The 144,179-nt window shown below is 41.4% G+C and overlaps 5 protein-coding genes across 14 annotated transcripts in view; 2 read left to right on the top strand and 3 right to left on the bottom strand.

Annotated features, from left to right (window-relative positions):
- ENC1 (ectodermal-neural cortex 1) overlaps nt 1–1,189 on the bottom strand; it is a 13,506-nt gene extending 12,317 nt beyond the window's left edge. The window contains exon 1 of one of the 2 annotated variants that reach the window (XM_074932592.1): nt 980–1,189. The gene's annotated coding sequence lies outside the window, so the exon portion shown is untranslated. Of the gene's footprint in view, nt 1–975 lie in introns of both variants that reach the window. The other variant, XM_074932593.1, reaches the window with a different exon arrangement.
- A 31,915-nt stretch (nt 1,190–33,104) lies between these two features.
- Nucleotides 33,105–51,282, top strand: HEXB (hexosaminidase subunit beta). 2 transcript variants are annotated; one of them, XM_074932905.1, is made up of 14 exons: nt 33,105–33,417; nt 33,514–33,671; nt 36,101–36,166; nt 36,949–36,995; nt 37,203–37,313; nt 40,413–40,514; nt 42,175–42,304; nt 44,062–44,242; nt 45,291–45,377; nt 45,971–46,043; nt 46,685–46,859; nt 47,635–47,725; nt 47,938–48,042; nt 50,920–51,282. In XM_074932905.1, the coding sequence occupies exons 1-14, from the start codon at nt 33,152–33,154 to the stop codon at nt 50,981–50,983; spliced, it is 1,656 nt and encodes a 551-aa protein (XP_074789006.1). In that variant the 5' UTR covers nt 33,105–33,151; the 3' UTR covers nt 50,984–51,282. The 2 variants fall into 2 exon arrangements, with proteins under 2 accessions (XP_074789006.1, XP_074789007.1); XM_074932906.1 differs by lacking the exon at nt 50,920–51,282 and adding an exon at nt 48,199–48,633.
- A 299-nt stretch (nt 51,283–51,581) lies between these two features.
- On the bottom strand, nt 51,582–77,401 carry GFM2 (GTP dependent ribosome recycling factor mitochondrial 2). 6 transcript variants are annotated; one of them, XM_074932899.1, is made up of 22 exons: nt 77,280–77,401; nt 76,577–76,644; nt 76,400–76,482; nt 75,757–75,838; nt 73,004–73,049; nt 71,547–71,644; nt 70,389–70,514; nt 69,909–69,997; nt 61,930–62,018; nt 61,621–61,681; nt 61,340–61,525; nt 58,703–58,783; nt 57,828–57,976; nt 57,149–57,289; nt 56,968–57,067; nt 55,948–56,137; nt 54,511–54,587; nt 53,902–54,040; nt 53,569–53,754; nt 53,039–53,154; nt 52,649–52,831; nt 51,582–52,169 (listed from the first exon to the last, which is right to left on the bottom strand). In XM_074932899.1, exons 3-22 carry the CDS (start codon nt 76,460–76,462, stop codon nt 52,044–52,046), a joined length of 2,328 nt encoding a protein of 775 aa, XP_074789000.1. In that variant the 5' UTR covers nt 76,463–76,482; nt 76,577–76,644; nt 77,280–77,401; the 3' UTR covers nt 51,582–52,043. The 6 variants fall into 6 exon arrangements, with proteins under 6 accessions (XP_074789000.1, XP_074789001.1, XP_074789002.1 ...); XM_074932900.1 differs by having other exon boundaries at nt 77,078–77,401; XM_074932901.1 differs by lacking the exon at nt 76,577–76,644.
- Nucleotides 77,402–77,474: 73 nt separating this feature from the next.
- On the top strand, nt 77,475–81,992 carry NSA2 (NSA2 ribosome biogenesis factor). The gene is made up of 6 exons (XM_074932983.1): nt 77,475–77,735; nt 77,953–78,140; nt 79,066–79,216; nt 79,540–79,719; nt 80,870–81,062; nt 81,718–81,992. Exons 1-6 carry the CDS (start codon nt 77,733–77,735, stop codon nt 81,783–81,785), a joined length of 783 nt encoding a protein of 260 aa, XP_074789084.1. The 5' UTR covers nt 77,475–77,732; the 3' UTR covers nt 81,786–81,992.
- A 124-nt stretch (nt 81,993–82,116) lies between these two features.
- On the bottom strand, nt 82,117–117,871 carry FAM169A (family with sequence similarity 169 member A). 3 transcript variants are annotated; one of them, XM_074932979.1, is made up of 14 exons: nt 117,734–117,871; nt 104,233–104,348; nt 103,990–104,127; nt 102,512–102,611; nt 100,763–100,848; nt 99,241–99,412; nt 96,862–97,041; nt 95,117–95,245; nt 94,794–94,903; nt 92,948–93,002; nt 92,470–92,608; nt 90,193–90,349; nt 89,137–89,337; nt 82,117–88,407 (listed from the first exon to the last, which is right to left on the bottom strand). In XM_074932979.1, the coding sequence occupies exons 2-14, from the start codon at nt 104,290–104,292 to the stop codon at nt 87,862–87,864; spliced, it is 2,073 nt and encodes a 690-aa protein (XP_074789080.1). In that variant the 5' UTR covers nt 104,293–104,348; nt 117,734–117,871; the 3' UTR covers nt 82,117–87,861. The 3 variants fall into 3 exon arrangements, with proteins under 3 accessions (XP_074789080.1, XP_074789081.1, XP_074789082.1); XM_074932980.1 differs by lacking the exon at nt 104,233–104,348; XM_074932981.1 differs by lacking the exons at nt 104,233–104,348; nt 117,734–117,871 and adding an exon at nt 110,689–110,715.
- Between the last annotated feature and the right edge of the window lie 26,308 nt (nt 117,872–144,179).

Raw genomic sequence — 144,179 nt, forward strand, 5'->3', positions numbered from 1 at the left:
AAATTACTGACACATCCCTGATGTAGCCTATTTTAATATGACTCTGTAATTACAGGGTAGTGGTTGTGTTTTGTTTAGAACCAGTGAACCCGCTGAAGGAGAGGAAATCTGCTAAACAGCCAATCGATTTAACTAATGCCGCTTTCAACTGCTAAATCCGCAGCGATACTATCAGTTTCGCAGACCCAGACCCGGACCCTACCTAAAGTCCTCTAAGCCACTAACTCAGTGGCTTCCTAGGACCTGCAGTGAGACGGAAAGCAGAACATGCTGCTCCTGCTAGGAATACACTACTGTTCATCAGTTCATCACATGCAGACAAAGAAACCAAACTCTAAATTCCCCCCCCCCCCCCCCCCCAGTTCATCATAACGCCAGAACAACTCCGTCTCTGAAAAAGAACGTGCTGGATTTCTTCCCAACTTCATAAAGAAGCAGTATGAGAAGTTAAAATGCATTTGGTTTCCTTTATAGAGCAATAACCTCGTGCAAAAGTTTCTCTACTACTGCGGCGTCGCAGCCAGCTCCCGGAGCAGCCAGGCGGTCGCTCATTCCCCTGCCCTGCCTCCCGACCGCGAGGGATGCTCCGCACCTCCCGGGACCCCGAGGCGGACACCGAAGCCCACCGGGGAGGCTATTAGGCTTCCTAACAGGAGCCGGCCCTGTCCGAGGGCAGCCGCATACCGGAGACAACAGCTACCACGGATGTCGACGCACCGCCCGCCCAGCGCCCCGCTGCCTGCGGAAGGGCCGATGCTCGCCGGCGCTCCGGGCGAGGCGGAGGAGGGCCGGGCGCCGGCTGCGCCGGGGACCAGCGGGGCAGCCCGGCTCCAGCCGGAGCGGCTCCGCAGCGCCCCACGGGCAAGCGGAGACCCACGCAGCGCCTGCCCCGCGCGTGTGGCAGCCCGGCCGCCCCCCGCGGACCCGCGCTGCCCGCCCCCCCCCCGCTGCGGCAACAGGTCGGCGGGCACCGACTTACGGCAGCGGCTCCCGGGCGAGCGCGGGCGTCCCTCGGCCTCCGCGGGCGGCGCGGCGCCGCGCATGGGCGGGAAGCGCGGCTGCCGGCTCGGCGGTACCGCGGAGAAGCGGCCGCGCAGCGCCAGCGGAGGTGGTGCCGCTGGCGGGAGGCGGGACGCGGAAGGAGGGCGGGAGGTGGGGAAAAGGGACGGAAGGAAGGTGAGAAATGGGCGGCTGGCGGTGCCCGCGCTCGGCCGCCGCAGCTCTGCCCCGGCGGCAGCGCGGAGAAGGGGTATAAGGGCTGGGGGCGGGAGGAGCGTTTATGCAAAGCGAGTGAGTGACAGGCGGGGGAGGGACGGGGAGGCGGCGGCGGCGGGCAGGGCGCCGGTACCGGCGCTGCGCTGTCTCGTCCTGGCCGGCGGCAGGGAAGGTGCAAAGGTGCCCCCGCGCCGCCCCGCCGGGGGCTGCAGGACGGCCTCCCCTGCCCGCGGGCCGCGCGGTGGGCGCTCCCCATGGCCCCGGGCCGGGGCGGCGCGGTGGCCCCGCGGGGTTAGCCGGGCCGGACCCCGCCGTGCGGGCGAGCTGGAGCGGTGTTCCGCGGGGCCAGGTGGGCGCTCCCCGGGGACCGGGCCACCAGCACCCGCGGCGCTCCGAGTGGACAAGGGGGCACACGCTGCGTTGCGGACACCGAAATAGCTGGACGGGGACGGGGGAGAAGGGCCGCTCGGTGGCTGCGCTGCCTCGGCCCGCACGCTGTGCTCGCCGCGGCCAAGCCCGGGGAGGAGCCGAGAAAAGCAGCCGCCGGCGAGCCCCTCCGCAGCGTCCCGGGGAGCGGGCGGCAGGGCCCCAGGGCGTGGCGGGGAGCCGAGCACCGCTCCCGGGCGCGGCTCCCTCCCGCGGCCCCGGCGCCGCCGCGCACCGCGCTGCCACTGCGCTCTCATGAGGCCGTCACAGAGCTACCGCCTCTAGCCTCACACCGACGGGCTGCAGAAGCACAACGCTAAACCTGGCTTTAATTACTTACCAGTTAACAAAGTATGAGAAAAATGCGCTTGTGCAAAAAGCAGATTTCAAAAATAAACATCTAGACGAAACAGCAGTCATGGTATTGTGGAACTCTACGAGAAAAAAAATACAGGGTGCCATACTGAACATTGTACATACTGCTAATTTACCACTTGCTAATACCATTTAAAGCAATAGCATTAGTCCAAAGAGGCTTCAAGAAAGATAAGAACAATTATTTCACATCCACCAGCAAGAAACTCCCAGCTGTAATAGTTTGGAGAATTGTGAAATGAAATAATGAAATGTCACCCAAATTTATCCTATTTAAAAAAGCCCTGCAAGCATTTCACTAAGATGCAGAGAGTTACTTGTATTCATCTTGCTGGACTCCAGAGTCTGCAGATAAGCACACAGTTAGTGTACAGCAGGCCACATCTGAAATTCCAGAGAGCCTCGGAGCATATGCCAGCCTGGAGAGCATGACTGAACAGAGCAGATGAAGGAGTAATTTGTTTCATGGATTATTTCTTCTTACAATATTGTTTGATTATGACATGAAGTACTGTGGATTGCAAGGTCTAAAAATGCTGCACATCTGTATGTAATAAAGTATGTTGGAAATTGTAAACAACATTACGCAAGGGGTATTCACGGACACCAGTGCTCACTTGAGTCATCTGTCTCTAGAGTTTTTGGATTAGACTGTGAATGTTTGACATGATTGTCCATGTTATGAGTCTGTGGTTTTCCTTTCATCATATTATTTCCCATAAAATGCCAGATCCTGTTTTCTCCCATTTTCCCGGAGCAAAACCTGCAGAGATTTCACCCAAATCCTGTCTCTTTAGACCTAATTTCATTATGGTGAATCTTCCATAGTCTGGTGTCAGTCAGATTATATCATCCTATGCAATTAAAAACACAGGGATGCGTCACTTCATACAGCATAAGGACAAACTTCAAATAGGCAGAATTATCACCACAAGTAAAAAACAAAAACGGTAGAATAATGTTACCTAATATATCAATCAGCAACATCTGAACTGTAAAACTGATTTTGAGCACAGCTATGAGGAACGGTCCATGAAAAATGAGTTCTGGAGAGAGGTCAACATACAGGGCTTACATGGCTGCCCACAGCACGCAGATTGGGGCAATACTCTGAACAGAATGATGCAATAATCCTGTAAGAGAGTGACAAGATCAAGTACTGATCGTCCATGACCTCCATAAAATGAGGAACCTGTTGAAGTTAATCAGGGCAGAATGATTGGATGAAGCTATACATCATCTGTTGAGGAAACAGCTACACAGCCAAACAGCCCCTTCTGTGTGCATGTAACTCAGTGCATATGCACGGTGTAAAGCAGTGCTATTGGTGGGAACATAGAGAAGGAGAAGTCCCTAGTCCGCTGTTTGTAATTCCACACCTGGAAAGCTTACAAACTGCAACAGCAGTTCTCTTGAATGTGCTCACAGGAGGTCCTATTTATGCTCAGATGACAAAGATCATCCAAAGTTCCTCTGCTCTCTTCTGCACAGGAGTTAAAACTAGGTAGATGTGGCTGTATACAGTTTATAACATATTTTTAGAAGAAGAATGCTTGCATGGCTATCATGGAAAAAACACTGAAGAAATTAACCTGGTCCAAAGCAAATCTTGGACCTGGTTTATGTTGATCTAAGAACTAAGTCAGGTCACATTTAAACACAGTTCCAGTTAAGCCAGTTTTGTAGATGGGCCAATCTGTATTTTGACACTGCTGAAAACAAAGCTGGCCTAGCCTATCCCAGGACATAGTTTAACATGCCCACTGAACTAGTTTAGACATGTTTCTCCTAGTATTTGTACGCCAGAATAGATAGGATCTTTGGAGTGTTGCTAAATATCATGATTTTATCACAAATCACAAGATAATTGGCCATTTTCTCAAAGCCCAAGCTATTAGAGTCATGTGAAATTGATAATCTCTTAGGGCTTGTTTTGTTTGTTTCTTTTAATAAATTATGTGAACTGGCAGTGTGGCCTTCAAAAACAGAAAGCCTGTAAAACCCCCAAATATTTTCAGTTTTCATCTCTAGAATTGTGACACATTTGTCAACTCAAATCAGTCATAGAATCACGGAATCATAGAATGGTTTGTGTTGGAAGAGACCTTAAAGACCATCTAGTTCCAACCACCCTGCCTTGAGCAGGGAATCCAGGTTGCTATGCAGAGAAGCACTCCTGTTTTAACTAAATGACTTTCACCTCACACTTTATTTAAATTGGTTTGGCTTCTGTGCTGAGACAAGTTTTTGGATCCTTGAATGTATAGCAGACTTTATAATATGGTTTTATTGACACTTCAAATATTTTGCAAGCATAGCTATGATACCAGGAAATGATCACCTGCTTTGCAACTTATTTACTTATAGCAACTTATAATGATTTCTGAGTATTGCTAAGAATCCTGCTTGCCCTGACTGTTCTGTGACAGCTTACCAAGGACTGCTGTGTTTCATCAAATCAAAGCAGTTTTCTGTGGAAACTTACCAAGAATTACTTCGTTCGACAAAAAATGTTTCTTGTCCTTGGAAAACAGATGTGCTCTAACTAGTTTAGTCTTTTAATGAATAGATAGCCATATATGGACAGTAGAAATTGATACTCTGGTACTTTTAGATAAGATAGAATGAGTAAACTGGCTGAAACCACTCTTGTTGTTCAAGAAAATGGCCAAGAGAATCTGCGTATGCTCTGAGGAAAACTACAAGGTGAGAAAGACTACGAGCCTTCCTCCAAAAGACACCCGAAGACGACCACCAGGAGGCAATGCACAGGCACGAAGATGACATAAACTGCTGACACCAGCCTCTAGAACTAACCCAGCCCTACTCATGCATATGGATATTTGTATTCCGTAATCCAATGGATATGGATATCCACACTCAATAAATTTCTGGTAAAATGTGCTGTTGATGTGCAAGCTTTGTGGAGAGATCCCCTTGCACCCCGGCACCGGAGTAAACATACCTGCTTTATAACTCTCTGAGTTGCAGGGTCTGTTTTCCTCAAATCAGCTATGTAGCTAAAACATCTTCCAGACTACTCTAGCAACAACAGTAAGAGTTATAGCACTGGCAGAGCTGTACCAGCAATATAATCCATTTACCAGCACAAGTTATTTCATCCAAGAGATGGAAATACCTTTTTTGTTTCGTTTTGTTAGTATCAGCTGCATCTACAGTAGCAGGGTTTGCCAGTACGGCTATCATGGCAACCCTTTTAAATGCAAATAAGCAGTATGTGCCCATAGCACAGGCTGAGATCTCATCTTTAATGTTATTAAACAGCTGTGTCTTGGACTTTTGCCTTGTTAGACTCTTTTTAACCACATTATTTTGTTCGACTGCTAAATAAACAGCATGGGGTTAAATGTATCAGTGTAATTTATCTTCATTCCTTCCTAATTTACACTTCGAATGAATTAATTAGAATTATCTAATTAACATTGTATAATAGCTGTATCAGTGCCAAAGATCTCCCAGGGGGGTGTGGCCCAGAACACTCCTCAGTGACCCACAGCTGCTTTTCTTATCATCTGCCTTTGATGGTCTTCTCCAGCCTGGCCTGCCAACAGAGGTTTGGGTTGATAGAGCACAATGTGGTACAATGCTTGTTTAGTATCAGAGACTTATTTAAAGTGTTTGGTGGGAGGTCAACACTCAACAATTTTCAGCAACAATTATGCCAGCTTGCTCACTAATTCCGGGGGAGAAACCCCTCTTTACCCTGTTCTCCTTTTCTCACCTCTATGTATGTTTAGTTTTGAAAGAATTACGTTCAGTCAGACTGGCCCTTTAAATATAATTCCTTCATGGCATGGTAGCTCAGACCAAAAAGAAAATACCGTCTGCTGTCTAAAAACTAGCAGCACAAAGGGGCAAATGTTGGTCTGTGTGACATGTAACTGCTCCTCTCCAAAACATTTATATTGCATCAGTGTGACAAATGGTCATGAGGTGTAATTCCCTTGTCACTTGTAAAGTATATGAACACTGGCGCATTTGGAGTTATGCCATCATCTCATGTGGAAGAGATAGGAAAAGTCAGGCCTTAGTTTCTATTTAAGGCTGAATACCTTTTGTACAGAAGATTTTTCCGAAGGGTCAATTTGGCTGTAAAATAATGTTACTTATGTGGATAATGTCTGGAGTGAGAAAGATTTTCACCTAAGTTTTCTTAATCCTTAGGAAAAACCCTTGGAAAAGCCTGACTACTGCATCTAGTCCAGAATTCTCAATTCTGCATTATTCCAGCAGTATGTGCTTATACAGAAAAGTCATATTTAGAAAAAAATACCTCTCAGACTATAAGGAGAAGCCATCCACTTCTCTTTCGTACATAATTCCTCTGTCCATCTTATAATGTTCCAGTTTGTCTTGCTCTCTATTCCCCAAAAAGTTTCCACTATCTGACTTTTTTTTTTTTGCCTATTCCATATCGCCTGTTCTCCCTCTTAGCAAGAAAAGTGTCTAGCCAATGAAGGCAACAGGGATGATAACCCATGTTTGACCAGAATTGATTAGCAAGGGGTCACAATTATTACTAGTATGCAAACCAGTTCCCACAGATATGTGGGCCAGCACAGGACTGAGAGTACCACTGCAATGAGTGGTTGGTGCCAGTTCTGCCATGACTCATGGTGACATTCAGCAAAAGTCTTAGCATCTCATTCATATTTTAATTGTTTGGAGATCTCAATTCCCTGTGCATAGTTTTGCTGCCTGTTCCCGTCTCTGAACAGTGACTCCACACAGGGACGCTTCTTGCTTCTCTCTCTCTAGTCAGTGCAGACTCCATGCCTTGCAGCAACTTCCCTTTGCTTCTCTCTTGCTAAGTAGCAGTGGCCCCCAGTGGTGACAGCTAAGCTGGCTTCTGTTTTCAAATTTTCCCAGTCCGTAATGGAAAGACTCCATGCTGTTACAGAAACTTGGCATAAGGGTTTGTGAGTTCCCCACATGTTCCAGTTCTGCCAGAACCATGGGCCAATTCTTCCTGACCCCCTCAAGCCCCCATAGACCTAACTTTGGAAACAACCAAGCCAATGAGGCTCTGAGAATAGGGCTGTAACTTATATTACTCATTAAATGTTTAGTCTTTAAGAAGGGACTAGGTAATTTAAACAGAGGGGAGCGTGTCATCTAGGGAGATCCCTAAATGATGGAGATTTTTTGCTTGTCTTCATCTTTTATGGTAGTATTGAAAGCAGGAAGACAAAAATGTATGCATACAGATGCATCGTTTCGGCTTTGTAAGGACAGGAATACACATCTAAGTAGCCATTCTTACATTCACAGTAGCACTACACATTTAAATACAAGGTATTTAAGGCCTTTTAATACTTAAGGACTATTTAAGGACTTTTATTCGATGTATTTAATGACACTGATTTTTGAAATGAGGTGGGAATACACATAGTTTTTCGGTGGTGCAACTTTGAGTCACTCAAGTCTGAAAACACAGACATGTGTCCCCCCAAATATTTACATTTTAACTTAAGTACTTGTTATACTGTTCCCCTCACTTAGATGCTGTTTTGCCCTCAAGTCAGAAGGGAACTAGCTCTTCACCTCTTCAGGCCTGCTGATGAGACAAGTCATGCACCAAAAGGTGCCAGAAAAAAAGAAGACAAGGCATAGGAGCTGTATACAGCTGTATACCCCTGTACTCTGCACTGGTGAGGCCGCACCTGGATTACTGCGTACTTACTTTGGACCCCTCACTATAAAAAGGACATTGAATTACTCAAGTGTGTCCAAAGGAGGGCACTGAAGCTGGTGCAGGTTCTGGAGCACATGTCATATGAGGAGCAGGTGAGGGAACTGGGGGGGTTTAGTCTGGAGAAGAGGAGGCTGAGGGGAGACCTCATCGCCCTCTACAGCTCCCTGAAAGGAGGGTGCAGGGAGCTGGGGATGAGTCTCTTGAACCAAGTAACAAGCGATAGGACAAGAGGGAATGGCCTCAAGTTGCTCCAGGGAACGTTTAGACTAAATGTCAGGAAGCATTTCTTTCCAGAAGGGGTTGTTAGGTGTTGGGATGTGCTGCCCAGGGAGGTAGTGGAGTCCCCATCCCTGGAGGGGTTTAAGAGTCGGATCAACTTAACGCTTAGGGATATGGTGTAGTTGGGAACTGTCAGTGTTAGGTTAACGGTTGGACGAGGTGATCTTCAAGGTCTTTTCCAACCTAGATGATTCTGTGATTTTGTGAGCTGAAATGCCCTGACCTCCTCGCATACTTCAGAGAGAGCTGTAGATTTCTTCAGGCAGATAAGAGCAAACATGAGAGAAAAACCTTTTTTGCTCCTTCTGTTTTTCAGTGCCCAGGGAACACTGAGGTAATCTGTCCTTACAGAAATATGGGTAGTTCAGGACCTTGGGTGTAAACCCAGATTGCTCACCTGCCAAAAATCTATGTCTCGATGCTTACTATCATCCAATATATAAAATTTAAGTGATAGACAACAGACATCTTGTAGTCGTGCCTTCCAACATCATATACATACATCTTAGAGGACTCATTTTCAAACTACAGGTCATAAGGTCATGGGAAGTGGTCCACAGAACCAAAGTAAGCTGTAAAGTTTATACTGATTCCAATTCAAAAAGTTTGATGATAAGAATGCATGAGAAATTTGGAAGCTTAACATGGTGTGTTGCCGACCACTGCTTTAAAGAGACAGAGTACAGAATTTCCTGATTTTTTTATGAGTTTAGGACAGATCCAGACAAGTATTTTAAAGCAAGCTTGTTTGTTTAAGTGTGGCTTTATAAATTTTTGTGCTGAACAATTCACCACAAACATCTGGAACAGCATTATTAGTACTTTTGAGGCCACATTAATGTTTAATGTTCTTAACTAGCATTTTTACAGATACTTACGAACACTTAAGAAAGAAAAACTTTTGAAGGCTCTTGGCAGAACATGAGAAGGTTAATATAGAGTCTCAGTTACCTAGTCTTACTCTGTGAAGCTTGATGATTGTGAGGACCAAGTAATCAGATTCCAGACATTTTAACAGAATGAAATGTGTCCTATGGAGTTGGTATTTCCATGGTTTAGATATAACTTTTGAACATGTTGTCTACAGCAGGGGTTGTTTCCCAGGCATTCTTATATGCATAAGTAGCCTCAGAATCCTCATCAGCCTGTGTCTGTTTAATGAGGACTAAAAGGACACATTTGATTTTTTTAAAAGGCTTGTTTATGTACTCTCTCAAAGCCTTTATTTGAGACTTTATTGTTCTTGTGTACAAAGGAAACCCAGTGAATTGGATCCTGCCACAGAGCCAGTGTATTATACAAAGGTTTAAATCCTTCATGGTGTTGGTTTGAACTTTTTTGTCTTTTTTATAAGCAAGATTTTGCAGCAGATTAATTCACTGTTGTTGCAGTGCTGGTGCATTTAGATCTGAAGCAAAACCTTTTTTAAAAAAGAAAAAAAGTTTATGAGTGAAAAAATGTCACATCATAATAGGCAAAACCTTGCAAGTTTCATGTTCAACAGTGAGGGGAAATCAGGTTTCTTAGGTGAACTGTATTCCATGAAGGCCTGTTCTCTCTCTGCTCTAAGTGTTAATTTGGATGATTTAGTTAAACCCAAATTAAGTAGAAAGGCTTAAACTTGGAAGAATGTGTAATGTGGGCAAAGCTTTAAAACTTTCTTAATACTGTCAATGTGGCATTTACTCCAGTTATTGATTTGCATCTTCAAAGCTCTGCTTTTTTAGGCTAATGGAGTTTAATTAGAGATCTGATTGCTGCTGAAAGTAGTAAAAATGAAACTGTTGATGCTTTATTTGAGCTAAACATTTCGTGGCAGTTTTCCCAACCTCCAGGACATGTCTGAACATGTTTTTACTTTCCTACCTGAAGAGGAGCCATTTGGCATGTCAACATATGTATATTTTGGCTTAAAGACAGACAGTAGTTTGGAAATACAAAAGACAGCTTCTGTCTTTTGTAACAGATCGTGTGTTAAAATGTAAAAGAGGTAATACATTAAATTAGAAAGAATTTGAAGTGCATAGTTGGAAGATAGCTAACCTATCACTTGGGCTTTCTTAAATAAATGTATTTAAGGTTTTAGTTAACAGGCAATTTCCTTTTCAGAGTCTACTTTCATCTGTATGCAAACTTAGAATTTTGCTTAAACAGAATAACAAAACCTCATGACTCACCACATCCAAATAACTGATTGGAACAAACATTGGGTTTTCCTTACAGGGTTCAGCTGTGGAAGCTGTCCTGTGCTGGCTAAAAGATCAGAAGAGTCCCACTAGTACATTCTCTAGACATCTTTGAAATTCATTGCTTATTGTGAGAAACTGCACATATCATATGTATTGTGGATAGAAAAATATTTGCAAGCTTTGTCATATCCCAATAAATAGATAGGGGCAGGGGCTGGAAGCCTTAAGACGGTGGTCCTCACACAGCAGTTGTCAAACTGAATTTTGTAATTCAAAAGTAAAATAGTTAACCAACATATCTAACCAGGTATCTCTAAGCGCTCAGTAGCTTGTGTGAAATGCCAGTGCTCTTATGGCATGCGCACACACACACACAGCCTACAGTATGCACAAGCCCAGCCAGAACCTGTGTTTGTGTGTGTGCAATGTCATTTTCTCAACTAGAAACAAAAAAATGAAATTTGTGGATGACCAATTATATGAAAATTAATCAGATTTAGAAATTTGGCTTCAAAAATTTCTCAAGCAAATTTTACATGTTCATTATTCATTTGAAGATTGAAAAATACCTAAAAACCTCAGTAACTGTTAATACAGCTGCCAGATTTTCATGCAAATGAAATCTGTGCGCATATGCAAACAGAATCCTAAAATTTGTCTAGAGGTTTACCTGAACTTCTACAACTGAGGTACTTCGGAAAGACCTGTTCTCTTCTGCTCAAGTACATTTCAAGAAACTTTCCTTTTGCTGGGAGTCTGACATTCTAGTATGTTAAATGGGGAGAAATATTTGAGGTACAAAATATCTGACAAAAGTTGTAAGTGGTTTCATGAGATGCCATTGATTTTTCCAGATCACAATCGGATCAAAAGAAAAAACAAGATTTAAAACACCCCAAAAAACAACATAGAATTCTCCTTTACAACTGACACAGCAGATTCCACGCAGTTTTTATAAAATCAATAAGGAAAATTATTTTATGTTGCTTCTCTGAGCAGGTCTAGTGAAGAAATGTTTTTGCAAGAGAGCTCTGAGCCTGAGAACAAGGGAGTTTTATATTCTCTCAGTTCCTACGTCTTACTTCCTACCAAATAACATTAACGTGTGAACTTCTGAAACATGCATTGTCATGCAATGTGGTTTAGTTTTTTCATGCTAATACATCTCAATAAACAGACTATAGAAACTAAAATACTTTTAAAACACAAAGCTCCCAGCCTATCCAAATATAATCATAAAATTTTGTCCATGAATTTCAGAGTAAATTTAAGCAAAGACTAATCCTTAGACTCCTTTAACTTGTCATTTTTTTCCTTTTAGTATATCCTAAATATTCTGAATATTTCAGCATACCCCACTATACTCCTGTATGAGAAATAAGCTCAAAAAAAAATCCAGTCCGTTGTTTTAAGGGACCAAAATGAAAAGTTCCTTTAATAATTTATTACAACAAGGTTTGTAAGAAGAGGAAATCTCTTCAAACCTTCATTATTCAACTTGTGTTACAGTTACAGCACCACAATTATTACTGTGGAATTACCATCACGTTCAACTGATTACTTGCTAGGTATAACTCTTCAGACACCTCCTTTTAAACTGTGGCAGCTGTAAAGTCTGGGCTGAGTTCTGCAGTCGTCTCTCCCCTTTTTCCCTTGCAGTGAGGTGGCAGAGGCCTGCCCAAAGTCATCACCTCTGCAGGCAGGGTGGGATACAAACACCCTCCCTATTTGACTGGGAGACAAGCACATGGCATCAGGCAAGGCAAGAAACTGCCCGAAGCTCATGAGAAATGATGTTAAACTCACTGTTTAGGCAATCCCTTATCATGAACAAACACCAGACATCTGAAAAGGGATTGGGTGAATCCTGATTTTGTTGAAGACAGTAGACAGATGATTGGAGACATGATTTTGTCTCACTAATTATTACAGAGCTAGACAATTATGTTTAGTGAAACAGACATGCATTTGTATTACCTAGCCTCACAAATGTAAAACTAAGTCCACCCTTCCCTCTTTAAGTACATCCCTTCTCCGTCTTTTATTATTAGTTATGGTACAATTATTCTTTATAGATAAACACATTCTTAAGGAACTCATGACAATGATATTTTTTCCTTTCTTGTTTTCTGCATATATTTATTTCTCTTTGCACATTCCTGTATTGTTCCATCATGGCATAGTTCATTCAGGCTCTCCTAACTGTTAACAACATACATTTCTCTTATCTGCCCTCCTAGTTTAGCCATGTTTATCCATAAAGGTAAAATGAGCTTCAGAGAGGGGAGTCTGCCAATTGCACAGCCAAAATATACTCAATTACACCCTGGTAATGGACTGATTTTGGAAGGATTGCACAGATTCCACCCCAGTAGGTTTTGGTACCACACCCCCTATCTGATGCACTTATTTCAATATATCCCACAACCATGAAAATGTAGGTCTGACCTGTTACTGCCTGAAGACACAGTTGTCCACTCTATCCTGATCTGAACTAACAGATTAACTTGAAGTTTCTGAAGCGTATTTTCTCAGCATTATTCATTTAAGGCTAAAACCCAGCTCCTGTGAAGTCAATGGGAGTTTTGCCAGTCAACATCAACACCTCTGCTCTTTTATTCCTTGGCTTCCTAAACAGGAACTGCCAATCACTGTATTACACAGTAATTTTATTAGGCATCCAATCGTGCTTTCAGTGAAGACAAGTTACCCTTTGCCAGCAACACAATCAGGTACCTTTAGCAAACAACCAAATTCTCTGTATGTTTCTTTTGTTGAAAGACACAACTCTAAATGACTTCAAACCGTTCTGACTTCAAACTATTCTGACTTCTGAACTGAAAAACTAAAATGTTATGCCATCACATATATGTAGTATGAAACTCCTGTCTGCAAGCCTATTTTCTGAGGTTTTTCTCCTCTTTCAGGACCTAAGTATTTTCCCATTTCCTCCTGAATAGCAAAGCCTGTAAACTAGACAGTGGCAGATTCTATGTTACATCATTCTGCACAACTAATATGAAGTGTCAAGAAAATGTAACATAATAAAAAACCCCAAATCTAGTTTTCACCAGAAAATCAACTTGAGTTTTATAAGAATGTGTAGTTAGTTCTTCAGACTCCTTACCTCGAGGTATGTTCTGACTGAGGTGTCTCTTTGTCTGATTATTTAAAAAAAAATTATAAATCTACATATGGCAAAACATACGGCTAATGATATTAGGCAATCTTCTTAAAATATCGGCGCCTTAGCTCAGCAGCTCTTGGCAGAACTGAAAGTAGGATATGGATTTAAACTGTCTTCCTCTCTTTCCTTTTCTCGAATTCCAGCTACAGCCAAGGCAAAAAGCTACCTCCAAGCTTCTTTTCACAGCATTTAGATTCAAAAGCCCTCAGAGACAGAAAGCAGAAAAATGGCAGTACACATGCTATTTCAGGAACATGAAAGGTGAACAGCACAAGCCATTTTGCACTGTCAGCATCAGAAGAGGCAGTTCTATGGACCAGCTGCCATTTGACTGCACATTCCCCCTACCGCTGACTTGAACGAAGCTGGCTTTCTAAGAACTCTTCAGCTGACCATAGTGTTGAAAATGATAATAAAAACATTATGGATAAGTGCAGCCTATTTCTGATACCATTTATACATAGCAGTACTATGAAGAACATTTACACAGAGCATTTCAGGTAATACAACTAATGACCACAAGAAACAGGAGTTAAATAACATGATCCTGACCACCTCTTCTGAAAAATTAAACTGCAAATACCATACACAAGCCTTAGAGCTCACTGAACAAAAGAGATGAGTTACGGACTGCCAAAAAACAAAAAGACATCCATTAGTGGGGTCTATACAAAGAAAATATTACTGGTTAACTGCAACCAAAATCATTCTGCAGCTCTTAAAATCCACAGTTCACTTTAAATGTATTGGGTTGGGGTTTTTTTTAAGCTTGGTAATTTTTAAGGTTTTCTTTATCGCTTAAAAAAATCTTTTCTCAAAAATGTTTCACAATAAATCTTGAAATCTTTTTCCATAGGTCTTAGTCATTATACTGAGCAATACCACTTACAAATGCCTTTTAGTTATATTGTGGTAGCTCTTTGGATTGTGAATCAGTGTTTAGTCGTATCTTTCTTCGAGACCTTCCATAGTCATAGTCATTTCATATCACAACCCTCAGGCTCCACACTATACTTGTAAATTAAATTATCACAATAAATTAAATATTCACAGTAAAGATTATGTCCTTAGGGAAATGTGTATATCAATAACTACATTGATTATGTATGTATGTATGGTTATCTATTGATCATTTATTCATTCATCTTATGAACACACAGAAAGTTAAAAATATTTCAAATCAAATCTTTCTTATCACACTGCTGACTCAGGTTCAACCAGCTGTCCACCAAGAAACCCAGTCCTTTCCTGCAAAGCTGGTCCCTCACCAGTCAGTGCCCAGCTTTTAGCAATGCATGGGTTTTTTCTGCCTCAGGTGCAGGACTTCATAAGTTGTTGTTGAACTTGGTTTTGGTTGTTCCATGGTTGCAAGGTTGCATGGGTTTCTATATGTCCATCTTATTTAAGTATTTCCTAATTTGATCCTCCTGTACTGTGGGCAGTATCTCTCCTCCAAACTTCGATAGTAGTCAGAGAAATTTTATTAGAATAGAACAGAACAGAATAGTTGAGTTGGAAGGTACCTTCAATTATCATCTAGTCCAACCGCCTGATCACTTCAGGGCTGACCAGAAGTAAATACTGACAGGCTCGGGGCATAGGCCACCTCCCTAAGAAGACTGTTCCAGTGTTTGACCACCCTCTCGGTAAAGAAATGCTTCCTAGTGTCAGGTCTGAACCTCCCCTGACACAGCTTTGAACTATTCCCATCTGTCCTATCACTGGATCCCAGGAAGAAGAGATCATCACCTCCCTCTCCACTTCCTTCTCTCCTCAGGAAGCAGAAGAGAGCAATGAGGTCACCCCTCAGGTTCATTTTCTCCAAATTAGTCAAACCCAAAGTCCTCAGCTGCTTGTCATAGAACATGCCTTCCACCCATTTCACCAGCTTTGTTGCCCTCCTCTGGATGCATTCATTCACTTCACATCCTTCTTAAACTGTGGGGCACAGCACTGCACACAGTACTCAAGGTGAGGCTGCACCAGCGCTGAACACAGAGGGATAATCCCCTCTTTTGACCAGCTAGTTATTCTGTGTTGGATGCACCCCAGGATGTGGTTTGCCCTTCTGGCTGCCAGGGCACACTGCTGACTCATACTGAGCTTAGCCTCAAACCAGCACGCCCAGATCCCTTTCTGCAGACCTGCTCTCCAACCACTTCTCTCCCAGTTTATACTTGTGCCCAGCATTACCCTGTTCCAGGTGCAGAATGCAGCATTTGTTCTTGTTAGATTTCATGCCACTGATGATTGCCTAATGCTTGGTCTGTCTAGATACCTCTGCAAGGCCTCTAGTCCCTCAAGACAGTCAACAGCACCTCCCAGTTTAGTATCATCAGCAAACAATAACTGTGCATTCAACTCCTGCATCCAGACGAATGATAAAAAGATTGAATAGGACTGGCCGAACCTGCAAGGCTTAGCAGGAGATTCTACTAATAAAGTCTGAAACAAATAAAGCATTGGGTACCTCAGCCTCTTCCATGCCCTTCATGAGTAGATAACCTGGTCTTCTTTCTCCTGCCAACATACCTCCAGAAGCCATTCTTCACTTCACATGCCTTATCTATTTCAATACCAGTCAAACTTTGGTCTTGTTAATTCCATCCCTGCATGCCCAAATGATGCTTCTAGACCCATCCTTGGATGTATATCCTGTCCTCCACTTCCATTCTTCCCTTAACATGTGTTTGAACTCAGTCAGACGGTCTCTGTTTGACCATGATGGTTTCCTGTGGCACCTGCTGTATGTCTTGCATATTGGAATAACCACACTGGCCAATAAAGATCTCAGGCACAAGCAAGGTGAGTCTTCTTGAAAACAGAGGAGGACAAATTTTTTTTTTTAATGGTTTCCAATTTGAGCTTTGAGAACACTCTAATATTTTGGTTTAGAATGATTTGTTTTTCCTAATGGAACCACTTTGTGTTGTCCCTCATATCTAAATTACATTTTAATGATGAGACATACTAGTCCCTTAGATCCTCTCTGTTGGGGCTATAGATTATGAGTAAATCCATATGTGATAGTTTACATATTACTAAAATCAAGGGGTTGACAGAAACATTGTTTGAATCTTGGACTGGAATGTCAGGCCTTTTTCTCTAAACCATGGTTTCCTTTTGTCTCCCTCAATCTTGTTACTGAAAGAAGTGTGTATACCCATTGTATACTCATGGATATGCTCATTACAAAATCAGAAAAGGAGATGCAAATACAGCAAGAGTTCTGAAAAGCAGAAGCTTGATGTTGAACCTGAATTCAGAGATGCCTGGCTGCAGGGATGGATTGAGAATATACATGAAAAAGTAATCTAAACACAGTATTCGGGGTCTCCTGAAGCTTAAGAGTATAGGGATTCAGAAGAATTATACAAGTAAGAACTGAAATAGTTGAGACAGGAAATTATTCAAGAATTAAGAAGAATTTCAGCAGAGCCAGAGCTGAAGCAAGGAAGAAGCCTGACAGTGCTGTAGAGATTGCAAGATGTCAGTAACACTCAAGCAAACTGTAAGGAGAGTAGCAGGCTTAAAAATCAGTTCAGACTCAAGGAAGGCTTCAAGATTTCTGGCCTTCACTCTGCAGAAGATAGTTAAACAAACTACTTCATTAGTTGGAGTCCTCTTACAAAGTTAAAAACAAAAACGATTTCACAGATGCCAAGCCAGCATCCCTGCAGGTTTTTTCCTCCCTTTCAGTAAAGGTTAAGGGAAGGAAGGATGCACTGGAAGAAATACAGTGGTATTCTGCCACTGACATCTGTCAAGGCTGGCCACAGTGCACACTTGCTTTAAAACAACCTATAATATATATTTGCAAATACACATGTAGAGGATTTGTTTGAGGAGATATTGCAGAGCAAATAAAATAGCTAAAGAAGCTGTAAAAGGAGTTGACATTAACAGCTCTTCTACAGGTAATAGTCATGGAAAAGGACATCCAACAGAAAGAAAATGCAGAATACTGTAGGAACATCTCATGTAGACAGAGCTCAATGGGTTCAACAGAAATGGGAATGGTAAATGAAACAAAGTTGCAGGTGCCATTCTTGAAAAAGCAGTGATGATTCAATCTGGGAATAGTAAAACCCTTAGACAAAAAGTTTAGTGGAGAGAACAGCTTAGTTATGTGCTTTTCAGGGCTGTTTGGAAAGTAAAAATGACAAAATCAAGGTGGGTTCAGTGGAATCCCTTTTTCATCCAGTAGATGTTCAGTTCACCTTACCTGAAAATGCCATAAAAGACTGTAAAAATGGAGACTGTGCAGCTCGCTTTTATGCAAAGTTGTCTTAATGAGAAAATGTGAAAGGCTGAAGAATAAATGTAACAGAATAATTATTTCATAGACCTGTAAATGTAACAAAACACAGTCCTAGAGAAGAAATAAACAACTGTTAGATTAAAGGATTCATAGATCACCTTCACTGGAGGAAGAAGTAGAAATTTATTAATTGCCTTTTTCTCTGTCTTTTCTTTTTTTTTTTTTTTTTAAGCCACATCACAATAAGTATACAGCTTAATGTCAACTTAAATTACATTTACAGTTTTCTGATGGATTCATTTGATTTTTGAGGTTTATGTCTAACACACTGACAGTTTCTAATCAATAGGAGGCAATTCCCTTTGAGAGTTATTAAAATATACCTTGCATTTAAATGCAATAAAAAGCATGACTGAACATGCCTCTGTTCCTCATAACACATAAATACCACATCTGGTCCATAAAAAACATGCATTATACAGAGGTTGTATGAATGCCATATACGTATTATTACATGGAACTGTTTTATCCATTTAGCCTAATTTCCAGATGTTTTATTACTTGTAGACAAGAGTATTGTCAAAACTGTTTCTGGAAGTCCATTTATTTCAAGAGGGCAGGGGACTGGGATAGCAAGTTAAGCTACAGAAATGTTTGTGATACAGTTAATGGCAAGTCATGTGGCTGAATCATCAGTGCTATCATGTTTAAAGAGATGCACTTAAAAATTCAATTTCAGATCAAAATTTCAGTTGACTGCATTTTAAATATGCACTTATTCTTCCAACAGTAAATGGCACATAATTGCAGGTAATATTTACAAAAAACAAAGCAAGCAACTAATAGAAATAAAATGGAAACCATTAGTACAAAAGTTGCTGGTAATTATAACCATATCCAAAAGCATATCAAGCAGTTAGCTAAAAATTCTGAACACATTGAAAACTAATATTCTTTAATTCCTCCAATTTGGAATTGGACTGTGGAATTTTTATTGGGTTGTTTTTTTTTTTTTTTTTTTCTGTAAGGCACAGAAATATGTTTTCAAATGTTATTTGAAATGAAAATGACAGTTCTCAAGGAGCCATATCTTGTTTGGGTCCCCCACAAAAGCAAAGTTTCTAGTGCAATAGTAAAAGTATGAGGTAGAAGAGGGGATGAAAAAACATGTAGGTGAGCACATAAAGGAAAGGAAAAGCAGCAGACACGATGTCATAAAAATGGTGTTTCACCAAGGTGTCAGAAGAGGCTGGGCTAGGTTAAGTTTGAGCACAGCGAGGTAAAAATGAAACAATTGTATGAATGCCACTAAAAAGGAGGCACTAACATAAGTGTTGGACAGTAGCCACTAGTTTTCCTTGTAATGAAAGCACATTTCATTAAATGCAGGGTTTGGTTTATGAAGTACAAGCTCTACAGAGATGCGAAGATTACCAAGTGAAAACACACTGATTTTTAGAATAATTGGCATGTCAGTGTGACACTTTTGATTTTATCCCTGAAAAAAAATTTAGGATGACTATAATAAATTTAGCTTACAATCCCATTCAAAATGGCATCATAACACAATCTCATAACTTCTGTTTCTAAAAAGTAACATTAACCCCAGGCTCTTTTCTGTCCTGTAACATTTCCTATATTGGGACTGAAAACCTAAAAGTTCCTCTCCTCAGTTCTTTGTGGGCAAATTATGTACTACTACTCACACCATACTTTCTTTTTTAGTAAATCCTGAGCAGAAGCACAGCCATTTAAAAAAAAAAAAAAAAAAAATCAACCCTCAATGATCAGGTAAAGGGAGGCAGTCCTAATAGCGTCCCAGAGAAATCTGGAGGATACAGTCTATGATTCTAAGGTTGACTTCCCAGTTAAATTATTAATTTTACTACCTTTCTTCAGATTTACTAAACATCAACATTTAAAACAGCTTTATACTATATCCACTAAAAATTTTGAAAACATTTCCAAATTGTCTGAGCTTCATAATGGCTGGGAGGGTAAAATTAATTTCAGTCCTATGAATACCATGACCCCATAACTTGTATTTACCTGAAACCTGACACCAACTATAAACACAACCGAAGGCTTAGACAGGACTGAAAAAATGGGAAAATATTCATCAGCCTGCCCATGAAAAATATGATGGTTACTCCACCATCACTGATAGTTCCTCAGAAATCAGTTAGGATGATCCTCAATAACATACCTTACTTCTCAGGTTAAGGCCTGTCCTGCTGTGGCCATTAGCTCTCTTCTCTAAAGACAGCTCCAGCGACTGCCTGATTGATTAGTATTTCAGCAGGCCCCATAAACCAGTCAGAAAACTTGTGGTTTAGTGTACTGCCAAGTACAAGACGAGGACATCTAGAATTACAGACTGAGTAGTGCAGCACAGGTGATTATCCTTGGTAAACACAAGACTGCTTGGTGGAAGTGAATAGCCAGCTGAATGGCTTCTCAACGTGGCCTGTGGCCAAAGCCGGGAGAGTTCTCACATCCCCTCTCAAAAGGTTGGTGTACAATGATTGAGATAGCTGTGATAAGGACATAATTAATATTTCTCACTGTATGTACCAGCCTAATCATTAATGCATTCCCTTGCTCAAAGAGGACGGAGTATGCAGAAATAACCTGTGTACAAACACCACCAAGAAGTGAGAGACAATGCACTTGTGCAGTGCTGGAAAAAAAATATCCCATACATTCTCTACAATGTTTCTGTGTTGGAAACATAAGTGAATTGTTCCATTTTGGATCCCACAAAGAAGCACTGGTTAAATTAATCTTGAGGATCTCTATGACTCCTGCTATTGAAAGGAAAAACAACTCAGCTTCTCTGCACTGTTAAATATCCTGACACCTCTAGGGATCAAATTTGTCACTTATGTCTGTAGTGTATCTAACAGAATGAAATTAAACTTGACTGACTACAGCAATATAAACACGCAATAGTAAGAGACTTCAAAACAAGCAGTGCATTGCAAACATTACAAGACTTATACCTTTACATTCAAACTAGATATTTTTTTCATAAGCTAAGAACATAAGGACTATAAACACTAACAGTACTGTTTACGGTAGGAGGTCTCCTAATACTTTGCAAAAAATACACAGCTCACCAAATATAACATTGTAGCCAAAAACATGGTAACCAAGTCAGAGATGGAACAATCCCAAGCTAAATTACAACAGCTGCAAATTATATGGCCTCATCCTCAGTCTTTAGAGTAATGCATTCACCTGTGCCCCACTATCAATTTTTATTGAAAGCATCTGCAAGTTCTCACCACAACACTCAATAGTCCAAGAGAAAGACAAGTGTTGCTAAAAAGAAAACAGTATCTTCAAAGTTTGCCCCTCTGGGGATTTTTCGATATAATGTTACCTGCATTATTATCTAAAATACAGAATATTCCTTTTGCAGTTCTCATGAAATCCAAGAAAAAAAGGATATCCAGCTTTGATTTTCTGGACTAGAAAATGTGTCTTGTATGTACTCTGGGTCCTGTTTGCATACATGCTGTAATCCTAACACAGGTTCTTGTTTCATTTTATAAGGACCAGTGAAGGAGTTTCTATCCACTGGCTTCTTTACTGCTCCATAAAGTGTGCCTCTTCTGTAATCAAAGTCTGTGATAAAAAAAATAAATGAGCCTAAGGAGGCTAATTTATACCTCCTTCCTCCATATCCCCCATCTACTCCATCCGGTGTTAAGGAGTCTGTATTTGACGTTGCAAAAGAAAAAGTTTTGGATTGTTTTCTTCTTAACAGACTACCCTGCATGCAGCTTGCTGCTTTTCGTGATCACAGTCCTGTTTTAAAATAATGGAAAATCAGTAACAATTTGCCAGCAGTAAACAATGCACCAGATCAGTTGGCAACACACTAGAACACATTAGTGGTGGGCAACACTATGAGCTTTTGAAGATATAGGTAAAAATAGATATTGTAATACAACCATCCCAGGCATTTTCAGAGCATCTCTGACTTTCACATTTTGCTAATTCCTTTCTTGCTGCTTGATCTGACTGCTCAAGCCAGAACTCGATTTATGGGACTTTACCTCAATGGAAAATCTGGAGCACTGAGTGACCCCACACACCCCCTCTTCTTCTTCTCTTCTTTTCTCCCTACAAGACTTGCTCCCCTTCCAGGACATAAACACAAGAGTAGCTATGCTCCACGTCCAAGTCAGCCCTTCCTTCACCCTACCTACCTCATACACCAAGGCACAGTCACAATGAAGCTTCAGGGTCTCTCTCTCCAGCTGCACCAGGGAGAGACACAACATGGCCAGGTGGTATAGAGCAGCTGAACCTAGTTGAGGGTAGCCAAGGAGGACAGAAGACAATATCGTTAGGGTATTGTGCCTAATAACTTTGATGTCACACTCATTTACCTCATTAATCAGTGGATATACTTAATTTAACTGTAGTGTATAATATAGACCTACTGCAGCTGGCACTAAGCCACAGCAGCATTGATCAAAGAGTAATGGCAGGAAAGAAGTTCTATGCAGAGTAGACTAACATCAACACCAGATGAGGTCAGCCACAGCTTTACCTGGCCAAGCGCAAAAGCCCCTATGGATAAAACACTGTGGCCTCTCCAGATAGCTTGTTCCAGTGCTGCACCAAAGAAATTACCGGTCTGTACTGATGCACAGGGCTAGTCTACCCCCTCACACTTCTCATCATTGAAATTCATGTTTTCTGTTAAGTCTGATCCTGAAATTTCTCAAAGTCTTTCTACCTGTAGTTCTACCTGTAGGCCTGTCATACTGTCCTACTAAATTGTACTGTCCACAAATAGGGCATCTCATCACAAGAAACCTAGCATAACCCTCCCTAGAGAATTGGGACTCCACTTGAAACCAAGTGTTTATTTAGTGGGCACTTAGTACAGAGTAAAATCACTGGGAGAAAGAGATCAAAACTTTTTCAAGGCCCCAGCAACTGGATTCATCCTAAATTTACATTTTCAATGATAGTGAGGAGGGAGACAAAACAAGATACACTCAGGTCCTGAGAAATAATAATTTTGTTTCTTGCCTCTCCAAACATAGCTTGTTCAGTTTTTTTCCTACTGGAAAATTCTTTTAGTATCCTTAAAGATCATGGGTGTGCCCTGAATTTTGCCCTGTCTCCAAAACTGTAACAATTAACTATTATCCTGCAATCTGTAATACAGTATTCTGAATACAAGTAATCATGAAGTAGGAATCAATAATATTTATTTAATTATATATGCACAGCATGGATGAACTCAACAAAATCTATGCGTGTGGAATCCCCGGGGCGGTTTCTAATCAGCTAACAGAAAGTGCAGACGAGACTAATTGCTGTTTCCAGCAATTTTCAGGATGATGTCTCCAGGATTGAGCGACAAACGCTGACACAGTGAGAGCATAGCACCACCTGCTGCCGAAGACAAGGCTTCAGAAGGGAGGAAAAGTTTTTGCCATCTTTCCCCGTAACATTGCTAGGTTTAATTAAAACAAAACCAAAAAACCAAAACAAACCAAAAAAATCCAAAAAAGAAGACAGAAAGACACACAGAAAGAAAGACAGAAAGAAAGACAGAAAGAAAGAAAGAAAGAAAGAAAGAAAGAAAGAAAGAAAGAAAGAGAATTGCCTCTCTGTATAGACCTCATCCTCTTCGATTATTAAAGAAGTCTCCAACATACAAAACTTGCAAGGGTTCTGTGCCTCAGACATTGTATGGAGACTCCTACTGGGTGTTTTTGGGCCATTTCAATTATTCTACCACGTTCATATTCAGTGCTGACAAGGTGCTTCTCTAGTAAGCATCAATTTTAGATCTTGTACACATGTGCAGTTTAGTCTAGTATAAAGCAAAGGATGTAGAAGGATCTGTGTCTTCAATGTGAAGTTTATTACAATGATGCAACAGATAAGTGACTAAGATGCTTACAGTAATTTAACCTCAAACAAATGTATAGTAGTTATGTTTGTGTGGTTCTGCCTTTGGTTTATAATACTTAGCAGTTGCCTTCCTGTACCGCACCTCTTCCTGATTCACCAGTTCACTCATGGGGATGTGCTCCACTCTCTTGACATCTTAGAAGGCTGATGTCACCTTTCTGAAAAAACTGCTGCTTTGCAGCCAGGTGTATTGGGTTTGCATGTCAAGGTTTTGGTAGCAGGGGGGCTACTGGGGTGGCTTCTGTGAGAAGAGGCCAGAAGCTTCCCCCATGTCCAACAAAGCCAATGCCAGACAGCTCCAAGAGAGAAGCATTGTTGGCCAAAGCCAAGCCCATCAGCAATGGTTACAGCACCTCTGTCATAACATAGTTAAGGGATAAAAAAGAAAAAAAAAAAGTGCAAGTTGCAGCTGGAGAGAGAAGTGAAAATATGCAACAACTCTGCAGACACCAAGATCAGGGAAGTTCAGAAAAACTAGTGTTCCTGAGTCCCCTTTCCCTATCTGAGTTGCACCCTCTCTATATATGTACAAAGAAATTTTAACATGATTATTAGTTTTGCACTGAAAGACCTTTTAATAGCATGTAGTTCCATAACTGAGCAAATGCATCTACAGGAAGCCAGAAAGATAATGGGGTGAAGACTATAGTGCCTAAATGTGAGGAAGCCCACCTGGAAGTCAAGAAGAACAAATGGAGCTATTTTTAAGGACAACTTTATTTAGCAGAAGGCCAGAACTACTTGAATATTTGGGCTGTAGTGGTAAAAGATCTGGAGATCTTCAGGGACGTGGTCCCGGAAGAATATGAAATTCTCCTTCTGCTTGAATAGTCCTTATTCCTCCATGCTCAATAGTAACTAATTTCCTGAGTATCTCGCTTCTAATCCAGGACAGCTCTACCATGTCTTACCCTGCCAAACCATGTGTGCAGTGATGGATAGTGGTCTGAGAAAGCAGCTGGTAAGCACAGAATCACAGAATCATCTAGGCTGGAAAAAACCTTGAAGATCATCCAGTCCAACCACTAACCTAACACTGACAGTTCCCAACTACACCATGTCCCTCAGCACTATGTCAACCTATTCTTAAACACCTCCAGGGATGGGGATTCCACCACCTCCCTGGGCAGCACATTGCAACATCTAACAACCCCTTCTGGAAAGAAATACTTCCTAACATCTAGTCTAGACCTCCCCTGGTGCAACTTGAGGCCATTCCCTCTTGTCCTATTGCTTGTTACTTGGTTCAAGAGACTCATCCCCAGGTCTCTGCACCCTCCTTTCAGGGAGCTGTAGAGGGCGATGAGGTCTCCCCTCAGCCTCCTCTTCTCCAGACTAAACACCCCCAGTTCCCTCAGCCGCTCCTCGTACGACCTGTGCTCCAGACCCTGCACCAGCTCCGTTGCCCTTCTCTGGACACGCTCGAGTCATTCAATGTCCTTTCTGGAGTGAGGGGCCCAAAACTGAACACAGTCATCGAGGTGCGGCCTCACCAGTGCCGAGTACAGGGGTCAGATCCCTTCCCTGCCCCTGCTGGCCACGCTATTGCTGACACAAGCCGGGATGCCATTGGCCTTCTTGGCCCCCTGGGCACACTGCTGGCTCCTGTTCAGCCGGCTGTCAATCAACCCCCCCAGGTCCCTTTCTGACTGGCAGCTCTCCAGCCACTCCTCCCCAAGCCTGTAGCTCTGCTGGGGGTTGTTGTGGCCCAAGGGCAGCCCCCGGCATTTGCCCTTATTGACACTCACACAGTTGGCCTCAGCCCATGGCTCCAGCCTGTCCAGGTCTCTCTGCAGAGCCTCCCTGCCCTCGAGCAGATCAACACTCCCACCCGACTTGGGGTCATCTGCAAACTTACTGAGGGGACACCACTCATGACCAGTTGCCAACCAGATTTAACTCCGTTCACCACATCCCTTTGGGCCCGGCCATCCAGACCGTTTTTTACCCAGCAAAGCGTGTGCCCATCCAAGCCAGGAGCAGCCAGTTTTGCCAGGAGAATGCTGTGGGAAATGGTGTCAAAGGCCTTGCTAAAGTCAAGGTAGAAAACATCCACAGCCTTTCCCTCATCCAATAAGCAGGTCACCCTGTCGTAGAAGGAGATCAGGTTTGTCAAGCAGGACCTGCCTTTCATAAACCCATGCTGACTGGGCCTGAGCATCTGGTTGTCCCGCATGTGTTGTGTGATGTTACTCAGGATGAGCTGCTCCATCAGCTTTCCGGGCACCGAAGTCAAGCTGATAGGCCTGTAATTTCCTAGATCATCCTTCCAACCCTTCTTATATATGGGCATCACATTGGCCAATTTCCAATCTGTTGGGACCTCCCCAGTCAGCCAGGACTGCTGGTAAATGATGGGAAGTGGCTTGGCGAGCACCCCAGCCAGCTCCTTCAGCACCCTCGGGTGTATCCCATCTGGTCCCATAGACTGGTGTGTGTCTGTGTGATGCAGCAGGTCACTGACTATCTCCTCCTGGATTGTGGGGGAGTTGTTCTCCCAGTCTCTGTCTTCTGTCTGACAAGGCTGGATTCCCTCAGTACAACTTGTCTTATTATTAAAGTCTGAGGCAAAGAAGGCATTAAGCACCTCAGCCTTTTCCTCATCACTCATTGCCACGTTTCCTCCTGCATCTAGCAGGGGATGGAGGCTCTCCCCTGGTCTTTCTTTTGTTGTTGAAGTACTTACAGAAACATTTCTCGTTATCTTTGACTGCTGAAGGCAGATTTATTTCTAGCTGGGCTTTGGACCTCCAGATTTCCACACTGCACAGCCTCACAGCATCTTTGTAATCACTGTGAGTCGCTAGCCCCTTCTTCCAAAGGCTGTAAACTCTCCTTTTCTCTCTGAGTTGCAGCCAAAGCTCCCTGTTCAGCCAGGGTGGTCTTCTTTGCTGCCAGCTTCTCTTACAGCACCTGGAGACAGCCTGCTTATGTACCATTAAGAATTATTTCTTAAAGAGTGTACAGCCTTTCTGGACCTCTATACTCTTTATCAGACACAAATCATTACTCAAAACAGACTGTTCAAAGAGCCTTTACTCACTTCAGCCTTTCTCCACCTCTGATATCCCATTGCAATCACTGCAGGCCAAATAACCACAGCTGATGAAACTAAAGACCCTAGAGCAATCTGTCTAGTATCAGCAGTTCTCCACCTGAATAGGAGATTCCATCAGTCTGAAGTCCCCAAACCCAGACTCAGCATGGCTCCCGACCTCAGAATTCCCAGACAGCTGTGAAGCAAAAAGACGAATCAGTAAAAGACCATGAAGAGTTTTATAGCCAGACAGTAGACTAGAACATTTCTGCATCTGGCATATGCTGGTGTTTTCTACCAACATGTTTTTTACACCTTCCTAGTGACTTAAATATCGAAGTCACAGACTTGACTCAGCACCAGAATCTTTCAGATTTTCTTGTAGTCAAACAACATAGCCAACACTGAAACAGTTATCAGACAGTTACAGACAGTGAGGCTGGCAGCCTAAACCACAATTCCCTTTACAAAACAATGTGCATATATTATATGTGCTGTGTCCATGGTTGGCTTTATAGCTGGTTCACATACTTACACTAATCATGCATCTGGCATGTGTATTAATTCACAAACTGTCCTTGCTATTGTTTGAAGCAGTTTTGGCCTGTGAGTTTTCTCCAAGTTACATCAGTCAAACATCCTGTTTTGGTTAGTTCTCAACCCTAATTACTTATGTATGTCAACATCACTACTAGCATTCTTAATGTGTAGCTCACACACAGCTCCTGTATAATCTTCTTCCAATTTGAACTTCTCAACTAATAAACATACTTGAAGTCAGCTGGTCCTAAGCCAGCCAGTTCAAGAACTCTGTGGTCACACACAAGGTTTCTAGTCTATCGGGGGTTTCCAACCTTCCAGATCTAAAAGGTGCCTGGATACCTCTGATATATAAAGGCTGTCCTTAGAAATAAATCTGCACAAAGTGGCCAGGATAAAAGAGAAGATTGGTCTGGCAAAGTCTGGATATACAATCACCATACAGAAGATGGCGTATAAGCTAGGTTAGGAATTTACAGTGCAGCAAATGACTCCCTGCTAGAAGTTTATTCCATTTCCAAACTGTAGAATCATCACAAGATTTCCCTATAGGAAATTAATGTGAGCAGCTACTTGTAGTGTAGAATTATCATCCTACCTTACTCATTCACAACACCTCCTTGTAGGCAGGCTCTCCAGCTGAGGCACCCTCATTTACCTGAAGAGTAAGCTACTGCATGTAAGGATTCAGGCTCGTCTTCAAAGGTTATCTACTTAAAGGGTATGTTCCATTACTCACATAGTGGAACAGCTGAACTGCTTACAACCATGGTGAAAACATTTACTTGTAATTTAAGGCAGTTTCAATTAATGTAGGAATTCAGCTTAGCTTGGAAATGCAGCAAGTAAAATATCACATGGTTTCCTTATAATGGGAAAGTCACAGTTCTTGCTATCTGTGATAAATTTATTTCAAAAATGTCTGGACAGGCCTTTAACATACTCTAAAAATGTCTTCAGGAGACACTAATGTGGAATTCCCAGTCTGGTGTCAATTCACATTCTAGTTTACTGGGCAGTAATATCCCCACATGTTGACCAGACTACAGTGGCCACAGATCACTTGGTGAAAATGAGTCACTATTTCCTCTCTGCTGCTTTGTTATTTCTGAAGTAAGAAGGGGAGTTAACTGCAGAGACTATATGATATAATACATTTCTGTGCATACCTGGAAACACTGCTGAGAGATCTCCAGTCACTTTGAAGTGACTGCTGCAGCCACTGCAGAATTGGAAGAACTGAGAGCCACCTTTACCACTTCCTGCTGTAAAAGATACTGCTGTTCCAACATTTTGCTTAGCAAGATGAACCTTTGATATTGCTTAATGTCCAAAACTGCTTTTGATTTTTCTTCTATTTAACACAATGATGTGTATGTGAAAGAATCTCTACAATTCTATTGTAGAAGTCAAGCTCTGATATATTCATATCGTGTTTTATTTTCCACTGTAGCAATTTTTTCCCTTTCTTCAGACCTCACAGAAGAAAGGGTTAGACTGCAACTAACTGACACTTAATTTTTACCTTAGAGAATGGAAAAGCCATCTCTAATAGAACCAGGGAATGCAGGTTCCTTATCTGAATAATGATTCATGTTTGCACTTCTGAGTTTTTAAAAATTTCCACAAAAATGCATAATGGTACTTCTACTAGTCATTCACTAGGTATGTATAAGCTATAAAGTTGTGTAAGTCTTTACAGGTATGGATAAGAGTACATTCCCACTGTACAGAGTTTACAATCTAAGCAAGAAGTCTACAATAAAAGAGGATCAAAATGCATTCATTTCAGGAGCACAACATCAAACGTGCAGAACAGGCTAAGGATAAAGTATGATAGATTCCCACATCTAAGACTTTGAGTTAATACTGGAGCACAGTGATCTTTAATAAATACTCTCATTGCTTTCCCAGGTTGTCCTATGAATTAGAGGTATAAAGTCATAAACAATTCACAGATACTTTAAAACAGCATTTGCTAATCATAATACAGTCTGGAAGTATAACAATATCCATTATCATTAAAGTCTTAGATATCATTTGAGGTATGAGCCTACCTACAAATATCAAACAGAAAAACCAGAACAATTCTGCCCCAAATTGTGACACTTCTTTAATCCACTGTAATGAGTATCTAAAATAAGGTGTACCTCTTACCTAAAAACTACTTCCATTGTCAAAGCCACCTTACACAAATTAGGTTAAAATGTCTCATCTGAGATGTTTTCGCCATCAGTGTTCCCAACTGTTATTGGCCCCATTTCCTTATTTCTACAGATAGCTGCCAAAAAATGCTTCCTTCCCAAAGTCTTGCTTCATCCACTTTTATTCCATTTACTACGTCTCATCTTGCCTCTCTCCTCCACTGCCAACATCCATATCTCATTCTCTAAAAAATGCAAAAGAGACAACTAGTAATTCTATAAAAGACAGAAAAGTTACTCAAGAATTAAACACCACAGTGCATATTCTTCAGGTGAAGGAAATGACCACGCCATGTCTTACCACTTACATGTTCTACTAGGAACTTCCACTAAGAAAGCTCATATCTCGCAGATCCCTCCCCTCAGACTAATAGGGAATAACTCAACACATAAAATACCTTCTATTGGTGTCCTACTATCCCCTGGGAACATAAGGAACCATTTGTTCTGCCAGTGCACGTAGTTGTGTTTCCTTCACCAACACCAGGGTTTGTTATTCACATGGCAGAGGGGGCATACGATGTTTGTTTGAGGAACAGGGAAATGGAAAGAAGCAATTTGTGTCATCACGGGGTGTGGTTATGAGGTTCATAAGATACAAGGTACCTAAATGGTTAGAATGGGCTGTCCAGGGAGGTGGTGGAGTCCCCATCCCTGGAGGTGTATAAGAGTGGAGTCAACATAGCGCTGAGGAATGTGGTGTAGTTGGGAACTGTTAATATTAGGTCAATGGTTGGACTAGATGATCTTCAAGGTCTTTTCTAACTTAGATGATTCTGTGATTCTGTAAAACATGCTGCCTGGCCAGGGAGCCTGTCATTTCCTTGGCCTTAATAATAATGCAAGTGTGGCTATTTTCCCTGTACCCTTCTGACTAAAGGTTTTGTTTGGGGGATTAATCTAAACTAAGTTGCTTCATATTGACAACTGATTTATGCCATGCACATAATATTTTCTTTCCACTTTGCTAGCTGTCTTTAAGGAACTGAAGGCATCAGCTCTGTGTGGTTAGGATCCATTCAGTATTCCAGATCATGTGTCCATTCCCTACAAAGGAAGTACAGAGGAAAACCACAGACACTCATCAGCCTGTTGCTGTCTAACCTCAGACTCCATTCCACATCTCTGCAGTACTACCCCAGCCTCTGTATTGTTTTCAGTTTTCCCCTTGATATGCTCCTTCAATCAACTAAAGGTTTATTTTAATTTTTTTTTTTTTTTTGAGAGCATTAATCACACTGATGTCTTCTCTCCTTGTGCACACGCTGGAAACAATTACAGCCCCAGTCTGAAGTTTCATCAGTCTGCTATGCTCAGTGGAAACCCCACTGAAATCAGCAGGCCTCTGAAGACACTGACGTACTGGAAGACTGAAGCCTGTGATCAAATAGTCTTCAATTCTACATCTCCTTCCTTATCCTCTACTCCTTCCCTATGAGGTTAGAACCAGGCCCCAGATGCAATATAAAACTGGATTGCATTACAGCAATTCAAACAGTGTCTAAAAATACCAATGCAAACTCAGATTGCTTGTGGTTATTAAAGACACTACAGTCAGGTTCCCTCAAAAAATGGGGATAATGTGTTTATGTCCACCCTTCCACCTGGTAACTTTCAAATCCTAGTGGCCAATTTCCAGTTAAACTGGCAGAGAAGCAGATGGCTCAGAGATACTAAGTTCCTACAAGTTTATCCAATATAAAATGGAGTTAAAGAAATAATCTATATTCATGGACTTAGACAAAGAAAGATTACCTGTTCTTTTTAGATGATCATCAGAAAATCTACCCAGAGAAGAAAAAAAAAAGCCAAATTTATTTAATTAGTTTTCTCTGAACAGAATAGCTTATTTAAAGAGTGACAATAACAAATAGGTGAATATTTATTAGATGGTTAATAAATAGGTTCACTTAACTGGTATAGAACAGCCTTGCTCTATGGAAGCTACAACCACTGAAAACAGAACTGAAAGCAAAAATGCTCAGTGCATCTATAGCTACCAGCCCTTTGGGATGGCCAAGCTGGTTAACACTTACCTGTAAACAGAAGACTTAGTTTAATATCTTATAGCCCCAAAGCAACTTCATCTACTCATCCTTGCTTTCTACTTACTTGCTTCTCCAACAGAGTTTACTCATCTCTCAGCTGTGCAAAAGAAACCTATGACATAATCCACATTTTCTAAATATGCCTAGAAAGATGAATGGACGTAGGCAACATGAACAGTTGAGCGAGCACAGTTGAGCAGTCACACCCAGCAACTTGATCAGCAAAGTATAACAATTGCCTCCAGGAAGGCCAGAAAATGCTGCACTGCCATTTCCACCTGTATCACAGCATGCTGGGGGACAGGAGGGAGATGTACAAGTGCTGTCTGCTGTGTGCCTGTTTGGTATCACATAATAAAGAATTGTTTTCTACTTACAGCATGGCAAGATTAAATAACATTCTGCTATGGATAGTTTGCATCACACAGCTTCCATTAAACCTTCATGCTCCAACTGCATGGATGGGCACAGCGAATGACAAAACCAGGATGTTTTGTGATTCACTCCCTTCAGATGCAGTTCAGAGTCTAAACAGGCCTGGCATAGTCCTAACCTTCCCCTTATCCTGCTGTTTACTCTCCTTCTTTCCAGTGTGCCAGCACTTTTTCTGGAGGGGGGTGAGAGGTGATCAGTTCCCCAGACCTGCTGAGTGTGTGATCACATAGATCTGACTGTGTGACCAGGAGCAGCGTTGGGGACACCTGGCAGCTGGCACTCACCTCCTCTTACACTGCCGTGCAGCCCAGCCCTGCAGTGATTCATGAAGTGTGTGAAGCCTCAGCGACTCCCAGGGAGGCCTTCCAGATGGTAGGAAGAGCTGCTCCTCCAAACTTGCAAAGCAACATAAGCCTAAAGAGGAGGATGAACCCTAAGAAGAAGAGAAGGTTTGCTTCTTAGTAATTCTACTGCACGGTATCTGTGTTCTTTGCAAATAGATGTAACCTTCATTATGGAGACACTTTTTAAACTTAAGAGCCTATTTTATAACTTGGAGCATGTGACTACAGAGTTAACCTTCCACACAAGGAGGCTGGCGGATGGAGCAATGACTGACTGGCTCCCCATTACACTGCAATAACAGCACGCAGGTGTCAGCTTCCTCATCGCTATGGGTTTAACTGGTGCATTAGCTGAAGCAACAGCCCTGGTGCTTCAGTGTTTGCATTAACCATGCAATTAGAGGTGGCTTAAATCCTGAATACCCCCCCACTGTGACTTCCAGCTTTCAAACGCTGGACTGCCTTCTGAACACCTCACAACTTTACAAAATTTAGGAGCTGTCAAAACCCCTAGTTTTTTTGGTTAAAGCTTGAAATACCTCACTGCAACTGAGACTCCTGATTATTCACAATATAGTTTATAATGCAGTCTGCAGGAAGACTGTTAAAAAGTAATTTCTGCTGAGGCTGAAATTGTTTTATAGCAGTACAAGAGATGCCTTACAAAAAAAAAAAAAAAAAAAAAAGTAATCCCATGTAAACCAAGACCCTTCCATACAGACATGAAATCACTCAAAACTTCCGACCCAGCAATGCTACCCCGTTGTTTCCGAGCGGTGTCGCGACCCGCGGAGGAAGCCGCCTCCCCGCGCCCTTGGCCGGGGGCCGCCGGCGGGCGGGCGGGCGCCGCGGCGCGCTCACCAGGCCTGCCCCCGCCCACCCGTGATGGCGAGGCGGGGCGGGCCGCTTCGAGCGGGTGCCCGCGGGCTGAGGGAGTCGCCGCGGCGCCATGGGGCTGGCGGGGTTGCTGGTGGGGTTCTTCGTCGTGTCCTCCGCCGTGCTGGCGAGCAGCCTTCGTGGCGGCGCCCCGCGGGCCGAGCCCGTGCCGGAGCCGGCCTCAGCCGCCGTCCCCGAGGACTCGCTGTGGCCGCTGCCGCAGTGGTTCCGCACGTCCCGCCGCCAGCTGCAGCTGGCCCCGGGCCGCTTCCAGCTGGTGCAGGGCGCCGGCTCCTCGGCGGGGCCGGCCTGCGGTCTGCTGCAGGACGCCTTCCGCAGGTGAGGGGCACGGGGCGGGGGGGGTGCTGCGGGCAGCGGCCTGGTGGCGGGAGCGGTGACCTCAGAGCCTCGCCGGCGTCTCTGCTTCCCCGGCAGGTACTACGAGTACATGTTCGGGCAGTCTGGGCGGCGGAAGCGGGGTCGCAGGCCGCTGGGCACCCGGGCGGAGCCCGAGCTGTCGCAGCTGCAGGTGGTGATCGAGTCCCGGGACCCCGGCTGTCACAGCTACCCGCACCTCGCCTCCAGCGAGGCCTGTGAGTACCGTTCGCAGCCGGTCACCCCCTTCCTCTCTCCTTCCTCGGCTTACACGGCATCTTTAGCGCTTGTCTTCCAATCCAGTGTAAAAGTCAGCAGGTTGTTTTTTTTTTTATTAAGGAACTGGAAATCATGCTGAGGTGCTTGAGAACATTTCACAGCCATGGCACTCAGAAGATAATTCTTGCTCTTAATGGTGTGGGAAATACCAGCCCACAGTGAATCATGAAGCCGCTTACAAGCGTAACCTGTGATTTCTGCAGTTCAGCTAATATCTAACTCATTTACCTGCTGCTGCCCTTTCTATTAACAGTCATTAGGAATCGGAGCTGTTATGGTGGCCCAGTTATGTATGGTGAGATCTACGTGTTGTCAAGAAATCACCCTTTCAGTACAGGGTGTTGAGTGAAAGCTGGCTTTGCTTATTTGTCTGCTCCCCTTAGAAACAGCTACATGTCAGTTGAAACTACCTACATTGGCTATGTACTTGGCTTTTCTGTTCTTCCAGGAGCATCAGAAAGTGTTCATTAAACTTCTTGTTACTCATCTTGCAGTATTATAAATCCACTTTCTTTCTATCAGTAGACAGAAAGGACTTTAAAACATGATGGTTGTATTGGATTTTTTTCTTGCTGTGCTGCTGTAGTTCTATAACTGAAGTTTAAGGTGGAAAAGTATCCTAAAATCAAGTCCTAATTACCAGAGAAGATTCTTAACAGAAACAAGGATGGGTTGATAATATTGGTTTTTGTCTGGGAAGGTTAGCAGAGAGTTCAACATACTCAGTTCTTCTAGTTCTGTCTTGAGACAATCTTCTATAGTAGACAAGGCAGTTGTTTGGTATCTGTGATACAAATCCTTAGAAAAAGATCTTTTTAATCTTATACATGTGCAGCAGGATTAATTCTACCTGACTTGTGATAGAATGTACTGATTTTAAGTTTACTCAATCGTTTTGGTACATTTAGCCAAGTAGTGCAAATTCTGTGTTCAAGTTTATCATATGTTTCAATGTGAATGAGATACAGCATCAAAACTGCTAAAGCTTTAGAATTTTTCTGCCACAGTCAGGTTATTATACTGCTTTACTACTAGCTGAACTTTGAATTGCCTTGTGAACTTCAGATTTTAACCAAAGCTGGTTCTTCTCTTCTGTCAGGGCATCTTGTCAGACCATGTGATTTTTAGGTTCCACTCTTCAGAACAGTCAGAGTTTTCCCTTTACTGTAGGAAAGGAGTTTTCCTGTTACAAATAACAGAGTTTTCCTCGTGTGGTAAGCTGAGCTCTTTAGATGTGAGCAAGGTTTAATTTTGTGCTTTTTATTAGGATAGCTTGTTCGTGGAACAAATGCTGAATTATGCAGTTATTAGTCACTTGCTGGATTCAGCAGTTTGGCTCCTTTTTTTTAGTAGAGATTGTATGGATGTGTCAGTGACTATCCTATAGCAAACGTATTGGATATGTAATCAAAGTACAAGTTATCTGCCCTTCTTCCAGTAGGCTTGTGTAAAAGGTTCCAAATTTGTTGTTCTGCATTCATTTAAGATACGATACATGTTCAGAAAAAAGCCTGCTGTCATGGAAGTAAATCCCTGACTGAACTTCAGTTTACCACAGAAAAACTTGTGGAGATTGCAGTAGTCTTCTCTGTTATCTTTCTATCTAGAACTTCCAGTATATGCAGTCTGTGCTTAGGTTAAAATGGAATCTTGAGGTACTTTATTTGTTTCTTCATTAAAATTTACTGAATCATCTTAAATAGAAAGCAAAACTACTTTAAGTTCCTCACCCCCAGTACTTTCTATGTACTCAGACTTAAGGGAGGATTGTTATGGATACCTTTGGATACCATTCTTCATTCTACTCACCTTACTTCATGTCACTGCCCCTGTACATGTGCTCATTAAATGGTGGGGTCTGATTTTTTTTTTCTTTTTTTCTTTGTAATTAAACCTTTATAGTATGCACCTAAGAATATTACTTGACAAACTGTAATACTAAAAAAAAAAAAAGTAAACATAATCTATATAACAAGAAGATAAAAGGAGAAGTAAACTTCTGCAGTTGAGTCTGGTTTAGTTATTCAACCGTGTGTCTTAAATGCAAAAATACCATCTGCTACATTTCAGATTGGTTGGGTTAAACGTGGCTGGAATTCTGGCCCATGTGCAATATTTAGCATTGCCATCATTAAGCCCTATATTTGTTTTATCATCTTACTGATCAACTGTTGACTTTCTGACTAGTAGCTTGCATTATTTTGGGAGTACATATATGAAAAATACCTGCAGAGTATCACTGTTAAAAACAGCATTGGTTGGAATTTAAAAAACAAAGGGAGACATGGCACTTGAACAATCCCTTTAATGTTAGCATTGTCCTGTCAATCCATGATTTCTTGAGGAATAACCTTTTTTTTTTCTTTAGATCATTTAACTGTAACTGAGCCTGTGGCTATACTGAAAGCAGATGAGGTATGGGGTGCTTTAAGAGGTAAGTTGATACTTTTTCTATAAAGCAATATATTCTGGGCTTATACAAACTCCATGACAGACTAAGAACCAGTTGACCTCTGAGCCTTGCCCTCATTCAGTCTTTCATGGGAAGTAAGCTTGGGCATAGAAGCCAGAAGGATACCCAGATGTGTGTTGGTCAGACCCTCAGTCCAGATGCTTAGCACCTCAGAGCCAGGGGCACACCATAAATGTACTCTAGTTGTATCTGAAATCGGCCAAGCCAACCAGTCCAAGGTGCTGAAAAGTTCTCTGATCTACAGTGTGAACAAATTATTTTGTGACTGCATCTAATAACTGAACATGCTGAACACATCTCCAAGACGATCATAATGCTGAAGTTGCAGTCTGCTGTTCTTACTGAACGTTAGTCTACATTAGCAGATTATTCATGTTGAATTAGAAACTTCACCAGTTCCAGAAATGACACGAATGACAGATCCATGACACCAGAAATGCCTACCTTACTCTCAGTAACTTCCATACTATTCAAGTATTAATTTGGTACAGCTGAGCTGTAGTGCTAATATTCAGTATTTGTGTATAGTGAAGAGTTTGAATGGTTCTTTCTTCAGAATTTCTTTAACTGTGGTGCTTGAGCAATTAAGGAAACTGTGCTAAAGAGAAAGAAACTTGGCTACAAAGCATTCTTTTCAAGATATGTAAATAGTTATGGTCCTGTTTTTAACAAAAACTTTAAGAACAAGCACTGGGTTGTCCTCCAGATACCTTCCTTGGATTTTTTTTTTTTTTTTTTCCCAGGCTTGGAAACCTTCAGCCAGCTGGTTCATGAAGATGACTATGGAAGTGTAAGTACAGCTGTTATCTAAAACCACAGTCGTGATAACAATGTTCTTTATTAGGTGCTCTTCTAAAAACAGTATATCTACTAGTTTCATTAAGTACTTTTTCACAAAATGATCCTTGGAAAGCTGTTAACAAACTGAAAAGTAAGTATTTCTTGTTTGAAATTAATATAAAATGGTAATTCTCATTTTAAAATCTTGTTCTCATAGTTTCTTGTCAATGAATCTGAAATCAATGACTTCCCAAGATTCGCTCATAGAGGAATCTTACTAGACACTTCAAGGCATTATTTACCATTGAAATCTATTCTTACAAACCTGGTAAGTGGTCAGTTTTGTATCATTAATAATGAATGCTTTTTATTGTTGTGTTTTGCCCCCTGAAGTAGGTAGCAACTGGAGCTGGTGTGAAAGGAGGACCAGTCTCCTTTGGCTGTCTTTTAAAAGGACAGAGTGAACTTTGCTAAGTGAAGGTCAGAACATACACCAGAGAGGAATTGAGTGGGCAGATGGTGATTAGTGAATCACTAGGAGGCTGGGATTTGTGGTACCTTGGGTTTTCTGTATTTTCTGTTACCTAAACCAACTCATGTATTTCTTGGAAGCGTGTTTTTGAGATATCTGACTGTCACCAAGAGACACACAGGGGATCTTGCAAGTCCTAGCTTCAGTGCCAGTGATTGCAGGAAAATTCCAGTCTTTTTAATAATGAGGCTTTGGTAGTCTTTTCTTAGACTGCTAAGCGCAAGCCAGTAGTTAAATAATACAAAACAAGGGGAGAAATTAGAAATGTTCATTGGAAGCTACTGATTTTTCACTGCGTCCCTTTGAAAAGAAAAAAAAAACAGACAAAAAACCCCTTTCTCTGAAAAGCTTAAGTAAGCACATTGAGAATTCTATACTTCCACCTTGATGGGAATGTGGTGGATTTGTGTAATCATAGTAGCCAAAGCTGGGGGATTTTCTGTTTTGTACTCCCCTTTTCTGCTGTTGAAATCCATGTAGCAGTGCTTATTTGGTGGATTGAAATAGAAGAGCCCTTTTGTGGAGTAACATGCAGTTTCCTGTCTTGTGTCTGTCTTGCTTTTCCAAGATGAAATAATATTAGAAATTTCCCTTCCCTTGCATGCTTAAGATGGGCAGGAGGAGTGCAGGTAAAACCAGTCTTAATTTCTGACATCATCCTTGAACTATGCTCAGAACAAATGCTCCTGCCATGCTGCCCAAGTTCCAGAAGGCAAAGGCAGGGACTGGGAGAATGAAGAACCGCCCACTGTAGGAGAATTCCGATCAGGTTTGAGACCATGTAAAGAACCTGAAGGTGCGCAAGTCCCTGGGACCTGATGAGATGCATCCATGGGTACTGAGGGAAGTGGTGGATGGAGGGGCTAAGCCACTATCTATCATATTTGAGAAGTTGTGGCAGCCTGGTGCTGCATCAGAACAGGTCAAGGGAGGTGATTTTCTCCCTCTACTATGCTCTTGTGAGACCCCACCTGGAGTACCCCAACATAAGAAGGACATGGACCTGCTCAAGTGGGTCTAGAGGAGGCCACGAAGTTTATCAGGGGGCTGGAGCACCTCCCCTGTGAGGACAGGCTGAGAGAGTTGGGGTTGTTCAGCCTGGAGAAGAGAAGGCTCTGGGGAGACATTATACAGGCCTTCCAGGACTTAAAGGGGGCTACAGGAAAGACGGGGAGGGACTCTTATTAGGGAATGTAGTGATAGGATGAGGAGTAACCGTTTTAAAATGAAAGAGGGTAGATTTGAATTAGATGTAAGTAAGAAATTCTTCCCTGTGACAGTGGGAGACACTGGAGCAGGTTGCCCAGAGAAGCTGTGGCTGCCCCCTCCCTGGCAGTGTTCAAGGCCAGGTTGGACGGGGCTCTGAGCAACCTGGTCTAGTGGAAGGTGTCCCTGCCCACGGCAGGCGGGTTGAACTAGATCCCTTCCAACCCAAACTATTCTATGGTTCTATGAACTTGCCCCCCATGGGAATTTCCCACTTTACCTTTGAGATCAGTCCCTGTTCAGGATTAGTGTTTGTGTAGTGTTTTATTTGCAACTGAGGGTGCTTCATAGACTCAAGTAGTTAGTTGTGTCAATATTTTTTGGCTTTTCTAGAAGACAACAATGTCCAAAGGGTAACTTGACTTTTGAGACTTTAATTTCTAACCATTTTTGTGTTTCTGTAACTGTTGCTATTCTGTTTCCTTTCCCTGAATTACGTCAGTGGCTGTAATACTTTCCCAGAAGTACATTTTATGCCATTTTGCTGGTTTAAGAAGAAGTGCGCTTTTCCTCCCACCTCTGTGCCTGCTTGAATCCAGGCTAACCTCAAAAAGAGCAGCAGTAATCCTTTCACTGATACGTGGTAATTAGATGCTTAATGCAGCAGTTCAAATACATTTCTTGTTTAATGCTGAACTGTGGTACTGTATTTCCAGAAAGGGCATTGTCCTTGAGGAAGGCTGAGATAAAGGTCAGGAGACATAATTTTTTATGTGGACAGATGGTATTTGATAGAAATGCATGAAGACATGCAGTAACTAGAACTTCTGCTGTCTAATAAAATAGATGATGAATGGACAAGGTATAAATCTTCCTCTGGATTTGGTGGGAGTTCCTGAAGAGATTTTGTCCCTTCTTTAAACACAGCTTGGTGGAAATAATTGTACTGTAGCAAGGGATTGGAAGCAACTGTGTTGAAATTACTCACTGACAAGCAATGTAGAGAATACTTACCCTGTCTGCTCGCAGCACATACCACTTCTATGACTCTTAACAAACTTACATAGCTCGGGGTATGTGTGTAACTGTCATAATTCTAAAATAAATGTGTTAACATTTATCTTGATTATCTTCAAGCTCAAAAAAAGGGAAGTACCGAAACTGTAGTGACTGAAAACGTAAGGGGAACACTATCTTGTGGGGAAAATGTTAGTGACTTCCACAGAATCCATTTCAAATGCATGCAAAATAAACCATGGAAGTAGGGATGTACTAAATAGTAGGAAACTCTCTCATGCTATTTAGTTTTTGTGTCCAAAGTATTTTAGTAGAAAAGTATAGGCTTTTCTGTGAGCGGAAGTAGCTGATAGTGCATAGAGAATTCCCTGGGTATGTTCTGAAGTGGAAAAAAAAAGTGTTAATAGCAGTTCCCCTTCTACCAGCCAGTGTAGCATGGTCAGATCAAGAGCATCTTACAGGAGTGGTGCAAATAAATGGCAGAGAAATGGAGCAGCTATATACATAGGGTGGTGCGTTTTTGTCTATGTTTCTATGGTACACTTTTCCTCTGGTTTTCTTTGTTGTTGTTGCTTTAGGCATGCAGCATATACTGGGACAACACCACATTTTGCATAGGTTTTCTGTGAGAGTCAAGTGCTTAAATAAACTGTATTGCATTATTTGTTACAGGATGCGATGGCTTTTAACAAGTTCAATGTTCTGCACTGGCATATAGTAGATGATCAGTCATTCCCTTACCAGAGTATTTATTTCCCCGAGTTAAGTGACAAGGTGAGTAAACATCATTGGAGCAGGGTGGGAGGGCAGAAATCTGGCACATATTTCATGAAAATAAAATGCAGTGCCTAACGATGGTTGAATACATCTGCCTGGATTGTGAAACAGTACCAGAGTACCAATAACCAGCAAGTCCACATTTAGGATCCTACCTGAGTGTCTGGGTGGATCATATTCAGATCTTCCTTGGTGGATGCATGGTAAATGACCTTCCTCACTCTTCCATGCAAATTTGCTGGTGACAGTGATCCTCAGTGTTTGCAGCCTTCAAGCAATAATGTTGTGCAAATACCCTGTTGTGGCAAACACTGCTTGGATTTCTGTTGGTTGGTTTGTTTAACTTCCTGCCACTCAAACAAATGTAAGAGTTTCCTGTCAGCTCTCAAGTTTGGAAACACTGCAGTAGTACTTCTGCCCTGTCTGAGATCTAGTTAACTTTACAAAACACAATATACCTGTAAGAGGTTGTTTTCTAAAACAAATACAGTGCAATGTATCTCTTTATTTTCTGATTCGCCAAGATTTTGCTAATTAATTAAAGCCATCATGAGGTTCTTGCTCTGTCATGGTACAGTAGTAGTCAAATCAAGCGTGAATAATTAAGTAGACTGAGCCTGAGCACAAGATTTGTGATTCTACTTTAAAAAGCATTCTAGAATTTGACCCTCATAAAAATTAATGTAGGCAGTGCTTGAGCAGATGCCATGATGAATTTTATAATTCAGAAATTGTATGATAGATGTTGGGGTGGTACAGTCACATTATTCTTCCTAATAGTGTCTGTGAAGTTCTGTCCTATTCCTCACTGACAGATGGAGAGAAGAAGATGGTTTTTGTCTCAAGAGCCTTCTTTCTGAAAGGCCTCTTGTTTACCATTATCTTTTTTGAGTAACTCAGCTGTGGAAACCATTTCCGGATAAATGGAAGCTTATGGTGCTATTAATCATGAGGAGTCACAATGCTTTTCTTGTGTAGTCTGGCTCTTTAGCAAGCATCTAGCAAGCATCTGTTTAACCAAACTGTAGCAATCTGGGTCATTTGTCAAATTCGTTGGCTGTGTGCGAGTGTCATGAACACTCAAATTCAGTGTCATGAAACAAACACACGCTAAGTTGGGCATTGTATCAAAACTGACAAGCAGAGGTGTTGAAAAAAGACACCATTATTTCTGACTTGGCCAAATTTTTCCATTAGTCTTGCATGTCATGTAACAAAGGCCCTATGTTTCAGAACTAATGATGCAGAGACAGAGGGAAAAATTAACTTGCCTCTGTACAGAAGAACTGAAAAATGTATCTTTCCAAAATCTGATGGAATAGAAACTAGCTTTTCTGTTTACTTCAGTAACTGTAAACTAAGAAGGAAAGGACAGCCTCCTCAGGAGATTTGTCTTAGTGTGGAAAAAGGGATTAACTTTTGTGGGTTTTTGTTGGGTTTTTTGGGGTTTTTTTCCTCCCCTCTAGTCAGCCAAAAAGTTCTGTCAGTGCAGTTGCACTTGTGATAAACCACAAAAGGCCAACTTGTAAAACTGCTTTCCAGTCTAAATTGTAACACTTTAATGCCAATTTTGTGAGGTGCTGACATAACTTTTTGTAATAAATAAATAATTTTATTTAAAAAATATATAAAAAATAATTTTGTGAATACTTTACAGGGAGCATACTCCTGTAACCACATCTATACGCCTACTGACGTCCGTCTGGTGATTGAGTATGCCCGGTTAAGAGGTATTAGAGTTATCCCGGAGTTTGATACCCCAGGACACACGCAGTCTTGGGGAAAAGGTATGTTCAAAAAAGTATTAATGGTTAAAAGATTGTGGTAAGTACGGTGTAGTAAGCAAATTAACTTGTTAAAAAGCAGCCTTTAAAGTGCTTTGAAAGGCCCTTCATAAGAGGTAAGCAAGGGGCAGACTCAGTGGTCATGACCTTTATGTTTTAAAGGCGCTAAAGTGAATGGAGAAAGCTGACACTTCCTGTGCTGGATGCTTGTGTGAAGGCACAGATATACTCTCTTTGCCTTAAATTTAATCTTGTTCTTAACCCCCCAGTCAGTACTCTTCAAGTTCACAGTAATAAGGCAGTGGGTAGAAATAGTGAGTTGCTGTCTGTGGAGATTTCTGCTTTGGGAAGGTTCTTTCAAAGTGGTTGATGTTACTGTCTATTAGTAAAGTGGTAATCTGCCAGTGTACAATGCACAGCAAAGTTGGATTCACAATATAGAGAGCGAAGAAGCTATCTTCTGGGTTTCAGAGTAGTAATTCTCTTGATAGAGAATTCTTGAATCCTGAGAGTGGTGGTGTTTACCTGTACTCAAGGACTAGGGAACCTTGTGCCTTAATTCAAGGTGCACTGACTGTGATTTCACTGCAATTAATGTAAGATGGTTTTGGCCAAGCTGGAAATGGTAAAGATTTTTCTAGCACTTCAAAGCTTTAGCTTTAGCCATGGAGTGAGTCTTGTGCTCATCCTCTGGGGATGTGGCCATAATGTTGGAAGATGCCCTTAGATTCTTTGTCACTACTTTAAAATGAGGAAGAAAAGAACAAGGCAAAGACTATAAATTTGCTAAACGCTTTTTTTGAATTCTACATCTCATGTGGTCTTTGCTGTTATGGAGCACTAATGAAAGCCAGTGGCTTGCCTGGTGATATGTGAGGTGGTCTGTGTTCATATGAAGAGCAAGGTTCAGCTCCCTTGCCTAAAATTAATTGTTCCAAATAGCTTTTTCTAATGTGATGCACAGGACTGAATCCTGGCTTTGCCTGTGAGCCAGGGTAGCTGTGCTTTGTTTGCATTAAAATTAAAGACATTGGAGAGAAGTCTTAAGGCATGCAAGGTGGGTAGTTGGAGCAATCTGCCACCCAGGCCCTGTTTGGGAGAAATATGCTCAGAGTAGGAAACACACAGCCAGGAAGATGGTGCTGCTGCTGCAAGCACATTTTACCAGATAAACTGGACTTAGGAATCTCCAACTTACATATAACTTTTTCCTGTGTTGTTATCCTGGGTCATCTTGCTTCAGATGCCTTGACTCAAAAACCAGTGCTTAGTTTTGATGTCTGTCTAGGGTTTCTTTCTTGTGTAGGGGTAACTTCCTAGCAGACTGAGGTGGGATATCTACCTTGAGCCATCTATGTCCCACCTACTTAGATGTTAGCAGAGTAATAAAAAGAGAAAAGAGGCTTCTGGAGTGCACTCATTAGATTTAGCTTCCTTTTAATTGGCTTCCTTCATAAATCCATTAAATATTTCTTATTCAGTCATCCAGAAACTATTTTCCAGGTGTAGTGATGTGTTCCATAAATTAGCATATGTTAAATCACAAATCTAAAAGTCAGAGTACTGATTTCCAGTTAGAGAGTTCTTCAATCTTGGGCAAGTTGAATTTATTTCATGCTGTCTCTATTTGATTATACTTAGAATAGATGAGCACTTGTCATGAATATTAACCTTTTTAATATGGATAACTGCTTCTTCCTGCTAGCAGAATTAACATACCAACATGGAACTGAATATCCTTTATTAATTGTTTCTATTAGGTCAAAAAGATCTTCTCACCCCTTGTTACAGTGGAGAACAGCCAACTGGGTCATTTGGACCTGTGAATCCCATTTTGAATACAACTTACGACTTCATGACTAAATTCTTCAAAGAGATCAGTAGTGTGTTTCCAGATGCATACATTCATTTGGGAGGAGATGAAGTGAACTTCGATTGTTGGTATGGTGACAGTTAAAACAATAAATATCTAGTGCCTCTTACACTTGCATAAATCCATCAATTATGGAACTCAGTTGTGTCAGTTTTCACTGCTCAACCCAAGGATCTCTACTCGTACTTCTGTAACTATTTACAGGCAGAACATTTGTGATCCTCAGAAAGCAAGTGATGTGCAGAATTTTGCTTTGACTAGTAGTTTCACAAATGTTCAAGTACTCTGAAGGATTTCTTTATGAAAAGAAACCTGGCAGGAAGGAGAACTAGTATGGTAAAAAGTACTGTGTAAGATAATTGACATTTAAATGCTTTGTGTTAAAGGAAAAGCAGTTATTTCCATTGAGTTCTGCATTCCAGAAAATATGTTAACATTAAGAATTACAGCATTGACTTTTGTGTGCTTGTATTAAAAGTATGTAATGTTTCAATAGAGTACCTTATGAGTTGTGGATTTTGAATACTTTGGAGTCTGCTGGAGTAACTAAAAATACAGAGTTTGGAGCAGATCTAATTGGATGAGTATTCAGACTGGTCCAGTCAGTATTTGTGTGTTCTCTTGAAACATCAAATCTGAACACTCATGACTTGCTTTACTTTTTGAAAAGAAAGAAAATTTCTGACAAATGCTTTATTACAAAAGTGTTGGTTTGCTTTTGGGGTATTTTCCTGAATTCTTGATTTATTCCTGCAGATCCCCTTGTACTATGGCTGCTCTGTTTCCAGACCTGCTGGCAATCTTCCCACAAAGTCATAGAAAAACCAGGAACCCCAGAGCTCTTAAGAGCTTGAGGCTGCTTGCCAGAGATCGTGCAGAACAGGGACTCCAGTAGTTCTACCAGAGAAGTAGGACTATTGGCTTTATTTCAAATTGAAATGAAACTGTTACAAAATACCTAAATCACGTTAGCCTGCCGCTTTTGCTCTGTTGTGCATTCCAGGCTATGGTGTGCATAAGGCATCAGCTAGTGTGCTGTGCATAGGTCGAAATGGCTGGGAAATCTGGTTTAAAACAAAACAATTTTTTTTTTTTACTTATTTTGTTGTTTTTAAGGAAATCTAACCCTGAAGTGAAAGAGTTTATGAAGAAGCAAGGATTTGGCACTGACTATGCTAAACTGGAATCTTACTATATTCAGAAGTATGTTAATTTTTAATTCTTGCTCAGCATTTCACAGCCACTATCTGAGGGTGGTGTTGAGGTGCAGGTACTGAAGCTGATTTAGGTTAGCCTGTAATGTTTTCAAAAATTGCCATGTATTGGGGGCTACCTACTTTCTTTTATTTTAATACACTGAATGTAAAATTTTCATCTTTAAACTGTGGGACACGAGGTTATGTAGGCTAGTTCTACATATACTCTGAATGTATTTGGTATCTTAAACCAAGGATCCAATGGAATATCAGCGCACAGGGTGGGGTGGAAAAGTCCTGTGGTTTTTGCAGCTCTTTATTTCTCTTGTTCTTACCAATATGGATTTAGACAGCTGTATGAGTTGCTAGTAGTTCTGCACATCTGCTTGTGTTACTGTATGTGCATTTCCTTATACATGGGAGAACATGCTCTTCGAAGCAGAGCACTGAAGACCAAAAGCAGAGAAACCTGTTTTTTCTTGGTCACCTATGCAGTGCTAAGAAAGGCCTGTGTGCCTTAGGGTTGAAAATGTTGCTACTTTGTGTGCCTGTACTGATCTCATTGAAGTTCACAGACACAAACTTATTTCTGAATTCTAGGATTTTGGACATTGTTTTCTCCTATAACAAAGAATACATGGTCTGGCAAGAAGTGTTCGATAACAAAGTGCAGGTGAGATGGGAAGACAAATAAGATACTCTTGCGTAACAGCACAATAATGTGGGAGGCTTCTGAAGTAGACTACTAAGTAGTTAAGATTATGTCTCTTGAGAGTTAAAGCAAGTCTGCTGACTTCAGCAAGTATCCCCTGGTGTGGAGCCCGCCTTGAATTGATCATTTATTGAACATGTAAAATAGGTGGAACAGGAGCATTAGCATTGAAGTGCTTTCTAAAGGTGAACACAGGTAATATAATATGCTTTAGAGCATCAGAGTAAAGGATAGGGAAGTTTCTATGAATTTCCACCTTGGTTTTTTTTTTTTCTTCTCACATAACTTGCAGCTGGTCTAGTGATACCAGGTTGTAAGGTTTTTGGAGCTGGTCAGATAACAGGTGCATGTAGGAACCCTCTTAGGGCATTAACTGTTTATCATATAACCTAGGCTTCACTCTAGGGTGAGCTTTGTTAAAAAAAGAGTTAATCAGCTTTTGACTGGGGGGAGGGAAAAAAAAAGACAAAAGGTAGCTTCCAAAATGTTTCTCTTCTAAACAAAATACCACACTCCCTGTTTTGAAATCCATCATCCTTTTTCCTGATAACAGCAATTAGAATTCTTTAATGTTTAGAGTTTTTTTGTTTTCCCACTTTTAGCTCAAGCCAGACACTGTAGTTCAAGTGTGGATGGAAAACAACTATGCTCATGAACTGAGCAGCGTCACTGCAGCTGGGTTCACTGCTATCCTGGCAGCTCCCTGGTACTTAGACTACATCAGTTATGGGCAAGACTGGAAGAAATACTACAGTGTTGAACCGCTTAACTTCCCTGGTTTGTTACTTTTTATACAAATGTTCTGTGCATGAAAGTCTTTGGTTCATAGTAAGGTGTAAATAGAAAAAATAAGGCTCTTCAGAGTGGTCATGCAGTTACTATAATCAGATATGCTGTAATCAAAGGACTTCAACATCAGCAAGAACTCTGGAAAATTCTCAAATTAAAAAAAATGCAACTTTCCACTTCTTGCAAGGAAAAGTGTTACCTTCCTCAAGCATCTGGCAGTGGTTGTGTGAGACAGGTTGCTGGACTAGGTTCACAGATGCATCATCTGTAGGGGCAGAGTTGTGCAAAACACAATGTCTGTTAATAGACATGGAATTTGTATGTTAGCAAGTTTCTAGAGTGTTAGACTGTTGTCAGAAGGCTTGTTCTTTCTTTCTAGCTAAAGCTGATACAAACGTTTTGTGCAAGGTAGCTCTCAGAGCTGATTAGGATGAACACCTGACTTCATAGCCTTTTCAAGGAATGTTCTGTGTGTCACAGAATAAACAGTTTCAGTCAGGACTGAGATCTCTGAAAAATGTCAGAAGGCCGAGGAACGTTTTCAGAATGTCCTTTCTGACAGAGAAGGGAAATGGGTGCTCTGGGCAAATGGCCCGGTGGTTCTTGCATTCAGTAACAAGGCTACCAACATAGTGCTCAGGACAGATATTTTATATGATAAAACAAACAACATCAATCCTCTCTTGGTATTGGAAAATGAGACTGTTGATATATGCCCATCTTCTGGACAAATAGAAATTCTAACTTTCTGCTTTGAATTCAGGAACTGAAAAACAGAAAAAGCTTTTAATAGGTGGAGAAGCCTGTCTGTGGGGTGAATTTGTGGATGCAACTAATCTCACACCAAGATTATGGTATGAACTGCTTTACTATTAGATTTTAGAAAGCCAGCTACAAGGAGCATTAATTAATCCAACAGGACTGTATGTTAGTGTAACAGTGATCTGTGCTGCATCTGAGTAGCTATAAAAATTGATGCTTCTGGATATATAAGACCTGGTATTAAAAACTTTAATCCATTCTTCATTACAGACCATACCTACTAAAACTCAGTATATCTTTACAGGCCTCGAGCAAGTGCTGTAGGGGAAAGACTCTGGAGCAGCAGAAACGTGACCAACTTGCAGGATGCCTATAAAAGACTGACTAGCCATCGATGCCGCATGCTCCGGTAAGATTAATAACTATAGTAAAGCTTGGTTCTCCTGCCTTATAACCGCTGGAGTTCAAGTACAGGCCTAAAGGACTGGCCTGGAAATGAAGAGAGGACTGCTAGCAGTCTAATCTGACTATGTAAATGTCACTCCATGTGTTTTTGTGTCCTCAGAAGAGGAAGAATGGATACGTTAAGACAGGAGTTCTAGACAGTTCTGCAACCAACATTTGCAGAACTCATTAACTTTCTTCAGTGAAATACTAGAACTCATCTGTGTCTCTGTCTCCTCTAAAGGAAAAACCAGCACCATGATTGACTTATTTCAGACAATGTGGGAGGAGTACACAAACAGAAGAAAAAGTAGACTTTTAAAAACAGTTGTTGTAAATAATAAAGACATGCAGCACACAATCAGATGGAGCTGTTTGCATGAGACGTGAACATGAGCAAGCTATTCTTTCAGGTATTGCCTAAGTGTAGGGACTGAAAGGGGTGGATAAGGAGTCCCTGATAAATTTTAATTCATTTATGACCTACTGTACAGGTTACTGGTTAACTATTGCTAGTGCTGTCTTTGTATATATATTCACAGTTGTAGAAATGAGTGATTTCTAGGTCTTTAAGTCCAAGATTGACTACACTTTTAAAAGTATACAATCAGAGATTCTTATGTTTTCCCAAAAGCTGCTGCAAAGTTGGACTGCAGCAAGAATGCAACATGACATTTAATTTGTTTACAGAAGTTTATGATGTCATTGAAAATCCCAACAGTATGAAGAAGCATTTCAGGGTAGATACACATCAGCTTTTTAGAGAACAAGATACAATGGCAGTTACAGTCAGCACTTAAAACTCGAGTGTTCTGTGTGTGTTCCTGCAGATGTTTTAGCATGATTATCTGTTGGAATCACTTTTAGCTTACAGTATGAACTAGCTCTTTAATTAATCAAGTTGAGTGACTTAACTCTCATAAGTTTTGACTTGTTAGGTTTATTTCTAGCTGGCTTAAAACAATGCTATAGGAAAACAGCTATATGTAAATTGTTATCTCATGAATGAGAAAAATAGATATATGGAGAGAGTTAACAAATACATGTTAAAAACAAGATTAAAGGGCTCAAACTTATGTCCTATCCCTTAACAGTATGGTGTATCTCTTGGTGGGGCTCAGAGAAAACACTGATACAACTGAACAGTGAAGCATACAGTGGCTGTACCTCTAGGATTTGGGTTTTACAGTGAACTAAGCTATGCTCTTCCTCGACCTGGTTAACTGTTGCTGCATCTCCATCTTCTTCCTTAATGCTGGCACTTGTACTGCTGTACAGGGAGCTGATCCAGATGACTGCAGCTGCTCTGGGTAGCACTAGCATGAGAAATGCAGAATGCAGGGGCAGGCTAAGGACGGAGTAGCTGTACTTGTTGCACACTTTTTCCTTAAACTACTTATGTGCCAGCAAAGCTGTTTTAGCACCAGAAATTTACAGTGAACAATGCCTGTTATAGACAGACTAGCTTAATAAAAGAACATAATCTCCTGAAAACGATTCATTTTATATAGGCTTTTAACCAGAAAAACACTAGAGAAACAATTCCTTTTCCACTGATGAAATAAGCATTCCTTGGAGCTGCAGTTCTGTTGCCTTTCATGTATATGGGGCTTCCTTAGCATTGTGCAAACTCGAAGAGCTGGTTTCATCAGTCAGGCTGTTGTAGTCTTAGAGGGTGGGCAGAGTACTCTGTCCCTAATAACTTCTTTATATATGGTATATAAAAACCTTGCCAGTTGTAGCAGTCCAAGGAGCCTTTCCAAGCAGAATGAACAACTTTGGCTTGCTCTGCAGCTGGGTACGAGGGAGTGACAGAGTGGGTAGGTAGAATTTGTAACAGGTAGATTATGGTCACTGGAAGAATGGTGGTAGCTCTACCTACCCAAGGCCACAGCTGTTGAAATAGTACCATGAAAGCAGTAGCTGCTGTTCAGATCTAACTCAGCTTCCTGTATGGAATGGTGATGGGAAAATGGAAAGAAAAAGGTGGGCATATACTCCAGAGGCCTAGAAAACAACCCTGTCTTTGACTAAGGAACTTGAGGTTTTTGTCAGATATTTTGTACCTCAAAGATTTCTCTCCATTTAACATACTGGAATCTCAAAGACCAGCAGCAGAAGGAGAGCTTCTTGAAATGTACTTGAGCAAGCAGTAGTTAAGCTGAGCTATTTCATTATCCAGTTTCTTCCATTGCAGCTCTCAATTTAAACACCAGTATATATTATCCTACAAATCCCTGTAGCAGTACTATCTAACTTTTAACTATCCAAGAAGCAGAATTTTGATTATGACTTTAACTCTGAAACATCTTTTTATACTATCTTACTGCACCATCATAAGCTACAGGGGAGAGTTGGTTGTTTTTAACACCACATGAGAACAGAATAATTTATGATAGAATAGCTGGAAAAAAATCCTGTTTACTAAAACTGGCTCCCCAAAAAAATGAACTAAAATTACATAATTGGAGATGCATATGAAGGAAACATTGGGTTTGGAGGCAGGGGAGTGTGCAAATGTCAACTGATTAATTTTTTCCCCATTGTTACGACTTCTCTTCAGTGATGCTCTGCAAAATCTATTGCTTTTGAGACAACTAGTCCTGAATTTCAACCTGTTTTCTAATATCCTAGTACACAATTGAAACAGGAAACTGTACTTAACTGAAGAAGAATCAATGGTACATTAGGAGCCTTTTTCACTCCCTAAATAGGCCATTTGTTATTTCTTGGAAGTAGTTTTGCTTACAGAAAGATTAAAATAAAATAAGAGTGCCAGTATCTCTCTTTCTGCCTACCAGCCAGTTGTTTGATTATAATCATACACGTTCCACTTTAACAGCCGTGGCATAGCAGCTGAACCTGTGTTTGTTGGATATTGTGCCCATGAAGCACGAGGACCGTAATGGCAGCAAGGATTTCCAGTCAACAACCTGAAGTGCCTCTGAGTATGAATATATGTACATGCAGTTTGATATTTGAACCAAGACTTAAAACTTTCACTTTTAAAATAAAGTTATTTGACATGCTTCTTGGAGTAGAAATGATGGGTTTTAGCTTTCATTAGATAAAATAACATTTTTCACTGTGAATCCTGAAACTTGATACTGTAGTTACCAATTACCGTTTCCTTACATTCTAAAGTTGAGGGAGAATGAAGCTAAGACACTATTTAAATAAAGAGCAAACTTTTTATTTCAGCGTATCTTATTTGTCACCTTTCTGTGTAACCAGATAATGGCAAATCAGAACCATTACAGCTTCAATCACTTAAAGGTCAAAAAAAATCCTCTCAACCTACTTCAAGGTGGTAGGTAGGGATCACTGTCCTGGGAAAACTCTGCCTTTATTGTATGTTTTGCACAGATCTTACTCAATTGACAGAAACATCCATTCCACTTAACTTCTACCATTGCTTTAGCAATTACACCCAGTCCTGAACTCTGGTTCAAATTGGTTTCTAACAATACAAGAAGTAATACTTAACAGGTGTACAACTTTAAATGCTTATTAACAATATTCTTTTATTCAGCTAAAAGCAAAGCAAGATACAGACAGCCAGAACTATGAAGTTATTTAATTTATAAACATGAAATTCACAAACTTTACTCACTAAGGTAAGAAACAGTCTTAATGGCACATTAAAGTGCACTTATTGCTCATTTCTATGAAGAGGATTTGCATCATTTCTCATTGCAGGTATCTGTAAGATGAGAACTTTCAAACAAGCAAATTGTGGTTGCATCTCTGGTTCAGCTGCTTTGCAATTACAAGGCTGTGCCAGAAGAACAGAGTCTCTTGAACCTTCCCTTGGACAGTTAAAAGCACAGTCTGCTCATAAAGCTGCTTATTCATCATTTACCATGACCACTTGGTCCCAGAAGAACATACTGGTGTACACAAACAGACTCCTGAAAATATTTAACAGGGAGGACAGCAAATACCTTGTGTTACAGAGTAAAGCAATCACACTAACCCCCTCCTCTGAAGAAGTGCACTTTGCTCTTGACTGTTCAGAGCTTGATAACTGGCAAGCTCCAGAGTGAAGGTTGCTGAGCCTGATGTTAGAGAACGCAAAACTGTTGAGTAGCCCTGGACAAAATGAAGAACATGTTACTCAGTTTAGGATAAAGAAAAGATAAATTAGCACAGAAAGTTGCTTAGGTCATGGAGAGAGAGAGGGAGACAGTCAGAAATATACTAGTAAAAAGCAGAAATGTAGTAGTAGTAGGTTAATTTTTTAATATTACTGTATTGAAAGTACAGTATATGCATGAGTCAACCTAATAATATACTCTTTAAAAAGTATTCTCTTTAAAACCTGTTTTAGTAGTATTTACTATTTATCTGACTTACAGTTGAAAACACTGGTTTAACAATCTGAATCAAAAACACTACTCGATTTGTGGACACTTGCTTCACACCTTCAATAATTAAAGTACAGTTAAACACATTCACTCTAATCTTATTAATCCGTAACAACAAGAAAAGTGAACTTAAGACTAATTTATTTTTAAGCATATAAAAAAAGATCAGATTTGTATTTTACCATTAATAAGATAATCACATACCATTGTTTCTGCTAGTGGAACAGCAGCAACCACAACTCTGTTATCTTGACGACTCTGTATTTCTTGAATACTACCTCTCCGCTGTGCAAGGTCAGTGAGTGCTGCGCTGAGATGATCTTCACTGACTGTGATTTCTAGGTTCATCAAGGGCTCCAGTATTTGTATACCTGCCTTTTTCAAAGCCTACATGGAAGAGAAGGAGAGTTACATTGACTCCTTTTTTCTTTCCCCCAGAAGATTAACCTAAGTACTTGCATAACTCAAGCTAACATACTCTCTCAAATTCTCTCTTTTCAAAAGCTATGAAGTCCCCAGCAAAGGCATTACACTGTCGGAGAAGAATAGTTACTAGATAATTGCGTTCTACAGCAGCTTACAATTTCACTGTACCTTTTGCATGCAACGGGAGACACAGGCTGATACCATTGTGTGAGAGGTGTCAGGATGCACTGTCAGTGATTGCACTGTCACATCAATATCCTGAACTGGGAATCCAAGCAAGGGTCCTAGGGGAAAACAAAAAAAAGAGAAACAGAAAAAAAGGACATTTGTTTTTCAGAATATTAAGACACATGGAAAAAAGTTTCAGGATTAATTTCAAGCCTCTCACTTCCCTCCTTCCTCTCCCCTTCTTCCCCTCCCCTTCCTCTTCCTCCCCTCAAGGGCATGACTACTGGTCTTGTTCCTCATTTTGTGATTTTGTCATTACCTACCTTTGCCAAAAGACACACAGGAATGCTAACCCATACCTTCCTACTTGTTAGAGATTTCAGATTTTCAGAATTTTCCTTTTCTTCTAATGTTAGTATGTACTATCTTTTAGTTTTCAAGCTACCAAGAATTTTTTCCTCCTAGGTACATATTAAATTGCTTCTTACAGAAATGTTAGTCTAGTATAGCTGTCATAGCACTTCCTTTACCTTGAATGCATGAATTCATGATTCCATTTTCTACAGCTCCTTGGAGTTCTTTGGGTAGCACTTCAATGACACTCGCAGCATACTCGATGATGGGTTTTGTCACTGCTCTCTCCCCTAACCTGGGCCTCACTTCTAACTCTGAAGTTACAAAGTGTCGTTTATCTCCTACTGTTCTATCCAATATATCTGCAGGAAAAAAAAAAAAAAAAAAGTGAAAAAAACATTTGAGAAAAAAACCTGATACATAAAATTCATCTGAAGGTTACTCATCATTTAAAGTAAATCAAGCTATAAAACCAAAAACAAGATGTTCCTTCCATACACTGATTTTACCTGTAGCTTGGGCAGCATTTAGGATGGTTTCTCTGTATGCTATCTGAAGAGGTCCCAGATAAGTCTCAATTCCATATTCACGTTTGATTCGGTCGTGAATGATCTCTATATGTAGTTCTCCCATACCACAAAGAATGGTCTAGTAAGAAGAGAGTTAAGAGAGAAGAAGAAAAACATGAAAAATGTAGGTTTTAATACAAACTGTTTAAGCAAGGATTTACACGCTCTTAATAGTCTATTAGAAATATTTCAAATTCTAAGAGAAAACGGGACTGCTTTAGGCTGTCTGATATAAACACCATGTGAGAGAGTAATTATCACTACTGTGACCACTATAGAAAAGGTTATCTTACATTACTTTAAAGACTAATTCAAACTTTTAAAAATACAGAACTGTCAAAAATATGCACCCTCTGCTCTGTAATGCACAAGTGCATAAGGCTCCGTTTTATTTTGTTGCACAGAACTTGGTACATATATGGTATGAACAATTAGAGAGCCCTTTTTATTCAAGAAAATCTCAATGTGTAAATGAACTAACTGAAGGATGGTCTTGACTTTCTAAAATAAAGCTTGGTTATAAGCTGAGCAATAAAAGGTTCATCTTACTTGTCCTGTGTCAGGATCCACCTTCACTTTTAAACTTGGATCTTCACGCTGAAGGCAGCTCAATGCATCATCCAAGTCTGTACATGAATAACAAACATAGTATCTAAAAAGACTTCAGTAGTTTCAGAATCAATGTCTAAACATCACCTTCCTCATAAGGTCAAATCTTATTCTCAGAAGGAATCAAAAGGACCCTAGAGAAGCACAGGTTTTGGCAGTCAGCTTAAATTACCAGCAACTTTGAACTTCTGATTCTCTCCAACAAATGAACTGCACGGTACAGAGTGCTTATTAAAAATACCATTTTCAGTGGATATTTTATACTTGTATGAAGATAGAATGAAACCTGTAAGTGCTTCATCAAGTCAGTAAGAAGTAATGCTCCCTTTTTACAGATAGGAAAAAATAGTCAACTACCTCTTCCATGATTTGCCTAATACTTCAAGATAAGTTCAGCATGAAAAGGTTCAAATGCCAATTTCTTTTTTTCTGGTTTCCCACTACCTTAACTGCTGAGGAAAGCAGCTACAGAATGATAACCTCACAGATGAGACTGCATTTATCTACCTTACAGGCTTTGAAAAAAACCAAAAGAGAACCAACCAAAAAAACCACACAACAAAACATCCAAACCTCCCCAAACTGGAAACATCTTACAACCCAGTGGTTCAGCCTGCAGTCATGTTGCTCCAAATCTGTGTTCTACCTTGTTCGATTCCATCATGCTACACTGGTACTTACCCTTCCTCCTCTTCACCCCCAACCAAGCTCAGCTTCATTTGAATAAAGACAGAGTTTAAAGTATGCATCTCCCAAGAGTGAAATCTATTTCTCTAGTATAAATTCTTGGGAAAGGCAGTAAGATTACCAGTCACACTGCAGGGATGAAGCCTAACTAGACACACAAAAGTCTTGGTAAGTGAAAATTTTACACCGTAGAGTAAAACTTCAAGTGCTGACTGAAAAAAAACAATCCACATTTCAGGTTTATTTGTACTTGAGACATTATGTACCACACATCAGCATGGCTGCAGCAAAACTAAGCATGACAGTAGGAAATGAAAGTGCCTCCATCTCTTATTTTAAAATGAAGTACTACTTTTCCATGAGGAATCAAGTGTCAAGACTGCGAGGAGAGAGTAAGTCAGTATCTCCTTTAAGCAGTTCTTTTCTAGACACAAAACCCAGAAAAGTACTAATACTGCCTGGCCCAGTAATAGCAAAGGGTACTGACAACCATGACCTAAAATGTATTATCTGTGCAAAACACCAAAATGGGCCTTGTTAGATCACTGACTGATGAATTTGTGCAACTCACGTCAATCAGGTGTGCATGGATTGGGAACAAGCCTTGTTCCTTACATAAGAGAATATGGTTTTACCTGAATATCTCTTTTGCAGAATATCTTATCATATTCTTAGGTAGCTATGTTGTACCTTGTTGTTTGGCCACTGAAGGAGGTTCAATTGTACAGAAGAAGACTGGGTCAGGGACCTCAACACCTGCCAGCAAAAGGCTCTCTACATCACTGGTAGACCTCTTCTCTCCCCCAGCATCCCTTCCAGCTCGGCGTGCTGCAGCTACTGCTGAAGCCTTTGATGACACTATGGTATCTCCAGTGGCACTCTATATATAAACATCCAGTGACCCACAAGACAGAGGAGAAGAGGGGATATGAAAAAAAAAAAACAACAAAACCACACACCCTGACCATTTCTCTTCCTCAAAACCACTTGTGCTGAACTCCACTTATTCATAAACATTTACTATAACTTTCTTCAGATAACTAAAATGATCTGGAAGAGGAAAAACCGTGTTCAAATTTAGACTAATATTTCTTTGTCCACTTCACTGCATTTTAAATCTAACTTGCCAGTCAAGATATAAAGTCACAAAGAACAGTATTGGTAAATGAAAATTTGCTTATGCATGCCGAAGTTGGTTACGTCTTAGAAAATATATGCAGATGAGATCTATGCAGCCTGTTCAGACAATAAACCACTGAATTAGTAAGCTAACAGAAGCTAACAGTAAGCATGAGACAAACTTATTTGAACTTAAGCTGTTACTCTTGGGTAACTTATCTGGAACATCACTCTCCTTCCCCACAGGAGGTCCCTCCATGGCATTACATTGCATTTTAAGAGTTAGAATATAAATACAAGTTCAGAACCCTAGTAAAATACACCTTCAGTTTTCAGTCTTTCCATGTAATCAGCACTGCACCTCCCTTTCCACGTAATCAGCACTGCATCTCCCAGGTCAGTTACTCTCACTTGTACACTCTAGTATTTCATTTTAGGAGGAAGTACATGTATTTCAAATAAAGCAAGTTTATATATGTATATAAATACATAATAATCAGTAATCAAGAACACGTCTGAGATACAATATCACAGACGTAGAAAGCACGCTAATGAAACAAGCTCCCTTACAGAATCAGTATTTTTCACTACCTGTTTTAACCCAACAGTAAGGGCAATGTTGCCAGCCATTAGTGATGGTATTTCAGTTTGCTGGTCGGCAAAAGGCAGAAGCAGTCGGCTCATTCTCTCCCTGAAAAGAAAACTCTTGTATTACTCAGGACTTTAACAGACATTCCAGTGTTATACTAAACGACACCTCTATCTTACTCACGTGCAACTTTTGTTAATATTATATACAGCTGATTGAGGTTTCAGAGAACCCGAGTAAACGCGAACGAAAACTAGTGGTCCACGACATTTATCATGGAGAACTTTAAATGCTAGGGCACACAGGTCATCCTTGTACCATTGTCTGCAAAATAAAAAGCACAACAAAAACCGTACTTGCAGAATTAGTCCACTCAAACTCACATTTACCTAAACTGCCACTCACTTAAGAAGCTATGTTTCTTATTGTACTATTGAGAGGCAGATTTTTAAAAATCTTAATTTATACCCAAAAATACTAAGTTCAGCAGTTCCAGCTCCACTAGACGTCATGTGTCTCAGCCAATACTAAAGATGGCTCCTAGACTCTGATTTTGTAAAATGCCAGTATCATCAGATTAAAAATAGTCTTTAGAACTCTATAGTGCAAGCCTGACAACTGGAGATAGATGTATATTTTGCACTGTATAGATGTGTATTTTGGCCAGTTGCACTGGGCAAAGCAGGTTCAGTACTCAAGTGTATATTTATGTCTGCACACTTTTACCGTTATTTAATACCTAAAACCAGTAAACATTAAAACCTTTTAAAAGATATTAATGCTTTGTTAATATTTCTCATTTTCTCCTTTTATGGCTTCCTACTTATTTTTCCTTCTTCCTGATCCTCCTCCTTGTACTTACAGAAACTCATATGAACGCTCATTAGGTGCAGGCAAGTACATAGTAATAGCATCCAATAATGGCTGCACTCCTTTGTTCTTCAGTGCACTGCCACAGAGTACAGGTACTGCTTTCTGAGCCAGTGTTACTCTGCGGATAGCAGACCGTAACTGCAAAAAAAGAAATATTTTCTGTTAACACGTGAACTACTATTTAGCCTTAAATTACATTCCAGATATTAGATATTGCTGACAAATCCCCAGAAGTTAAAAGTATGCTTGCAAATATATCATCACTCATAAACTCCTTTCACTGCTTTTAATGAGCTCCAAACCATAAACCCTAAAACTGCTAAAACAGAAGACGCTGCTTTTCAGATTTCTAAATATTTCATGCAGATCTGCAGCTGTTCTTTTTCTAGCAGTCCTTTTAATTCAGAATGTTGTAACTGACCACTTGCAACATGCAGTGTCTGAAGATCCAATCAATTCATAGTGGTTGAAATGCTACTTTTGTTAGTAAGAATCAGCAGCTCGGACACAAACTGCTCTGACTCTATCTGGAAATTCCATTCACTTTTCTCTAAATGCTTTCACAGCAGCCTAATGAAAAAAAGGCTTTTTTCGAAAGAATGGCCTTTCTGAACAGAGGTACCCTACTTTTAAAGTTGTGCCCAGCATGTCTGAGGATCATAGTGCATGATCACATAAAATTCATATCAAGCTTGAATATACTTTGTCCTAAGTTCACAGTACTATAAATTCACTACAAAAGCTGGTGTGCCTTTTTTGTTGATAAAAATGCTTATCTTCAAAATCCTAATCTGCATGTGCCAACCCAGCCCTTCAGAATAATAGCTAGTAAAAACTTTGTAAGTAATTAAATATAAAAATTACCTTAGCAGCTGGTATTAAGTCAAAATTTTCACTATATTCTCCTAGAACCAGTTCAGCAAATTCATCATCCAGATCTGCAACCTTCAACAGAGTAGGTTTTTTATTATTTGGCATACAGCAGTTTCACAGTTATTTAGGAAATATAGCTAAACAGAGCAGGAACAAAGCCTTGAAAGACATAAGAGACCATAAACTCAAGCCACAGAAAATTATGGAAGGTTTCAAGAAAGGCTGGGGAGCCGGGGGGTGGAAATCAGCTCAAAGCCTGACAAATAAATTAACTACTCTTTAAACCTCATCTCACATACATCCTTGCACTGTCATAGACTCTGGACACCATAAGTGCAGGAAGGCACTTTGCCCCCTCCAGTGGCTATGACAGCAATTGACCAAATACTGTATTAATGACTGATAGCAATCAGAAGTCTAACTAAGCTAATAGTTAAAACATAAGAGATAAAGGAAAGCATTAATTTAATTAAGTGAAAGCAAATTGTGAAAGATGGCTGCTATTTGAACTACTAAAGTTTAGTGTTTCTGACAAGGAGTATTAATAGGATAGAAAGCATACAAAAAAATACTAACACAAGGTTATCTTAATTATCACACTACTGGTCCACCCTTTCCTGCTCCAGAAAGGGCCCAGAAACCAAAAGAAAAAAAACCCAACACTGTTCTTACAAAGCTTTCTATCTGACAATACATTTCTTAAGATAAGCTTAGTAATAACATCCCCATTTAAAACCTGGAAATTTTGAAAATCAGATTGTGTATGTGTTTTACTGAACTCCAAGCAGTATAATAAAATGGATCTCTCTGATTCTAATGTTTCAAAGGAAACCAAAAACCTAGCATCATCTGTTTCTGCACTTGTACAATGTTGTTCGAGGTTGTATAGAGGGCAGCCCTTCCAGCAAAATGGATGGATACCCGAGATAAACATAGTTGTTAGCCTCCCATATTTCTGCTTACAAAAGTATGCATTCAAATGTCACCACTACTACACTTTTACATTGTATAAAAGCAAAACTAATGTAAAAACACCCCACTTTTTATTGGGAGAGAAAACTTGCTTAGTCTCTCTCAAGTAAAACCAACTCTTCCAACATAATTATATAAATTACACAAAATAACATGGGACCTTAAAATGCCAGAAGGAAGAAAAACTATTTGGATTAGTCTGGACAAACTATTTCAAACATTCTGCACTGCTCAACAGGCAAATTATTCTTTTACTCTCATTAATTCTTCCATTCTTAACCCCCTTTAGACTGTTTTCTGTACAAAACCTGGTAGATAAAGTTTCTATTATCTTTCTTATCTTCAGAGTATGACAATTTATGTTATATACAGTTTTCTCATCTCTTCCATGGACTTTCTGGATGGATCTGGAACAAGATTTACAGTGGGATTCAGCTCCCTCTAACACAGTATTTAGTGCCATGTGACCAGCTTGCAACATCCCATCCAGCTTCTAGCTGCCACTCAAGAAGGGTATGGATATCCTGTAAGTTATGGGTCCCATCTGTCAGGCCTCATGTAAATGTCCCAAGTATCTTTTGGCATCTAAGACAGTACAAGATGCTATTTTAGCTAACCAAATGCTAAACCTATGTCTGCTTTCTTCAGTTCCTTCTTTATAAAGCAGAGTATTTTCCATTTTACACAGGGAGTAATACTTCATTTTACGCATGGAGTATTTTCCATTTTACGCAGGGAGTCTAACTCTCCAAGTTCAGCACATTCTGCCATCATGTACTAACATTTCCAATGTGCATTAATTGTCTTTGACAGATGGAAAGAAAATGAAGAAAACTTGACATTAGTTTGATAAGGACAAATGCAGAATCTTGCACCTGGTTCAGAACAAATCCACATGCTGGTGCAGTGGGGATCAACTAGCTAAGAAGCAGCTCTGCAGAAGTCTTCCAGAGGATGCTGCTGGACAAGTAAGCATGAGTCAGCAGTGTCCCCTTCCAGTGACAAAGGTTAACTGCATACCAGACTGCATCAGCAAGAGCATAGCCAGTGGATCAGGGCAGGCAGTTAGTACCCTCTACCATGCACTTTTTAAACTGCATCTAAAACACTGTCTGCTTTTAGGTTTCCCAGCATAAAAGAGACTGACAAACTGTGGGAAGTCCAGTGGAAAACCACTAAGGTGGTTGGAGTGCAGCTGGAGGCCCAGAGAGATGGGTTTGTCTAACTTGGAGAGGCTAAAGGAAGATGCTTACTAAGTCTCTTAGTACTTGAAACTACAGGAAGTCTCTTACTACTTGAAATGGTGGTGGCAGGCCTGCTTCAGGGAAAAGAGAACCAGATTCTTCCCAGAAGTACACAAGGAAAGGACAAGCAGCACCATCTTAGATTACAACATGGGAAATTTCCATAAGGCAAAAAGACATCATGTTTCATTACAAGGATGATCAAGCACTGGGACAGGCTGCCTAGACAGATTGTATCTCCATCTTTAGAGACTTGAAAACTCAACAAGACCTGAGTGACCTCATCTAATGCTTTGCCCTCCTTTGAGCAGGTCACCACAGCAGACACCTCCAGAGGTCCCTTTCAGCCTATTTTTTTCTACTGTTCTAAATGAGGTTTTAAGTATATTATGTATTTACTTTAGAACTTTACTTGTTCTATTAAGGTATTTCTGGCATCCTGGACTTCTTGGAACAGGTTGGGATCATCAGCCTCCAGCAGCAACTTTTGCTCAAAATTTTTTCCATCATCCAAATCAGAAGTAGCTTTCCAAATGATTTGTTCCTTAGTCACAACATCAACCAGTCCTCTGAAGGTCCTGGCTTCCCCAATGGGCACCTGCAAATAGAGTGGAGATTTTAGACAGCTGCAAAAAATTTGAAAAGCAGTTCCATTCAAAAGAAAGCAAATAAACATTTAATTTTTAAGCTTACCTGTAAAAGCAAAGGTTTTGTCTTCAACTTTAGTTTGATACTTTCAACAGCATATGTATAACTATGTAAAACAAACAGATACTAAGTTACACAAAACATAATTACAGTAAAACAGGTTTACCATTCCTTATTTACAGCAAAAATTACTCCTACAATTATACAAAAATATGCATCTGGAAAATCAAATATGTATATATTATGTAAGTATTAACATAATTGCCTTGCTCTATGCTTAACAGAATAACTTGAACTCGATTAGATACACTCTGATGAGGTTTCTAGCAATGATTAAAATAACTGTCTAAATACCTTGCCCTGTTTTTGTCCATCTTGTTCAAAAAGCAAATTCGTGGTATCTGATGTTTGTCTGCTTGTCTCCACACTGTCAGAGTTTGGGCCTAAAGCAAAAGGCAAAACAGAAGCATCAGTGCCGACAGCTGAATTATACACTGTCCAGTACTGCTGAGGAACCTAGTTGAGAGTACAGGAGGGAACTGTGCTGAATGTGCTGTGACAACCCCGTATCTAGCACCATAGCTGAACTCCCAAAGCAGCTTTGCTCATCTCTTCTCTCAGCTGTCATCACCCTCCATACTTCACTACAGGCACAAAGGCATGTGGGCAAGGGAACATGGAGCGAAACTAAGCATTTCAGGGGATACATATGAAAAAAACTCAGTAATGTAGAGACTTAAGATTTTGTTGCCAAGATACTTAAGCACACACAGAACAACATTTCTGTGGCTATACATACAACACCAAAAACTACTGTGGTTTTGCTAGTAATTTGTGTACTGCTGAGAAATTTATGATACACATTTATTTGAAAATTAAAACAAGTATATATGAAAATCAGTTCAGATTCAGAAATAAGTCTCTGTCACAGGCTGTTCATAAACAAGAAACTGTTCATAAAGAGGATGTCTCAAACAACTTGAGTGGGATGCCCTATGGGGGAAAAGCAGAGCAAGCTCTGCGGAGGAGGGGCAGTGGGCTTTTTCTCTCCCCCTCCCTCCTGCCCAGAGACAGAACTTGCATTGCACAGGTACAAGCCAGAGAAAATGAGACCCTTCTGGAAGAACCTACTGCGGATGTGTAAGAAAGACTTTATAAAGGCAACACCCCATGTGTGTCTTTCTCAACCCACCACCTACAGACCAAGCTGGCTACTCTGAGACACCGCGGGATCCACGGGTGGTGATTCCCTTTTTCCTATCCCCTCATCCTCTATTTCCTCTTTCCGCTCTCTCTCTTTCTTACATATATTCGTGTGTATCAGTTCTGTAGGAACTGAATTGTGATCAGTCGTCCTGGTTCAGCTAAGATAGGGTTAAGTTTCCCCAGCAGAGAGGGGGAAGGGATCTCCAGCCGGGTTATTCATACCATGCTGACGTCAGGTCCCGCTCGGGAAGCTTTTTCCTTTGTGGCTTTGGTGACGGGGAGCACGTGATTGAGCTGTCTGTATCCATTGTGATATTTCTCTGTATATCTTTTGTCTTGTTTACTGTTATTACTGTTTATTGTTGTTATCATTGCCACTGTTGTTGTTCAGATTGTTTTATTACACTGTTGTATTAAATTTCTCCTTATTTCAACCTGGGGTTTGTGCCCTACTTGTGTCCAAGGGTGGGGGAGGGACAATGGCAACGTGGTCTCCAGCCCCGGCAGGGCTTAAACCATCACAGCCTTTTTGGTGCACCAATGTGGGGCACAAGAGGGTTGAAATAAGAACCAAAAAGGGACAGACCCTGATCAGCCTGTGTTAGAGCAATCTGTTGGGTGTAATTTTTCTGTTTGTATTCGTACTGTTTGACAAGAAAATGTTTGCAATGCTGGCCCACTTGCTTGTGTGGTGGGGCTGGATTATTCCTTATATCCACTGTGTGTTCCCAGTGCTGGTGTTTGTTGATGGTGGAAAATGTATAAAGGGGATTGTTTTGTCATACTGGCTCCTGACTGCTTATAATGTGTTTGTATCGCTGTGAGGGGGGCGGTGGGCCAGTACCTGTTTGCTGCCTGGGCTTTTGTTAGGGGTCTCACCCCCTCTATGGGTGAGCCAGGGGAAGAGATCCTCTCGGTTCTGAGAGTTTCAACTATCCTTGGAGCCTGCAGGCCAGTGTGATTGTGGCACAATGCTTTCTGAATGCCTGCCTGATTTTGGTTTTGGCCATGCGGCACTTCTCTAACAATAGCAGTGCCCGGAAACCTACCCCGAGGTCAGATAATAGTGAGTGGCAAGGGGTGTGGGAAAAGATGGGCAAAGGCCTGAGTCGGTGGGCACCTCCAATGCTCTGGAATTTCACTCCTGAACAAATGCAGAGCCCTGGTAAGCTGATGGAGTGCTTAGAAAGGGTGTGTTACCAAGCCGGCAAAACCCAGGAGGCACAAATCGCTGCAATGTGTTGGGGACTTGCCCATGCCTACCGTGTCCTCTTTAATACCACCCACTGCCCTCAAGGGGGAGAAAGACCTGCAGGACCTGAGAGTGAACTTACTGGTACAGCAGCAGGGCTGGGGGAACAGGCAGAGCCAGTCTCAGTCCCCTCCACCAGCACAGCAGCTGAGCCAGAGCCAGCCAGTGCCGGTATCAGTCGCCTCGATACAGAAAACAAAATATACCAGAAAGTCAGCTCGCAAAGTGGGGGATGGGGATGAGCCAGGCCCATCACGGGAACAGGAGGAAGGGCCAGAGGTGATGTCTGATCTCTATCCCCGACTGAGCTGCGAGATATGCGGAGAGATTTCAGCCGCCTGGGAGGCGAGCAGATTTGCACCTGGCAGCTCCGATGCTGGGACAATGGAGCCAGTGCTTTTGTGATGGAGGGGAGAGAGGCCAAGCAGCTGGGATCTTTGGCCAAGGATGCTGGCATTGATAGGGAAATAGGGAAACAGACTCAAACCCTCAGCCTTTGGAGGCGACTCCTGCTCAGTGTAAGGGAGAGGCACCCCTACAAGGATGATATCCTATGTCAGATAAGCCAATGGACCAGCATTGAGAAAGGCATCCAGAACCTCAGGGAACTGGCTGTGTTTGAGATGATCTATGGTGATCTGAATGATGAGCAGTCACCCATGGACCCAGATCAGGCCCTTGCACACACCTGATGTGGCGAAAGTTCCCGAAGAGCGCACCAGAAGCACACTCGAAAGCATTGGCAATAGTGTCCTGGTGGACAGACACACAGACTCTGACAGTGGATGGAGTGGTTGGCAAGCTCCGGCAATATGAGGGAAATCTCCCTTCATCTCAACATTCCCTGGTCTCAGCTGTGGAGGAACTGTCTCAGAGGGTCCAGAAAATGGAAGAGGACATGTCCTACACTCCACCTGCACAGGCTGATGTCTCAGCCATTAGAAGTAAACGTTTCCCCACCCAAGAGAAAGGCAGCAGAAGGCACACACCACGAGGCACCCTGTGGTTTTAACTCCGCGACCATGGAGAAAACATGAGGAGGTGGGATGGACAGCCCCCTGCCGCCCTAGCTGCACGAGTAGAGCAGCTGAAAGGGAAGACCATCACAAAAGGGGAGTCCTCCAAGAGGAGCGCAGCTCCAGTGTCCAGTCAGAAATCCCCCAGACAGAACAGAATGGCCAACGTTATGTCTGACCCTCTGGAGGGGACCAGTAAATCATTCTTGCAAGAAGTGAGTGATGATGAGCAGGATTAGAGGGGCCCTGCCTCCAGCCACGTGGAGGAAAGGGATAATGGGATTTACTGGACAGTGTGGATCCGATGGCCTGGCACATCAGACCCACAAGAGGATAAGGCTTTGGTGGACACTGGCGCACAGTGCACCCTGATGCCATCGAGCTACAGTGGGGTTGAATCCATCTGCATCTCTGGAGTGACAGGGGGATCCCAACAGCTGACCCTACTGGAAGCTGAAGTGAGCCTGACTGGGAAGGACTGGCACAAGCACCCCACTGTGACTGGCCCAGATGCCCCGTGCACCCTGGGCATAGACTATCTCAGGAGAGGGGACTTCACAGACCCAAAAGGGTACCGGTGGGCTTTTGGTGTAGCTGCCCTGGAGGAGGTTGAACAGTTGCCCACCTCACCCGGCCCCTCAGAGGATCCCTCAGTGGTGGGGCGGCTTAAGGTTGAGGAGCAGCGAGTGCCGACTGCTACCAGGACGGTGCACCGGCGGCAGTACTGCACCGACCGAGATTCCCTGGTCCCCATCCATCAGCTGATCCATCAACTAGAAAGCCAGAAGGTGATCAGCAAAACTCACTCACCCTTCAACAGCCCTGTATGGCCAGTGAGAAAGCCTAATGGCGAATGGAGGCTGACTGTGGACTACCGTGGCCTGAATGAAGTTACGCCAGCAATGAGTGCTGCAGTGCCGGACATGCTGGAGCTCCAGTATGAACTGGAGTCGAAGGCAGCCAAGTGGTACGCCACGATTGACATTGCTAACGCGTTCTTCTCCATTCCGATAGCGCCAGAGTGCAGGCCACAGTTTGCGTTCACTGGGAGAGGCATCCAGTACACCTGGAATCGATTGCCCCAGGGGTGGAACCACAGCTCCACCATTTGCCATGGACTGGTCCATACTGCACTGGAGAAAGGTGGGGCTCCAGAACACCTGCAGCACATTGATGACATCATTGTATGGGGGGACACAGCTGAGGAAGTCTTTGAGAAAGGGAAGAAGATAATTGAAATCCTCCTGAAGGCTGGCTTTGCCATTAAGCAAAAGAAAAGTTAAGGGGCCTGCAAGGGAAATTCAATTCCTAGGAATAAAATGGCAAGATGGGCGTCGCCACATCCCAATGGAGGTGATAAACAAGATAACAGCCATGGCCCCACCAACCTCTAAAAAGGAGACTCAGTCTTTCCTGGGCGCTGTGGGGTTCTGGAGGATGCACATCCCCAACTACAGCCTGACTGGGAGCCCTCTCTACCACGTAACCCGTAAGAAGAACGATTTTGAATGGGGCCCTGAGCAACAACAATCCTTTGAACAGATTAAGCAGGAGATTGCCCAAGCAGGAGCCCTCGGGCCAGTCCGGGAAGGGCAGGAGGTTAAGAACATGCTCTACACCGCAGCCGGGGAGAATGGCCCTACCTGGAGCCTCTGGCAGAGAGCACCTGGGGAAACCCGAGGCCGACCTCCAGGCTTTTGGAGCCGGGGATACAAAGGCTCTGAAGCTAATTATACACCAACTGAGATACTGGCAGCGTAGGAAGGAGTTCGGGCTGCCTCAGAAGTGGTCGGCACTGAAACACAGCTCCTCCTGGCACCCCGACTGCCAGTGCTGGGGTGGATGTTCAAAGGAAAGGCCTCCTCCACGCATCATGCAACTGATGCCACGTGGAGTAAATGGGTTGTGTTGATAATAAAACGGGCTCGAATAGGGAACCCCAGCCGCCCAGGAATACTAGAGGTGATCACGAACTGGCCAGAGAGCAAAGATTCCGGGATGTCACCAGAACAGGAGGTGACACGTGCTAAGGAGGCCCCACCATATAACGAGCTGCCGGATGAGGAGAAACGATATGCCCTGTTCACTGATGGGTCTTGTCGCGTTGTGGGAAAACATCGACGATGGAAGGCTGCTGTGTGGAGTCCCACACGACGGGTCACTGCAGCTGCTGAGGGACAGGATGAATCGAGCCAGTTCGCAGAGGTGAAAGCCATCCAGCTTGCTTTGGATATTGCTGAGTGGGAAAAGTGGCCGAGGCTCTACCTCTACACCGACTCGTGGGCAGTGGCGAATACCCTGTGGAAATGGCTGCAGCAATGGAAGCAGAACAACTGGCAACGTAAGGGTAAAACCGTCTGGGCTGCTGAAGTATGGCAGGACATTGCAGCCTGTGTGGAAAACCTCGTTGTGAAGGTGCGCCGTGTGGATGCCCATGTACCCAAGAGTCGGGCCACTGATGAACATCGACACAACCAGCAGGCAGAACAAGCTGCTAAGATCGGAGTGGCTCAGGTGGACTTGGACTGGCAGCGCAAAGGTGAACTGTTCATAGCCCGGTGGGCCCATGAGACCTCGGGCCACCAAGGTAGAGATGCAACATACAGGTGGGCTCGAGATCAAGGGGTGGACCTCACCATTGACACCATTGCAGAGATCATCCACGGATGTGAGACGTGTGCTGCAATCAAACATGCCAAGCGGGTGAAGCCCCAGCGAAATGGAGAGCGATGGCTGAAATACAGATATGGAGAGGCCTGGCAGATCGACTACATCACACTGCCACAGACCCGCCACAGGAAGCGCCACGTGCTCACAATGGTGGAAGTAACCACTGGATGGCTGGAAACTTACCCAGCGCCCCACGCCACCACCCGGAACACCATCCTGGGCCTTGAAACCCAAGTCCTGTGGCGACACGGCACTCCAGAGAGAACTGAGTCAGACAACGGGACCCACTTCCGAAACAACCTCATAAATGCCTGGGCAGAAGAACACGGCATTGAGTGGGTCTGCCATATCCCCTACCACGCACCAGCCTCTGGGAAGATCGAGCGCTACAATGGACTGTTAAAAACCACACTGAAAGCACTGGGAGGTGGGACCTTCAAAGACTGGGACATGCATCTAGCAAAGGCCACCTGGCTAGTCAACACAAGAGGATCTGCCAGTCGAGCTGGCCCGGCTCAGTCAAAACCTCCACGTGCTGTAGATGGGGATAAAGTCCCTGTGGTGCACATGAGGAATATATTGGGAAAAATGGTCTGGTTTAGTCCTGTGCCAGGCAAAGGCAAAGGCAAACCCATCCACAGGATTGCTTTTGCCCAAGGACCTGGGTGCACTTGGTGGGTGATGCAGGACAATGGAGAGGTCCGATGCGTACCACAGGGGGACTTGATTCTGGATGAGAACATGCCGTGAATTATGCTGTGCCTTTGTAAATTGTTATTTTGTTATTGTTAAGTGCTAAATGGCAGCTGGACATGACACAGATGGTATAGAATAAAGGGGTGGATTATGTCCTGGTTCAGCTAGGATAAAGTTAAGTTTCCCCAGCAGAGAGAGACGGGGAAGGGATCTCCAGGCGGGTTATTCATACCATGCTGGCGTCAGGTCCCACGCGGGAAGCTTTTTCCTTTGTGGCTTTGGTGATGGGGAGCATGCGATCGAGCTGTCTGTAACCACTGTGTTATTTCTCTGTATATCTTTTGTCTTGTTATTGCTGTTTATTGTTGTTATCATTGCTACTGTTGTTGTTCAGATTGCTTATTACACTGTTGTATTAAATTTCTCCTTATTTCAACCTGGGGTTTGTGCCCTACTTGTGTCCAAGGGTGGGGGAGGGACAATGGCAACGTGGTCTCCGGTCCCGGCAGGGCTTAAAACCATCACATCAGTTGATCCTTGATGGGTTATTAGGAAAACAGTCTCACCCCAAATGTTCACCAGTTGATTGTTGCCAAATTGTCTCCATTCACTCTTTGATGTGGTCAGTTAATAAAGTCACCAGTACAATTGTTCCTCTCAGCTCACCCTGCCTCTGTAACTAGTGGAGACTGGCTCTTCCACCCAGCATGCAGGCTCTCGGGGAATTGAAAAGATTCACCCCCCTTGTAACCCACCACGTGGGATGAGACAGTCTCTTACCAACACATTGAAATAATACAAGAATTTCCTACCTGGTTTTAGAAAAAAACAACCACAAGCAGATCTAATTGTTTTGTTGTTGAGGGTGGGGGCTGTTACTCATTCAGGCACATATATGATGGTACCTAAATGCTTTCCAATAGGAAGTTAAATAATGTGATTCATGCTGAGTTCTCTCAGCTCCGATCTATAAAAAAGGTATGTCCCATGGAACACAGTGATTTCGCAACACGTAGCATTTCTACAGGATTGAACTACTCAAATATTTCATGCTATAAAGTCAAATTCCAGCCTGTCTCTATCTTTTGCGCACTATGCCCCAAATAGCATATTAAATAGGCTGTTGCGGGGAGAAGAAACTGGATGCAAATTACTTTTCTATGTGAAATCTGAAAATGAGACATGAACAGATATTCATTTCTTTCCACTGGTGGAGCTAGCCAGAAGCACTCACCTCAATCAACATTATTAAAGGACAGCAACAAAACAACAAAAAAACCCCAGATTTCAATGGGAATCCCACTTACTTGTCTCATTACCATGGCAATTCCTGTACACTACAGTACTTGAAATTAAATGCTCAGCTTCCTGAAGCTGAATTTTGATCAAAGCATCAAAAGAGATAATACAGAGCAACATCTCTGTATTATTATTATTTTTGTCTGATTAAAGTCATCAGACAAAAAACCCCCACGTCTACCAGTTATTTTTACCTCAACGCCAGCTGAAGCATCAAACACTGCTATTGCTCCATCCAGGACTCTCAAACAACGCTCAACTTCCACTGTAAAGTCCACATGACCTACAAAACAATCTTCCCTTTATACCATCATAACTCAAGTAGGCAGTATCAACAGGTCTTTTTTTTTTTTTAAATCATGTCAAAACAACCCTGTCTTCACTTGCAGAGAAACTTGAAACATACAAGACTGTTACATTGTAGTCCCAGAACTGAGAGCAACTTAGTATGGAAATGTGTAAGCTGACTTGAAACAAGACAGACTAGGCAGCAACAATAATTAGTCAAAGCTGAAGAGAGCTTAGTATAGGCCTTTATACTGCTGCAATTCAACCAGTTTTAAATATTGTACCATATTTAAATTTAATAATTAATATTTAAAACTAAGGCTTACATTCTATGACAACCCACCTCACTCTCCCCTAATAATGCAAGTACCACTAAAGTGTTGTACCTGGGGTGTCAATCAGATTGATCCTGTAGTCCTTCCAGTCAAACGTAACAGCAGCAGACTGAATGGTAATACCACGTTCTCGCTCTTGTACCATAAAATCTGTCACCGTGTCCCCATCATCAACATCTGTAAACAGGAAGCAGGATTACAGTTTGGTAGGTAAATAATTGAAAAGATGAACTTGGAATACAGATGCTGAGATTTAGAAATACTGTCCCTTTTATATATGTATAAACTATGAAAACTACGCTTTTTCGGAAACTGGTAACATCACCTCATTTACCCAGGCTCCCTTTCCAGGAAACAAATGCTCTGTAAGTCAAAGACAAGCAACTCCAACAACCTCCTTATTGTTCTTAATCCTAGTAATACCATGAGAAACTTAAAAACTAAAGCAAAGTCCAAAATCATAAACAAACTACAGGTTTTTTTTAAAAAATGGCTGCGCTCATTGTATGGAATGTGACAGACATTTTAAAACTTAGATTAAAAGGCAATGAAGTGAAAACAATTTAAATAAAAAAAAACAACACAAGAAAACCCAAACTAAACAAGAAGTTGGGTTTTGCTTGTGCTTTATTTTGGGTATTTTTTTAATAAAAAGAGAAGCAGTTACAAATTTTTAGACAAGCAGGCCACCAAGTTCAACTACTCCACAAGCCTAACATCTTTTACCATTTTCATACACAGTAGAGAACAGGAAATTAAATTTAAAAGGTAGCATAAATGGAAGCTGCTGTGACCCTTTCAATCTTGAAGAATTCTGTGAGAGTTGGGATGCAAGGAATTCTTCCTGTGCTGTGGATTTCAAAAGAAATGGTTAATTTTTGTTAATCTGGTTTCTTTACAGGTTAAAAGAAAACTGAAGAAACAGCTTTACCAGAACAGCCAATCAGCAACAAGTATAACAAGGAGAACCTCTAGTTAACTGTTAAACAAATCAATGCTCTAAAAGAAAAAAATGAACCTATGACCTCTCAAAGTACAATGCCTTAGAATGTAATGGAATGTGCATTAAAATTTCATTATATTGCAGCACAACTTTGGAATCACTGGCTTCTAGGCTAAGTATTCCACCATCAATCTCTAACTGCACTGCATGTTACTGTACACTATTAAATCTCTCAAACTTACTGAAATACAAAAAATATTTCTAACCTCCAAGTGTTCTTATGTATCCAGAATAATACAGCATTCTCTCAGTTGTTGTAGTTTTCCCTGCATCAATGTGGGCCATAATGCCAATGTTTCGGATTCTGCATAAAGCAAAAACATTGCTTTTACTGTGGTAATGTTTTAGTTCAGTGATATTGTTATTTGTATAAACAATTAATATTCACTGAGAATAGCATACCAGATGAATAATATTTTTCCTCTGTTGTATATCTGATATAGTGTACAGTCTGATACTGAAGTACATTAGTACTCAGGAGTTTTGGAACAGGCTTCTGTGCTTCACTTCAGCGGAAGGCCACTTCTTGGTCCCATTCTCACCCATCTGCCTCCCTCACAGACCGAATCAGCCCCTCCATTCTCTTGTCCATCCCAATCCCTAACCCCTGGTGCCTGAACCAATCTATAGCATATATACCCTTTACACCCCAAATACAGCACCCACGTTTCCATGAAGTCATCCTTGATTCTGTTCAGTCAAATCTTCCTTTCTGAAGTGCCTCACCAACAGCTTCCAAAACTGCTTCACTAGCTCTGCGCATCACAGGCTTGAGATCAGGCCCCATATATCACACCAGCTGAATTCATGCTTGAAACAGAAGTAATCTTCCAAATCAACTTCACCAACAAGCCATTCCTTTGGCAGCTCAGCTCCTAATTACCTTGCTCTCATTACAAAGGCCTTTGTCTAGCACAGCTGACTGTTCCCATAAACACAAAGTATATGGCCCTGCCCACAGTGGTGGTCTAGTTGCCAAGACATCCCTTCCCCCTCATTCAGCTCCCGAAACCACCATGAATTTGGAGTTCCTCTAGGAGCCCGTTTTGGTTCTGATGATGTAAACAAGAGACAGTCCAAGAACCTCTCTGACACCAATAACTGTTTGTCCTGGTTCAGCTAGGATAGGGTTAAGTTTCCCCAGCAGAGAGAGAGGGGGAAGGGATCTACAGCCGGGTTATTCATACCATGCTGAGGTCAGGTCCAGGGGTGGAAACCTTTTTTACTTTCTCTTTGGCTTTTTGGTGGCGGGACACACACGTTGGGTTTGTTCCCTGACCATTTGCGGTATTTCTCTGTATATCGTTTGTCTTGCTTACTGTTATTGCTGTTTATTGTTGTTATCATTGCTACTGTTGTTATTCAGATTGTTTATCACATTGTTGTATTAAATTTCTTCTTATTTTAGCCTGGGTTTCTGCCTCACTGCCAGCCCGACCAGCTGAGGGTGGGGGAGGAGCAACAGCAACGTGCTCTCTGGTCCCGGCAGGGCTTAAACCCCCACACTGTTCTATATTGAAAATTCAGAAAGGTAAAAGTACTATAATTTAGAACATGCACATGAACTATGCACGTGATGGGTATACCAACAACCCATGACTTTTTATCATACCAATTGCTCTCACTGCCAGTTACACCCAAAAAATAAGGTAGCATGACATACCTGGATATATGAGGATTAATGACAGAACGCAGAGACTTAACATCTCCTGGAAACAAACAAAACAAAACAACAATTTGTAAGACTGATCCTAATGCAGAAATAATAGAGTTTAACAAAATTAAATATATTTAAGAACACTCCTAAAAAACAAAAAAGAAAAAGATTCAGAAGGACTCATGACAATCCATAATCTCTAGAAGCTCAAATTTCTAAAGATATCTACTTAATTTTCAATAAATATCTCTCTCTCGTAGAAAAAAAAAAAAAAGAGAATATCTTCAAAACAGCTGTAATTTAGAAACAACAGGAAAAAGCCATGGAAAAGTATCATTAGCACAGTAAAATCTTACTCTGCAGAAGCAATAAAAAAATGTGCCACAGTTCAAGACAACTGTGACAACTGTTCAACAACAATAATGTGAACTGGCTATTATGATACCAAATTTCAGAAGTAATTTCACCTTTAAACACAGAAGCCAGACAGCATAATTCTCAGGGTGAAAATGCAAACTGACCTAGGCTAAGAAAACATGGGACAGAGGAGTTTTAAATGTGTATCTCTAGAAAGGTATTTCCTCTCTCACACCCTATTTAGTTGAAAATAAGCTGCCAAGCTAAATTTTCATGAAACTAATCCATAATTTGATTACTCAAGCCATTTAAATTGTGTTTCAGGAACTCACTTTCCTAGCACTTTATCTTTGACAGGCCAAACAGAATTCAACAATATTAAAACTAACATTCTTTCACCATCTACAGATCATCCGTCTTACCAGAAAGACATTAAAGAAGCATATTACAGGTTAATGGCTCCACAAGGGGAAAGACTGATCTTAAGAGAAACAAGGCAGCAGGCTGGAAATTCACCACCACACACCACGACCCCATCCCCCCCCCCAAAAAAGAACTCCAACTAACACTGGCTTTTTCTCCCCAGTTTCTTAAAATAACCCACAAAGTAACACATTAGTATGTTTGAGATTTCTTGCTCGTCTATACCACAGTATCTTTTTGTCTACGGAATGAACTTTTGCATCCATGTGACACACTGAGATATTTAGCACAGCAAAACCAGAGATAAATGCAGTAGACAGCAAGGACATTGCATAGATGGTAAGTATTGGAAGTGTGGGAAAAGTAAAACAGAAAAATCTATAAAACACACATTTCCTTGACACAGGGTGCCCAGAACAAGCGCAGGATGGGATGGAGGTCCAGCGATTTGTGTTTGTCGTGGTGCCATGGAGGAATGCAAAGCAAGGTGGAGGCCGTGTGGTCCCATTCTTCCACTTACCTCGAGGGATGTTTTTTTCAATAGCCTGTCGACCTTGTCTCTCATCCTCCCTCTTTTCCCACAAAAACCAGTGTACCCCTCGCACCAAGGAATGTGCTGTGTTGTTACTCAAAAGATAATGGTTTGACTGCAGTCCCACCCACTCACACATACACACTAAAATAAATACTACCCTGAGTTTGTATCTAACTTGGAGAGATGATAATCCAACACCAGACTGGAGGGACAGATCAACGGGTTTGTGCTCCTCATCCCCACCCAGAAGGGACACCTTTTGGTAAGATTTGAGCCCTCAGCTATGCTGAGTGATTACCCAGGAATTAAGTGTGTTTGTGATTGCAATTGTTTTTCTTTTTGTGTAGTGCTATATTGCCAAACTGCAGTTTGTGCATTTATCGTAGGTGTGCATTTTTTGTCGCACAAAAATAAACTGTACTATTCACACATCTGACGTCAGACCTATAGTGATGACCAATAAACCATACTATTTGTGAACCTGACTACTTCTCTTAAATGCAACCGGACCTACAGCCTATGGGCTGTTTGTGTATCTGGTGTCAGGCCTATGGTTACGGCCCCAGTTGGCATACCTATTAAGACATAAATCCAGCCACCCTAGCCCCTCTGATCTCTGAGGACTGGCTAGAATGCAAGGGGATTCATCTCTTAACAAATGAATCTCCCCCCTTAAATGCAACAACAGACAACGAGACAGAAACAGTAATAAGTAGCAACAGAGACTGCGGTGACATTAGCAACTGAGCAGGTGTTCCTAGGTACATAACTGGAGGTTAAAGACTTTTGCTAGGATATACAGTGCTGAATCCATTAATATTTTTTTTTTTTTTTTAAAAAAGAGAAGTTGGTGATCCCCCAGTTACTAATATTTTCTTCCTGTCTCCATCGTGATGTAGAAAAGCGGCTCTGACTCCCAATGCTACCTTATATCAATCATTTTCCATTCAATCTCAGCGTGGCTACTCAAAAGTCAGCAAAAGTTCCTTTTAACTGAAATTTTTTTTGAGGTATCTTATTCTTTTTACTCTCTTTTATCCAGGACCCACAAAGAAAATACACTAATGATAACTTTAAAATTCTATTTAATCAGATTCCTGCCTTTCTCACCTTGTCCAACATGCTGGCTACCATCAGTTACTTGATAACCAATTAATACTTCAGGCAACTAGACAGGGGTTCCAGCACATTTCACAACTGACCTGTCTTCTTACATATCTGTAATAGTTTTCTTATTTGCTAAAGGCTCTATGCAATACATGCACTGAGAAAAGAGCAGCACTACAAAACACTTATTTTCAGACCTTGAACCTTTTAACTGCTCTGTTTGCGTATCATACAAAAAATTCTATAAGTAATGGCAAAAAATGAAACACAATTTAGAAAGTATTCTTACTTATTTTTAGAGTAATTCTTATATTAAAAGAATAATTTAAACTTATACCTGGTGAACTGTAGCTTCTTACACTGCAGTTTTGCTGTGTCACACTTATGACTCTCATTTTTGTCTTCCTGAAATACACACACTTAAAGGAAAACATATAATGCAGAATATTTATCATTAAAAATTATTATTTATATATATATAACTGATTATCTTTATACAGCTACATTTTTGACAGTTGTAGAAAACTAAACTGAAAAAAATACCTACAGGGACTGATAAAGTTGTTAGATATTTATGTTATCTCAAAACACCAGCTATTTGGAAGAAGTATGAAGATGGTAGCACTGAGGTTTAAACCAAGTCCATTCCCAGTATTATTTGGGAAGTCCAGTAAAAATCTATGATAGCACCAAAAAACATGTTGTCAATATACATTATATTTTAAACACATTATTTGTGTAAATAATATAAATGTAACAATGACAAATGTTAGGTAAAATCACAGATAACTAAGAGTTTACATAAAAACTACAAATTCAACTTCCACATTCTGACTTATGTGGAGTCCAGTTCCAATGTGAAAATATGTCTTCTGTTTGGATTTCAATTTTTAAAGGAAAGAAGAAAAAGGTTTACTCAAAGTGACTCAAGTATTTATTTTGCTTATAAACTAAGTATCAAAATGTGGGAAAAAGCTTACCTCATTGCACAGACTTGATGACTTCAATGTGTTCACCAAAAATTTTCTCCTAATTCTCAACATTTCAGCTCCTGTCTCTATCCCTGTTAAGGCAAGCAAATATTGTACAAAACATTTATGACAAGAGACAGATAGGTAACTATATTACTTCCACAGAAATCAATCATGAAACTTAACTGGTTTTCAAGTTAGATGAGGTTAGTATTTTTCAGGTTACTGCTTTTCAGACTAGATCGGTGTCAGATCTGTAACAATAATGTTATTAAACCTTAAAAATGTAACATAAATGCATGCCCACAAACACTAAATGTATTTCTCAAAAAAATCTGCAAGCAGTAAAGGAGAAAAATTAACGTCAGAGTTTACACTCACGTTCAGATAATCTCTAGAGTACCAATTACCAAGCAGCAAAGCATAAATAGCTCTGCTGATTTTGAAGGAGAAAGGGGGACAGGGAAAAGTACGTATTTGGAACAGAAATAAAAAACAATATTAAATGAGTTTTTAAGCATCGCCAAAAGCACTTCGACACAAAGCCCAAGTGCAAAAACTTCAAACGCATTATTATGGTATGCCGGCTGCTGCTTATTTAAGGAGACACCAATACTCCGCTGCGGTGGTTTTATGGTTCGTGTAGAGGTTCACAATAAGTCAAAAGAAGTTTGTATGCAGGCTCACTTCTAGCCCCCCATGAGCCACACGCCCGTTTCGTAGCGCCGCCGCCGCACTCTGCTGGCCAGGACAGCAGGACTGGAGCGGTGCCCTTCACTCTGCCCGTCACAAGGCACCGATCCCCGCCTCGCCAGAGGCCTAGGCCTTGGCAGCCGCTCCCCGCCGGCGCTCCGCAAACGGACGCTGCCCTCCCTGCCGTGTCACGAACCGCTGGCACGTTACTCCTCCGGCCTCCGCGTTATCTTCTGCACCCGGAGGAAGAGCTTTAACAAGGCCAGGTCTGGGCTTGCGACGCTGTCCCCGCGGTCGCCCCGGCCGCCGCAGCCTCCATGCGGCCGGAAGGGGCGCTCGCTCTTCCTGTCCCGGTCGGCCCCAACACTACCCGCCCCGTGTTCCGCCCTCCCGCCCTGCCAGACCCAGGCGGCAAAAAGCGCCGCTCCGCCGTCCCCGTTTCCGTTTTCCTCCTCTCTTCGGCCCCACCAAGTCGGGCGCATAGCCTTCGGGCAACGCGGACTGCCGCCTCTCCAGCAGGAACCAAAGGACCGCGGGGCAGCGTTTCCAGCCGGGGCCGCTTCTCGGCCGGCCGGCCCTTCTCGCTGCGGAAGAGGCTGCAGGGCGGAGGGCTCGGCGGGACGAGGGGAGACGCCGCGGGGCCGCCGCCATGGTGAGCGCCGGGACGGTGGGGCACGGGCGGGGTGGGGGAAGGGGTGAAGGCGGCCGAGAGGACACCGCCGCCCTGCACCGAGGGTGCCGCCGATGGGCCGCGGCCCGCTCGGGCCTCCGCCGCGTGTCGCTGGGCCCCGGTGAGGGTGCGGCGCCGGGCCCGGCCGCCCGATGCGCGGCCGCCGATACCCGTTCACCGCGCTGCCCTGTGCCCACAGCCGCAGAACGAGTACATCGAGCTGCACCGCAAGCGCTATGGATACCGCCTAGACTACCACGAGAGGAGGAGGAAGAAGGAGGGCCGGGAGGCTCACGAGCGGTCCCGGAAGGCCAAGAAGATGATCGGGCTGAAGGCCAAGCTCTATCACAAGCAGCGGCATGCTGAGAAGATACAGATGAAGAAGACGTGAGTACCCGCGGCTTCTCTGACACTGACATGTGAAGTAGGAGATGAGACGTTAATATAGTCACAAAGAACTAGTTATTACTTGGATCATGCGTTACACTTTTAAATAGCGCTCAGGATGTAGGAGAAACAGTGTTTTGCCATAGTGAAGACATACCTGATTTCCTTTCTTCTCCATGCGTGTTAACAATTCTGTTCCTAAAACCATTCCTTAAAATAAGTGTTAATGAGCAATAACAGTGACTAATGTAATTATGACAAAAATGTGAACACATTTACTTCAGGCTTTTACATTAACTTCTGTATTAGCATAGCAAGAAGCAGTAGGCATTTTCTTAACACTGTTCACAGAAAAAGTAAAGTAACATACAGAGTGTTTGAGCAGAATACAAGGCTTTTCTTTCAGCATAAATTACAGTATCAGACATAGATAAACAGAAGTCTTTTTCTGAACATTTCCTCTGTTGTTTGGAAGTTGAAATCAAAGCTGTTAATATTCTTTTCAGCTAATGAGCGTTCTGTCTACCATAATTTTGTTGTTTTCCAAGTGTAGACAGTCATTTTTCTCTGCTACTTGTAACTAGTTTATGAGTCTTTTTTTTCCCTTAAATGGCCTCAAAATTAATGAAACACAACCCCCTTTTACAGAAACACATTCCTCAGATTTGTCAGTATTGCCATGATTGTCTTGATAGGAACTGACAAGCTTTTGTGCAGTTTTGTGCAATGTGCAGTTTGTCAGTTGTTACACGAAGTGAAATTACTCATTTACCATAAACACTTTAGGATTATTCCTTAAACATAAATATGTACTTGTTTACAAATATTTCTTAAAAGTTTGAGCAGGCACAAGTTAAGTTAAAAGGATTTATCTAAAAATTAGCGCTTTTTTTCTACTCTTAATACTGCTTTTCTTTCCTTGCAGCATTAAAATGCATGAAAAGAGAAATACAAAGAAAAAGAATGATGAAAAAACACCTAAAGGAGCAGTACCAGCATACCTGCTGGACAGAGAGGGCCAGTCCCGTGCTAAGGTTCTCTCTAACATGATCAAGCAGAAAAGAAAAGAAAAAGCTGTAAGTAACTGTATTAAAATTCAGACACTTACAATTACTTTTGACAATGACCACTCTGTGTTGCTGATGCTCAGATGACTTACAGCCTACAAGCAAAGTCGAAATAAAACCCAAACCCTTGAGTAACTGAGCAAGCTAGGATATAGTAAGCACATGCAATATTTTGATTTTCATAACTGTAAATGATAATTAAGTTAAGTAGCTATGAGTTATGTGGTCTACCCCTGTGCTTTAGCAAAATTTTATTTTATGCTTTGGTTGTCCTCTTTCATTTAGCAGTGCAGCGTGTAAAACTATTGACTTCTTTTTCCCCCTGCTTCCAGGGGAAATGGGAGGTTCCTGTGCCAAAGGTCCGTGCACAAGGAGAAACAGAAGTTTTAAAAGTGATTCGTACAGGAAAGAGAAAGAAGAAGGCCTGGAAGAGGATGGTTACAAAAGTTTGTTTTGTTGGAGATGGCTTTACTAGGAAGCCTCCTAAATATGAGCGATTTATTCGACCAATGGTAATGTTATTGAGCCTTAAAAAAATGTTAAGTAATAACTGTTTTGACTTACTGCTTTGAGTTCCTGTGGTGAGAAAACTTTCTTCTATGATAATGCACTTGATTACTATTGATGTAGAACATTCCTATTAGTTTTCTTGCAGAAATCTAAACTTTGAATAGCCTGAGGGTGGGGAGGTGCCCCTGCAGTCACAGTCTGTGTTGAAATATTGCTTTTACTCCTGTAACTTGGATGATGCCATCAAGTTAAATCTACCAGCTGTCAAATTAGCATGGGAAGTTCTTTAGCCAGTGCACCTTGAATAGCTTTTAAAGTTGGAAACTTCTTTTACAAGCTGTTACAATTCTGTCAGCTGCAGAAGCCAACTCTGTTCTAGGGCTCCAGAACTCCCTCCTGTCTTCTTAAGTAAGCTTGAAGCCCAGTTGTAACTGTATGCAAGGGCAGTGCTGCACCTTCAGCCTGACCATTTCTTACACAGCTGCAGGAACAGTGCCTGGGCTCTAGCAGCCTGGCAGTGCACTCAAGGAAAAACTAGATTCACTAACACAGCAGTTTTTCTATAAATACCTGTTCCTGTTTCTCACAGGAATCAACAGAATTGCCTATGTAGGATGCCTGTTGGATTGCACCTCATTACTATTTTGATGGTTTTACACAGAAGCTTTGGATTTATTGACACAGAAAAGCTTATGGTACTTAATGGTAAAGTACCCTTTACAAAGCACAGGTCACTAAACAGAAAGTGCTGTAAGAGATGAGTATTTAATACTATACAAGATCTGAAAGGTTTTGCAGCTTGACAAGAAAAAAGGAAGAATTTCTAGTCTTAAAACTCACTAGCACTGTTAAATGTGTTACAATAAATGCCTCATTTCTTCATGGAGTAAAAGCCATCTGAGGTAGCAAGTATTCTTGTATTACTATTAAGAATTGCCATCCTGAAAATACACATGGAAAGCGTGATTCAAGTTTTTAAACAAATACGGATTTTCTACAGTGGGCAGATAGCATTCTGTATTCTAAGTTGTTTCATTCTTCCTTGTCTCTCAAAAAATATAAATCTGAGGACATATGCTGAAAGTGTTAAACTAGATGAGCTTGAGGGCTTAAAGTAAATACTAACTCATTCTAATACTCCTTATGCAACAGGGCTTACGTTTCAAGAAGGCACATGTGACACATCCTGAACTTAAAGCTACTTTTTGCCTACCTATCCTTGGTGTAAAAAAGAATCCTTCTTCTCCTTTGTATACAACACTGGGTGTAATTACCAAGGGTACTGTCATTGAGGTGAATGTGAGTGAGCTTGGCCTTGTGACACAAGGGGGCAAAGTTATCTGGGGTAAGTAGTGAAGCTAACTCTACTGCAGAATTACTTTAAAAACTTTTAAGTCTTGATTGCCTCATGTATTGTTAAGACTATGTTCTATAGTCATAATTGATCCATTGTTAAATGTTAGGTTTGGGCAGTAGCAGAAGCAACCACTAGGTAATTCTAGAAACGCAAACTTTAAGTTTTAATCTCAGGCTTTCCATTTACACTTTCAAAATCAAATTAGGTGGGTTCAGAACAAAGACTCAGCTTGCTTGCATATGTCTTACATTAAGCAATGCTACAAGTCAATGAAGACCTAACCTTGTGAACTCTGAACAGTTCCATTTTCAGTGGAAGTTCTGTGTAGAAGTATCTTCATAGGATTTTTTAACAGAGGGGTTGACTCGGATAATAGCAGAACCTGTGGGTTGGGGTTTTTTTTTTTAAATTACCCAGAACTCTAAAATTATCCATTTATAAAAAACAGCCTGAAAAAATATTTTGAGAACTGAAGTTTGCTGCTCAGCAGAAGGCAGATTTCAAAATGCATTTCAGTTTTGGAACAGGAATTCCTTATACTTCAGAGGGACTTGTGGATTGAACTAGCAAACACAGAAAAATCAAATTTATTACATGAACTACTTCAGGCTTTTGTAGACATCTAATTCCCTTTTCTTTTTAGGGAAATATGCACAAGTAACAAACAATCCAGAAAATGATGGCTGTATTAATGCAGTTCTACTTGTTTAAGTGGTGCTTGATACTAAGCATTGGACATGGGCTCTTGTAAAGTCAGTGCAGTTTCAACAAGTTTGCAAGAACTCTGGAACCTTCAACCTTTCAAGAACATGGACCCCACAAGCTGGTGAGGAACTTAAACATGCCAGAAACAACTGCTCAGTTTTCATACTTGTTTGTTCAGATGAATACTGTCCAAATAAAGTGATTCATTTTGCAGATGTGATGTGGATTTGATCTAAACCTTCTTGGTTTAGCAGTTTCCTGGCTTAGATATATTGTATATTTAATGCAGCTCACATGCCTAGTGGTGGGAAGTGCAGCCACTCTTTCCCACAGTGGCCTACTGTTATAACTAAAGGTACAGAAGAATATGCTAATTCGTATTCGGCTTCTGGGAAAGCGGAAGAGCTGGAAGAATGCAGCTAGAATCTTACTGTAGACTGCCATCAGAAATTAAAATACTCATTTTGATACATGCCCCTACAGAAGCATGGGCTTGAGAACACATGAGCAGCATGGGGATGTGGGGATGTTTCTCCTGTTTGCCTCCACGACTGCATTAATGGAGAGAATTAAGGACTGGAGAGCATAGCACTGTAGTTCCAGGCAAGAGGAGAACAGTTAAATTTATGAAGTTGTAGGTGTTTTAAGATCTGAAATATGAGAATGGCATAACCCTGAGACTACAACTACTTGTAGCTGTTTTGGTGGCTTTAGGAAACATTCAGGAAAAACTAAAGGTCACAAGCATCAACTGATCCTCAAAATGCAAGAAACAAAAGCTGGTTCTAAACGGGAAGCTTTCAACAGTGGTGTATAACTGCCACAGTAATCTTCAGGTCAATTTGTTGCTTAACAAACTTAGCACAATCTATCACTACAAATAAGTATACCATTTTATATTCCTACTCCTAATCAGTACTTCACTTCAAGCCAAGGAGAATTTGTGATAAAAGCTAAGTCAGATCCTTATAAGCTTTGTCCAGTTTGAGGACACTCTTACCCTTCAAAACTGTAAGGAGGAAATTTTCAAACAAAACTCTGGCTTCTGAAATATCTTGAATGTGAGTAGGTTTGGGTTAAGTTACTAACTAAACTATTAACTGAAGTTAAAACATGCAGTAAGCAGGTTGAGTAGATTATAGAATCAGAGAGTAGTTCAGGTTGGAAGGGACCTCTTGAGATTGTATGGTACAAGCCCCTACTTAAAGCAGTCAACTACAGCAGGTGTCCAAAGGCCACATGCAGTCAGGGTTTGAGTATCTACAAGGATGGAGACTTGACCATGTCTCCAGGCAACCTGATTCAATGTTTGACCACTCTTATGTAAATGTTTTATGTTTAAATAGAATTCCCTGTATTCCAGTTTGTGCCCACTGCCCCTTGTCCCATCACTGGGCTCCACTAAAGAGCCTGCTCCATCTTCTTTATACCCCCTCACTATATACTTGTACACAAGGTACAATCCTCCCAAGCTTTCTCTTCTGCAGGCTGAACAATCCCATCTCTCAGCCTCTCATATGACAGACACTCCAATCCCTTAATCATCTTCATAACCAGATCATGTTCCAGATACATGGCTCCAGCCAGAAAGTCAAGCTAGTTGCTTTTGTACCAGCTTTGTAACTTCTTTCACACTATGTGATAGTCAGCACTTTATCAAAGCCTTCTCCTCTTACAGGCTATTTTGTTAGTTTAACTAATACATTGCCCTAGTCTAGGCTTAATAACTTACTATGATTTTTTACTTCTTTATGTAGTGACAAATGATTTGAAACTAAGAAAGGGTCACAAGCCAGTAGGTCATTTGCTTAGAGAGGGCATTTTGTCAAAACAGATGAACCTCCATATAAGTTCTTGTTGCTTTACCCTTTACTGCACATTAACAACATGAAAAGAATACTTAAGTTTTCTATAGCTGTCTCAAGAACATTACTACATTTTGTGTTATAAACACATGACTTATTGGCTGAATAACAGAACTGTTGCACTTAAAGTATTTTAATGTACCACACTATAGGGAGTGTGTTACAGCATCTCTAGTTGGCTTGTCTATAGCAAATTTAACTACTAAGTTACATCTTGCATAGTTTATATAAAGAGCATAATGCATGCTATAATGTTCAGAACAGGCTATTCTACAGCTTTTTTTTTTATAAAAGTCTGATGCATGATCTAATTAAATACAGAAATGTTTTAATAAAAAAAAAATTCAAAAATCTTTGAGCTTTTAAAGCTCCTTGGTAGCACAGACTGTAAAATGATGCTAGTTCTAGTGAACTGAACCATTTAAAAACATGCCTCCTGTATAGTAGAAAAGACTCAAATACTAAAGACAAGGAAAAAAATCACAAAATAGAAGTTTAATTACTACTTCAAAACATTTCAAATGCAGCCAAAAGCAGTACTAAACAAAGGAAAAACTAACACTGTAACAAGGCTCAGGTACAATACTTTAAAGTAGCAACACATCTTTCCAAAGGTTTGTAAACAGTATCACTAGTTTAAAAAACATCTAACACCACGATTGTGAAAATAAATTTAGAAGTGTATCCTCTTGGAAATAAAATTTTGGAACAGACACTTAGAGAAGCTGAAACTTAGGCCTATTTGAAGCTAAGTTTAACTTAACTTAATTGATGACATTGTGAATGATCAATTTGATTACGGACATCTACAAATGAAGTGGTATTAAAAAAAACAACATATGAAGGCCAGACATAACTTCAAATGTTTCAAGAGTCATTTTGAGTTAAGACATACATTTTCATGTAAAGGGCTATGAAACATGAGAACAAGTAAGAATTCTGCATTAAATGAAAACAAGACCAAAGGAGAACATGCAAAAAGCAAAGCAAACCCTGCAAAAAATTAACAAGCAGTTCAAGAGAGACATTTGACAAATGTTGGATTCAAATACAAAACTATTTACCATTTAAGAGCAGGGCTGAAGTCACAGATTCATGTTCTTTAAACTATTCCTAGACTAAATAAATTTCAAAAATAATACTGCTTGCTTTCACTGTACACATGTAGTTCCACAGCATGTTGTAATAGCATTTGGTATAAACCTTATAAAGTTGATGTTTTAATCATTGTTTGCTGGTGCAGTACGGTCTTAAAAATTCTTTACTAGTTTGATGGTAGTGAGACAGACTAAAAAAAAAATGTCCAAGCCTAGAAAACACTTGTTTTCCCAAGGTAAAACACTTCAGTCAATACAGCTGTCAGACAGGTTCCTTTTTAATGTTCCTTTTAGTGGAAGGTATACACTGCTAAACTACTGTTCCAATGGGACAACCAGTACAGCAATAAAAAATATTATTTAAAGTCATTATTTTGATTTTGCTACTCTGTATTTACTGCAAGATGACTGATACCACAGAAATTGTTACAGAAATAAACTGTGTCCTTTAGTTCAAAGTGCTGCTGTGATCACAGAACAATGTCCTGTTTTCAAGACTATACTGGTTATCAGAATTGCTAGCTGCACCCCAACTGCCCACATACTGTATGTAACAGTCTGGCCATAAGCTACTCTCTCAATTACCTCAAATTTACAGAGTATCTATCTACTCAAGACTATACTTATGTGAATATGTGAATTTAAATTCAGTATTTAAAACTGACTCACTGAAATAAGATCTGAAATCTGATTGTTCTCAGTAAAAACCAAGACTGAGTTAATCCAATAATCTTGTTATAATATATTTAATATGCAGGTGTTTTAAGATACTCATCAAAATCAGTTCCAACTTAACCATGAAAAAATTAAAAGCCAGATGAGTGACATTACCTCTCAAAACAATTTTCTGACCATAGGGAATACAAGTGATACAACATACCTATTCAAAATCCAGCTAGAAGTAACTGAAGGAACTTCAAATCACTTTTTCTAAGCAAAACAATCTGCAGCTTTTTGAAAGTGGATACATTTGTATCAATTGAAGTATTCAGATTAATCTTTAATAAAGCTTGCTCTAACAACAGAAAAGGAGTCACAATATACTGTATATAACCACACTTTAAGCCACCAGCTCTCACAAATCCCAAATTCTTAGCAATGCTATAGGTGTGTTTTCTATACACTTTTTTTACACAATAAATCTTAGCAGTAAAAGAGAAGTCATACAGAAGGTAACACAAGTTTTGTCTCATGTGCATTATAGAAAATCCTTGATTAGTTTTAGAAATGCTTAAGGTTCACTTGAATGTTTACAAACAATCATGAAAGATCTTGAACATTTACCAGTCATGGTGTTCACAAGGAGTACCTGTATGTACATTGATAGAAAGTTACAGCTACAAGCAACAGTTCAAGAAACCCAAGTTCAACTCAGTAATCCCATGCACCCTGAACCTAAAGTTCAGGTAATTCACATTTCTTTAAAACTGCTTTTTTTTTCCCTCTGTAATCTGCTCTTAACAGATTAAAAAGAGCCTGCTACTTATCAGCTGAAACTAATAGTATGAATGTCTTATACAGTTAAAATACCTTATAAATAAATACAGTTAAACTGTATAAGCATAAAATCCAAACCCAGATTCTTACTTCAGCTTCATAGCGGGATAAAACTTAAGATAGCATTACAACTATTCAAGTGAACCTTGTACTTGGAAGTCCTGAACAATTACTTCTAGATACCTCTATTTTTCAGACAGAGGGATACTAGTCCACTCATCTTAGAAAAGGCTTATAGCAGGAGAAATAGTGGTGTAATTTTCTGTTCTTTAGAACCACTGTTCTTTGCTTTTTTTTAGTTTCTAATCCATTATGAGAGGAGCTTCATTTATGGAAAGAAACACATAGCAAACTAAGGAGTAACTTTTGCCACTGTATGTGTGACAACCTAAGAGAAATACATGGTTTGCCAGAAGAACCTCTGAAGGGAAACATTCACAAAAAGCCTGTTTTTATTTCTGTTTGAATACAGCAAAGTTTGGTTTCTGCTTTTAAGAAAATCTGTGACCTAGGAGGCCAATCCAAGGGATTACACCCAAATTAGAAAAACAAAGTGGGAATCAGAAGTATTTGCAAGCAACCACCTGCTAACTCCTAAAGGCATAGAAGTCTGGCAAACAAGCATTTGCTGAAACACTCACAAATATTCACACTAATGAATGTCACAACCACCTGAAATGCCAGCACTCACAGGCAACACACCTGGCAGACACAACAGCCAAGTATTTGGAAAACACAAAGTACTGCTTCCATTCAGACCAAAACAAGATCAGAAGTTGTCATATCCTCCTGCTGTAATTTAACAAGTAATCAGGTATCCACTCAAGACATGCAAGTAGTTAGAAGGGCTGTTCAAACAATTTATATAGGTACTGGAGCCTACACTCCATACACTGGAAAAATTAGGCTTACCAAGATGCTCACTTTGGAAGCTACAAATAGTTTACTGTGTAGGCATTTCTTAATCCTCAGGTAAAGAAATTAATTATCAAAGTGCGCTACGGCAGATGCTATGCTGACCATCATTCTACTGACTCAGCTGTTTCAAGTGATTCTCATGAAAGACAGATGCTGCTTATGTTGTTTTGATCTACCAAAATATACCTTCTTGTATATTTGAGACCCAGAATTACAGAATCTTACAATTCTTTTAATCTCTCCTGAGAAATATTTATGGGAAAGGAACAACAAACAACAAATGATTTTCCTTGTTCTGTACTCACCACAGTAGAGAACACAATGCTAGAGTGATGTCTGGCCTCATGGAAGTCTATGGGAATTTAAGGGACCTTAATAGGGCCAAGATTTCACACCAAATTTTCTTCCACAACTGCCACCTCAAAGCACCAAACTGTTCCCTTTGCTAGCAGAACTGCATTTATTCAGCATGTGTCCTTTATAAAAGGAGGAGACTGGCTGTTTATTTTCATACTTTGATGAAGCTCAATGTCTAGTGCTTAAAAATTCAAGAAAATTTGTGGAAAGGTGATGAATCCTAAGAGGAAGTCCAACCCAGAATTTTAAACACGCGTGTCCTGTGTCCCATATGGTTTAGTTATGCTCTAGTGTTTTACACAAAATAATAAATTTCTTATAAATAGATGAATTAACAATATTTCATTTTTAAGCTGGCTTTCCTTTTTTCTTGGGTGGGCCTTTAGAGCATTTGGCCTTTCTTCGCAAATTTCTCCGATCTACAATGGGTATCTCAACTTCTGCCTCCTCAGAGCTGCTGTCAGCAGCCCGCTCTGCTGCTGTTTGCTGGTGTTGATCCATCTGCTCAGGAGGCTCTTCTGAGTGCTCTTCCAACTGGTTCTTCTGCCCTTCCTGTCCAGAAGGCTGCTGAAAAGAAAAACCCTCAAGTTCTACCACTATCAAAGAGCTCTGACTCAAGGCAACAGGGGCCTCCTGTGAGTTGTGGTCTGCCTCCTCATCTTGATCTTCCAAAGAGGAAGCCACTTCAGGCAATACATTTTCAGAAACAGATTCCTCTGCTGCTTCAGTCACCATAGGGTTGGGCAGGCCATTGTTAGAAGGCTCTTCCTTTGATGTCGAAGCAGCTGCATTTTCAGTGGTGGTCTTTTCAGATTCTTGCTGTTCTTCAGTGCCCTCCTTCTCTACTACTGTACCTTCTTTAGTCAGCATTTCTGAATCATTTATATTTAAAGCCTGGGGTGGGGGGAGAAGAGGGGTGTGAAAACAACCAAAGGGACAGTTAATTGAAACTAGAAGAGGATGAAAAACTAGAGCCCCTAGCTAGCAATCCTGGAGGCTATGTTGGCATTCAGCGGTTTTTAGTACTACATGCGCAGGCAACAAACCAGTCCTTTCCACCTTTTTGCACAAGACTATTTTGTGAACTGTATTTGATAATCAGAGTTACTCCCCTACAGACAGAGTAAAAACAGTCTGAAATTAATCCCAGGAGAAAAAAGTTTTTTATTTTAGACATACACAGTTATCATTTTGGTAGCATACAACATTCTACTTTTGCACTATAAACAAAAGTCAGTAAAATCTGTGTTCTAGAAGGGTATTTTAACAGTAATTAATTGCTCAAACACTTCATCAGGGCAGAATCACTAGACAAAATAAGGATGCGGCTTTTCAGTCATATCCAACTAATATTTTAGTAAGAGATGGGTTTTTGCTGCCAAAGAAACAGATGTATCTTTCTTTTTGGTATCACATGCATATATGGCACCACACTTCTGCATACTAAACCAGAAATGATAGTATATTGTGTTTATGGATTTATATCATCTGGCCTCAAAACTGCCTCTCCCAAGAATTTCCTATGATGGCAGCAGCTACTTTCTATCTGTTACTTAACAAAAACAGCAAGATACGTATACTCTGAAGGAAAGATGATTTCACATTTTGTTTCAATTCTCTCACCTCTGATACAGTGTCTTCTGATGATTTTGCTGGAGTCTCAAGGACTAATGGAACAAACGGTGTTAATTCTTCTCCTTGACTCTCAGACTGCAATTCTGATTCACCACTTAAAACTTCATTTGCTGTTTCCTCTTCAGCTGTAAGTGAGGTCTTCCCAGATTCTTCTGTTACCTCACCATTAAGAGGTTCTGATGGAATGTCCTAAAAAAACTCCACATTTTAAAGTCAAGATTATGCCCCGTTATTGTTCCTTAACACTAGTGGGTGTATCTGTGATCTAGATTTGCAGTTCAATGTGAGAAGCAGATAGCCTAGGTACTTAGAAATGTGTACTACAAAGGCAGAGCTTAGTGCAGAGTAGCTAGCTTAACCAGTGTATTAGCTTAGTGTTGTCACCTGCACTGAATTTCTGACCATAGCTTACACTGTCAGGAGCCAAGCCAAGCAGTTTTTATGCACCTCGCAAGCATACACGCTGCAGTCATTTCTTGAACCCAACACAGTGTAAGATCCACTTTCTCACTGATCAGTAAGAACGCCTGGAGGCATTGCTAGGCACAAAGGGTACTCACAGATTTAAAATCAGGGTGTTAATAAGTTGTAGATAAAAGTTGGATTTGAGCATCAAATCAGGCAAGCTTTAAGTGGAGAAGTAAAAAGAGCCAACAGTAGTCACTGAAGCATACCAGTTACCGGCTTCTTCAAATAAACTTTTTTTAAAATTAGGGATAGTGGATCAAATCTTGATCTTACTCCAGTGCTCCAGAATATTTGAGTAGGAAAAAATCAATTAAGAAAATTAGGTTGGTAGCCAAGCTAGAAATTCACCTTACTGACAATCCTAGAAACTCTATAGTTCAAAATAAGTACAATGGAATATTCCCTGAAACTAATTTTATACTAGCCTTAGCTTCTCATATATACTTCTCAACAAAGCATCAGTATGAAAAATCAAAGAATTGACACTCACATGGATCAAGGCAGCAAGGACCATGTTTAACAGAAACTGTAGTTGTATTCCAAACTTATCTGCTCTCTTTATCACATCCAGCTCACCTCCTCCTCACTTGATTCCTCAGAGGGTGATACATGTTGCTCCGCTTCTGATACAGAATGGTCCTCATTTGTTTTTTCAACCTTCTCAGCAGTATTGTCCTCAGGTACTTCTATTAAGTCTTCATCGCTTTCAGATGTGGGAGCAGGAAGTTTCATCCTGCATCAGGTATTAAGATATATCCTTTATTCTTTTAGAGTAATACATAATTTTGGTAATCTCAGCAGGGAAATTCTTTCATGATCAATTTGAAGTGCTGTATCACACGTGTGCTATAGGAAGTAGGAATCCAGAAATCTAAACTCCTAAGTCATCAGGCAAAAAACCAAACCATCAACTAGGAAAAATTACTTTGGCAATTATATAATGAAGACAGACACCTCTCTCACTTCCATCTTACAGGAATAAAACTCAGAAATTGTTTGTTTGTTATTTTAAATTTAGAAAGCAGTAATCCATTACATATTTGGAAGCCACAAAGGTGTGAGAAAAGAAGTAAATTCTCCCACCACCACTGTGGAAGCAGTATAAATTATGGAGTTATAAAAGCAAATGTTTGTATAATCATTGAATATACATATATGACAAAGACCATGACTGAAAAAGAATTCAAGGCAACATACACATCATGTCTGAAGAAGATTCAATCAGCTAGAGATTAAATTAGCAAATAGCTAAAGATGAAGCTCTTGACACATCTGATAGTGCTACTACCCATCTCAAACATTCAGTTCTCATTTTTGAGTTGATAAAACTTAGATGAACTGGAAGTATTACACAGAAGCAAAGAAAAAAGTACATGCAGTAGATATGCAGGAGGCTGCTTCATGTTCTTACAGTAATGGCAATATTGGAGGGTTTTATCCTAGGTGCCAGTCTTGAGATTAAGGCACTCCACATGAGAAAGTCCCTGACAGAAGACCCTGCTGCATTTCCTGTGTGCATGGAAGGAGAGAACCAAGCTGATATCCTGCCCTATCACCATCAGGATTCCCCTTAGCTCTGCTCAAACACCACGTTACACATCTTGTTCAAAGGAGCAGTGGCATCTCATTGACTTCATTTTGCAAAGCACAAAATACTGACATTCAACAACAGACTAGTTCTCCCACATAGCAACTAGGTGATTTTTACGATGAACAGGGCAAAGTCTTTCTAAACTTGTGGCAGCATCAAACCACACCATTTGGCCTGTCTGAACCAGCTTAGGGCACCATGCTGACAGTACAGAACAGCAGTACTGTATCTCTGTAATTCACTATTTAACACACAAAAATTAGCTGAAGACCCCAGTTGCACTTAAAAAAAAAAAGACCAATTAACACAATTAATTTTGTTTAAAGAAACTAATGGAACATATTTGAGGGATTTCCTAGAAAATAATCAGGTTACCTTCAGTTCTTCAAAAGAGGTTTTTGGGGTTGCAGTGGGTTTTCCAGGAACAGAATTACAGAAGGAGAGAGAGAGATGGGGAGGGTGGGCAGTGGGTGTCTATGAACATCCATAAAGTCACACACAGGAAGAGAGAGGAAGAAGAAATTTATTTCTTTATTCAAAATAGCCACAGTTGTTCTTTCTGGATGGAAGCCAGTGCATATTAGTACTTCAGGCCCTGTTTTGTATGAATTGTTATGGCAAACAAGTGTTACAATACTTCACACTCCCTTTTGGCTGTTATCACATAGGATAACATCCTTTAAACTGGAGATGTTTGGGGTTTTTTTTCCAATGATGGTTTTAAATCACAGTTTGTCTAAACATAGGGCTTTACTTTGAAAATGGGTGGCTCCCTATAAGTCTTTGTTATAAGCGACAAGCAGTAACCTGCTCCCAAACTAAACAGTCAGACTTTATTTTACTGCAGTATGTCACCATAACAAGTAGTCAAGAAGGGACACATCTCCAAAGATCACACATAGCGTTGTGGATACCTGTCCAGTTATATTATCACAGAAGAAATTATGCTGTATGAAAACAGATGTTTTTACCTTCATGCAGACTCAGTTATTACAGAACACCCTAAACTGTCACTGTTTTCTTACTATTATTTCCAGTATGTGCCAAGTTTTCAGAAACATTACATTTTGGTGTAAATCACTCTTCAGGTGAAGTCTCAATTTTCTCTCTCACAATAGGCTTTATTTTTATTAATTTTAAAATCAAGCAAGTAAAGTAGGAAGACAGGAGAAGAAATCCAAAGTAGCACACTGAGATACTGATGTAGTTTGTGACTGCCCAAGAAACAAAATAAGAAATCAGTAAAATATGGGCTCCTTTACCTGCTTTCAGACACATGAACAGCATTTCCTTTATCTCCTTCTGAAGTTCCAGGTTCTGACTCCTGGCTTTTTTTTCCTATCCTGGGATGTCTGAAATGACTGCTTCGTGTCCAAATGGAAACAGGAACTATGTTAGGGTCTTAGGAAAAGAAAAATCAAAACAACAAAATAAATGCAAGTGAACATACGCAGTTTAAGATCTGCATATAATTTTTTTCCCCCCTAATATTTTATTAAAGAAACTGACTAGAAGTAAAACAACATTTCACTGTGGTACTTCTTTTCTGAATACACATACATCATCTCTTCACCAAGGGTCATAACAATTTTATCCAAAGTCCTCTAAAAGGTTTATGAGTTGAACCTCAGCACCTTAAAGGAAGGCATGTTTTTATACACTTTGCAGATGAACAAGCTAAGACTAAAAACAATAAAAGAGTCTGTTAGTCACAGTACTGATCATCAAGGTTATTTTTACCTTTAGATGTGCTTGCATGAACATCTATTGTTTCTTTACCTTTTTGAGAGTCATCCTGTGAAGCAAAAGAAAAGTTAGTATTATCCCCAAAACTTCTGAAATGATTGAAATGCCTTCATCTCCCTATCTGTGGTTGCATCTTTCTAAAGCGCTATTTCATTAGTAATGATCCTATGGAAGACCAACCACAACCATTCTTAATTTAAGATACTTAAATGTATGCATCTTACCTCTCAAGAGATTTTTTTTTTTAAATTCTCTTTATTACAAGGATGAATATTTTTACTCTGCATTTTACTTCTGGTCTCAAAACAGATGAAAGTAACCTGTTATTATAGACAACACTACCAAGTTTTTCCTCCTAGGCATTCTGTTTATAACAGGTGTCCACATAATTAAATACTACAAGTCTCTATGTTTCCCCTTTCTGTAAAATCCTAAGGGCCTACACTACAGTAGCTGTAAAAGGAACAAGCTTTAGAAAACTCATTTCTCTTAGGATATAATTAATAGCAGGATTAATAAATAGATATTGTTTTATAGGTTTAATTAATAGAGCACAGGTGCTCTAGGAACCATACTAACAGTCCAATGCAGAATGCACAGGTGCTCTAAGAACAATACTGAAGATAAGTAACCATGATGACCGAAGGCTGCATCAGTGAACAGTGGTATATGGAGAGGAATTAAAATGGAACGATAAGAACTACCCAAAACTGTGGAATACAATGGAGTTTTGAAATTGATGATGAATTGAGAGCTGAAAGTTCCTGGAAAATCACCAAAGACTCTTTGTATTGTCACTTTTTGTTAGCTGTTGCCACTCACGAAGGTGATGGCCCAACTCTGGAGTTGTTAATAAAGCCAGCCTTAGAGGTACCCACAGTCTGGGGAAATCCTTTAACAGTAGCTGACAAAAAAGTGACAGGAAAGTTATTATTTTTATATTTGTATTCTAATTTTCAGTCTTATTTTTACTGTGCCATGGAACAGAATATGGCAACCCATGTAAAAAAAAAAAAAGATCAGACAAGAGAAAACAGAACTTAAATGATTCAGCAGTAATGCAGGTTACATGCATAGTCCCCACAAGGGACTGCTTATGTCAGAGTTCCCTCTCCCTAGAGCTCTTTTCTCTCTTGTTCCTCCCCACCCATCCCAATACTTCTATTTTTTACTGCAAGTTCTGCTGCTTGAAATAGTTTCAAGTGAGTTTTAAACACATCAGAATTTGTAGATTAATGACAAATTATTCTAGCACCAAACACACAATAGGGAGCACTAAGTAAAAAGTGAAAATGAAAGTTGGGGAATGTTTTTCCTGGTTTGGGGGAACATGGCTTATTTTATTTTGTTTGGTGGTCCAACAGTTTTCAAAGCATTGCAGAACTGCTTACAGATGATGCAGGTACCAAGAGAGCTGCCAGCAACTCTACCAATCTATAAGAAGTTGGAGCACTTTCGTATCTACCATATGCCTCTTCTTGAAGAAAGCAAGAGACAGGGCTGAGTTCTTAACTCACAGCAACAAGAATCATAAGAACTACTATCCCTCTGCTGTTTTCTTCAAGTATATCCACGCAGCTATACAATCAAAACATGCATTTTTTTGGATCCACCTCTCCCCTACAAAAAAAAAAGAAGGTATTTTTAACCCTAGGTCAGTCATTAATGTTCCATCAGTGGGAAGCATAACATTCACCCAAGTAGTAACAAAAGTGTTTGTCTTATATACATAGTGCAGACCTGAGCCAATTCAGTTATGAGATGGACAAAAAGTATTTTTCATACTTTGTTTTTTAGTAACAGAACAATCACAAAAAGAGGTAACAGGCTGTATACCTACATTTGGCTGTGTTTGCAGCTCAGTCTCCTGTTCACTTACTTCAGATACCACTGCAGACTGCTGGAAGTGACCCTCTGCTAGGAAACTCTTATTTCCTTTCTGTAAGGCCTCTGTTGTTAAGATTTTAAAAAAAGGAAACAGTTAAAGTTACAGTACCTTCATATAACAATTTATATAGCCATTCCAAATATGATCTCTCATATCTCAGGACAAATAAAAGATCTTTTCTGCTAGTTCCATTAGCAGTGTTCACAGAAGTCACTGGTGTAGAGTGGTCAACTTTTACAAAGTGTCACAAAACAACAAAACAGAAGTATCCATACTTGCAGTTTTGAGCTTTTCACTTTGCAATGTAGACATAATAGATGTTTTCTGGAACCAATATCCTGCTCCCTCCACTTCCCACAGAAGGTTATGATCCTCAGGGTACTTCTCAAGATATAGCTTACAAGCTGAACAAACATAAGAACCACTGTATTACATATACTATATACTCAACTGTACTTCAGTTTTTAAAGTTTATCTGAAAACAAATTATTTTGTAATCTTCCATTACACATAAATCATCACAGTAAGAACTGTTCAACAAAATGGTCACAGAATCAATCAACTAGGTTGGAAAGGACCTTGAAGATCATCCAGTCCAACCATTCACCTAATACTGCCAGTTCCCAACTACACCATGTCCCTCAGTGCTATGTCGACACGACTCTTAAACCCCTCCAGGGATGGGGACTCCACCACCGCCCTGGGCAGCCCATTCCAATGCCTAACAACCCCTTCTGGAAAGAAATACTTCCTGACATCTAGTCTGAGTCTGCTTTAACCTGAGTATTGCTTTAACGTACTCATCCTTCTCAGTAAAACCTTTCTTCAGATTCAAACATTTTTCATTATCTTAAACTGCAAACAAAGATGGATGGGATTTTCTTCTTCTCCAAGCACCTACTTGAGAGTTTTACAGCTTCACTGGTCCCTGTCCCTGCCAATCACAAAACCCATCCCAGGATGTAAGGGCTCTTAGGCAGAAGATATAGTCAAGTGATTTTTGTTATACAATGTTATTATAGTCACTTGTGAAAAGCACTCCCTGGGAATGCTAACACATTACCACTGCATGGTTTATCATCCACTCATTTTACTTCTTGAATATTTTGCTTCTCTGCTGTCCCTCCACCTGTTTTCTCCCAATAACATACTAAAAATACCTATGAAGAGGCAGACTTTGACATTATTCTTTAGTAGCTACCAGGAAAACTACAGTTTTTCACCTGTGTCACTAGTGATGCATCATCTCAGTGGACAAGATTCCTGATATATTGTTCTTTCACCAAGAAAATGGATTAGTTATGCAATTCCACTCAAGACAGCTTGCTGTTTGAAGCCTGACAAACCAGGTCTAGTCAGATCCAACAACTTGGAAAAGCAGAAAGTTTCCAATGGTTAAGGCAGCCAGATAAAAATTTTTATAGAAGGAAACCTGGCAGATGGCCTAAGAGTAGCACAAGCCTTGAGAAACAGGGCAAAGGAAATGAGCTTCTTGCCTGAAGAGAGACCGAAGTAGCACTGTTTCCAGAATGTGTGTCATTTCCTAGATGACACAACCCTCTTGGGTTGCTAATGCAAGAGCCATAAGTGTTTTCTTTGTACACTATAACTGTGCCTTCTTATACCCGAGTTAAAACATAGCCTAGTATTCCCATTTGAACAGAATTTCTAAGAAAGCATGAATTACATGACCTTGTGAGGCTTAGTTGGTGAGCAAGAAAAAAGTGCTACAAAGAAGATATACATTAGATGACACAAACACCTCAGTCCATTCTGGAGGCTTGCAGGGGGGGACAGTGGTAAACTTCACAGTAGCCAGCAGAGATCAAATAATCTTATCTCATGTGGAGGATTAAAAAAAAATCTCATCAGGAAGTACTTCACAAATCAGGGGTTTTATCCTTCACTGACAGAACATTCAATACAGAAACTGAGGATGCAGCCACAAATATGGAGCTTGAGTGACAGCACTTTTGGACGTGTAAAGAAAGCACAAAGATCAGAAAAATTAAGAGCTTGCCTGTATACATGAAGGATGACAGTGGGTATCGTAGGCCGAGAGTGGCTTCTCTAAAGGAATCCACAAAGTCTTCCAACATGATTAACCCAGACTCTCTCTCACGATGTTTCTTTCGTACAAACATTGTGTCTAGCACTGATAGCTTATAACTCTCACCGCGGGAAGAGCTACAAATACTTCCTGAAATAATAGGAGGGGGAAAAATAGCCATCAGTACTTCAGCATTGACATGCTGCAGCATGGATTTTAGCATATTCAAATAAAGACTTCTACAATTCACAAAAGCTATACCAATCTATATAATTTTAAATAATATAAAATTATTAAATCTTAATTACTATGAGCCATTTATTGGCTCTTTGGGTAAGCTTCATAATGTTGCCAAAATATATCAATAGATTAGTATGTTAGATAGCCTGTAGTACAAGAATAGCAGAAATAGAGAGGAAAGGCTCACTTTGAAATCTCACTATACAATTCCATAGGAAAACTATACTAAAAATGAAGCTGAAAGAAGGAGGAGGAAAAAGGATACAATAAAATTCTTGACTTGCTTTTTTTATGTAGATTACATTACTCCTCAGGACAAATACGACAACTATAATCTACCTCTTGTTTAAGGACTGAAACAATAATTCTGATTTTTTTAAAATGAAACTACAAAAAATCCTAGGACACTTGACACTGGAATTCTCCCATTAAAAAACCCACATTATCCATAATTATACCAAGATGAAAGAATGTCACAACACACAGATACTTCAGTATCTGAGGATTCAAAGGGTAGCTATGGACTCAGTGGTGATAGACTAATGCCATTGTAACAGCATTAGAATAGCCCATCAACTATTCAATCCATTTTCAGGCCCTCATTTTGTGAGTTGGTGTGAACTCTGCAGAAAGTTGCCCTTTCCTCTAACAAGGCCAAAAAGAAACATATGCTTGCCTATACAACACAGTTAATCTTTGCATCCTTGCACTTTTGAGATCAGTGATCTCCATTTTTCAAGCAAGGTAAATGTGGGCAGAGAGCTTACATTACTTGGATACCATTTGGGATACAAGTCAAGCTCCACCACTCCTCTCTAACCATCTGTTTCTGGAGCCATCTTTCTCCACAAAGACTACTCAATTTGGAGAATACAGCACACAATCAAACATATTGACAATGCCTAGAAAGAATTGCCTTCAGAGTTTGCTAACTCGGGACAAGTAAATGAGAGAGCATCATGAAAAAAAAAACAAGTGAGCATGAGTACAACAAAACCTCAGTGCCACATAAGGAAGTGTCCATATCCTAAACTAAAAATAGAATCACTGATTTCCAATTTTATTATGCCACACCAAAACCCACTACAATGTAAATACTACTTGGTGATCACCACACTACAGCAATTTTGACATTAAAAATACTGAGACTTATACAAACTATGCAATGCAAAATTTCTTTTAAAAAAAGAAAAACCACAAAAAGATAACAAAGGCAATCAGAACAAATTAACTGGTTGGTTTCTGATCTTGATTACCAGACCAGAATAGGTCAATGACCCAGTTTACAATTTTATTTCTAACAGTTTGCAAAGAAATACATGCATGTTAAATGGGGGAAGTCTCCAGTAAACCTCCAGTACCACCATTAATCCTGAATTAGTTAATCCTCTCTAGAGATGAAACAAAAATGCTAGACCATTTCTCCTTGATCCAGTTACTGATATACTACAAAGTGCTATCAATGTGCTAGGCAGTTCACCCAAATACTAAATTTTACTGAGCAAAAAGTTAAAACCACAATAAATTCCAAAATAACTAAAGAAAAACTATAATGTTTTAGAAAAAGAGAAAAACAGCAAGCCTGTAACATTAATAACATAAACCTGTGAGATAATTTGTAATCTGAGGTAATGTATGTGTGGAAGAGAATCTTTATTATCACCAGCTGTAGCTGAATCTTATGCCTGTGAGCAAAGTTTCTATGCTGTCATGCTATAAAATGTTTGAATGATAATGACATCTGATTCTACAATCATTTCAGATAAACAGGATCTCTGCATTCTGGAGCCAGGTCAAGAAAACCTAGAAAAACAAGCACAGCCCACACAACCATAAACAATTGTTATACAGAAAAAAGCTTGCAGTGTACCTAATTTCTACATTTTAAACATATTTTGTAGAATATGAAGAAATCTAAGAACTTTCTCAGATTGCCAAAACACATAAACATTTAAGCTAGAAATTTTAACAGTTATCTGAGCTCTTATGATTTCAGGAAAACACCAATTCATTAGGCCTGCAAGGCTTGTAAAGTCTACTAAATAAAGTATTCTTCAAATAAGCTCTCCGTCTACCCCTTCCAAACCCCACAATACTCAAGTGTTCTACCTTTAGGTTTAACAGAATAGAATCCAATAGCCTCTCCTTTTTTCCACATGATCTTAGCATAGTCATTGCTACTGTGACAGAGAAAAGGGATCTCATTTCTTTCCATTTCTTGTGTCCGATAGATAATTCGATTCAGAACATAGAGAACAATTCTCTCTCCAACAGACTCCACCTAAGGAAACACAGAACATTTTAGAAGAAGCTGAAATTTAGATTAATTAATACACATCAGGGACCTTATTTTTCAAAGTTGCCAGCTGCAGATGGAGTCAAGAAAAGCTGCAAGTGCTAAAGCAGGATGATGCTCTGCGGTTTGAGGGCAAAGAGGTACTCAGAAGCCACAGCAATAGATTAAGTATAAGGCACTATCACCAGGCAGAGGATATTTCACATCTTCAATGTCACTCCTAATCCAATGGGTAAAAGCTCAGAGCAGTGCTGGGAGTGAGGTGGTGGTGGGAGCATTTTGATTTTAAGTCAAAACTATTTTTGGATATAAGAAACATTCAAACAGCAGTACACCAGCCTGAGAACTCCCAGGCTAGCAAGTAACTGGAGTCCTGCAAAGGAGAAATGATGATCCTCACAGGGTAGGGGGACTTGGCACACTCAATCACTGCTGATAGTGGTAGACAACAGGATACAATGTAGTGAAAGAACTAGTTACAACAGTTTCTGTGGCATGAAACAGGAACTCGATACCCTTTTTTCTGTTCTGCAGGGTTCCTTTTACATATGAAATTTAAATTCACCACTGTCCTACCCGCTGTGAAGGACAAATAAAGGAACCATGATCTCTTCCCAGTGCCTAGTCTCAGCTACTGTACCGGCAAAAGATTCAGCTTTCCTGATTTAATCCACATGGACAGCAATGTGGAACACAAGGCTACATGCCAAATTCTCTACAGTAAATTAAAAGATATAAAAATGAAAGATAAATGCCCAGATTCCATGAGTACATGCTAATTACACTTCTGAAAAAATACAGATTTCCAGTTTTGGAACAAACAAAACTCCATGTTACATAGTAATATAACAAAGGTCAGTGATGAGAAACAAAGCAGAAACCATGCAACTTACTCTCCCAAACCTCATGTATTTCCACTGCAAGCCAGCATCTCCAACTTGCCTATCAAACAGGTTTCCAACAATATTTTTATCTTACTAGTCTCCTGATCAGACAATGATACAATGCTCCACTCTAAGACATTTCAGTACAATCAGACACACAACATTCTAAAGACCAAAGAAAAAACTCTTAACATTATCAATATCAAAATAGCTTACATATGCAGCTACTGTATGAGTCATTTTTGCTCTTGGTGCTATATTCACAACCAAGTTCCCTTTCCCCTAATACCTATTCCTCTACTCTCATCAACCTTGCTTTTGACTTGAAGCAGCCAACTCATTTCTGAATGAAATGAAAGCACGTAACATCTCATACACTAGCTATTTGCCATTACTTGCCATTATCTTGAAGGATAAGAATAATTGCTAGGTGAGTGTTGGAGCACTTTACCTTGTGAAGCCCCTGTCTAGTCGTAACAGATGTTCTCAGAACGTCATCAACTGACCACCACTGATTAGCAAGATACAGGGCTACAGCTTGAAAGAAACAAGGAGAAATAAAAAGTTAGTGAGTCTTACCATTCCAAAATAAGCATGGTCATTAAAGCTTCTAAACAACTAGGAATAACACTGTAGTAACCAAGTTAAACATCTTATAGTTGGCACTATATTAATGCAGCTCTTACTACCTGTACTAGGTCTGGCTGAGCAGGACTTGGATTTCCCCTATAGCAGCCCTCACGGTGCTGTGGTTCATGCCGGGAGCTGGCAGGGTGTTGGTAGCACCCTGGTGTTGTGGCTGCTGCTGAGCAGTGCTTACACAGCACCAAGGCTCTTTCCAACACTTTTTCCCCCACAGTGGGATGGGGTGGGCAAGATCTTGGGAGGGGACACAGCCAGGACAGCTGACCCCAACTGACCAAGGGGATATTCCAGACCATGTGACGTCTGCTCAGTATAAAGCTGGGAGAAAGGAGGAAGGGGGTGGGGTCACCCTTGGTCCTCCCAGGCAACCACTCCGCGTATTGGAGCCCTGCTCCCGAGAAGGCCCCACAGCACCTGCTCATGGGAAGTAGAGAGTAAATCTGTTTGCATTTTTGCTTCCACACATGTAACTTTCCTTCACTTCGCTTATATTAAAACTGCTTTTGTTTTACCCACCAGGGTTGGGGTTTTTTTTCCTATCATATTTTCTTTCCCCTCTTTGCCTGTTGAGAAAAAAGGGGGAAGGGGGGGGTTGTGATACAGCAACTTGTTGGGTACCTGGCATTTAGCCAAGGTCAAACCACCACACTACCACAGCACAACAAATGTGCTAAACACCAGCCCATATGAAGTGCTCCCTAGTCCAAAACTTGTTTGAAAACTGGGAAGAATAAAACCAAGTTCAGATTTTGGACAGTATGACACATAGAAACTGTTTTTCAGACACAAGCACTATCCTTCATCATTGTGCTCTAGCACCTCCTTCCACTAATAAAATGGGCCTGCCAAGAAGAGTCACATTCATACATGTACTTTAGTTTTGGGTTGTTAATGGATATTGATATTGAAACTGTGCAAGTGTCAGGGACTCAGATGAATGTAAAAAGTGATGGCCATGTGATTAGCAGTCAGGAAGAGTCTGATCTATGGCCATTTGTGCAAACTTAGCAGTCATACACATGGCATTAAATGGAAAGAGAAGGAAACATGGAGGGCTGGAAGGGAAGCGAGAAAGGGAGAAAACTCCCATACAAACAGTGAGATGTCATCTTAGCCAAAGCTATGTTAGTACCTAAAGCTAAAGACAAATTTACACTTGATGCTGATCAATCACTGCTAATAAAGAGTATCTAAATTCATGAGCAAATTAATTGATTCTAGGAAAGCTCAATAAATTCATTTTGGAGAGTCGAGGTGTACATGAAGAGGTCAAGAGATACATGTTGTACTTGGATTTAGATAAGCACCATGTTATTTTGCTACATATTTTCTGAATTCAGTGGGTCCAGTTCTACTCTGATTAATGTGCACAGTTTTATCACTTGTATACAAATCCACAACAAAAATAGTATGGGAACAAGAACAAAGTGAAGAACAAATGCAAAATTGTCCAAGTTATGAGCTACACTAGCATGGAATGAGCACAGGTCTGGTTACATGTATTTGTCACAGGGAAAGACACAGCAACACAGAGAATAAAATCTTAAAGTGAAACCTGTGAGTGAGTCCCTTGGTGCAAACAAACCAAGAACTTTGTGCGTCTGCTCTTCACCATAAAGAGGAACGAAGCCTACAGTTCCCAATTTAATAATAACCTGAAATGAGAATGTACAATACTTAATAGACTCTTACTAAAACAACATTAGTAAAGTATACAGAGAATGTTTAGCAGGGTAAGCAAGATGAATGTTGAAAACTGAGTACTTAACTGTAAAGGACAAGCATTAGACTCTGGGCCTTACTTTAGGCATTTCTTCCTAAAGACAGACAACATAAGAGCTCTAACCATCAAGCTCTGGCAGATTTAGCTACAGTAATTTATACTGTTACAGCTCTCTAATGTCAGCAGTTTGCATTTATGTGCACAACTGAAGTAAATTGTGCAAAGAGCCAGCAGTGTGTTCACTTCAACTTTCCCACCTATGCAAGCTGTCAAAGACAACAGAAGAATGAGGCAGGCAGTCAAGCACAAAAAAAATTGCCCAGCAAAACTGCTGTTTGTTAACATGAGCCCTATTGTGCTACAGTGGGAAGGCTGGATTCAAAAGGATTTGCTTCCCTTAAATTACACACATTTTAGAAATTCCAAAGTTGCCTGCTTTATTTCCCTTCAGGAACAACATGAGAAGGGTCAAATCAACCTACCTTTCAGGAAGTGACTACCTTTGTGGAAATGCATTTTGATCTTTAAATTCACATTTTCAATACTTAATTAATGCATAAAAACTAGACAGACAGTAATGGTGTGGCAAATAGACTTGCTTACCAAATTCAAGAAGATTACGATATGCTATGCCATAAATGAGGATGTTAATACAAACAAATATTTAGGCATACAGCACCTGCAGAAATGCAGGAAAGCACCTAAGACTCTGCTTCTGCCAAGAAATCTGCAGCATTAACCTTTTGTTCAAAGAGAGTCCTCTCAGGTAACTAACTTTTCATTAAAGCTATACACCACTGCTTTTATTAGTACTAGTTATAATAGAAATGTTTACCTAGACGCAACCAATATTGATCAACTTATCACGCAAGAATTACTTCTAAAATTATTGAAATATGCTTATCAAGAATTGAACCCAACCATGAAGGATGCTTAACATATACAAAAAGAGCCAGTGAGCTTCAGTAAAACATGACCCCCCTAGTTAAAATGACAGATTTTTGTGACTGCGTGAGTTAGTGCTTTTTAGGGAATAGTTTGACTCATCAGTTGAAATTTCAAGGGTTTTTTTTAAAATAGCTTAATGCATAGAGATCCATTGCCTAGAAGCAGCATAATCACTGATGCCCAGATTTAAACCCTATTACAGAATGAAAAAAGTAGAGCTTAACACAAACAGTAATTTGGAAAAAACAAAAGCTTTGCTAAAATAATTACGTAATTCAATAGTTATGGACTGGATACTGTAAATCTTTTAAATCTACATGTATATCAAGAAAACTGGGACTAAAGTATTTGCTGGTTCTTACTTCACCATGGCCTGGCAGAGACAAGAATTCAGAACGGTTTGGATCCTGATGCCGAAGGTCAGACAAGTAGCCCTCTGCTGAGCTCTCCAAGTCCTCATGACTGCAGGTGTTCAATATATCCACAGGGAATGACATCCTCTTAAGAAATAAGCAACATTATTACTGTGAGTAGTTTGAGAGATAAGATGCACAGTTTATCATATATTCCTACTAAACATGTAACTAAGACTAATGAGCACCCACCTTCTGCTGCTCTCTGGAGTCCTCTATATCCAAGACACACAGGAGAAATGCTCCAGACATTTCATTAGGATGGTGCCTATTAACATCCAGCCTCTAAAACAGTACATGACCCTAGTCTGTGTTTGTAAGCAGAAAAGGATAGTCTTAGCCCACAGATCCCTCTAGACCCAAATGTGGCAGATTTCCAACACACAAACCCCTTGTTTGCAGCACATGTACAATAGGCCACATGCTGCCTTGAGGTGGCAGGCTCAGTTAATCTCCCTGATATTTTTGAGGCCACAGATTAAGCAGTAAGTGTCCAGTCAAACAAAAAGTAAACAGCCCAAAAGATAACAACAATAAAGAGCATTTATTTTGAAGATTTTGTATTTAAATCCATCTCTGATGAAGCCAAAGCATTGTTCAGAACTTCTCTCAACAACTGGCCAGTTAGTGTGACTACCAGCTGGTTGTTTCCAAAAGCACAAGAGCACAAGAGCCCACAAAAGACTAAAGAGACACTTGAAGGTGAGAAAACAGAAACTAGAGTACTGAAGACGAACCACAGTGGCAATAGCTCCTTGAAAGCTCTTAGATTCAAATCTTCCTTGTCAAATTAAGATGAAAAAGAGCTCCTGAAATCTACAGTGTGCTCTTTAGCTAAGGCTCTTCCAGTTCTATAGAACTATACACACAAACAGACCTCTCGGCTCCTTTCAAGCTACAGCCCAAACTTTCATAAGCATGAGCTACCGCAAGCTCATGAGAACCTGTTCTGGAGGAACACAGGATCTTTTGATGTGTCATTCAGGTTGCAGGAACTCATCACCCAGTTCTCAAAACCACAATGCTCTTCACAGTGGGTTTACATTTCCTCCATGGAGTCTTTCTTAAAAAAAAATTTATTTTAAATCCTAGTCTCCAATTTTTTCCTTTATCTCCAGCCCCTTCCCTTTAATCCACCAGTCAGTGTTCTAGTGACACAGGTAAATCCAAAGCAAAATAAATTTTTATTTCAACTCACCCAGCAGCAATTAAAAAGTCTGCATTTTAAAAGCTTTTTAACAGCAAGAATATACTGCTATTAAGTTGCCTGAATAGATGACATCACCTCTTCTACAAAAGAGATATTTTTTTTTTCCCTGTTAAAATTGAAAAACTTGGACAGGACTTCATTGGCATTTAAAACTGCTAGCTTTAATGCTTTTGCTGATGAAAACACTAATGTCTTCCATGAATGCTACTGCTTGAATACATACACGCATTCCCCACAGCCATTTCTGTTCAAATTCAGCTCATTCCTTTCCCTTCTCTGTTATTTGGATATTCTTTTGCCTTCTCTTCCAGTCTCCCACATTCCTCCTATTGCTCACTGTCCCTTTCAGATGCTTAGATGCATGTCTTAATTCTCCAACTGTTTCTGTCCACCTTCCAGCTGCCCTTGCTAACAGGACAGAGGGACAAAAGAGACACCTGACACCAGCCAACTCAATTTGCTCCTCCTGTTTGCAAAAGAAGGGATTTCAAGAGCCAAAGATGAGGTGTGTGTCTTTGAATGCAGCAGCAATGCACAGCAGCCAGAGGACCTCCTGTCAGGTTAAAAATTAATCCACTGTTGCTCTCCTCACCTCTAGCAGATATGGTTTACCCATCTGTATTACAGTTCTGAAACAGACCAGCAATACTGTAGTACACAAACAGACTAGCGTGATGTAAGTACGTTGCAAGAGGAACAGAAAGAGAGGTGAAGTGTGAGATTATGCGTCACTGCTTCTATAGGAGGATGAGGCTTTATCACATAGTTACCTGCAACAGGACAGGTAAATTCTGCTTTAAGGGAATACAGACATGTGAAAAACACTAAATTTCATCTTCTGCATGCTGGTAGAAAAGGGAAAACCCCCCTCCACTATTAAATAAATATCTAAGTGCTTGGATAACTCTGAGAATAACAGATAAATTGGGCTGAGCTTTTGTTACTACATGACAAACAGACAAGCAAGCCACAAGCTACAACTGAAAGCCTCTAGGTAATAATTCCTGTCATTTTTTTTAGAATAACACAAGACCAAAGCAGAGAACATGCAATAAGAAATTCAGTAGATATCTGAGTTCCAACAACTACACCACTATGAGAATAAAAGCAACAAACATATCTCTGCTTATAAACAAAAAAAGTGAAAAAAGTATTTTCTACTGATTAATAAATTCACTGAACTACTCTCAAAACCATTCAAAGACTTCCTTTCTGTTTAGTTGTTTGGGTCACTTAATATTAAGTAACAGTTTGATTTTTATCCACTCATATTAGTCACTTTTGACTTTTCATCTTATATCATTTACAGAGAATGGGTTATGCAGAAAAAACTCAATACAGAGCAATCTTCAAGACTGAACCAAAGAAAACCTACTCAGCATCCCTGCTAAACAGCCATCTATTATTTGTACAATGCAGTAAATTAGACATGTAAAGTGACAAGCCCTTAAACATAGAGGTAATGTCTCCATGTTGATGAGATCAGAAATACTTCACAACATAAATTTACTAGATCCCTGAAGAAATCAGTAACTATACACTGAAAGTTATCAAGTTACATTCAAAGCATTAAACAGGTAACAAAAGAAGAATGTTGCATGCCAATCTACAGCACAGCATAAGGAAATAGTTCAACAGTTCAAAACGCAAGCATCTTCATTTTGAAAGGCAAAATAACCTACCAAAGACACACCAAATGACTTCCAATAGCAATACATTAATACATTTCTCTCACAAAAGCACAACTGGTTTGTCAGTATCTTAAAGTACAGATGGCTCCACATCTAGCCAATCTCAAGTAATGCTGGAGAGAGAAAAAGGGAAGGGGAAAATAGCTTTTCAGTTTTACTTGACAAAAGCATTACACATTTTTCTCCAAAGAGGCAGCAGGAACAGAACAGGTCTCTAGCACACCGTCTCTCATGCCCCTTTTTGTTGCTCTAAGCCTCTATGTGTTGCATGACTGTAAAACTGTCAGGTCAAATCCTTGTCACACATTGTGGAACTGTGCTCTGCTCATGGGATACCACTCCCATTAGTTAGCAAACTGTCAGGCTGACCAAGCACACATGATGTAGCCTTAAGCAACCAAACTCATCACGACCATTTGTACAAAAGGCGTGTCAGAAGTGTATGTTTGGGAGGGTATACAATTTATTTTTCAGATGAGGCAAATTACACTTTTCATGTTTCAAGAAAATAAATCTTACACTCTTCATAACCACATCATTTTACATAATAGTATTAAAGATTGTACATAATACATTCACATTTGCTTTAATGTGGAATCATATGACTTTCCTCCTTGTCAACATTATGCAAGCTACTATGCATGAAAAGGCACATCCTTTCTTAGGAACAGCTGCAGCACCAGAGGGTAACAGAGATCAGTGCAAGGAACACCAACAAAAACCACATTTAAGTGGATGAGTGAACACATTCCTGTGCAATTGGGGCAGTTCCTTATTCATAAAATCTTTATTACTATAAGCATTAGGGTTAAAAAAATTTAAACTTGAAATGGGCAACAACACAAATTGTTTAGTTATAAATTATAGCTGCAACCCCTAGTTTATCTTAGAAGTGCATGAAGGAGAGATAGATGCACAGTATATGCAGCTTCCAGCTCACACACATGGATTCCAGCAGGAATTGAGAGATCTGTTCATCCCCTTACACACATTCAATACTGAGTGCCACAAAATAGCAGAAAGATAAGTCAAAAGCTATATTGTTTCTTAGCATGTCAGAGGGCTTAAATACAGCTTAAAACTGGTTTTGGGTGCCTTTATCTTAGGGGAACTAAAGTCTAAGTGGTTAGGCTGCCAGCCAAGGATTTAGAAGAATCAGGATAAATTTCCAGCTCTAGCACTGACATGTTACTTGATCTGCCTGAACTCCTCATCTAGATGATGCGAATAATCGTTACCTCAGAGACCAGTATGAGAAATACTTTACAGAGATCATGAGATACTAGAACACAAAATTGTACCAAAACTTCACAAGTAGTGGAAGTAGACAATTGCTTACACAGCACAACTTAATTGCACAGCAAATTTTGCCTTTAAGTAAAAAAAAAAAAAATCACAAACAATCCACCAAGGACTGGACAGATAAACATGCCTAGTATAAAAATATGTGCAAAACTCATTCAACAGCTACATAGCAGGTGGACAATCTTCAGGTTTAAATTTGTGTTTAACAAACAATTATAATTTAATTTTCATGCAGAGTAGGGGAGTGTGGGTGTTCATTAAAATCTGAAGTTTAGAAAACAGACAAAGGGGTGCTCAAGCTATGACCTGCAGAACGCTTCTGCTAAACCAGGTCAACTAATCCAGCCTCAGCCCACAGGACACATATCAGGTCCAGTTCTGTGATGAAGTACTGATCTACTCCAACAAAAAGTAAACCACAGTAGTGCCTGACCTGAACTTTAATCTATTTAAACAAGTGCTGAAGTACTGGATCACAAAACTCCTCAAGGACTGCCATGCATGCCTTATGAATCATCACGCACCTTGAACCAAGTTCAATCTTAATAATACAATCCTACCATGATATCCCAGAGTAGCTATAAGACACATCTGGGGCAGCATCATGAAGAGACACAGATAACTAATTATATTATCTTCATATATACACTAGATGCTGATGTTCCAGAGAAAAAGCCAGGAGTGCACAAGTCCAAGCCATGCTCCAGAACCAGATCTGATGCACCAAACCAGCAACCTTCTCAGTCAAAGCAGCAGGAATATAATTTCTGGTTTGCTATGTTAGTCTCCCACCTTGCAATGTCCAATTGCTGTTTTGGTGAAAGCTGTTAAACTATATAGAAGTGGGAAAAAAAAAAAATTTTTTTTTTTTAAAGTGGTATTTTCAGTCTACTAGTTTCAACTATCAAAAAAAAATCAGACCCATCACTTCTAAAATTGTTACGTTCTACTAATTCTATTAATGAATTACATAAATGTGTCTTTGCTTAGACTACCGGCTGTCACATACACAAAACATTTTCATTGCTTTCGTTTCTTCTTTATTCAACAAACACTTTAAATTGGGAGGGGATGTTTTTAAATGTTTTTTCTTGTTTTATCTAAATACAGTCTGAAACATTTAAATAGGTAAAAAGGTTGTTCATCCTTTTCTAACAAATAATAAGTACATTTTAAACGTGTGCTAAGATAATTAATCATTTAAATATGTAAAGATAGTACCTATCTGGTTTATTATAAGTCTTGGAGTTTGAGACAGAGAAAAACTATCCTGTAATTGACAGTTTAGGCCATTTTTGTAACAAAGCTTTATGTTTTATAAATATCCCCATCTCTTAAAACTCTATTAATTTTAACTTGTAATGTAATGTACATACACCAACTGCAGAAGCAGTTTAGGATAGGGAAAGTTTTTGGGACATTTTAGGAAAGGGAATTTGTTTTTTAAACAATACAGTATATACTATTTCTTGAAAAACATACAGGCTTGAAGAAGCAACAACAGTATACTACTTGATCTGCCACACTGAACAGACAACTCAAACCCTCCTCACTCAAATAACTACATATTTAGAGATAGGTTTTCTTCACTTTTAATTCAAAAAGCTTGGTTTTGTATATTCCTAAGTGGTCTTCACACCATTATCTACACCATAGCACTAAGGCATATAAATACTATTTCCCTGCAGTGTGTTTTAGAGAATATAGACATGTCAATCAAATACAAGTTCATGTCAACTCGATAAGTTTCCTCTAGTTTCGAGTTTCTTTTTTTTCCTGAAAGAAAAAAATGTTTGAGTCAGCTTATGCAGATCTGGTTTTCTATCAGAGACAAATCAAACCTGATGATTTGAATGCAAACAAACAAAAATAAGCCTTTCTATTAATTTATTAGCCACCACAATTTAACTTTAATTTACTTGTGTAACACAGAATTATGAAATCTACATAAAGGATGCAACTCCTCAGCCCTGGTAATTGCAGTGGAACTCGGCAAGAATTATGGTCAATAGGTCTGTGTGACTGGGTTCAAAGAATCTCTTGTCAAATGAAACATGAACAAGAAAGGAAAAAAGAAAGAGTCCTCTACATTAATTAATTTTTAATTGAAAATAAATCATGCAAATACTTTTTTTTTTAAAGTTTGAAAAAAGTATATTAATTTCATTAAAACAAAATACCAGCTTCAAGTATCTAGAAGTTTGTTCTACAATAAAATATATTCAGGATGTTCTAACATGTAATAGAAAAATTAACAGTTGGTAGGTCTAAAGGACTAAACTGCAACCAAGATGTAGTAACATAAAAATAGACACTCTTAATGAAAGTATAAGCAGCAACATTAGCGAGTGCTTTTAATCAACAGGTGGTTAGATTTGCAGAAAACATCAACTCTGTTAACAACTACAAAATTATATAGTCAAAACAGGACAGAAAACTTACCAGTTATCAAAACCGAGGCGACGGTAGTATGAAAAGAACATATTATGCAACTAGGTAAGGTTCTTAGGTGCTTAATCAGGCATATGCTTAACACCACTGGCATTTTACTCAAGTGATTAAAATTAGGTATTTGATTACATAGCCTATTCAATCAGAGACTAAATCTTAGGTATACAAACTACTAACATGTTATTTACATATTTCTACAGTCTCACATTTTAATGAGATTATCTGGTTTCTTGAAAAGCACTTTCTTCAGTAGAGCATTTTGGGAAATTATTATGCACAAGTGTTTCCTACAAGGAATGTATGCCAGAGATTAGGTAAATTAAAATTTTGTGTTTGAGACTACTCAGTCACAATTAAAAATCTGAAAAATTAGGTTTTCTTAGAGGAACCTTTCATGACTTCCCTCTCTGTTTCTCAGAGTCAAGGTGACTATAGACAAAATGAAATCCATTCCAGTTGTGTTTGAAAATAATTGACATCCTAAGAGACAGAAAGATAGGACTAAGTGGGATTATTACTTCCTGGATCCACCTCTCTGACATTTATCTGATCTCTCCTGTGCTCAGCACTCACTCTTCCTTCTAATCTCCCACTTTCCTATATTTTCCCTTCACTACACAAGACAAGCCTGCTTAGGGTCTTAAATACCACCAAACCCCATACAGATACCCCTAATAAATCACCTCTCCTCTCTGGTCACTGCTCTTTCTCCCTTCCATGACTCAGCAGTTCAGAGCAGCTCTTCTGCAGTTCCACCCTCAGCTCCCTCCAGTTTCACTCCTTCATACCCCACAGCATCTGCTCTTAAAGGCCTTCCCATAGTACAGCACTTGTAACCCACACTCACACTCCCTCCTCAGGTGGCTGGCTGGCCACCTTGGACACACCCAACCACGCTGCTCTTGCTGATCTTCCTCAGCTCTGTGTCCCTAGGTTCACCTCCTGCTTCTCCAGGCATCTTCATCAAGGCAATAAGATATGCTGCCTCTCTGATTTTCTGCAGCTTTATTTGCCACTTGCTATCAGAAGACTATCTAGACCCACATGGTACATGTTCAGTTTTCAAACCTTCATACCACCCTCTAACATTATCCCTCCGGTTTAGACAGGTCACCTCATAAATACGTCTAGTGATTCCAAAGATAAGAACAAAAAAGAAAGCTCATTTCTTGACTGTACTTAAACCCCCACTGAATCCATTTAGACAGCTAGTAGACTATCGAGCCTAACATAACTAACCTAACACAGCAGTGAGACTGGTGTTGCAGTAACCCTATGTACACATTTGCATCTATTTTTAAAATGCTTGGTTGTGCTGACTTCTCCTCTATGCCCACAACTAGGGTCGACTTCGAAGCTGCACAGATTAGGTAATGTGATTGCAGACACACCTTAGGCACAGTCCAATAAGTTACTGCTCATCAGTCAAACAACAGCAGCTCTCTTTATGGCTGCTTTGAGAATACCACACATGCAAATTCGATTGTGATGGTGACCATGGTTACTAACAGTGAGCAGCAGGTTATTAAGCTTTGCAATCATACCCTCCATACCCAAGGAGTTACTAAAACAGTGATCTGAGCTACAAGTATGCCATATGAAGTCCGTGGATGTCATGGCTTTGAGCTGAGGAGCTGTAGGAAATTCAAGGGTTAAGTAGTACTCAAGCTCTTTTTGCCCTTTTAAAGTTATCTGTAGGTGTTTTTGTTGGTTTTGTTTTGCTTTTGAAGTCATTTGCAGCTGGAGACCTACAACTAAGAAAGCAGCAATTGCCTTTGTTTTCTGGGTGATTCAAATGGAAATGGAGAAAGGGAATTAGGAATTATCATGTGATCTTCCCAGGAGTACGAGTAAGTCAGAAATAAAACAGGGAAAGCAAATAAACAAGACTGCAACAGATCCCTGTCAGTCAACCCTAAAACTTTCTTGCAGAGCTGCTAGCACACAGAATTGAGAAGTTTCAGAGTCTGACTACATAGCACTATAGCCCATTTACAATAGCTTGAGGATCAGAATCCAGAAGTCAGCACTACAGTAAGTATAACATATTTGGAGGAGTGAGAATTTAAACCTTACTGCAGATTAAGAATTGCATTTTCTTCCAGAAAGGGAACAGGCAACTATCTCCAACTGTTACTGCAACTATCTTCAGAAGATGACAGATGGTTAAAAATATGGTCTTTAATAAAAGTGAATTCTGAATTTTACCTGCTATCTGCACTCAGTGTTCCACAGAGCAAATTCTTTCAGCTGTACACAGATGAAGGCTTGACAATGTACAACAAAATCATGAACTTCACAGGCAATGCATTTTGTGGACTTACCAAACTAGAGTGGGATCAAGGAACACCAGAAAAGCTAGGGTCACAGACCTTGAGAAAAGCAAGTAAAAGTCAGATGACAATACCACAGATATTGAGAACAATGTTCAAAGGAAGTATCAGGGCTTTCAGACACCATGCTTGGGCCACAGGCATTAGAGCGTCAGTCTGAGCCCAGTCATTCTGTGAAGAGGTATTTCAAGCTACCATCCCAGGTGACAGACACCATTCTCACAAATACAGTGTCAGGTGTAAGCATTTCCATATGTCCATACAAAACAGCACCAATATTTCCTCACCTTTAAGAAGGCCACACAGACAAGACTAGCCTAACCTAGCTCACAGCTGGACTCAGCAGCTAATATGTTTGTCTTCCTCACCCCATCTTCAGAAGGATGGAAAAAAGGCACAACTGTAACACTAGAAGTAAACTCCATCATCTGAGAAATAAGCATTCAGGAAACACAAATTCAAACCTAACATCAATATGACTAAAAAGCTAGGAAAGAGTCAGGCATCTGGTAGGCAGTTCCAAATAGAAAAACAAAGTATGTACTGGTATTTCTTGTTTATGTAGAAGTCCTGTTCCGGAAACAAAAGAAGAATAAATCATCAACAGAATATTTCATTGCTCAGAGCCCTAAAGAAGCTGTTCAGACACCAACTGACTTACATCCTTCTTCTCTAAGCCTTCCAATGGGACCACATAAATGAGCAGCAGCTCAGGGCACACCACCCTCCCCAAAACGAATTGCTTCTCCCCACTGTCCATACCTACTGCCATCAGAGCCAGTAGTTAGCAGACAAAGCACAGTCTTGAGCAGCTCTGTATTTGCCTTTGCTTTCAGCAGTCTCATACTTACAGATGTTCCATTTGTTTCCCACAATTGTCCGCATATAGCCACTGCTGTTTTAGTTCAACCTATCACAGCTGCATTATAAAAAAAAATTCATTAACTTGCATTCACCAGCTATCAGTAAGCATGGTACCACAGGACTGAAGTTCTATGTCTGAGAATGTTAGCAAGAATATATCTAATACCAGAAAGGAATTCACACACACAACCTTCTCCCTGGTATCACCCTGTCCTTATCTTCATCATCAACCATCCTGGCAACCTTCCAAGAACTTACAGGCTTCTGAGAACATAGCACATTTCCCATGCTTCTTACTGTAACACACTTGTAAGATTCAAACTTTTAAGCTACATCTCCTAGTACCTCATCTATCCTGTTATGGATATACTTGAATTTTTTTAAAAAATACCTTACGAGCTTCAAAAACTGATCTCTAGAAATACAGACACTACTTGCTTGTTAGGGGTGGGTTGAGAACAAAGATAAGCAAGTTAATCATACCTCTGAGCATATCACCATACCATACTGTATACAAAACTGGAACAGTATTAGCCCTGCTAACTCACAATATTAACCCTAAATTAAACACATTAAAGCAGGTTTTTCCACTCAGGACTGTTTAATCCATACTGCAAGAGCCAGAAGCAAAAGTCTGAGTGTTAAATTTTGCTTGACTGATTTTTTTAAAACCCATTTCTATTGTATGAAAAAGGTTTTTTGTTTTTAAACAGTTCATCTATGAAATTATTACCTAAGACACATTCATTGATGAAATAAATCTGTTCCAAAGAAAAGCATGCACCTCTACCACAGCTGCCGCAAACTACATTTCACAGATCAAAGGATGAGTATGGCTTTCTGGAATGTGTAGTTGATACAATTCAATGACTACGGTAAAACTTCATGAGTCTGGAGAAAGGTATTTATCTGTGAGGAAATAAGAAGTTAACAACTTGAATAAAGAAATATTTAAGGAATAGCAATGTGTAAATAAGCATAAGTAAATATTACTTCAGCTCTAATATTATTATTTGTATTTGAAGTTTAGAAACATAATTGGTAACACTTTTAAATTATTAGTATTACTTGATAGCCATTGATTGTTATGAGGTTAATACTGTGGGAATATAATGAAAAATTGGTGAGAAGGACAATAAACACACTCAAGTGACATGCAGATGGGGTGTCAAAAAACACATACTAATTGTTTAGTTTTGTGTGCCTGACAGGTGGAATGTCTGTGTATAGGTAATATAGGCCTGTGATAGACTCAGAGGCACCTTATCAAACATCCTTGAGATTCCTGCCCTGCTGCAGGAAAGACCACAGTGGAAAACTATGCCTGTGAAAATCCCTGATATATAGGGAAAAGCAGCGGGTTCAATATATTTTTTTTCTTGCTAGCAAGGGTTGAGCTCCACAGTGCCTGCATCCCTGCTTGCATGCCTCTGCCCAGGTGCTGCTGTGCAGAACCCCCAGGTCACAAGGTAACAAGAATAAATTTACACTTTGCATTTCACCCTTAGTTTTGCGGTTGTTTCTGCATCCTGCCTGTGTCATCTTATACAGATACCAACCCTTATTATACCTAAGAACATAAGAAAGTAAAGGGCTCTTCTACTCTGATAAATGTCTCTAATATCACCAAATTCCACATTCTTTAGTGATTTCATATCAAACATTTCAATTTTTCCCACCTAAAAATGAAAACAAAAGCATTAGTAAGTGTCAGTCTTAACACTGAAGTGAACTTTCCATCTTTCGCTGACAAAGATTCTGTACAAAGATTGTATAATAGGTATGTAATTATAACTATTTAAACCAGCCTGTACAGATAGGATGTTTGGATAAGTAAGGAGAGTTTTAAGTTCTTTCTGAGTTGTGTTATCTTTACAATACTAGCAGGCATAACCACCACCCCAAAAACCTGTTTTTTGTTATGAAACTGAAAAGGCATTATCTACCTTAATATGCATATGGAAGAAATTAAGAGTACTTTCGAGTCATTTGTCAGAGTAATGCCCCTTTGCAAAGGAGCTGGTTATGAAGCACTCCAAAAAGACTTGGTACTGTGTCTTGATCACACATTGCAGTGTGATCAGACAGTATATTGGAAAAGTACAGAAGAATCCCATTTTCCACAACAGTAAAGAAAGGCACTGTAAAACATTTGCTTCCATACAGAGTAGATGTTAAGTAAGATCAGACTGGAGGAAGGGGAATGGGGAAGCAACTGAAACACCTTTTGCTATATCAGAGTCCTCAGCAGCTTTTCATTCGTAAGAGTGTTGAAATGAAGATGATGAGTGAGGTTAACAACAGTTGAATTAAACCACTCTCTGCCCTAATGTTTTCCCTCTATGAAACAGGTGCTAACATGCTTTCTTACTAGCACCATTATGACAAGAATTGAGAAGTTCTTCAGTATCTAAAACCAGCACAGGTCAATTAAACAAGAAAGGTACCAGAATGATTAAGAAAACAGAGAGAAGATGCACTCAGTTCCTATAAGAAGAGTTTGAAGAAGAGGCAAAACCACAATCATTCTGATCTGCATCAATCTTTTACAGGTCCTCCAGTGAGGCAGCACTGATTTTATTATACTGACCATTTTGTCACAATGCTTACACCTCTTAAAAAGACTGGTGGGTTATATAAAAGACTATGACCAACGGTGCAGCCCAACACACAAAGCAAGTATCTGCACTTAAGCAGAAAAAAAGAAAAAGTTCCCTGCTCTCTCCTGCATGCACATACGCAAAAAAACAAGTATCAGCTGGACAGTGTCTCCACACCACAGGCTAGTTTTCCAAACTCCTCACTACTGATAATGAAAACTCCAAAGCCCAGAAGAGCTCAAAGATCACTCTTCAATGGTTTTCTCTAAATAGGACATTAGTATGTATATAAAATCATTGCGTTGGGTTTTACTGACATTAATGCACACCAAAATAAACTTTCTCAGGCTGGATTTAACACTCTGTAACAGGATAGCAATGTACACCAATGCATAGCTTAGGCAAGATGCTTCGCCTTGTCTCAGAGGGAAGAATCAACCCCACCTCAAAGTAAAATTCAAAAAACCTCACACATCACATATAGGAAAACAGAAGTGCATGTGTGTGACTGCACACATCCACATGTACTTGCACATATACGCACACACACAAAAACATCTTTTGTGGGAGGCATCTATGGTAGCATTGCAATTAATGTTTTCAAATATATGTGTAAAGGTACATGTATGTATCGTGGATGTTACATGCCCGCGTGGCTATAACACGTAACTTAGAAAGCTACAACAGATGCCACCACAAAAGATGGCTGGTCCAAAGCAACACGGAGTGGCCTGGACCAAAACTCACACCAAACCTGGGATCACGCAAGCCCCGGCCCGCGCCCCGCGAAGGCCAGGCGAGACGAGGGGTAGCGGGCCCGGCCGAGGGGAGGCCGCGGGAGAGCCTGGCCAGTCCCCCGCGCCTGACGGAGCCGCCACCGCCCTCCGCCCCGCTCCCGCGGCACCGGCGGACCCCACGGCGGCGGGCTCGGCGCCGCCATGCCGGCCTGCCCGCCGCTGCGCTGGCCGCGGAGGGCGGCGGGCGCTGCCCCCGGGAAGGGAGCGCGGCGCCTGCGGAGGGGGGCGGCGGGGATGCCGGGGATGCGGGCCTGCCGGGGGCGCGGGCGAGGGCCCGCGGGACAGAAGCCGCTCCTGTCCGCCCCCCGCCGGGCAGCACGCCCCGCGCTCACCGCCGCGGCCGCCAGGGCTTTGCCTGCCTCCCTCCTTTTCCCCGGCCTCTGTCCCAGCCGGGCGCGGCTGGGCTGAGCGGAGACGCGCAGGTTACCCCGCAGAGCCTCACCCCAGCCGGCCGGGCAGCTCCCCGCGGCGACGACAGCAGCCACACAGAGATGAATGGAGACGGAGGATGCGGCGGCCGCACGCTTCCACAGCGCTCCCCAGCGCACCTCCGGCGCCAGCTAATCCCTCGCTCGGCGCCTTCCCCGCCCCTCGCCGCTGACGCACGCCCGCTGCTGCGCCGGGAGCCGCCGCCGCTCGCCCCGCGCTGCCCGCCATGGCGGCTGCCGGCGGCCCCGCCATCGCCCTCCGACATGGCGGGTGCTTCGCTACCAGCGCCGCCGTACCTGCGCCACCGCCCGCCTCCATGGCAGCCAGCGTGGTACCTGCGGCCTCGCTCACCACGGCGGCAGCCCCCGGTGCCTGTGCCGCGGTCAGCCCCGGGGGCTGCGGTGGTACCCGCGCCGCCGCTCACCGTGGGGTGTGTGCCGGTACCCGTCCCGTGGCCCTGGCACACAGGGGCAGCCCGACGCTGCCTTGGTACCGGTGGTTCCGGCAGGGAGGAGGAGCAAGGCCACGCTTGGCGTCGTAGTGCTGGGCAGCTCACCTTGGGGCGGGGGGCGAGGCATCTCCCACACGCACCCAGGCGGTGGCCAGCCCGAGGCCTCGCCGCCGCTCCGGTTCACCCGCCTGGGGGGCCGACTGAACTGAATCACTGGCAGGAGCGTGTTTTCCAAAGTAAAACGGGCAGTCCTGCTCCCCAGCACTGACCACCACTGGGCCACGGCACCAGGGTGCTCACCCCCGAGAAAATCTGTGTGCCAGAAAGCTAAAGAACAAGAAAATCAAACAAGGGTTCTTGCGGGAGGACAGCACTCGCCCTTGACTCAGGCCACGCAAGGTGCCCTTGCGTAGTAGCTTATGATCCTTTGTTCCTATCTGGGGAAGTACTATGTGCACAGCTGTGGTGACACCGGTGGGACAGAGGAGGCTGGGCACAAAATGGAGTCACTGCCCAGTGTGGGGGACAGCAGTCGTTCCATGGACTTCTCAGTGCTGCCGGCCAAAGATTGGTTTGTTGCTCCAGGGGCCAGAGGAGCAGGGATTCAGTGCGTTAATAATGATTGTGCATGTGTCCAGAATAATGCAATTTTGCTGAAACTGTCGGATTACAAGAGGGGTTTTGGGAGACAGTATGACCAAAACATTTTAAATGCAGTGATTACCTTAAAAATCCATTTATGACCAAGCTTTGACAAAGCTTCCTGTTGGCTACAGAAAAAGATTAATATGGAAATATCCTTTAAGTAATACTAAAACACATTACATCAAGAAGCCTTGAGCTCAACAATCGACTCATACACCTCTATGTAGTAGGACTAACATTTATGCTACCCTATTTTTTTCTCCTAATTAGAGTAATAATAATTATATTCTGCACTTGCCTGTCAGAGAAAGACAGAAAATTTTATTTACACAGTGTTACATAGTGAAAATTGTTCTGCAATATGTAGTAGGAGAAAAGGAAACAAGGCATGTTGATGGAGCAAGTTTAGATTAGATTAGATTCCCTGTGTTACATAATGAAAATTCCCTGTGTTACATAATGAAGTATGTTCTGCAACATGTAGTAGGAGAAGACATGTTAATGGAGTAAGATTAGGTTAGATTCCCTGTTGGGAATTTTTTTTTTAATTAGTAACTCCACTTCCTGTATGTTTTGCTTTCATGACAAATTAAGGAAAGAACCTAGAGACTGTGGGTTTTTATCATCATTTTTGCTGGCAGTTTCATGGAAGGACCAAGAACCTTTGGGCCTTTTTCTTGTAAAAAAATTTTCATCAATTTTTTGTCATGGTTATTTAACAGATATTGTAAAGGAGATAAGGAGATTTAACATACACAGTGTAATTTAATAAAAATATTTCCCTTCTTAATTGCTTAGGATACAGTTGTGCTATTAAAATCCTGGTCATAAAGTCATTTAGGAAAATAAATATAAAGACAGATCTGATCTTAAGGCAGAAAAATAGACACATATCCTTCAATAAATTATTGCTTTCACGGGTCATGTCCAATATTGTTTAGAAATAGATATGCATTTAATTTTCTTTTTTAAAATTTTTAATTGTTACTACTTATTTCATGCCATGTTTTATGTCTGGAAGAACCTCCATGCAAAACCCACAAATAAAGACTGTGAAATAAGTTTACATGATTCGTGTTATTATAAAATAATGTTAGGACTTTTTAGTCCATTTTCAGCTACCTCAGCATGTGGTTTTGCACAGTGTAAAATAAGTTTAAAATATTGCTCTTTTTATATGTATTTTTGACTGAACTGTTTTTGTATAACTGCAGGTTTGAGGGGGCAGGGTGACATAATGTGTAAACAGCTCTCTTTGTTTTTTGCAAAGCCATCCTGACTCCCTGTTCTAATGGGCCGGTCCAGCTGGTTCTGTTAAGTGTTGTTTACAGTTATCCGGGCCCAAGAAGAAGTTGTTTGTAAGACACATGCGCGAAGTTCGGGGTCACCAAAAGGGCAGGCCGAGAAAGAGTGTTTACTTCATCCCACGACCACCAGAGAGGGGCGAAAAAGAGCCCAACAGACAAAGAGAGCATGCGCGAGAAAGATCTCCATAAACCCACCCTTTTCCCAGAAATCTATGAATATGTATTAAAGGTTATAACTATGTATGAGAAGAGAGAGAATAAATATTGAGGAGGGAAACCGGTCGGTGTGGGCCAGGTAGAGCAGGGGCTCCCGGTCTGTCCAGCGCTGTTTTTGCTTATCTTTATTTATTTATTTATTTATTTAATAAATTGGAAATTTTGTTTATGACTAAATTTGGATGCGATCATTTATAACAAAGACCTACTTCTGCTTTCTCTTTACCTTAGGTTATGAAGCTTACAGAACTCTTGACATAAGATGCTTAGTCATGGCTAGTGTTTTTTCTGGTAATCATACTAATTTCAGTGTGACTTTGTGTATCCCTTTCTTCTCTCCTATATCATGCTTACACTGCAAATTTTTAAAAGCATATTCAACCTTACTAACATGACTATTCACATGAATAGCATTAAATATGTGCAGTGAGGGATTTTAAAGATCATGTTACAAAGAACTGGGATGATCCTCTGAATATATGTGCAATAGATTACACACACACACGCATTCCCACCTTTAGCTCTCCTTCAGCATTTTGGATTGCCACGATAATTTTTACAGCAAAGATCATAGAATAGATTCATAGAATCATTCAGGTTGGAAGAGACCCTTGAGATCATCGAGTCCAACCATCAGCCCGACTGCAAAGTTCTCCCCTACACCATATCCCGCATCATCTCATCTAAACGACCCTTAAACACATCCAGGGATGGTGACTCCACCCCCTCCCTGGGCAGCATATTCCACTGTCTGACCACTCTTTCTGTGAAAAATCTTTTCCTAATGTCCAGTCTAAACCTCCCCTGTTGCAGTTTAAAGCCATTCCCTCTTGTTCTGTCACTAATCACCTGTGAGAAGAGACCAGCACCAACCTCCCTACAATGTCCTTTCAGGTAGCTGTAGGGAGTGATGAGGTCTCCCCTCAGCCTTCTCCTCCTCAAACTGAACAGTCCCAGCTCCTTCAATCACTCCTCACAGGATTTATTCTCCAGGCCCTTCACCAGCTTCATTGCCTTCCTCTGCACTCACTCCAGCACCTTGATACCTCTCTCATATTGAGGTGCCCAAAACTGGACACAACACTCCAGGTGTGGCCTCACCAGTGCAGAGTACAGGGGCACTATCACCTCCCTACTTCTGCTGGTCACACTATTTCTGATACAAGCCAGGATGCCGTTGGCTTTCTTGGCCACCTGGGTGTTATAAACTGATTTCTTAAAATTGGCTGAGTCAGAGTTTCCAATTTCTTTATTTAGCAAGCAGCAATAAGCAAAACAGCGCTGGGCGGCCGGGGAGTCTCCTGCTCCAACAACGGCCCGCACCTCTCAAGGAATTTTGTCTTAATTTTATACTACAAAGCATTGCATATTCATTAAACGCCTATACATATACATTACCTAAACCTGCCTACTCCCGCTTCGTATGGTAATTAGCTTATCAGTCGTTTACGCTTGCACAGATGCTGCTGAAAATTACGGGTCGGGGTCTTCAAATCATGGGAGGTGGTCTTTGGAAGGAAGGCCGTAGGTCCTCCTCACAGTGTACTTTTCACCCTTCGCCTGGAATGTGATGATTTTACAAGCTTGCAGTGCTCTTATCAGTCTAGGCTCATTACTGGTCTTGAGTAAGGAGATTTATGGACGTCCTTGTTCATGCTTTATAAAGTACAGGCACTTCTCTCTCTTGTTGCCCCCCCTCACCCTTTCTTTCACTCTTTTACACAATATCATTTTATCATGTTAGTTCAGTTAAGCACTTGCTGTTAGTTCTATATAATGTGCAATAGTTCATATGACAGTTCACCTTTCCATTGTCTTTTCACTGATTTTGATGAACAAACAGTGTACCATCCATCACACTGGGCACACTGCTGGCTCCTGTCCAGCTGCTTGTCAATGAGAACCCCCAGATCCTTCTCTCCCAGACAGCTCCAGTCACTCCTCCCCAAGCCTGTAGCCATGCAGGGGGTTGTTGTGGCCCAAGAGCAGGACCTGGCACTTGGCCTTGTTGAAGCTCATCCCGTTAACGTTGGCCACCGATCCAATCTATCCAAGTCTCTCTGTACAGCCTCCCTATCCTCTTGGAGATCAACACTCCCACAAAATTTGGTGTCATCTGTGAATTTACTGATAATACCCTCTATGTCCTTATCAAGATCATCAATAAAGATGTTGAACAGAAATGGTCCCAACACCAAGCCCTGAGGAACACCACTTGTGACCAGCTGCCAGCTGGATTTAGCTCCATTGACCACCACTCTCTGGGACCGTCCATCCAGCCAGTGCTTGACACAGCAGATAGTACGCTCATCCAGGCCATGGGCAGCCAGTTTTTCTATGAGAATCCTATGGGGAACTGTGTTAAATGCTTTTTGAAAATCCAGGTAAATAATATCCACAGCTTTCACTTGTCCAATATTGAGTAATTTTGTCATAGAAGTAGATCAGGTTTGTCAGGCAGGACCTGCCTTTCATAAACCCATGCTGACTGGGCCTGATCCCCTGGTTGTCCATTATATGACTTTTAATGGCACTCAAGATGACCTGCTCCATGACCTTCCCTGACACTGAGGTCAGACTGACAGGTCTATAGTTCCCTGGATCCTCCTTTCTTGTAGATGGGTGTCACATTTGCCATCCTCCAGTCCAATGGGACCTCCCCAGTTAGCCATGACTGCAGGTAAATCATGGACAGCGGCTTGGTGAGCACATCTGTCAACTCTTTCAGCAGCCTTGGGTGTAACCCATCCGTTCCCACAGACTTGTGTGCATCCAAGTGGTGTAGCAGGTCTCTGACCACCTCCTCATCAACTGTGCTGACTTCAGTCTGCTTCCCCTCCCCATCTCCCAGCTCATGAGGCTGGGTGTCCAGGGAACAGACAGTTCCACTGCTAAAGACTGAAGCAAAGTAGGTGTTGAGCACCTCAGCCTTTTCCTCATCCTTAGTTACCATGTTTCCCTCTGCATCCAATAAGGGAGGCAGATTTTCCCTAATTCTCCTTTTGCTGTTAACAAATTTATAGAAACATTTTTTATTATCCTTAACAGCTGTATCTAAGCTGAGCTCTAGCTGTGCCTTGGCTCTCCTAATGTTCTCCCTGCATAGCTTCACTACAACTTTATAGTCTTCATGAGCGACCTGCCCCCTCTTCCTAAGGTCATAGTTTCTCCTTTTGTTCTTGAGATCCAGCCAAACGTCCCTGCTTAGCCAGGCCGGTCTCCTTCCCCGCCTGCTTGTTTCCCAGCACGTGGGAACAGCCCGCTCCTATGCCTTTAAGACTTTGCTCTTGAAGTATGTCCAGTCTTCCTGGACTCCCATTTCCTTCAAGGCAGCCTCCCAAGGGATTTTGTTAATCAGACTTTTGAACAGGTCGAAGTTAGCCCTCCAGAAGTTTAAGGTGGCAGTTTTACTAACCCCTCTCTTTGTTTCTCCAAGGATCGAAAATTCTATCATCTCATGGTCACTGCACCCTAGATGGCCTGCAGCCTTTACTTCCCCCACAAGCTCTTCCCTGTTCACAAGAAGCAGGTCCATCGGGGCCCCTTCCCTGCTCGGCTCACTCACCAGCTGTGTGAGGAAGTTATCCTCCGCACATTCCAGGAACCTCCTGGATTGTTCCCTCTCTGCTGTGTTGTGATCCCAGCTGACACCCAGGAGGTTGAAGTCCCTCACAAGAACAATGACAAGTGACCACAAGATTTCCACCTATGGTATGGGTCTGGTTGACATATGGGCCCCTCCATACCCCTCAGAACAGAGTCACCCACTACTATTACCCTCCTTTCCTTCTTACTCGAAAATGTCGCAATTCACGGGGCTTAGGGACAAGCTGTGGATGACTCACTAGATAGGTTCTCATTTCCATCTTCCTTTGGCTGTCTGTCTAGTTCCAAAGCCTCCTACCTATTGTATAATGACAACTGGGAATGTGAGGGGGGCCGAGAAGGTTTTTGCCTGCCTTTCTGAGGAAGGACCTGACTCCATTCCGCCCTGTCCCCCACATGCCCTCCTTCTGCCTGGTGAGAGGAGGGGAGGGAGTCATGTATTTCTTGTAGAGCCTCTACTTGTTGCCTTTGTCTCAGTGTGGCTCCACCAATTTTCTCTTCACACGCTGATCATTCTCAACCTTTCTACCTCCTCCCTCAGTTCAACCACCTGCCTGAGCAGATCGTTTACTTGATCACACCGCACACAAATGGTGTGTCTGACTCCTTCCAGTTCAGGTGCCAGGCTCAGGCACTCTCAGCAGGCAGAGACCTGCACAGCCACCTGTTTGTGAAGGACCTCTGTCTGGGTTCCCACATTCCTCATCACTCCTTGCCAGTCCCTTTTGCCGTGATTCCCCCCACAGTGTGAGCTTACCTACACTGGAGCTGGTCTCCAGTGTAGGTATGATACCCCATCACAGGTGTGTTAGTGTACAGGAAAAGGAGATGCTTCCACAACTACTTTTGTAAAACCTTTGCCTTAAAGAGAGAATGTAGAAGTGGACGGTCAAGCATTTTACCCTGTATTTTCATATCTTCTGTCTCTGGTATCTTAGACCAATTGATACTTTCCAAGAAGTGTCATATTGGAAGAAACCTCAACAAATTGTCTGGCCCATTTTGCAGTGGGGGAAGACCAAGACTGGGAGGTATTTGTCTAAATTGTTTTTTCTTACATCTCCAGTGAGGGAGATGCCCACAGCTTGCATAGTTGAACTTCTAGGTTAAAGGTTTTTCCAGTAAAGAAGGAGTAAAATGAAAAGTTCCAATTTCTCATGGTGTCACATTCATGAATATCGTAGACTAGTCAACAGTTATGCTGTGTAGCATGCTAAATACAAGCCTGCTATGCAGCTGCAAGATATGCACCTGACCATGCATTTGGCGGAGCTTCTGTGACTTGAACTTCAGGTGTATATTCCAGTGACATGTGATGCACTAGAGTCATAGAATGGTTTGGGTTGGAAGGGATCTTTAAACATCATCTAGTTCAATCCCCCTGCCAGGAACAGGGTCATCTCTCAGTAGATCGGGTTGATCAAAGCCCTGTCAGACTTGACTTATCTGAAGATGGGACACCCACAACTCCTCTGGGTGATCTGTTCCAGCATCTCACCATGCACATTGTACAAAATTTCATTGGCATATACTTGTTGGCAAATGTTACAGCTAGTGATCTGGGACTAATCACTAGAGAAAATCAAGAATTTAGCAAGAAAAATACTGGGGTTTACCAATGGAAGACATGGGTATGACAGTAAAGAACTGGTGGCAGACATTACTGAGGGAGCTCTGGTGGCTATACACCTGTTGAAATGCATAGGTAGGGCCAGCATGATTTGGCAGCCAAGAAGGAATTAGTCATTAATTGCTAATGACTGAGGAGTTCCTAACCCATCTAGAAAAATGTGTTCTTTGCGAGATTTACATAACAGACCAAAGCATAACAAACCAAGCATGTGAAACATGCAAAATCAGCCACTGACCATCTTGATGTATTCCTTTCACATCTAGAAAAGGGCAGTCTTAAAAGTGGGGGTGTTACTAGGTTAGGTGTAAATAAAGAAGGGTGTAAAGAAAGAATCATGCATCTTGCCGTTCCTTTTACTGACAGGTTCTTTTAGAGCACATCAAGCAGCCATGTCAGGTGCATCTATCCTCCAGCTTTCTCTTCTTTAACCTCTCCCACCACCCTCCACACATGGTCAAATACATCCTTGGCTTCCTTTGGAGAGCCATGTTCTCTCCAGAAAAAGTGATGTCATCTTGACTTCTCTATTGATATTAGGTCCATCCATGTGACTTATGTCTGTGCTGCACTGTGGTGAGTTGACCTTGTCTGGCCACCACATGCCCCAGGCTGCTCTGTCATTCTCCCTCCTCAACTGGACAAGGGAGAGAAAATATAACAAAAGCTCAAAAGGCTCACCAGTTACTGTCACAGACAAAACCAACTGGACTCAAAGAAACTAATTTAATTTATTGCCAATCAAATTAGAGTAGAATAATGAGAAAGACAAAGAACAAATCTAAAACCACCTTCCCCCAGCTCCCACCCCCCGTTCTTTCCAGGCTCAACTTCACTCCTGACTTCTCTACCTCCTTCCCCTGAGTGGCACAGGGGGATGGAGAATGGAGTTTGCAGTCAGTCCATCATGCATTGTCTCTGCTTCTCCCTCCTCCTCACATTCTTTCCCCGCTCCGGTGTGGTGTCCCTTCCATGGGAGACAATCCTTCATGAGCTTCTCCAATGTGGGTCCTTCCCACGGGCAGTAGTTCTTCACAAACTCCTCTAGCATGCTCCATTGTGGGGTCCTCCACAGGCTGCAGGTGGATATCTGCTTCACTGTTAACCTCTGTCGCAGATAAAAGTATTGACACGGTAATGATTTAGAAAAATAATCTATATTTATTAATAACTAACAACTATTTGTCAATACAAAATAACTCAGAAAAGCGACTTATTCAGGTTCTAAAATGACAACATTTGTTCTAACTTACTTAACGGTACCTCAATTTATACACATATGTACATGTGCATACACAAACCAGACATATACATACAGAAACAAAGGGGTTTGGATTCGGTAAAATGAACACAAAAGGGACAAACACACAGGAACAAGGGTAAGGGTACGTACCCACACACACACACCCCCCAATAAACAGGTGAAATAGAAGCTAGCTCAAAGAAAATTTCCCTCTCAAGTTTAGAGCAAATACTCACAATGCCTTGGCATTCCTCAATGGGTGATAACTGAGACTCAAGCGGGTAGACTTTGCCCTGGCCTTCCGTCTGGAGCAGACGACACCTGAGAGGCGTCCCAGCTCAGGGGAGATGCTGGTCACAGGCCGCTGTGATCCAGGAGAGCTCAAAGGGTCTCTCTGGTGGTCGCAGTTTATAGATCCAAGATAACTGACTTTTGCCAAATACTATCTGGTGCCTTCCGGCAGTTGCACAAGAATTTGAATAACATGCAACCCTGTTATTGTTCCATCTGACCACATCCCAGGCACAGGTGTGTCAGGCCATCAGTAGATGATGGGCCATTATAACCTTTTCCGAGCAACTGGGGGGGGCAGGAGCCAGGCTCCTCAAGGTTATTCAGTCCTTATCTCCACAGATTGGTGTATGGCTTGGGGAAATGTGGATGGAATCACACCTGGCACCAAGCAGCCCAACAAGGAAGGCAGGGAGGGGGTAAGAATTGCACCACCACAACCTCCATTGGCTGAAGGGGCACAGCCTGCCTCACCAAGGTCTTCACCACAGGCTGCAGGGGAATCTCTGCTCCAGCACCCGGAGCACCTCCTCCTCTCCTTCCCCTCCTTCTTCACTGACCTTGGTCTCTGCATAGCCTCTCACATACTCTCACTTCTCCCAGCTGCTGTTGAGCAGCAGTTTTCACCCTTTCTTAAATACGTTATCCTTGAGGGGCTACCACTGTCAGTGTTTAACTCAGCCTTGGACAATGGCAGGTCCGTCTTGGAGCCAGCTAGAACTGGCTCTGTCGGACACAGGGGAAGCTTCTGGCATCTTCTCACAAAAGCCACCCCCTGCAGGGCCCCCACTGCCAAAACTTTGCCATACAAACCCAGTACATCCACAATCGCATAACAAAGTTTGTTTCTCTCTTATATTTCTGTAGTAAAACTAGAAATGTCTCCCCTCCTGGTCAGCTTATTTCACATGCGAAAGCATTTTTCTCTGTCATCAGAAGTTTCATAATCCAACAGCATGTAACAGAAGTAACAGTTCCTAAATTAACACCTCTTACTCAATTTTCAGTTTCATAGCCCGAAATCACCCTTTTCCCTCCAAGTACTGTATGAGTTTTGTTTTTCCACTCTGAACTTATTTTGCCTAGCCCCTACTCTCTCAAAGACACTATGTTCTGTCTTCTGGTAAGAAGACTTTTTTATGTGGTTATAGTAAGTTTTACCAGGAGTTGAAGATTTTTGGAGCATTTTGGGATTATTGCGTAAGCTTCTTTCATCTCCATCTTCCATTTCTTGACAAAATCTTCTTACCCCCAAAGTACAAAATGGGCATTTATAAATAAACCAAAGGTCCTATAAATGAGCCAAATAGAAAGCATTCTCTCTTGGGGGGAAAAAAAAAAAAAAAAAAAAAAAAGTGAAGGTGAGAATAAAATCTGGATAATTCCTCCTTACATTGTTTTGAGGACTCATATCATAGTGAGATAGGGAATTTAAAGAATTTGAGTTTGATGGTGCAGAGCTTGCGCCAAGATGAGGGGGCTATACGTGAAGACATACCAGGGGCTGACTGTTGCTAAGATATTATCTTCTGGCTCAAACAGAAGCTTCCTATTGTCCTTGAAGTAGTACAGAACAGCAATAGATCACCTCAAATCCTAACACTAATTGGCCTTGTGGTTTAGCTAGGAGTTAGGGAACAACTGAGGCTGCGCAGAAGAATAAGGTAAAAAGTTCATCAGCGAGGAAGAGGAGATACTTCATCTATACGACCCTCTCCCAGGAATTTGCGACCACCAAAGGAGCTCAACGCGCAGACGCAAGAGGAGGAGACCTAATTACCATGAGAAGCGAGGGGAGGCGGGGAAATATTATGTTTATGTATAAGCATTCTATGAATATGCATTATTTTGTAATATATAAGCAGGACGAGAGCTGCAAGGGGTGCGCATGCTTGTGGAGGAGCGATCCCCCATGCGCCCGGCGCTGAATAAACATACCTACTTTACAACTTAACAGTTGTGGAGTTAGTTTTTCCGCAAGTCAATAGATACAGAGATCTTCTGACCTCATGCAAGTGGAACTGCATTATAAACCACCAATATAGACCTCCTTCTGTGCTGTGTTAATATTTCAGTCAGATGTGTGGTTGCCACACCGGCAGACATGTTAATGTGTATACAGTGTGCAGGCCTTTAACCATGTCAGCTCTGCTATTCATAGCAAAAGAGCATTAGTAATGCAGAGACCAGTAAGTGGATTTAAAGAAGTTGCCACCTGGAATTGTAGATGTAGAAAGTTCTCTAGGAGGGTTCTACCGCCAGAGAGCAACCCAAGAGAATACACTTCACAAATGCTGTAAAACAGCTTTACCATTCTAAGACTATCCAAATTTACTTGCTCAAAAATGTATATTCTTTACTGTTTCATTCTCACTTCTTTCACTGTTAAGGACTGCCAACAATCAGTAGTCTGGCCTCTCCAGTATGCATATCCTCTACTCCTCCACCTCCCTGTACAATGCCCTTATTATGCAGTTAATTTGAAACCTGGCCTTGTGGCCTCTGTCCTCTTGCTGGCCCCATGACTTACTGCTTCTGCTGGCCCTAAGGCCTATGGCCCTTCACAGCTTTCCTAGTGTGAAATTAAATACTGCAGCCGTTCCATCTGCTTTGTGCAGCAAAAAGTTAACCAGACATTTACTAGTTACGATCTTCAGAAGTTAGAGAGGCTCTGTGCAGAGCACACATGAGAAGAAAGAGGGAAAAAACACATACAGAAAAATTTGCAGTTAAATTGCACTGAAAAAATTGAACCAAATTTACAAGATACCACATTGTGAATAGCAGAAAGAGTTAAGGTAGGTAAGTTCAATTTGTCTTATCTCGATGTGTAGTGACAAGTTAGTGTGAAGCAGTTCTTGATGTGAATTTAACTAATCTATAGTAATTACCCATGAGAATACCCTTACCCAATGATGAGTGTAAGATAATTACGAGGGGGTTTCCCCCTTAATTTTTTTAAAACAAAACAAATTTCTACTGCACTTTTACCTTAACTTTGGCATAAATACATACACTTGCCTTGTACTTTAGAGATTTTTTTTCAGTAAATACCAAAGCAGATATTCATGGCTTCCTTAAAATCCTTTCTTAAAGCTCTTTTTGTCCGTGATAACTGGAAACACTTGATAGCAGATGGGTACATGCAGACCACTGATAGGCTTGAATCACTTCTTGTAAGGCTGGTCACTATTGTGTCCTTATTACCTTGTGCTTCTTCTGTCAGCCCATAAACCCTCGTGCTTTCTTTTTTATCATGAGGCTGTCAGTTCTCTGAACAACAACTGTCTTCCGGTAATAGATAAGACTGTTCCCTGTCTATGGCAATTAAAATTTTATGGCAGAGGAGAAAATGCAAGAACACCCTTTGTCATAAAATGCCATACACAAACTACCACAGACAAACAGTAATCCCAAAGCCAGGATTTCATCCCATAGCTTCAACACACCCAGAAGAACCATAGGTTCTTGTGCATGTGACAGGAATATTGCCTATACTATGCTTATGCAGGTAAAAACATCTACAGCCTAATCTTTTCACTTTTCTGATACAGTGATTTTTAACATGGATATGTATTTTCATGGATTTGTGACAATTTCTGTAGGATTTCTGAAGGACAACCAAAAAAATGCAAATTTGCTGTCCTCAGACTTAATTTTTCCATATGGAAGTGAATATTGCAAAGCAGAAGCTTGCAATGTGGGAAAGAGTGAAAATCATTGTTCTTCCTGAACACATTCTTAATGTCAAAGAGTTAGAAAACAGCATGCACTTTCTTTCATCCTCAGATATCTACATGTATATATTACCACAAAACACAATTTTGATAATTGTTCTGATAAATTCTTAGCACTTTATTTGTTCAGGTATTTTTTCTCTTGAAAAGCAGTGATCTCACCTACTGGACAGTCACATTTTCAGAAAGAAATTTTCTGCTTTTTTATTCACAAAATTAACAGAAAAAATTGCTTTAAAAATTCACTTGCCACTCTCCCTACACATCACTTATTTCTGTATGCTTATTTGCCTATGACTGAGGAGGGTGAGTCTGTACATCCTGATGAACAGGACAGCAATGGCATTGGCACTCTCTGCTGTGTGATCATGACTACACTCTCCCACCCGAGAGGAAGTGTGTGTGTGAGGAGCGCAGCTACTGCATCGTGTTTCTGAAGTGAATGTATGCAAATTTCAAGTCTTAATTTCTTGAAGTCACTATCAAATAGCATTGTCTGTGAGGAAGAAGAGGGAGGACTTGCTGGGGAGATGTTAAGGGAGAACTTCTGAAGTTCTGTCTGGAAATCTGGGGAACCTCCCTCAAAATCACTCTGAAGAGGAAGCACTTAAATGACGACAGGTAGGGAAGTCTGTTTTGCAGAAGTAAAAGTCACAATAAAGGCCAAAAAATCACCAATGGTCATGAAGAAACCCACCTCAGATCTAGTAATGGACGAGAGTGGTAAGGTTGCAGAGATAAGCATTTAAGACCTTGGTGGGGGTGTAAGAGGGACAGAGAGGCTGTCTGACAACCTAGGAGGTTTTTCTACATCTTTTTCTTTCTTCTCCACCTACTAGCAGCAAGTCCTCTCTTGGAAACATGGTGTGGTGAGTTGACACTTGCTGGATGCCAGGTGCCCACCAAAGCTGCTTTATCTCTTTCCTCCTTGGCTGGATAGGGGAGGGAAATATAACAAAAGTCTCATGGATTGAAATAGAACAGGGACATCACTCAGCAATTACCATCACAGGTAAAACACTCAACTTGGGGAAATTAGTTTAATTTATTACCAATCAAATCAGAGTAGGATAATGAGAAATAAAACCAAATCTTATAAACACCTTCCCCCCACCCCTCCCTTCTTCCGGAGCTTTTTACTCCTGATTACCTCCTCCACCGCAGCAGTTCAGGGAGACATGTGTCCCTCCCATGGGGTGCAGTCCTTCAGGAACAGACTGCTCCAGACTGGGTCCCCTGCCAGGTCACAAGTCCTGCCAGTAAACCTGCTCCAACATGCGCTCCTCTCCATGGGACCACAGGTCCTGCCATGAGCCTGATGCAATGTGGGCTCTCCACAGAGTCACAGCCTCCTTTAGACACGTTCACCTGCTCTGGCATGGGGTCCTTCACAGGCTGCAGGTGGATATCTGCTTCACTGCTAACCTCCATGTGCTGCAGACTTCACCATGGTCTTCACCACAGGCTGCTCTGGTGCCTGGAGCACCTCCTTTCCAAAGACAGTGCCTGTTCCTCTTACCATCACTCCCAAAGAGCTCTTCTCTGACATTTCCTAAGTTTGTTGACATCTGCTTTTTCTGAGGTCCACTGATCATTCTGTTGCTACTATACCTTCTGCTTGAAAGAATCACTCCCCAGTTTTTAAGACCTTTCTCCCATACTGCAGAACAACTTCTTTTGGCACCACGTTACTTATGATATCGTTGCAAGCCATTTGCTAAGTCAGCTTAGCAGGTCTGAAAGTGTCTGAAGCACAACAATGGAGGAATACTTCAGCCTGGGATGCCCTATGAAGTTTCCCAAGTCTTCACAGGTACGTAGAGGCTGTGGGCTCAGTGATCCAGTCTTGAAGATGACAACCTGAATTCCAGTCATGTTCCATTCTCTTCAAATTACACACATCCTTTGACATTTCCAAATATCAGTCTGAGATTTTTACCCCACAAAAACCAAACATTCCGGAGGATGAGCAAACATAAATATAGAATGAAGTGAGACTGCTGGATAAGTGACTCTGAACCTTAAAATGCTATAATATCTGTAACTTTATTTCAGGTCTTTTGTTTTTTAAGGACAAACTCTTAGAAAGCTTTGAATAGAACCTCCTCAGCTGGGAAAAGACAGATCTCACCACCTGCCAAGGAGGATTTTTCAGCTTTCTGAGAGCAGTGATCTACAAGAAACTGTTCTGATTTTGAGCATTTGTGATAAGGAACTCTAAACCTCAATTTATTTACAGTCAAAGGAATTTAGTTTTTATTTTTAAGATAAGGATAATCTTTAGGCATATTTGTTCTGTAGTCAATATTCATGGCAAGCTAAACAAAATCAACTTCTTTCTTGATTACTAGGAGCAAGTAGATATTTACTACCCCTGTTTAGCATTCTACTTGTTCAGAGTGAATAATAGTAAGCAATTAAGTACTTATGTACGTTCCTGCAGGACCAGGACCTGTATTTATTTTAATTGTTTATGTTATACTCTTTGTACAAACAACAGTTATATTATCCAGATAGAAAAGTAATGGTTCTTCAGTAAGATTTTTTTTTCTGAGAAATGTTATTTTTTGCATATTTGTCAATTTGACTTTAATTCATGCTATCAGTTACAAAACAGGCAAAATACTTCAGTGGAAGGTATTACCCAGATAAATTCCAAATAGGACCCAAAGCAAGAAAGACATGATGCTCTGTAGAGCTTACTGACAAAAATCTGCACATAACTTTTTCTAAGTGGTAAGTGCATATTCATTGAAACTCAAATATTTAATGGGAATACTTTGATGATTTTAATAATTTTTTGGGCAGAACCCATACATTTTTTTCCCCCCACAATATCATGATAAAGTAAAAAAAAAAAGTTTAATCTTCCTAAAACTTTTATTTAGTTGATATTTATTGTATGTATTGTTAGGTTATGTGATAAAATGCACATCTCCACCCACACACAGAAGTATAGAGGCACAGTACCAGGCAGGGAAGCCCTAGTAATCCCACCAGAGATAGAGCGCCCTTGCCCCATCTCCTCCCAGGGCTGTCCCAGGAGGGCTATCAGACCCGTGGGCTGGAGGTGACACTATCACAATGAGTCAACGTACAGGGTCTCTGGAGCACCATTCAGGCTGAGGGAGTTAGTGCCTAGGGCTACACAGTTTATGGAATTGTACTGGTTTTAACTGGGATAGAGTTGAATTTCTTCACAGTAGCTTGTATGGGGCTATGTTTTGCATTTGTGCTGAAAACACTATTGATAATACAGGGATGTTTTTGTCATTGCTGAGCAGTGCTCACACAGCATCAAGACCTTTTCTGCTGCTCACACAGGCCTGCCAGTGAGTAGAGTGGGCGTGCATGAGAAGTTGGGAGGGGACACAGCCTGGACAGCTGACCCTGACTAATCACAGGGATATCCCTGACCATATGGTGTCAGCAATAAAAAGCTGGGGGAAGAAGGAAGAAGGAGGGGGGTATTCAGGGTTATGCATTTGTCTTCCCAAGTCACCATTATGCATGCTCTCCTGGAGATGGCTGAACATCTCCCTGACGATAGAAAGTGGTGAATGAGTTAATTATTTTGCTTTGCTTGTGTCTGTGACATTTGCTTTACCTATTAAACTGTCTTTATCTCAGCCCATGAGTTTTGTTACTTTTATTCTTCCAATTCTCTCCCCATCCCATGTGGGGGGAGGAAGGGAAGACAGCAAGCAAACAGCTGTGTGGATCTCAGCTGCCTGCCAGGGTTAATCCACAAGAGGGATACAGGGAAGACCATTTGAGGGTTGTTTAGCACTTACTGAAGGATATTTATTTAGGGAAGAAACAAAACATGTGGAAAGCAAGGGATCAAGGTGGTTTGGGGAGGAACAAGTGTGGGTATTAGTGGTAAGGGAATAAAAGGTTTGGTGACATCTAAACACGTTGCTGCTCAACATGCTTTTCTGGCTGTGGTCTGTGCCTGGTCACCACAGTCTGTCCTATCTTCTCACTAAAATCCATTCCTAAGTGACTTCCTGGTTGGAGGACCCTCTATTCTGCTTGCATGTGTGGGCATGTGTATCTGTGTGGCAGAAACCGGAGCAGGGACCACTTGTCACAGGGTCCACCCATCCATGGTATGAGTGACTGGCATGAGTGCAGGTGTATGAGCAAGTATACGAGCACTAGCAAAGATCGTGCTGGACTAGGCGGCAAGCAGGTGTGGCACGGTAGCCAGGAGTGCATGCATCTCAAGACCGAGTCCACAAAAAGAGCTGGCTACTGGAGGGATCAGGGGTCCAGGCCATACCATGGGGGCTGGGTCGACTAAGAGACCTGTTTGCATCTGTATGTTTCTGTGTCTGTGTGAGGCAACTGGAGACAAGAGGATCCAGGTGACACTTACTGGGGGATCCATGGTGTGCTTATATCTGAGTGAGGCTGCAGGCACTGAAGGCCTGTGTGTACAGGTGCTATCAACTGTGGAAACTGAGGATCCAGGACCAGCTAGTGGGGGTCTCAGCCAGTTACTGGAGCAAAATATATTTTGTTTATATTTATAGGCAAACAAAATTTATTTGGGGATTGTGGAGAGCAGTGATGAGTGAGTGGAGGGCAGTGACAAGTGAGTGGAGAATGGTTACAAGTGGCATTCCTCAGTGGTCAGTGTTGGGACCAGTACTGTTCAGCATCTTTGTCAGTCCCATAGGCAGTGGCACTGAGTGCACCCTCAGTGAGTTTGCCAGCAACACCAAGCTGTGTGGACCTGGACAGACTGGAGAGATGGGCCCATGCAAACCTCATAAAGTTCAACAAGGCCAAGTGCAAGGTCCTGCACATGGGTCAGGGCAATCCCAAGCACAAATACAGGCTGGGTGATGAGTGAATTGAGAGCAGCCATGTGAGAAGGAGGTACTAGTGGATGGAAAACTGACTACGAGCCAGCAATGTGCACCTGCAACCCAGAAAGCACAGAAAGCCAACTGGGGTTGGCTCAAGAGGAGTATGGCCAGCAGGTTGAGGGAGGTGATTCTTCCCCTCCACTCTTGTGAGACCCCACCTGCAGTGCTGTGTCCAGCTCTGGGGCCCCCAACATAAGAAGGACATGGACCTGCTCAAGTGGGTCCTCCCCAGAGGAGGGTCACAAAGATGATCAGGGGGCTGGAGCAATTCCCCTATGAGGATAGGCTGAAAGAGTTGGGATTGTCCATCCTGGAGAAAAAAAGGCTCTGGGGAGACTTTATAGCAGTCTTCCAGTACTTAAAGGGGGCTACAGGAAAGATGGGGAGGGACTCTTCATCAGGGTGTGTAGTGATAGAATGAGGGGAAATGGTTTTAAACTGGAAGAGAGTGGATAGATATAAGGAAGAAATTCTTTAATGTATATGAGGGTGGTGAGACCCTGGCACAGGCTGCCCAGAGAAGCTGTGGCTGCCCCCTCCCTGGCAGTGTTCAAGGACAGGTTGGACGGGGCTCTGAGCAACCTGGTCTAGTGGAAGGTGTCCCTGCCCATGGCAGGGAGGTTGGAAATAGATGACTTCTAAGGTCCCTTCCAACCCAAACTATGATTCTATCATTCTATGATTCTATGATGTTATACATTTCCCACCAACAGACATTTATCCTGATGAGCTAGAGGAGGGAACAGGACAAGACCATTGGTGCAGCTTGTGTCTTTGTGAGTGGAGCATTTTCTGTCCATTTTCATCAGTGTAGCCAGCTATGTGTATTGTATATGTGTTTCTCTGTGTGTGACCCTATTGAGACTACATGCTTAGCCTCACTCCTGGTTGGACGTGGAAGAATGGAGCTGTGGTGGCTTCACCTCTGTTAGATTACCAGATGTGTTCTTTCTGTTACAAGGTTTTGACATTGTACGAACATTGTTTTCATCTCGTTGCAGCCAAAGAGTTTTTAATTCGTTTATATTAATAAAATCTTACCTCAGTCTTAAAATGCTTTGACTCAGAGACTCATTCCAATTCAGAAGAAAAAGAATCCAAATATGGAATTTTTAATGAGGAAAAATAATTCCTCATCACTTGTATCTCTGAGAGGCTCTGGCAATTCCAGAAAGAGTAAACAAATTACTAGAAATTTTGCATTTGTATATGAAAGTTGTTATTAAGCTATACTTGAAATCAAAAGAATTGCCACAGATTGAACTGCACAAATAACCCCACTGTACAGTTATGAAGTAGTGGCATCCACATACGTGATCATTTCAAAAGGTCCAGGATGACCTGAGGAGAATATCCTTATTTTGCCTCAGTCAGTTATGCTGCAATTGAAATGTTGTCCTAGTTCCAGTGCAGTTAAGACTCAGCTCATTAGTCCCAGCAAAAATTTCTCCTCTTACAACAACCCTTGTGTACTATAATGAATGAGGACCAGACTGCTCTGATATTGTATTTCTGTTGAATGGGGACCAATACACAGTAGAATGTCCAGTATCCTCCTGCTCCTGCTGAAGCTGGAGGATCAGGCCACTGTGAACACAAGTATCGGTTTAGGATGAGAAGCTTCTAACATCCTATCTGGCTGGAATTGTAGGGCAGAATTTAGATAGGCAGAATTCAGTCATCTAAACTAGAGTGAACCAGTAAGAAAAATAGGGGCCTTTTTTTTTTTTTTTTTCTCCCCAGGGAAGACATGGAGACATCTGAAGTTTTTTAAAGATTACAAAAAAAAAAGTTGATCTTTGCTTCTGCTTGTAGATTTTACATTTTTTCAAAGGACATTTTAGGTTTCTGAGATACTGCACCAATTTTAAAATTATATTCATATTGAGGGAAATAATATTACTGGTTGGTGTTCATACAATAGGCATTGAAACAGGGAGATACTTATTTGGTGTGAAGTCAGTCATTTATGTGGTCTCATTTTACATATCAAATTTAAGCATACGAGAATGAGCTCAAACTTCCCATTGTTAATCCATCTTTGTTGTGGTTTATAATATGTTATGTCATGTCATGTCATGTTATGTTATGTTATGTTATGTTATGTTATGTTATAGTATAGTATTTATACCCCCCCCTCAGAGGGCAACTGAGCACCACACAACTGTTCTCTCACCCTGCCCCCAATAAGAGGATATTGAACACAGCACTATTGTAGCTACTAAGAAGAAAAATTATCCAAGCTGAAACCAGGACAGTCTTTCTCCTTATTCCATACCATTTACATTATGCTCAGGTTCCATGTTTCCCAACACATTCTAAGTAATTACCATCCCTTTCCCTGGTTTTAGAAGTATACACACAGGTGTCATTCCCTTAGTTAATGGGCCATCCTTCCAGAATGCATAGGGAGTTCATTCAGTCCATAACTTCAGGTTCCATCTGTCCTGACAGACTAGATTTAAAGCAGGAGGGGTGATGTGGAGTTGGCTCAGTCGGTGGAGTGGGTGACCTTGGTCACAGCAGGGGAATGGTGTGTAATCTCTGCTACATTTGGAGCTCATAGGTGATGTATCTGGCGCAGTCCATGCTCATGGTCTGCAGGCTGAAGATGTCAGTCTCAAGGAAGCTGCTGGGCACCAGTTGCTGAAATCAGTACTGACTCTATCAAAGCTCATTTTTTTTCTTATATTAATGTGATGCCGTTAGTATAATACATATCAACCACAGGAATGACAATATGCAATAACAGGGTTGTTTAACAATTAAATCATACGGCTCAATTCATCATCTATTTTCACCTAAAATCAAATCTCCCTGAGGCACACATGGGACTTCCTTGTCTTTCTGCATTACCCCACGAGTGCGCCCAGGTTCCTGGGCAGAAGTGATCCCACGCATGGGTTTACCTTTACCTGAGTCAGGAATAACCTGGACTGCCTTCCCCGGTATATTTTTAATGTGCACTACAGGGACTTTGTCCCCATCTACAGTACCTACAAGTATTGACTGAGCAGGGCTGGCCTGGTTGGCAGATCCTCTAGTATTGACTAACCAGGTGGCTTTTGCTAAATACACGTCCCAGTGTTTGAAAGTGCCACCACCCACTGCTCTCAGTGTAGTTTGTAGCAACCCATTGTACTGTCCAGTTTTCCCAGAGGCTGGTGCATGGTAGGGGATCTGATGCACCCACTCAACGCCATCTTATTTGGCCCAAGTGTCTATGAGACTATTTCAGAAATGAGTCCTATAGTCTGACTCAATTCTGTCTGAGGTACCATGCCGCCACACGACTTGCTTGTCAAGGCCCAGGGTAGTGTTCCAGCTGGTGGCATGGGGCACGATATATGTTTCCAACCATCCACTGGCTGCTTCCAGCATTGTGAGAAGGTAGAGTTTGCCATGGCAAGTTTGTGGGAGCGTGATATAATCCATCTGCCAGGCCTCCCTGTATTTGTATTTTAACCATTGTTCTACATACCAGATGGGCTTTAACTGCTTGGCTTGCTTGATTGTAGCACATGCCTCACATTCATGGATAGCCTGTGCAGCAGTGTCCATGGTTAAGTCCATCCCTTAATCACGAGCCCATCTATCTGTTGCATCCCTTCCCTGATGGCCTGAGGAGTCATGGGCCCAGCGAGCAAGCAATTTCTCACCTTTATGTTGCCAGCGCAGATCCACTCAAGCCACCTTAATCTTGGCAGCCTGATCCGCCTGTTGGTTGTTCTGATGTTCTTCAGTGACCCGGCTCTTGGGTACCTGAGCATCTATGTGACATACTTTCACAACCACGTTCTGTACTCGAGCAGCAATATCTTGCCATAATTCCACAGCCCAAGTGAGTTTACCTCTGCGCTGCCAGTTGCTCCGTTTCCACTGCTGTAACCACCCCCACAGCGCATTTGCCACCATCCATGAGTCGGTGTAGAGACAGAGCACTGGCTGCCTTTCTCGCACAGTGATACCCAAGGCCAACTGGATGGCTTTTACCTCTGCGACCAACTCGGTTCTCCTTTATCTTGAGCAGCTTCTGTGGCCTGTCGTGCGGGGCTCCACACAGCAGCCGTCCACCTTCGATGTTTCCCTACAATGGACAGGACCCGTCGGTAAACGGGGCACATCACTTCTCATTACCCAGTAGTTTATTACATGGTGGGGCCTCTTCAGCACGTGTCAAGTCTTCCTCCAGTGCATTCCAAAATCTTTGCCTTCTGGCCAATTTGTGATCACTTCCAACAGCCTTGTCAAAGTCCCCTTCCCTAGACAGGGATCCCAGCTGCCCAGCCCCCCTACCATCTTATTCCATAGTACTGTCCCCACTATCCCAACATTGGAGCAGGCAGACAGATAACAATGTGCTCACCTGGATGGCAGCTGAAATCCTTTCACATGTCTTGCAGGTCACTCAGGGATAAGGATCAAGTGATTATCTCTGGTTCTACCTCTTCCTCCTGTTCCCATGATGGCCCTGGTTCATCGTCATCCTTTAGAATATGAGGTGGGTTTTTTGTGTATTTCTTCTTATGCACGGGAGCAACTGATACGGTCATGGGTTGGTTCTCTCTTTCAGCTGCAGTGCCTGTTGTCAGGGTTGGATTAGTGGCAACACCTTTTACAGAGGTTGGAGTGGCTGCAGCACCTGTCATGGGGACTGAAGTGGCTGCAGTGCTGGGCGCTGGGGTTGGAGCAGCTGCAGTGCCTGTTGTTTTGCTGTCAAATCCAGAGACCTTTTCTTCCTCTGGAGGGTAGTGAATAGTGTTGAACAGGGCTCAGCAGGCATGCGCCAGGACCCAGCACACATTGCAGTGATTTGTGCCTCTCTGGAATTACCAGGGTGACAGCATACTTTTTCCAAATATTTTAGTAGTTTTGGGGGATTCTGCACTTGTTCAGGGTTGAAGTTCCAAAACACTGGAGGTGCCCACTGGTCTAGATACTTGCCCATGCTATCCCACACACCCTGCCACTCATAACTCTCCAGCCTCAGGGTAGATCTCCAGTTGATACTCTTAAATAGCTGTTTAACCCTGAACAAAACCAGAACCACATTCAGAAACATGCTGGCTCCTAGCAAGAAGATGATCACATTAGCATCAACATTCCAAGGATATTCAAAATACCCAAAATTCCTAAACACCATTGCAAATGGCCTGGAGGAGGACAGGAGGGTGTCTCCCCATGGATTGGCTCTCCAAGGAGAAGAGGTAAAGGGTGTAATTGTTAACACTTTCTGCTAGATTACCCCCAAACTACAGAGGTGATGACCATGCTGAGTACAAATACTAAACTAACCTCAGGACCAACAATTTTAGTTTGCCATAAATTAGTGTTACAGCAAAGGAAAAACCTTAATCCAACTCCCATGGTGATAAGCAGCAGCAGGGGACTATATATGGCAAGTGAGGTGCTGCATAGCACAACTGTAAGAATGAAAGACGTGACTCTAGGAGCCAATAGATCAACATTAGGACAAGCAACTGATAAGCTGATATAATGAATGCTTATAACAAATTTGTTAGAACACACTCTGATCAGATTTGTTGTTATCTCAACCCTTTGTGCCCCATGGTGGGCACCAGAAAGGACTGCCATGGTTTGAGCTCAGAGGGCAACTGAGCACCATGCAGCTGCTCACTCACCCTCCCCAACCCAGGGGATGGGGGAAAAAATTGAAGGAGTGAAGGGAGACTCTTAGGTTGAGATAAAACCAGTTTAATAATTAAATAAAACAATAACAATAATATAAATTACAAATGGATAGTGTACAATGTGATCCAGGATACAGGCCTGTTCAGCTCATTTCTCACTTGGCAGCCTTGTGACTTCACAATCTGTGGGTCACCTGTCAAATAGAAAGCACTGTTCTCCATTTATATCACCAGCTTTACCCATGTACTTAAGCATGTGGTGCACAGTACTTTCCTCTGGGACTACCTTTCAGTACTCAAGAGACAAGAAGTCCAGCTGCTTTCCTTTTGTCACCAAGATGATCTCTTTTTTTTTGTGCACTGGTCTGAAGAGCAATCACCTTTCACCAAACTCCATTGTCTGGGGACAGGAGGGAGCTCCAGGGAGAGGTTCGGTCTGTGTAAGTGCTCAGATAAACTACTTTTTCTTAGTGCATGCAAGAAAGAGGTAGCTTCAACCTTCAGTCTGCTTTTCCTCCCTGCCTCCCCCATCTCAGAGCAAGCCAGTTACACATACCCTGCAAGAGAATTCATGAAGCCAAGAGCATTCAGAAACCCTAATGACCAGAATCACTCACCACACCCCTCTGCTTGCTCACCCTCTAGGAATCTCTAATGTACTTCTCTCCATGCACCATCACTCACACTGAAAGGTCCCTAATTGGGTCCCTAATTGAGAAGAGACAGTCCCAATGGTTGCTAATGAAAAATGATGAAAGAATTTACAAATAACAGACAACACATGGTAACACTCATTAGCTCTCTGAATATCTTGATGTACATTGAAGAGACTAGTGTACTCATTTCAGGTTTCCCTATGTCTGACCTGGACACACTGCTGTTAGAATACTTGGGTAGGAGAACGACAAATGCTGCATGGGACAGAACTCACACAAAGGGACCATTTTGCCATCTGGGTGCCAGGGCACAGAGTTCACACAGTACACTTTCTGCTATTTAATAACTGCTCTGCAGCCAGGCAGCTGCTGCAGTTTCTCTCTTCTTCACAATAAATGTTCATGCAGCAGATTGAATAGGCAGAGAAATACTTTGTTAAAGTCCTAAATCTGTTCCTAACAGGAAATATACATAGTTTCCAGTTTACCTTCAGCTAAAACTCCAAACTACAAGAATTTATAATCCCTTGTTACTTGTGAGGTATTTTTGCCATTTGATGTAATTAATACTCTAAAGTTTTAGCTTAGATAGAAACTGTTTTAGCTGTAATAGAAAGCTGCTAAGAGATGTGCCTCTGGATGTTAGGTGGTTCCGTAGTGCAGTACATTGACTATGGAACTGTGCTAGGCTGTGACATGAACAGCACGTACAAGGAAGACATAAGGGAATGCTAAGTATTCTGCTACACTAAGGGCAATCTTGAGAGATCTCTGTGGGTGACATCAGCTGTTGAGGTTGTTTGGCCTTGGCTAGCCACCAGGTGCCCACCAAACTGCTCTATCCATCTTCTCAGCTGGACAGGGAAGAGAAAATAAGACAAAAGGCTTGTGGGTGGATATCAGGACAGGGAGAGCACTCCCCAGCTACTGTCATTGGCAAAACATCTTGGGGAAATTAATTTAACTGATTACCTATCAAATCAGAGTAGAAAAATGGGAAATAAGAACAAATCTTGAAACAGCTTTCCCTCACCTCTCCCTTCTTCCTGGGCTCAACTTCACTCCTGACTTCTCTACCTCCTTCCCCTGTGCAGCGCGGGGAGATGGGGAATGAGGGTTGTGGTCAGTTCCTCAGACGTTGCCTCTACCTCTCCTTCCTCCTCACACTCTTCCACTGCTTCAGCATGGGGTTCCACCCACGAGCTGCAGATCTTCATGAACTGCTCCATCATGAATCCTTTCCACGGGGTACAGTCCTTCAGGAACAGACTGCTCCAGACTGGGTCCCCATGGGGTCACAGCTCCTGCCAGCAAACCTGCTCCAGCGTGGGCTCCTCTCCATGGGAGCACAGGTCCTGCCAGGAACCTGCTGCAGCTCAGGCTCTCCACAGGGTCACAGCCTCCTTCGGGAACATCCACCTGCTCCAGCGTGGGGTCCTCCACAAGCTGCAGCTGGATCTATGCTCCACTGTGGACCCCCAGGGACTGCAGAGGCACAGCCTGCCACGTTGTGGTCACCACATGGGCTGGAGGGGTTTCTCTGCTTCAGTGCCTGGAGCACCTCCTCCCCCTCTTTCTTCAATGACCCTGATGTCTGTAGAGTTGTTTCTCTTACATATTCTCACTCCTCTCTCCAGCTGCTGTTACACAGCAGATTTTTCCCCTTCTTAACTATGTTATCACAGAGGCACTACCCCCATTGCTGATGGGCTTGGCCTTGGCCAGCAACAGGTCTGTCTTGGAGCCAGATGGCATTGGCTCTATTGGACATGGGGAGAAGCTTCTGGCATCTTCTCACAGGAGCGACCCCAGCAGTCCTTCCACTACCAAGGCTTTCGCATGCAAATCCAATACACTTTGATCTTTCCCCTTCCCTTCCCTTCCCTTCCCTTCCCTTCCCTTCCCTTCCCTTCCCTTCCCTTCCCTTCCCTTCCCTTCCCTTCCCTTCCCTTCCCTTCCCTTCCCTTCCCTCCCAGCATTCAGCTGAAGACATTAGAGAAACTGTAAAAGCTTAGCTTGAATTGCGGGTTATTAGCCCAAAGTGTTTCAGTTAGCCTTCTGAGGCACCCTGGCATGCCTCTGTGGCAAATACAGCATGTCCTCAACTTCTACACTGACAAAACCGCCCTATGCATATGTCACATTTGTT

Source organism: Athene noctua, chromosome Z (assembly GCF_965140245.1).
Source record: "Athene noctua chromosome Z, bAthNoc1.hap1.1, whole genome shotgun sequence".
In the NCBI taxonomy this organism is placed as follows: domain Eukaryota; kingdom Metazoa; phylum Chordata; class Aves; order Strigiformes; family Strigidae; genus Athene; species Athene noctua.

Coding starts and splice junctions, on each gene's coding strand:
- HEXB (XM_074932905.1), top strand. CDS start 33,152: ATGGGGCTGGCGGGGTTGCTGGTGGGGTTCTTCGTCGTGTCCTCCGCC. Junction 36,167..36,948: donor GGTATGGGGTGCTTTAAGAG/GTAAGTTGATAC, acceptor TTTTTTTCCCAG/GCTTGGAAACCTTCAGCCAG. Junction 36,996..37,202: donor ATGAAGATGACTATGGAAGT/GTAAGTACAGCT, acceptor TTGTTCTCATAG/TTTCTTGTCAATGAATCTGA.
- GFM2 (XM_074932901.1), bottom strand. CDS start 76,462: ATGTTGAGAATTAGGAGAAAATTTTTGGTGAACACATTGAAGTCATCA. Junction 54,588..55,947: donor TTCAGTGGCCAAACAACAAG/GTACAACATAGC, acceptor ATTCATGTACAG/ACTTGGATGATGCATTGAGC. Junction 54,041..54,510: donor TGGATCCTGACACAGGACAA/GTAAGATGAACC, acceptor TCTTCTTACTAG/ACCATTCTTTGTGGTATGGG.
- NSA2 (XM_074932983.1), top strand. Junction 78,141..79,065: donor AAGATACAGATGAAGAAGAC/GTGAGTACCCGC, acceptor CTTTCCTTGCAG/CATTAAAATGCATGAAAAGA. Junction 79,217..79,539: donor AGAAAAGAAAAGAAAAAGCT/GTAAGTAACTGT, acceptor CCCTGCTTCCAG/GGGAAATGGGAGGTTCCTGT.
- FAM169A (XM_074932979.1), bottom strand. CDS start 104,292: ATGTCTGGAGCATTTCTCCTGTGTGTCTTGGATATAGAGGACTCCAGA. Junction 104,128..104,232: donor ACTCCAGAGAGCAGCAGAAG/GTGGGTGCTCAT, acceptor TTATTTCTTAAG/AGGATGTCATTCCCTGTGGA. Junction 90,350..92,469: donor GTTCATGTGTCTGAAAGCAG/GTAAAGGAGCCC, acceptor TACCTGATGCAG/GATGAAACTTCCTGCTCCCA.